Source organism: Macaca nemestrina, chromosome 12, assembly GCF_043159975.1.
Source record: "Macaca nemestrina isolate mMacNem1 chromosome 12, mMacNem.hap1, whole genome shotgun sequence".
NCBI lineage: Eukaryota > Metazoa > Chordata > Mammalia > Primates > Cercopithecidae > Macaca > Macaca nemestrina.
In genome coordinates this window covers 68,854,062-68,975,670 of record NC_092136.1, presented here as the reverse complement: position 1 = coordinate 68,975,670, position 121,609 = coordinate 68,854,062, and the positions used below count along the sequence as shown (strand labels likewise).

Sequence of the window (121,609 nt, the reverse complement as noted above, 5' to 3'; positions counted from 1 at the left end):
CTCCTTGCTAAACCTCTCTTCCCCCAAACCCACATTTAAAGTCCATGTCTCTAAGAGGTCTTTTTAGATCTATAGCCTGTTCAGATCTGCTTTTTTTTCTTTGATTATCTTTGCTGCAAGATTTTCTCTGAGTCATGAAGAAATAAAAAGACTCTTCTAAGAATTCATTACCCCGCTGTCTGTAACCACTGGCATGCAAATTGAGGTAGTCTAGAAGGTAATATTTTATATATTCTCCAGATTTTCATCAGTCTACAAAGCAACTTTGAAAACTTTTCCTCCATGGAGAAAATTCCCCCCCACCACCCTCAAAACATTTTTTCTTTGCTTTGTCCACAGGAGTGTCCATCAAAACTTCCTAAATATGACCTATCTTGGAAGGAAGGTCAAGAAGGTGGAGAGACACAAGCAATGCATAGAATATCATGAGCACACACACACACACACACAGAGTTACTCAAAGGTACCAGAAAATATACATTTTTACCCTCTTATACTTACACACCCAGGTATTTATAGGCACTATCTCACACACTCACATACACACAAACTATCAAACACTCCCTTACTCACACAAAATAGTATCATGCAACAACTTAGGAAGACTCATTTGTATTATGCAATATATTTCAAATATTCCCTTATGTTGAAGCCCTCCTGAATAAATGTTTACACACACACACACACACACACACACAGTGTCACAAATGCATCAGCATTAACAAAACCACAATAATATCTCCACCAATTATTTTCCCACATACATACATATACACTGACATACACAATACTGAAAATCCAGCTAAGATTGACAACTACATTGTTAAATGACTTCAGTTCATTTGGTTCTGTAACTTTTCTCCAGCTGTACACACAAAAGTCAGGTATCAAAAACAAAAATTCAAATTGTAGGCTTTTAAATAAGAAGTATAAAATATCCTTGAGACAAAAATGTATAAATGATGCAGCAGTGCCTTAACTCAATGACATGTGATTTGGTAGTATGGTTTTGATTTAGATGGAAACCTGGCATCAGGGGTCTGTGATCCTGGATTTTGGAAGGGGTCAGATTTGGCTCACATTTAGAAGGGGAGATATAAGGGTTAAAAGCTGCCTGGAATTTTGGCAAAAGTGTTAAAATTTAGAATAAAATCTAGATACAGAGGTCAGGTGGGCAGTGTGATGTAGGGAGCACTCACTGGATGGAAGATGCTTTCCTTGTAGCTGGATATACTATGCTGTGGGTCCAGCTAGCAATGGCATCAGCTCATTCTCCTAAGACTTATAAATTTATAAGCCCTCCAGAACCCCAAGGCTTGCTTATGTGTGGTAGGAGGAGGGACCATGGAAATAATTGGGAGGGCAGTACAGTGAAGAGTGAGTTGGGCCATAAGAAAATTGCTCCCAGGAGAATTTCTTTCTTGGCCCAATTATCCCTGATGCAATCATCCATATCTATTAGTGTGTTAATCCTTCTTTTATCAGGGAATGTAAACACACTGCATACATGTATGCACAGAAACATAAATAGCCATAGCTCTCCTAAGACCTTCACAGATACCCCCTGAGACCTATTTAACTATTTATTTACTAACATTCACATTGCCTCATTCAAATTTACACACATACAAACAGATAAACACAAATACGCTCAGGCAATTGCCCAGTGCTCTAGTCACTAACTGTCACTAATTGTATGTATTGACACATCAAATATACATTATAATCTATGTATTCTTACATTGATTATATACACCAATTTAAATTATAGACAAAACTTAGAAAAAGACTATGAAATAGAAACTTATACTTGAAGAAATGATTCAAATACATTCCGCTGCTTACATAGCTAAAAATATATATTTCAGATACATATTCACATTCCCATTAACAAATCAATAAAATATTCAACAAATTCAGATCTCCACATTTATTCAGATTCGCATGTGGAATTTAAGTGTGTTATGTATTTTTGTACAAATGCATGCTAGCATCCATATAACAAATTTCTTATGCAAGCACTCCTTTTACTCCATCACTATATGGAACCTAAAAGTTATAATCAGTTATTTCTGCCAACCAAACAGATAAAAACACATTTTTGAGCAACATTTTAGTCTAGATATTATTATCAGTATTGATGGTATACAGACCAATAAAGACATAGCACCTACCCTTGCAAAGAAAATAAATATTTAAAAACTAATCCACCTACCAGGCTAAATATATCTCCAAGCCTACCTAGAAATATGTTATAAACATATTTCAAAACAAAGCCAATGCATTTATAAAAACTTATCTAGTGTGCATGTAAGATTTGTGCAGGGTGTATTTGAAAGAAATCAAAGAACTATACAATATAATTAACTACAAATAATATTATAACTGCTGAACTATTTATGAAGAAGTGTACTGGTGTTACAACTTACTTTGAAAGGCATCCAAAAGGTGAGTTGTATTGATAAATTAGTAGAAAGATGGATACATCGGAACATAAATAAGAAATCAAGCATAACAAAATATTCATGGTAGAATTTATGTCATGAGTATACTGGTATTTACTGTGAAATTCTTTCAAGTTTTCTGTGTTTGAAATTTTTCATAATAAAATGTTGGGAAATGTTTAATGAAAAAAGGATGAAGCAAGACATAGGCTATTATGCCAAAAGTACAAACCATGTTCAAAACACCAGTGAAAACGCAAACTAATACAAGTGATCTCAATGTCCTCTAAACTAACCCTGAGCATCTTTCATATCAACTCGGTATTAAGCATGTTATGGGATAAATTTTATGTATTTGACATAATTGATATTTTCATATGACTAAAGAAAAAAATCAAATTTTTCAGTTGAAGCTATTTTGCCAAAGATTAATTACTTATGTTCAACAAATAAACATTCCCTGCCATGCCTATATCCCATTCCAGGGACATCTATTTCTTCCCCCACAGGTCTGTCTCTCCAGTGGATGCCACAGAAACATGCAGAGCCAACTATAATAGAGTGTGGTCACTGCCTTCATGGCAGAACTGAACAGCGTTATGAAGAAAAGAGGCATTGATTCTACTTCAGTGGGTAAGGTTTTAGAGATATAGGGATATAGTGTTTGATAGTGTACCTGCCAGAAGTAGTTCCCAGAGAAATCTGGTCATCTGGCTTTAAGGGAGAAGATCATTATGTACAACAGAATCTCTATTCCCTAGAACTCTAAAATGTCAATTACTTTCATCTTTCATGGACTACAATGAGTTGATGCTTTGCATGGTGCTGACCATGAAAATGAAAGCCCCTAGGAGATCATGTATCTTATAATGATAATAATACAATAAGAATGAGGCAAATAAAATGTGCTTCTGTTCTGTATTAAGGCTAAGCCCGTTTACCCTCAAGTCCACTCCTGACTCTTCTGCGACTCTTTGTATCACACCTATCCAACCATTAATTGAAGAATATGATGGATAGAGCTGGTTGGGAAGCAATGACAGATGCAAGGTATCCCTCACTCCACACCCCTGCCTCAAGCAGAGTCTCTAGTGTGAGATGCATCTCTTCTATGGTTCCAGCTTCCACTGGTTGGGCTCACTTTGGCTGTAGTTCTGGTAACCTCACCTTTGGCTTTCCAGTCTATAGGTGGTAGTAGCTTCCTGCTGTTACAGATCTCTAGACTATGTTACTGTCTGCTGGTCAGTTCCTCAGCTCTTTTGAAATCTGCCTAAATAATTTCCAGGAGTAAACGTATTCAGTTTTATTGTACTTGTTATTATGTTATCACCGCTCAGTCTCAATCCCATATCTTCTATACCATTTTTTGGAATATTGGGATTGAGCCTCTGCAAACTGCATTCCTCCTTTGCCAACCAGCTCCCAAGATCTACAAATATGGTGCATTAGGAAGCTGGAGCGGGAAGAAGGAACTTGTACCCTACTTCCTTTCTCTTGCTCTTTCCCTAGTGGCACTTCTTTACCCAAGTACTAGTGGTCAATTCCAGTGGCCTTAGTTGGTTGTATTTTGAAGCTTTCCAACACTTCTAGACCAGCCTTACAATGCCCTCTTAAAGACCTAAGAATTAGCCAGATAAGTCTCCCCTCAACCCCAATCTCAGAGGAGTAAGTCCTAGTCACAGGGAATCTCTCTTCTGAATTCTTGAGACCCCAGCATCACCTAAACAGTTACCACTCCTCAAAGTCTGAGTTTCAGCTTTGCAGCACTCCTGTTTCAAATTTGTAAGATTTAATCATGCCAAATTCCTACCTTTTTTCCTCCAGTCCTAGGCTTAGAAGCTATGTCCTGAAGTTGCTGCCTATAATGATACCTTCATATTCCCTTTTTGTCTTGTGCATTTGCCAATATTTGTTTAACAATTCATTAATTTTTCTCAATTAAAAGAGCTGGTGTGTTTCTTATATTCTGACTAGACCATAACTGAACCTTAATTTTTGTTCCTAGGTTAGATTGTGACTGACCTGTGTGAAGCCAACAGAGTCACTTAATATGATCCACACCTAGTAGATATTAATCTAAATGAATAAACTAACATTGATAAATGTACCTTTCTGCTCTGATAGCAACATTGACGGAAAGACTATTGTTGCAGTGAAGTAGGGCATTTGTTGTAAAAGCCTGATCATTTCTTGAATGGGGTACAAGTTGGAGAGAGCTGGCATGATGTTGTCTTATGTCCTATCCAAAAGACTGCAAGGTTCCACAAGAGGTTGTAGAAGGAGTTACAAGCAACCACAAAGAATATTTTAGCTTAAACCAAGTGGAGAAGAAGTGAAAAATGAGAAGCTTCTAAGAATAACCTATGAAAGTAAATATAAGAAAGAGTCAGCTTTATACATGTAAGAGACCCAGTTAACATGATAACAACTAACTGCAGCACCAATTAATTGTGAACTTTCCATTCCCCCATCTCTCTCTTTCTGGGAGGAGAAGCCAGAAATCAGAGTTAGCACATGAAGGATGAAAGAAGAAGAAAGAATACAGCTCTGAATGCTGGAAAGTTTGACTATTATTCCAGACTAAACATTCTAGTTATTCACCAGAAGGTATTTTATTATCTGAATGTGACCAGAAAATTTAAAGAACAGAGTTTTTGTACAGGAATATAAAAGGAGAACCAGCCCCACTCAATATATTTAAAGAGACAAGAAGAGAAAAACTAGTCAGTTTCTGATTGCACCTCAATTGATGGGCTTGGTCATCATATCACATAAACCTAGAATCTCTTAGGAGGTAATGAGCTCCTCTCTTATAGCGATTGCCTGTCTATCACTAGAAGATGTTTTGAGTGGGGTAGAGAATTGGTCTGACAGATTGCTAAGTTCTAGAGAATTGGTCTGACAGATTGCTAAGTTCTTTTTCAGCTAAAAGAGCACATGCTTTATTCTCAGTAGTTATTACGGACCTCAGGAGACTAAAACCTCCCTGAAGAATTTTCAGACACAAAGTCAGCATCACTCCCCTCTATCCCAGGGCCTATCATGAGACATAAAAGTGGCAGGCATGAATTCACTTCAGCAGAGAGAGGGAAGAAGTTCTGTGGGTGGCTCATCAGTCTCTCTTCTGGTGAGTTCTGAAACCCTGTAGGAATAAGCCAGCTGATTCTCCTGAAGCCTGCTCCATGAAAGCATTAGACTGGGCAAGGGGTATGGTGAGGGGAAGTGGAAGAGACTGGTGGAGGGTATCTGATAGAAGCATCTTAGTAGAATGAGCAAAGGAGCAGGAAAGATCTCTGGACTCGGGGGTTCTTGTTCTGGCACTGCCATGTACTGATTTTATAACCCCAAGCAATTCATTGTACTTCTCTAGAGTTCTTACTTGCCATAGTCAATTTCTCTGTGACTCCAAGTTTCAAAGGGCAAAGTTTCTGTGGCTCATTAACACTGCTGCAAATTCAGAGAGGGAAGCAGGCCTCAGGATACAGGAACAGTTCAGGAATCTAGAAGGGAAGTGGTCACAACCTAACCCATGACAAACAGCTGAAGCACATGTGGTTTAATTTTACTCTTCCCTTATGAATTCAGTGATAACAAAATATGTAAAAGTCTCCAGGATATTAAAAGGAGAAATCAGCTAAACTTTAGATGAACAATGAACAGCTAACAACTTTCATTCTTTATTATCCATGATATAGATTGAAAACTATGGTCTTTAGACAGCCTTTCTGTACATTCCTCTAGTATCTCTCTACCTTCTTTCTGCCCCCATAACAGCACCATAGCAAACTCTCACAGGCAGTCTTTGCTTGATTAAAAAGTAAAATAAAGTAAAAGAACATCACAGCCATAAAGGGTCTCAGAGAATGTCCTTAAAAATAAGACATACACCAGACACGGTGACTCATGCCTATAATCCCAGCACTTTTGGAAGACTGAGGTGGGCAGATCACCTGAGGTCAGTAGTTCGAGACCAGTCTGGCCAACATGGTGAAACCTTGTCTCTACTAAAAATACAAAAATTAGCCAGGCATGGTGGTAGGCGCCTGTAATCCCAGCTACTCAGGAGGCTGGGGCACGAGAATCGCCTGAACCTGGAAGGCAGAGGTTGCAGTGAGCCAAGATTGTACCACTGCACTCCACCCTGGACGATGAAGCAAGACTCAGTCTCAAGTAAATAAATAAAATAAATAAATAAATAAAATACATAGGTCTAGAAAAAGAAATGGAATTTTCTACACTCATATAGCCAGTACCTTCCAGAGCCAGGGTCAGGACTCCTGACACCCTCAGGGTCCTTTCTTCTAAACTGCCTGATTCTTATATGACTTCAGAAATGTCAAGCTTCTCGGTTCCAGGAATAGGAGAATTTGTGTTCGGCCTTGGAGACAGGTACTATAATTTTTTCCTATGTATCTGCCTTTAGCCACTCACTTTCTTTGTTTAAGGGTACCTGTGAAATTTTTGTTCAGAAATGCATTCCTCTATTTTCCTTTTAAACTTCCTCTCCAATGCCTTAATGATGCTTCAAAGACCTTGGTAAGAGAGAAGAAAGTCATTGTTCAACTCCCACTTGTGAGTGAGAGCCTGCAGTGTCTGGTTTTCTGTTCCTGTGTTAATTTGTTGAGGATGATGGCTTCCAGCCTCATCCATGTCCCTGCAAAGGACGTGACCTGCATGCTCTGCACATGTATCCCAGAAATTAAAGTGAAAAAAAAAAAAAAGAAAAGAAAGAGAGAGAGAGGAGAGTGTGAAAAGTCTTTAAATTGAGGTTTTATCACCTGATCTCCACAAACTGTGAGGAAAGTTCATCTCACTGGGTTTCAGTGTCCATATCTGTTAAGTATTAAATGAGAAAATAAATGTAAAGTTCTTTGCAGAGTACTTGGCACATCATGTGTGTTCAATAAGTATTCATTTTCTTTCTCAGTATTACTTTATTCCTATCTGTCCAGACAACCCACAAAGTTAGCAATCCCCAAGGTATGGGAATTGATGTAATTCTGGAACAGTCAGGCAGTCTTTCTTCTACAAATACTAAAACATAAGTACCCAGACCCAGAATGGCTTTGACTTTGCCCTGAACAAAATCCTGCTTTCAGCCTGTTTTCTTCTCCCTTCTCTTTCTGTTACTTTTACATTGGCTTGGTTCTCTTCTATGTATTGTGATGTCTTTCTACAAGACTTTATGTGAAGAATGAGAGTGTAGTCAAACAGGAGAAATAAGAGACAAACATCAGTCCTGGATCCCAAGGAATCAGAGTTCTTGAGGAGACACAGGCATGTGCAGACTGCGTTCTAAGACCAGAAGGGACAAACTCAGTATAAACATGGAGGGGCCGCCACTGCCTTGCTGGAAACCATAGTACCTGTGAGTTATGTATTGCTGGAGAAATTTTTAAAATGCTTCCTGGGGTGACAATGCGGCATTGCACCCCATTCCACAACCTCTGTTACTTTTAGATACCTCATGCACCCTATTAGCTTGAAAAGTCTGCTTAGTGAAAAGCCTAGCCTTCTGTATCCTCATCTGCCATGAGTGGATGTTAGGACCAGATTGTTAAATGGCTTAACATAAAATGAGAATCTTAGGAAGTCACTTCCATTTTCCCTCTGAGATTGCATGGTGAATTCTCAGTCTTCTTAAATATTATTACTATATTACTATATTATATTTAGTAAATATAAGGCCATTGGAAATACTGAAGCTTTGACACACACAAGTGTGTCAAAAACAGAATAAACAATACAATTACTGTGACAGAGAAGTGGCTGTAGGAAATAATATGTGAGTGCAAGCATAAGAAAAATGGTGAATAAATACAAGACATTAAGGGTTTAAAAAGTGCCTGTGTGGATTAGTGGATTGATATCAGTGGGCAGTCCCCAAGCATGTAGATAGAAGGATTGTGTGAGTATACAAATCTATGTGTCTATGAGTGTGTATGTATGTATAAATGCTGCATATATGTCAGTGCAGACTGAGAGTATGAGGACAAGATGTGCATGTTAAATGGTATAAAGATCAAGAGGGACTGTGTGAATATATTTGCATAACAAGAGTGACTTTATGAGATATGGAGAGAGTATGTGAATGAGCATCTTGTTAGAGTATGAATGAACTTTTTTACTAGCTGTTGTGAAGGTACATTAATGTGTCCTTGTGACTAACGGGTATTTTGAGAGTACATTTAACCATGTGAGGGCATGTAAGTTTGTATTTGGAACAATGCTCTCACACACAGAATGCTAGTGTACCTATAGAATATTTAGGGACAAATGCATAATTTTTCCAGAAACAGATACAGCCTTGTGCCTTTGCACAAATACATGTTGCTTCTGTTGTTGCTTTTTTGCAGTAACTCTGCCAATGAAAAGCTGATGCCCAGAGGCAGTCAATGACCTCCACACCCTACTGTCCTTTTCCCTCTCCATCCAAGCACATGACATGATACAAACCTGCTCTGGGAATTTCTCTCATTAATTAGGGACACATGTGAATTAAGCAACGTTTTTAAGAAAATATTTAAATATTTCCAAGTGCTATTGATAACACAAACTCGTGCTTTCTTCTCTGGTGGTGTGAATTGTAGTTAGCATATTTCTATTGAATGATGCCTCCAAAATACATGAAAGTTGTAGAAATGTAGTTTAAACATTTTCCTTTTAACTAATTTCTATTATTGAAGTATTTGTCAATGTCTCCCTTCTTCATAAAACAGAGGGAAATATTAGCTCAGCCTGCAGCCTGATCATCATAAAATATGAAGAAAAGTTTGCCTGCATCATCTCAAAAGCAGTGATTTCATGAATGCATCAGTTTCCATTTATGTCGACATCATCGCTTTGTCTCTTATTTCCTGATTTCTTATCCTCCAGCAAGTACAACTGTTAGAATTCTCCAAGTCAGAAGATCTGACCCTGAAAAGTACCCTAAGTTTGTTCTGCTATGGGGTCGTTCAATGTCACTCACCCTGCATTCTTCCTCCTGGCTGGTATCCCTGGTCTGGAAAGCTCTCACTCCTGGCTGGTGGGGCCCCTCTGTGTGATGTACGCTGTGGCCCTTGGGGGAAATACAGTGATCCTGCAGGCTGTGCGAGTGCAGCCCAGCCTCCATGAGCCCATGTAGTACTTCCTATCCATGTTGTCCTTCAGTGATGTGGCCATATCCATGGCCACACTGCCCACTGTACTCCGAACCTTCTGCCTCAATGCCCGCAACATCGCTTTTGATGCCTGTCTAATTCAGATGTTTCTTATTCACTTCTTCTCCATGATGGAATCAGGTATTCTGCTGGCCATGAGTTTTGACCACTATGTGGCCATTTGTGACCCCTTGCACTATGCCACTGTGCTCACCACTGAAGTCATTGCTGCAATGGGTTTAGGTGCAGCTGCTCGAAGCTTCATCACCCTCTTCCCTCTTCCCTTTCTTATTAAGAGGCTGCCTATCTGCAGATCCAATGTTCTTTCTCACTCCTACTGCCTGCACCCAGACGTGATGAGGCTTGCCTGTGCTGATATCACTATCAACAGCATCTATGGACTCTTTGTTCTTGTATCCACCTTTGGCATGGACCTGTTTTTTATCTTCCTCTCCTATGTGCTCATTCTGCATTCTGTCATGGCCATTGCTTCCCGTGAGGAATCTCTCAAAGCTCTCAACACATGTGTGTCACATATCCTGGCTGTACTTGCGTTTTATGTGCCAATGACTGGGGTCTCCACAGTGCACCGCTTTGGGAAGCATGTCCCACACTACATACATGTCCTCATGTCAAATGTGTACCTATTTGTGCCTCCCGTGCTCAACCCTCTCATTTATAGTGCCAAGACAAAGGAAATCCGCCAAGCCATTGTCCACATGTTTCGCCACATCAAAATATGACTTTCACACTTGGCTTTAGAATCTGTTGTTTATTTTGGCCATAGATTCTCATCAGTAGCATCATCATCATCATCATCAAAGTATAAGATAGATTATGTGCTGTGGGGAAGGTAGGCCAGGAAATGGTGATGCAAAACTTATAACACAAAACAAGGAGTTCCAAATGAATAGTACATTCACTAAATACCAACAGCATTCTTAGAAAGATAAATATTGGGGGCAATTGAGTAATTAGACAAGTTTTACAGAGGAAGATTAATTTAAGCTAGGAATTATTTTCTATAATAATGAATATTACTAATATAACAATTAATGAACTTAGTCCTAAAATGTGTCAAGTTCTATTATAATTTGTGTGTATTAATTCACTTAATATTCATACAAATCCTCTAAGACACAGATAATTAATTCTTCAGACTAACATAGATAATATGTGGTCCAGTTGACATTCAAGACTAATCTCTCTCTATTGTTAGTGCAGCACCCAACCACTACAAATATGGCCTGACAGTCAAATTGGCATCATTTAACATTACCATTGCTGCCTTTGCTTTCCCCACCACTGTCATTCTCAAACACTCACACATTGCTTTAACTTCACAAAGTGACATCAGATTAACTATTAGAACTCACCACAAAATGTATGAACAAATGTGATCCAGGTAAACTGATAGATATTGACATTTAGGAAAATCTCCAGATTTCTCTTTACTTCTTTTATCTGCCCAGCACTCAACCCTCACCAACAGAAAGTGATATTCAATATCTGAGATATCTGATTCACAGAATTTTGGGGGATAGGGCAAATTATGCTAGGGGCACAACTTCTCTTTCTCTTTCCTTCTTGAGGTTTTAACTGTCTTCCAAAAAATTACATGTTAAGAGATGTTAGAAATTAAATCCTTCTAGGATTTCCAGTTGCAAAACAAAAACAAAACAAAACAAAACAAAACAAAGCCTAGGATAGACAGACTAGAGCACTTATTATTTAGATACCAGAAAGTAATTCTTTCAGACCTTCTCATACTCTTCCCTTGATACCAGAGGTAGGATATAGTAAGAAATTCCTTGGTGCTAATTTTGGCGCTCTCATACTAAGTTTAGATTTACTTGTAGATCAAAAGAGAAAAGAGAGAGAGGGGAGAGAGAGAGGGAAAGAGGAAGAGAGAAAGAGAAAGAGAGAAAGAGAAAGAGAGAAAGAGAGAGATATAGATATAGATATAGATATAGATATAGATATAGATATAGATATAGATACTATGTAGTCTAACGTAGCTCACCAGGGAAACTCATCCAGAAACCACATGGTAGCAAAGCATATTGTTATCTAGAGTTTTTTTCTCTTTGTACAAAGCTGTATTGAGGAACTATCAAGAAGAGACAGAGTCAGAAAGAAGGAGCTATTTTAAAAAGGAGATAATGTAAGTACTCGGGATTCAGATTTTTCAAAAATGTCTACAGGTGCAATAAGAGACTAATAATGCATGTGTCCTGGTCCACTAAATAGATTGCTTTTAGAACAATGTTGGGATAGCGCAACTTAGCATGATTTCCAATGGAAAATTATTAGGATATTTAGTGGTTTAGATTAAAGCATGGTCTTCAGTCAATTTAAATGATAACTTTTCTGATTCATATAAGAAGTTCCTATTTCAATATGAAATAATAATTTTAATGTTTTGATATTTTAGTTTCAAATATATACAATGAATACATAAATATAAAGGCAAGGCTTAGGGAAGCTGCCTAATGAAAGAAAACTCTCACTGATTCCTACCTCAGAAGCAGCAAAGGATACATTCTTTTGACCACAGGCCTTACTTAGAAACCCAATGGTGTAACATAGAAAGGACAAGGAACAAGAAAATATGAGCCTCCCAAAAAGCCTGTGACTCCTTTGCACTTTATTTTCCCCTTCCTTTCTTCAGCATTAATTAAAAGAGCTACTGATTTTTGGTTCTAATGGAAAAGGCATATTTATATTTTTCCCTCCCTCACGAGGCAGGTGCCATAAGAAAAATGTAGGACCACTCCTGCAGCTCTAATCCTAAAAAGGCCTAAGCTAAGCCCTGTTTTTGTTTTTGTTTTGACTTTGGGTTAAAAACTCTTTAACTTCTTTTTATTTGACATGATCGTTTTTGAACTCAACATTTTCCCTTATTGAAACAGCAAAAATACTTGAATTTTGGCCTAAAATAAAGGTAAAAATCAAACTGTTTTTGAATTCTTTGGTTACTTTTTCTTTTCTGAACTTTTATTTTAATTTCAGGTGGTACATGTGCAGGTTTCTTACATGAGTAAATTGCTGTCACTGGGGTTTGGGGGACAAATTATTTCATCACCCCGGTAGTGAGCATATATTTCCTGCCTAAATCTCATGTTGAAATATAATCCCCATTATCGAAGGTGGAACTTGGTGGGAGGTGACTGGATCACAGGGACAGATTTCTCACGCGTAGTTTAGAACCATCCTCTTGATGCTGTTCTCATGATAATGAGTGAGTTCTCACGAAGTCTAGTTGTCTAAAAATGTATGGCACTGCCTACCTCTGTCTCTATTAGTCCTGCTCTGGACATCTGATGTGCCTTCTCCATCTTCACCTTCCACAATGATTGTAAGTTTCCTGAGGCCTTCCCAGAAGCCAATCCGATGCCAGCATCATGGTTCCTGTACAGCCTGCAGAACGATTATTTCTTTACAGCAATGTGAAAATGAATTAATACAGCATAGTAACAAATAGGTAGTTTTTTGAACCCCATACTCTTCCCACAATGCCCCTTCAAGTAGGCCTGAGTGTCTGCTGTTCCTATCTTTGTATCCATGTGTATTCAAAGTGTATCCATGTGTATTCTCCCACTTGTATGTGAGAAGAGATGGTTTTGGTTTTCTGTTCATGCATTAATTCACCTAGGATAATGACCTCAAGTCACATCCATGTAGCTGCAAAGGACATGATTTTGTTCTTTTTATGGCTACACAGCACTCCATGATATGTATGTACCACATTTTCTTTAACCAGTCCACTGTTGAAGGGCACCTTGGTTTATTTCATGTCTTTGCTATTGTAAATAGTGCTGCAATGAACATACAAGTGTATGTGTCTTTTTGGTAGAATGATTTATACTCCTTTGGGTATACAGTAATAGGATTGCTGGGTCAATGGATAGCTCTGTTTTAAGTTCTGTGAGAAATATCCAAACTTCTTTCCACAGTGGCTGCACTAATTTACATCCCCACCAACAGTGTATAAATGTTCCATTTTCTCTGCAACCTCGCCAGCATCTGTAATTTTTTGATTTTTTTAGTAATAGTCATTCTGACTGGTATGAGATGATATCTCATTGAGGTTTTGATTTGCATTTCTCTAATGATTAATAATGTTGAACATTATTCTATATGCTTGTTGGCCACGTATATGTCTTCTTTTGAGAATGATATCTTTATGTCCTTTGCCCATTTTTAATGGAGTTATGTGTTTTCCATGTTGATTTAAGCTGCTTATAGATTCTGGATATTAGACATTTGTCAGGTCCACAGTTTGGAAGTATTTGCTCCCATTCTGTATGTTATCTAGTCACTCTATTGATAGCTTCTTTTGCTGTGCTGAAGGTCTTTAGTTTAATTAGGTACTACTTGTATATTTTTGTTTTTGTTGCAATGGCTTTTGGAGATTTCATCATGAAATATTTCCCAAGGCCTATGTCCAGAATGGTATTTCCTAGGTTTTATTCTAGGATTTTTATAGTTTTAGTTATAGCATCATGTTTAAGTGTTTAATTTATTTTGAATTGATTTTTGTGTATGATGAAAGGAAGGGGTCCAGTTTCAATCTGCTGGGTATGGTTAGCCAGTTATCCCAGCATTGTGTATTGAATAAGGATTATTTTGCCCACTCCTTTTTATTTTTGACTTTGTCAAAGATCAGATGGTTGTAGGTGTGTGGCTTTGTTTCTGGTTTCTCTAACCTGTTCCATTGGTCTATTTGTACCAGTAACATGCTGCTTTGGTTACTGTAGCCTTGTAATATAGTTTGAAATCAGGTGATGTGATGCCTCTGGTTTTGTTGTTTTTGTTTAGGATTGCTTTGGCTCTTTGCATTCTATTTTGTTTGTTTTATATTAATTTTCAAATAGTTTCCCTAATTCTGAGAAGAATGATGTTGGTGGTTTGATAGGAATAATGTTGAATCTCTGAATTGCTTTGGGCAGGTCATTTTAACAAAATTGATTCTTCCTATCCATGAGCATGAAATATTTTCCCGTTTGTGTCCTCTCTGGTTTCTTTCAGCAGTGCTTTGTAATTCTCATTATAGAGATCGTTCACCTGCACAATTAACTGTAATAGTAGGTATTTTATTCTTTTTGTAACTATTGTGACTGGGAATGAGTTCTTGATGTGGCTCTCAGCTTTGATGTTATTGATATGTAGAAATGCTACTGAATTTTTTTTTTTTTTTTTTTGAGACAGAGTCTTGCTCTGTCACCCGGGCTGGGTGCAGTGGCCAGATCTCAGCTCACTGCAAGCTCCACCTCCCAGGTTTATGCCATTCTCCTGCCTCAGCCTCCCACGTAGCTGGGACTACAGGTGCCCGCCACCTCGCCCAGCTAGTTTTTTGTATTTTTTAGTAGAGACGGGGTTTCACCATGTTAGCCAGAATGGTCTCGATCTGACCTCATGATCCGCCCGTCTCGGCCTCCCAAAGTGCTGGGATTACAGGCTTGAGCCACCGTGCCCAGCCAATGCTACTGATTTTTGTACATCAATTTGTCTTAAATGTTTGCTGAAATTCCTTATCAGATCTAGGAGCCTATAGGCAAAGACTATGGGATTTTCTAGGTACAGAAACATGTCATCTGGAAACAGGGATAGTTTAACTTCCTCTCTTCCTATTTGGATGCCTTTTATTTCTTTCTCTTGCTTGACGCTCTGGCTGGGACTTCCAATACTATGCAGAATAAGCGTGGTGAAAGTGAACAGCCTTGCTTTGTTTCAGTTCTCAAAAGGAATGCTTCTAGCTTTTGTCCATTCAGTACAATGTTGGCTGTGGGTTTCTCATAGACAGCTCTTATTATTTTGAAGTATAATCCTTCAATGCCTAGTTTATTGAGTGTTTTTAACATAAAAGGATGTTGAATGATATTAAAAGGCTTTTCTGTCTCTACTGAGATGGTCACATGGTCTTTGCTTTTAGTTCTGTTTAACAGATGAATTACATTTGTTGATTTGTGTATGTTGAACCATCCTTGCATCCCAGGAACATAAAGCCAACTTGCTTATGGGGGATTAGCTCTTTGATGTACTGCTGGATTAAGTTTGCTAGTATTTTGTTGAGGATTTTTTCATCTATTTTTATCAGGAATATTGGCCTGCTAGTTTCATCAGGAATATATTGTATCTCTGCTAAGTTTTGTCATAAGGATGATGCTGGCCTCATAGAATGACTTTTGTCTGATGTATGCTTTGTAGATATTTTCTTCCATGCTAAACAAATCTACAAAAAAATGAAAAACATTAAAAGATGGGCAAAAGACAGGAACAGACCCTTCTCAAAAGAAGACATACAGGTGGCCAACAAGCATATAAAATAAAAGCTCAATATCACTGATCTTTAGGGAAATGCAAGTCAAAACCACAAGGGGATGCCATCTCCCATCCGTCTAAATGGCTATTATTAAAAAGTCAAAAAAGAACAGATGCTGGCGAGGTTGTGGAGAAAGGGGAATTCTAATGCACTGTTGGTGGGCGTGTAAATTAGTTCAACCATTGCAGAAAGCAGTGTAGTGATTCCTCAAAGGGCTAAAAACAGAAAAACCATTCAACCCATTAATCCTACTACTGGGTATATACCGAAAGGTATATACATTGTTCTACCATAAAAACACATGTGTTCACTGCAGCACTATTCACAATAACAAAGACATGGAATCAACCCAAATGCCCATCAATGGTATACTGGATAATGAAAATATCATACATATACACCATGGAATTCTACACAGCCATAAAAAGCAAGCCATCAAAAATGATATCATGAGATCATGTCCTTTGCAGAAACATGAATGGAGCTAGAGGCCATTATTCTTAGCAAACTAATGCAGAAACAGAAGACCACATGTTCTCACCTATAAGTGGGAGCTAAATGGTGAAAATACATAGACACACAGAAGGGAACAACAGATACTGGGGCCTACTAGAAGGTCAAGGATGTGAAGAGGGAGAGGATCAAAAAAATTAACTATCGGGTACTAGGCATAGTACCTTGGTGATAAAATAATCCATAAATTCCCATGACTCAAGGTTACCTATGTAACAAACCTGCACATGTACCCTTGAACCTAAATATTTTGAAAAAAGAAATTCCTCTAGTGAATTTTTTATTTCCAGAAGTTCAGTTTGGTTCGTTCTTAAAATGACTATGTCATCTTTCAACTCTTGCATCATTTTACTGCTTTCCTTGAACTGTTTCAACCTTCTTCAGTATCTCATTGAGCTTCCTTGCCATCAGATTCTGAATTCTTTATCTGTCATTTTAGCCATTTCAATCTGGTTAAGAATCATTGATGAGGAGCTGGTGCAGTCATTGGTAGGTAAGAAGACATTCTGGCCTTTAGAGTTACCAGAATTCTTTCCCTGGTTCTTTCTCTGTGTTGGCCTATGTTCCCTTAATCTTTGAAGTTGCTATCCTTTGAATAGGGCTTTTGCTTTCATATTCTTTGATGCTTTGATGATTTAAATGTGATATAAGTTTTGTTTAGTTGATTGACTTTGTTTGTAGATGCTTTCAAAGGGCCAAGGTTCAGCTCAGCACTCCTGGGCTACATGCTCAAACAGCAGGATGGCAGGGGGGCACATGAGTATGTGCTGGCTGCGGCTGGGGGGCTGTGGGTGAGAGTGCACAAGCGGCTCACCCACTGGTGGGGTGGCAAGTGAGGGCCCTGGCAAGTGCACACCAATGGGATGACTGGTGTCCCCAGTGCTCATGTGCACTGGGTGGGCGATGGTGGGTCTTCCTATTCATGTTGAGAGGCTGCAGGCCGGGGGATGCAGGCAAGTGCGTGCCATTGGGAGAGGCTGCAGGCAGGTGCACACCTGCAAGGATCTACCTGCAAAAGTGCTCGATGGCAGGGGCTGCCAGAAAAAGAGCTCTGGCAGCAGCCACTGGCAAGTATTTTGGCAGGAGAGCTGAGACTGCACTGCAAGGTGGTGAGGCCAAGTGGAGACCCTGGGAGAGGCTGGCAGACAGGGGTGCGTTCAGATCAGACTTGCCTTGTCCCGCAGGCAAGAGAGCTCTGCTCTCTCCAGGTCCCACTGCTAACTAAGGCTAAAGTCACCTAGAGGAGTGTGACAAGCTTTGGAGGAATGAGCATCCATGGCCATACTCCATTGCAGCCTTTCCCATGCCAAACCCTTGGGGCCTTGCACAGACTGGAATTCTGTCTCTGCCAACTCTCTGGGCAGTTCTCCCTGCCAACTCAAATGCCCTCAGGGATTGTGGGTTATCCTGCAGGTAGGATCCTGAAAGTCTGTGGCAAGAGTAGGTCACTACATGCCTATGTTTTTCATCCCTTCCCTACCAGCACTCAGGGCCAGAAAGGAGTCCTAGTGCTCGGCAACCCCATACAGGCTTCCAGCTTCTCCCTGTTTCAGTATTCTCCTGTGTCTACTCTGGATGCCTTCTTTCCGAAGATCCACTCAGGGTGTGTTGGTCTCTTGATGACCTGGTCTCTTCATGGGAGAAGCTCCTACTGGCTGTGGCTAGTTAACCACATGGCTCTCTCCCTAATCAAATAAAATTTGTACTTCTATTTTTTAGGCTCACTAGGCCTTCCTCTAACATAAGAAAATCAAATACTGAACATAGGTTTAAGGTGTATGGGAAAAATATCTGAGTAATAATATTTTTGTCTTGCTCTGTCATGGGTATGTTTTCATCCTCGAGGGCCAGTGCTGGGCAGGATGGTGAGAAGAGAGAGAGAAGAGAAACTCAGAAGAATTATAGTAGGATGAAATTCTTGCTCTCTGTGTTTCATGGGTAAGACCAACAGAAGGGTTAAGAAAACTAGAATCTAATGCAGAATGAAAAAAAATACAAATTCATGTTTCTTGGAGTTTTATGGAATTAATTTCTGTGTAAACTCAGGCAAGAGGGGAAAGGCAAAAGGAGAACGTGGTAGAGGAGGGTATGTCCCTAGGATGACTGACCACCAGCCTCATTTTCTGATTACCACAAAGAGGTCCTGACCTACCTCAATTAAGCTACCTTCAGACCTCATTAGCTCTACTACAGCAAGAACTTGTTTGCTCTTGCAGTTATAGTTCAGTTGGCTGAGAAGTTTTTTTCAGCCAGATAGTGTTTTAAAAAACAATAAATGGCAGCAGAGGCACAGAGTTTATCTTCTGAGTTGAGTAATGTGCAGCAAGGGCACTTCCTCATCAGGAGGATTTCCAATATTCCATTATCAACTGGACACATTTTCTACCTGGGCTCATGCACCGCTTTGGACTCAGGACCCTCTATTGTTTAATTTCATTCTCAGATAAGAAGTAATCTACTTGTTGGTGTTTGTACATTTGAACATAGGCAATCAGATGCCCTCCAGACAACTGAGGAGAGCATTTGCTTGTAAATGCTTTCAGGAGTTCTAGAAACAGCATACAGCATATAAAGTCATCAGTTACTTTGTGAATTCTCATCTTCCTAACCTCAAAAAACTAATCAAGAATCTATTCCGCGGTGGCTCAAGCCTGTAATCCCAGCACTTTGGGAGGCCGAGACGGGCGGATCACGAGGTCAGGAGATCGAGACCATCCTGGCTAACATAGTGAAACCCCGTCTCTACTAAAAAATACAAAAAAAAAAAAAACTAGCCGGGCGAGGTGGCGGGCGCCTGTAGTCCCAGCTACTCTGGAGGCTGAGGCAAGAGAATGGCTGAACCCAGGAGGCGGAGCTTGCAGTGAGCTGAGATCCGGCCACTGCACTCCAGCCTGGGCGACTGAGTGAGACTCCGTCTCAAAAAAAAAAAAAAAAAAAAAAAGAATCTATTCCAAAAAATAACCCTCTGCAGGGAACAGGAGGACTATTAAGCAAATAGTAACTTGACATGTATGTCAGAAATCAAGATTTGGTCTCATTGTTTTGTCATATTAGGGGTAGGTGGGTGTGATTTCATTCATATTTATAAAGGATTTTTACTTTGTATCCATTATGCATGGAAGACTTGTCTATCAAAAATGTGTATGAAAATAAATAAATTATCCATTGAATAGGCATTAATTAGTTCGTTTGATTTGTACATCTACAATTCAGGTGTCAGCTGACAACCCATAAATATTTGCACAAATGAATATTTGCACAAGCCTCCAGTACTTCAAATGTAAAGTATAATTGCCAGCCAAAACTTTCTATAAATTTCTGGAGGCATGTGTAACTTATCCAGAGCATTGGTGTGTGATAGGCTTTATTAAAGGTATAGATGACATACTGATCTCAACTAATAGAAATGCAAACAGCAGTGCTGGCTATGAGATCACCTGGATATATCATTTACTGCCAGCCATGTTAATCAAGATACTCTCCCTAAAGTGTTTCTCAGCCTTCATTCTTCCTAGCAGAGATATTAAGTAACGCTCTTTTACTCAATCCCAGGTTTTTTTTATTATTATTATACTTTAAGTTCTAGGGTACATGTGCACAACATGCAGGTTTGTTACATATGTATACTTGTGCCATGTTGGTGTGCTGCACCCATCAACTCATCAGCACCCATCAACTCGTCATTTACATCAGGTATAACTCCCAATGCAACCCCTCCCCCCTCCCCCTCCCCATAATAGGCCCCGGTGTGTGATATTCCCCTTCCGCAGTCCAAGTGATCTCATTGTTTAGTTCCCACCTATGAGTGAGAACAGGCGGTGTTTGGTTTTCTGTTCTTCTGATAGTTTGCTGAGAATGATGGCTTCCAGCTGCATTCATGTCCCTACAAAGGACACAAACTCATCCCTTTTTATGGCTGCATAGTATTCCATGGTGTATATGTGCCACATTTTCTTAATCCAATCTGTCACTGATGGACATTTGGGTTGATTCCAAGTCTTTGCTATTGTGATAGTGCTGAAATGAACATACGTTGTGCATGTGTATTTATAGCGGCATGATTTATAATCCTTTGGGTATATACCCAGTAATGGGATGGCTGGCTCATATGGTACTTCTAGTTCTAGATCCTTGAGGAATCGCCATACTGTTTTCCATAATGGTTGAACTAGTTTACAATCCCACCAACAGCATAAAAGTGTTCCTATTTCTCCACATCCTCTCCAGCACCTGTTGTTTCCTGACTTTTTAACGATTGCCATTATAACTGGTGTGAGATGGTATCTCATTGTGGTTTTGATTTGCATTTCTCTGATGGCAAGTGATGATGAGCATTTTTTCATGTGTCTGTTGGCTGTATGCATATCTTCTTTTGAAAAATGTCTGTTCATATTCTTTGCCCACTTTTTGATGCAGTTGTTTGGTTTTTTCTTCTTGTAAATTTGTTTGAGTTCTTTGTAGGTTCTGGATATTAGCCCTTTGTCAGATGAGTAGATTGCAAAAATTTTCTCCCATTCTGTAGGTTGCCTGTTCACTTCTGATGGTAGTTTCTTTTGCTGTGCAGAAGCTCTTTAGTTTAATGAGATCCCATTTGTGAATTTTGGCTTTTGTTGCCGTTGCTTTTGGTGTTTTAGACATGAAGTCCTTGTCCATGCCTATGTCCTGAATGGTATACCTAGGTTTTCTTCTAGGGTTTTTATGGTATTAGGTCTAACATTTAAGTCTCTAATCCATCTTGAATTAATTTTCGTATAAGGAGTAAGGAAAGGATCCAGTTTCAGCTTTCTACTTATGGCTAGCCAATTTTCCCAGCACCATTTATTAAATAGGGAATCCTTTCCCCATTTCTTGTTTCTCTCAGGTTTGTCAAAGATCAGATGGCTGTAGATGTGTGGTATTATTTCTGAGGACTCTGTTCTGTTCCATTGGTCTATATCTCTGTTTTGGTACCAGTACCATGCTGTTTTGGTTACTGTAGCCTTGTAGTATAGTTTGAAGTCAGGTAGCATGAGGCCTCCAGCTTTGTTCCTTTGGCTTAGGATTGTCTTGGCAATGCGGGCTCTTTTTTGGTTCCCTATGAACTTTAAAGCAGTTTTTTCCAATTCTGTGAAGAAATTCATTGGTAGCTTGATGGGGATGGCATTGAATCTATAAATAATCTTGGGCAGTATGACCATTTTCACGATATTGATTCTTCCTATCCATAAGCATGGAAGCCACTCCTCAGTGAAATAGAGGACTCAATCCTAGTTTTAACACAATGTGAAGATATTTTGGGGAGTGGATATAATTCTGATGGTTATGTATTTTTCCTCCCAGCTCTGTTTAGGTTTTTGTTTGTTTGCTTATAAGGAATATAACAGTTCATTCATTTATTTTTTCACAAAACAATATTTATTGAAACCTACTATGTGCCCATCCCAGTGTTACATTTGAGGACTCAGTGATTATGAGATTTAATAATTACGGTTTATGGGAGAAACCTATCTAAAGAGATATAGGAGGGATATGTCAACATATATTTGGATTTGTTTACTAACTAAATATTCCTTTTAAAATGCTTTTAAATTCCTTCTTACAAAGCCTCACCATGATTTGAATGGCTGCACTGTGACGGCAGTGTGTTACTGGTGAACATGTTAATGTTCATATGCACTGTATGAGGGCAGCACAACAGCTTAGGACCAACCACAGTGCTATGTATTTAAGGCAAATACCTCAGAACTGGAAGCTGGGGAAACTGATTTTTTACAATGAAAAACAGATAATAAGCAACCATGACTGAGAGTCAGTTTTTAATTAGTCTTAATAGCTAAACTTAATGTCTCTGACTGGGAAAAATTATTCAGTGAATTTTAAACAAAATAGAATTTAATCATTTCCCAAGTAGGTTTTTCTATATTTGAAAAAGCAAATATATATTGTGAACACAAAATGCATTGGGTGATTTTAACACAAAAATCTGAGAATTAGAGTGTTGTGAGGTAGGGGGAAGGGGGAGGGATAGAATTGGGAGATATATCTAATGTAAATGACGAGTTAATGGGTGCAGCACACCAACATGGCACACGTATATATATATATAACAAACCTGCACATTGTGCACATGTACCCTAGAACATAAAGTATAATTTAAAAAATAGAAATTTAATGAATATTGACTAAATGTTGAAGTGCAAGTAAAAGGAAAAATCTGAAACTCAAAGAAATTCCTTCAAAAAAGATAGATTCAAAACATACGTAACTGGGTTACAGGAATGGAAGTATTTTGCATATCAAGTATTCAACAAGGTACGGAGATCAATAGTTGCATTCAACAAGAAATACAATTCAACATTTAGAATTCAAATATCTAATAAGAAAATTTTTACAAATAACATAGAAATAAAAATTTAATATAAAATGGAAAAGAATTATGAGACTACTGGACAATTTGTATAAACTGGACAATTTGACCTTATTTTAAAACATATCTAGATTTTTTTCAAAATAAATTGTTAACAAACCCTCTCAGCCTTCAATTCATATAAAATATATAAACAGGTTGATAATTTATCATTTATTTAGATGATAACACACTGTAAAATATTTATATTACCAATTTGAATAAGTATATTTTATTTAACAAAGAAGAGGCTTTTTCATAAGTCTGTTAATTAGAGAATTAGGCAATATTCATTAGACAATAGTAAAACTATATCTGTATATTTACATATATGTGATGATATAAATGACAGGAATACTTTTTAGTGTTGCAGAAGGACTCACTCTTCCCATTCATATGCCTTACTGTGAGAATTCCCAAATTTTCAGTGGAAATGAAAGGATGTATTTTTTAAAAGCCTAAAAAATATTGAAGTCAGTAATGTGGTTTCTGATATTCAGATGCAGACACTGAAATGTTAGGATTAATAAAAAAGACTTGAAAAGGGGGGGGGGGGCAGAGCAAGATGGCCAAATAGGAACAGCTCCAGTCTCCAACTCCCAGCGCAAGCGACACAGAAGACCAGTGATTTCTGCATTTTCAACTGAGGTACTGGGTTCATCTCACTAGGGAGAGCCGGACAATCGGTGCCGGTCAGCTGCTGCAGCCCGACCAGCGGGAGCTGAAGCAGGGCGAGGCATCGCCTCACCTGGGAAGCGCAAGGGGAAAGGGAATCCATTTTCCTTGCCCAGGGAACTGAGACACACAACACCTGGAAAATCGGGTAACTCCCACCCCAATACTGCGCTTTAAGCAAACAGGCACACCAGGATTATATCCCACACCTGGCCAGGAGGCTCCCATTCCCATGGAGCCTCCCTCATTGCTAACACAGCAGTCTGCGATCTCCCGGCAAGGCAGCAGCGAGGCTGGGGGAGGGGCGCCCGCCATTGCTGAGGCTTAAGTAGGTAAACAAAGCCACTGGGAAGCTCGAACTGGGTGGAGCTCACAGCAGCTCAAGGAAACCTGACTGTCTCTGTAGACTCCACCTCTGGGGACAGGCACAGTAAACAACAACAAAAGCCAAAAGCAGCAGAAACCTCTGCAGATGCAAACAACTCTGTCTGACAGCTTTGAAGAGAGCAGTGGATCTCCCAACACTGAGGTTGAGATCTGAGAAGGGACAGACCGCCTGCTCAAGTGGGTCCCTGACCCATGAGTAGCCTAACTGGGAGACATCTCCCACTAGGGGCAGTCTGACACCCCACACCTCACAGGGTGGAGTACACCCCTGAGAGGAAGCTTCCAAAGCAAGAATCAGACAGGTACACTCGCTGTTCAGCAATATTCTATCTTCTGCAGCCTCTGCTGCTGACACCCAGGCAAACAGGGTCTGGAGTGGACCTCAAGCAATCTCCAACAGACCTCCAGCTGAGGGTCCTGACTGGTAGAAGGAAAACTATCAAACAGGAAGGACACCTACACCAAAACCCCATCAGTACATCACCATCATCATCAAAGACCAGAGGCAGATAAAACCACAAAGATGGGGAAAAGCAGGGCAGAAAAGCTGGAAATTCAAAAACTAAGAGCGCATCTCCCCCGGCAAAGGAGCGCAGCTCATCGCCAGCAACGGATCAAAGCTTGACGGAGAATGACTTTGACGAGATGAGAGAAGAAGTCTTCAGTCCATCAAACTTCTCAGAGCTAAAGGAGGAATTACGTACCCAGCGCAAAGAAACTAAAAATCTTGAAAAAAAAGTGGAAGAATTGATGGCTAGAGTAATTAATGCAGAGAAGGTCACAAACGAAATGAAAGAGATGAAAACCATGACACGAGAAATACGTGACAAATACACAAGCTTCAGTAACCAACTCGATCAACTGGAAGAAAGAGTATCAGCGATTGAGGATCAAATGAACAAAATGAAGCGAGAAGAGAAACCAAAAGAAAAAAGAAGAAAAATAAATGAACAAAGCCTGCAAGAAGTATGGGATTATGTAAAAAGACCAAATCTACGTCTGATTGGGGTGCCTGAAAGTGAGGGGGAAAATGGAACCAAGTTGGAAAACACTCTTCAGGATATCATCCAGGAGAACTTCCCCAACCTAGTAGGGCAGGCCAACATTCAAATCCAGGAAATACAGAGAACGCCACAAAGATACTCCTCGAGAAGAGCAACTCCAAGACACATAATTGCCAGATTCACCAAAGTTGAAATGAAGGAAAAAAATCTTAAGGGCAGCCAGAGAGAAAGGTCGGGTTACCCACAAAGGGAAGCCCATCAGACAGACAAACAGCAGATCTCTCGGCAGAAACTCTCCAAGCCAGAAGAGAGTGGGGGCCAATATTCAACATTCTTAAAGAAAAGAATTTTCAACCCAGAATTTCATATCCAGCCAAACTAAGTTTCATAAGTGAAGGAGAAATAAAATCCTTTACAGATAAGCCAATGCTTAGAGATTTTGTCACCACTAGGCCTGCCTTACAAGAGACCCTGAAGGAAGCACTCAACATGGAAAGGAACAACCGGTACCAGCCAGTGCAAAAACATGCCAAAATGTAAAGACCATCGAGGCTAGGAAGAAACTGCATCAACTAACGAGCAAAATAACCAGTTAATATCATAATGGCAGGATCAAGTTCACACATAACAATCTTAACCTTAAATGTAAATGGACTAAATGCTCCAATTAAAAGACACAGACTGGCAAACTGGATAAAGCGTCAAGACCTATCAGTCTGCTGTATTCAGGAGACCCATCTCACACGCAGAGACATACATAGGCTCAAAATAAAGGGATGGAGGAAGATTTACCAGGCAAATGGAGAACAAAAGAAAGCAGGGGTTGCAATACTACTCTCTGATAAAACAGACTTTAAACCATCAAAGATCAAAAGAGACAAAGAAGGCCATTACATAATGGTAAAAGGATCAATTCAACAGGAAGAGCTAACTATCCTAAATATATATGCACCCAATACAGGAGCACTCAGATTCATAAAGCAAGTCCTTAGAGACTTACAAAGAGACTTAGACTCCCATACAATAATAATGGGAGACTTCAACACTCCACTGTCAACATTAGACAGATCAACGAAACAGAAAGTTAACAAGGATATCCAGGAATTGAACTCAGCTCTGCAGCAAGCAGACCTAATAGACATCTATAGAACTCTCCACCCCAAATCAACAGAACATACATTCTTCTCAGCACCACATCGCACTTATTCCAAAATTGACCACATAATTGGAAGTAAAGCACTCCTCAGCAAATGTACAAGAACAGAAATTACAACAAACTGTCTCTCAGACCACAGTGCAATCAAACTAGAACTCAGGACTAAGAAACTCAATCAAAACCGCTCAACTACATGGAAACAACAACCTGCTCCTGAATGACTACTGGGTACATAACGAAATGAAGGCAAAAAAAAAGATGTTCTTTGAAACCAATGAGAACAAAGATACAACATACCAGAATCTCTGGGACACATTTAAAGCAGTGTGTAGAGGGAAATTTATAGCACTAAATGCCCACAAGAGAAAGCAGGAAAGATCTAAAATTGACACTCTAACATCACAATTAAAAGAACTAGAGAAGCAAGAGCAAACGCATTCAAAACCTATCAGAAGGCAAGAAATAACTAAGATCAGAGCAGAACTGAAGGAGATAGAAACACAAAACACCCTCCAAAAAATCAATGAATCCAGGAGTTGGTTTTTTGAGAAGATCAACAAAATTGACAGACCGCTAGCAAGACTAATAAAGAAGAAAAGAGAGAAGAATCAAATAGATGCAATAAAAAATGATAAAGGAGATATCACCACCGACCCCACAGAAATACAAACTACCATCAGAGAATACTATAAACACCTCTACGCAAATAAACTAGAAAATCTAGAAGAAATGGATAATTTCCTGGACACTTACACTCTTCCAAGACTAAACCAGGAAGAAGTTGAATCCCTGAATAGACCAATAGCAGGCTCTGAAATTGAGGCAATAATTAATAGCCTACCAACCAAAAAAAGGCCAGGACCAGATGGATTCACAGCTGAATTCTACCAGAGGTACAAGGAGGAGCTGGTACCATTCCTTCTGAAACTATTCCAATCAATAGAAAAAGAGGGAATCCTCCCTAACTCATTTTATGAGGCCAACATCATCCTGATACCAAAGCCTGGCAGAGACACAACAAAAAAAGAGAATTTTAGACCAATATCCCTGATGAACATCGATGCAAAAATCCTCAATAAAATACTGGCAAACCGGATTCAGCAGCACATCAAAAAGCTTATCCACCATGATCAAGTGGGCTTCATCCCTGGGATGCAAGGCTGGTTCAACATTCGCAAATCAATAAACATAATCCAGCATATAAACAGAACCAAAGACAAGAACCACATGATTATCTCAATAGATGCAGAAAAGGCTTTTGACAAAATTCAACAGCCCTTCATGCTAAAAACGCTCAATAAATTCGGTATTGATGGAACGTACCTCAAAATAATAAGAGCTATTTATGACAAACCCACAGCCAATATCATACTGAATGGGCAAAAACTGGAAAAATTCCCTTTGAAAACTGGCACAAGACAGGGATGCCCTCTCTCACCACTCCTATTTAACAAAGTGTTGGAAGTTCTGGCTAGGGCAATCAGGCAAGAGAAAGAAATCAAGGGTATTCAGTTAGGAAAAGAAGAAGTCAAATTGTCCCTCTTTGCAGATGACATGATTGTATATTTAGAAAACCCCATTGTCTCAGCCCAAAATCTCCTTAAGCTGATAAGCAACTTCAGCAAAGTCTCAGGATACAAAATTAATGTGCAAAAATCACAAGCATTCTTATACAGCAGTAACAGACAGAGAGTCAAATCAGGAATGAACTTCCATTCACAATTGCTTCAAAGAGAATCAAATACCTAGGAATCCAACTTACAAGGGATGTAAAGGACCTCTTCAAGGAGAACTACAAACCACTGCTCAGTGAAATAAAAGAGGACACAAACAAATGGAAGAACATACCATGCTCATGGATAGGAAGAATCAATATCGTGAAAATGGCCATACTGCCCAAGGTTATTTATAGATTCAATGCCATCCCCATCAAGCTACCAACGAGTTTCTTCACAGAATTGGAAAAAACTGCTTTGAAGTTCATATGGAACCAAAAAAGAGCCTGCATCTCCAAGACAATCCTAAGTCAAAAGAACAAAGCTGGAGGCATCACGCTACCTGACTTCAGACTATACTACAAGGCTACAGTAACCAAAACAGCATGGTACTGGTACCAAAACAGAGATATAGACCAATGGAACAGAACAGAGTCCTCAGAAATAATACCACACATCTACAGCCATCTGATCTTTGACAAACCTGAGAGAAACAAGAAATGGGGAAAGGATTCCCTATTTAATAAATGGTGCTGGGAAAATTGGCTAGCCATAAGTAGAAAGCTGAAACTGGATCCTTTCCTTACTCCTTATACGAAAATTAATTCAAGATGGATTAGAGACTTAAATGTTAGACCTAATACCATAAAAACCCTAGAGGAAAACCTAGGTAGTACCATTCAGGACATAGGCATGGGCAAAACTTCATGTCTAAAACACCAAAAGCAACGGCAACAAAAGCCAAAATTGACAAATGGGATCTCATTAAACTAAAGAGCTTCTGCACAGCAAAAGAAACTGCCATCAGAGTGAACAGGCAACCTACAGAATGGGCGAAAATTTTTGCAATCTACTCATCTGACAAAGGGCTAATATCAGAACCTACAAAGAACTCAAACAAATTTACAAGAAAAAAACAAACAACCCCATCAAAAAGTGGGCAAAGAATATGAACAGACATTTCTCAAAAGAAGACATTCATATAGCCAACAGACACATGAAAAAATGCTCATCATCACTGGCCATCAGAGAAATGCAAATCAAAACCACCATGAGATACCATCTCACACCAGTTAGAATGGCGATCATTAAAAAGTCAAGAAACAACAGGTGCTGGAGAGGATGTGGAGAAATAGGAACACTTTTACACTGTTGGTGGGATTGTAAACTAGTTCAACCATTATGGAAAACAGTATGGTGATTCCTCAAGGATCTAGAACTAGAAGTACCATATGAGCCAGCCATCCCATTACTGGGTATATACCCAAAGGATTATAAATCATGCTGCTATAAAGACACATGTACACGTATGTTTATTGCGGCACTATTCACAATAGCAAAGACTTGGAATCAACCCAAATGTCCATCAGTGACAGACTGGATTAAGAAAATGTGGCACATATACACCATGGAATACTATGCAGCCATAAAAAAGGATGAGTTTGTGTCGTTTGCAGGGACATGGATGCAGCTGGAAACCATCATTCTCAGCAAACTATCACAAGAACAGAAAACCGCATGTTCTCACCCATAGGTGGGAACTGAACAATGAGGTCACTTGGACTCGGGAAGGGGAACATCACACACCGGGGCCTATCATGGGGAGGGGGCAGTGGGGAGGGATTGCATTGGGAGTTATACCTGATGTAAATGACGAGTTGATGGGTGCTGACGAGTTGATGGGTGCAGCACAGCAACATGGCACAAGTATACATATGTAACAAACCTGCACGTTATGCACATGTACCCTAGAGCTTAAAGTATAAAAAAAAAAAAAAAAAAAAAAAAAGACTTGAAACAAAAAAGAGGGAGATTCTTATCATCAGCATGGCCCTACGTGCCATGGATTCATCTTTGTCATCAATGTCTTTATTTTTGCTCATAACTGTGTATAGAATTAGCACATATCTCTTTTTTGTCTCTCTGTATAAATAAGCATAGCTTTCTGGGATGACTTGTGGGATCCCCTGGAGGGAGAGGCAATGGCAGAATAGCTTTTATAGTTTTGCAGCTCTAGGGGTCCCTCTGTTGCTGTTCAAATGGCTCAAAGTAGCACTTTCTTTGAGGCCACTTCTGTGTGTTAGAGCAAAGTCTGGTCCTGGAGGACATTCTGCTTCCTTCTGTTCCAGCCCTAGAACTCCACAGGTTTTGAGAAGCTGTATTTAGCTGTTGCATCACTTTCTTGTGTCTGCTTTCCCTAAGTCCTTTCCTCTACCATCAGAGCCTTCTTTCTCTCTTGTGCAATTGGATCTTTATGTGTTTTAATGTGCTTTTCTTTGGGCTGAGGCTACATCCTTTTGGAAGAGCTTATTTGCTGGACATTTTGGAGATTTTCAAATGCTGAGGATCACCACAGCACTGCTTTATCCTCTTATGTTTATGAGCACTTAGAGCCTGCAAGTACTGTTCCAAGTTTCACCAATCTCAAAACCATCTGCCCAGATTTTTGCTTAGTATACCGTCCTGTCCAATTAGGGACAATACTTTTCTGTCATGTGCTTTTGCCAAAGATGTCATCTGTAAGTTTTAATTTTGTTTTGCTTTTCTCTCCTGGTTGCTTAATGAGACATTCAGAGGTTGTTTGGGAGTAATTCAAGGCTATACTGCAACTATGGTTAGTAAGTGATCATGTTATTTGATCCCTAGGGCTTTATTTTAGAAAAGTTATTCCATGATCCTATGAGGAAAAAAAAAATATTAGCTATTGCTTTTTAAAAAGCAATTTTTTTCTTACATGTCTTCATTCCCTAATCATCCATCGGAGTTGAGTTATTCCATGGCCTGTCCACTGCCTGTTTACTCTCCAGTTGAAGTCCACATATCATTCTTTCTAAATCTGCTAAGTGCGTGCCTGCCTGTGTGGTCTGGGTTGTGTTTTCTTGGCATGGTTTTTCAGAGGATTTCTTTCTTTGTGGCTTTAATTCTCTGTAAATTTGCTGACAGCTTTCAGCTATCTCTCCTCTGCTCAAGCAGGTGCTTAAGCTTGTTGTCTGGGTTGCTCACTGCAGGACACGAGCCCAGATTTCAGCCAACTATGCGACTAAGCAACCACTGCCACTGAAGCGGACTTGCCACTCCATTAATCAACAACCTCTGTTAGGCTTCGATTTGGAGTTCTCATTAGCTGCCTCTAGTCATTCAGTCCTCTCTGTAGTCGTGCCCAAAGGATGACAGCATGTGGCTTTTCCATAAAACATTTTTCTTTGTACTAAACTTCTGAATTCCATGTGTTGTATGGTTTCTATTTTTGTTCCATTTTATAGAACTCTGGAGTATTCTTATTTCAAAAGTGTAAACTTGGTCACAGCTATTATGTATTTTTTAGTTTTTGAGTTTAAAGATATTCAAAATGATTATTTATTTAAATATTCTGGGCTGATATGATCTCAGGTAACATAATCTACATTATAACATATAACTAATGTAGGCATTCGTTTTTGTCTGTTTCTGAGAATCGCTTGAAAGCATAGATGTTACTAGTACATTGGGACAAAAAGGATTCAATTCAAGACTGTCTTTCTTGTTGGGTCTGAGAGAAGTCACTTGTGGCAACCTGTGACACAGTTAATTACAACATAGGACAGCCTGATGTTTTAAGTTACGGGTTGTAGCCTGGCTAACGCATATAACTACTGGCAGGTACACAATTGTAGGTGTATGTCTGGAGGGAGATTGAAAGGCTCCAAAGGACTAACCTGGTACATGCAAACATCAGCAACAACAAAGAACCTCTAAGGCTTTCCGGGACAGTTCTCCTTGATCAGACTTATTTCCCAGTAATATCTTGTGTAGTCTCCGGCGAATCTCCTTAGTCTTGATGGAATAGATAATTGGGTTGAGCATCGGAGGTACAAAGAGATAGACCAGAGACGTGAACTTATGCACATATTCAGGAGCATGCTTCCCAAATTGATGAACCATGGACACACTAACCACAGGCATGTAGAAGATTAGCACAGCACAGACATGTGACACACATGTGTTGCGTGTCTTTAGCCTCTCATCCCTGGAGGCGATGGCCAGCACTGAATGTAGAATGAGCACATAGGAGAGAAAGATGAGCAGTGCATCTACACCAAAGGCAGATATGACAATGAACAGGCCATACATGCTGTTGATGGTAGTGTCTCACAGGGCAGGCGAATCAGGTCTACGTGCAGACAGTAGGAATGGGTCAGTACCACACTGGCCTTGCAGAAAGGCAGCCTCTTCAGGAGGAAGGGAAGTGGGAAGACCATGCAGAAGCTGCGGATGACAATGGATATGCCAATGTGGGCCACACGGGCATCAGTGAGCACTGTGGCATAGCGCAAGGGGTTACAGATGGCCACATAGTGGTCGAAGCTCATGGCCAGCAGGATGCCAGACTCTATCCAGGAGGAAAAGTGGATGAAGAACATCTGGGCCAGGCAGGCATCAAAAGTCGTCTCTGGGGCATGAAAACACACAGCAGCCAGTACAGCGGGCAATGTAGAAAGGACACACCCAGGTCATTAACAGACAAAAGAGACAGGAAGTAGTACATTAGCTGGTGCAAGCTCTGCTCTTCCTTTACGATAAAGAGGATGAGGATGTTGCCCAGGAAGGAAATAGCATAAAGCAGCAGCAGAAGGGCAGCCAGCCAGTGCTCCAGGCCCTTCATCTCTGGGAAGCCTGTTAGAGTGAAGCTGGTAGTACTTGAGATGTTAGTCCCAAAGTCCCCCATCAGGGTTTCTCAGTGACTTTTAGGGAAATCAACCTGGGTGGATTGAGGTGAGATGGTGGGAGAAGTGAAGACTAGGAGTGGCTGATATCTAAAACTAGGAGAGACAATGATGCTTAGATTCCAGTGCCAAAGATTTGGAAAGTTCAGAAAAAAGCAGGACACATTTCAGACCTTCTACAGTCTGGCAACACCCCTAGATCTGTCATGAGTTCCAGGTTTTCCCCCACAGAAATTTTTGACTAATTTTTAGATATTATCTTTTATTTTTCTTGTGTCTATATATATTTTTTACATTGGTTCAAATCTTTCTCTACTGGTAAAAAATGGGTTCCCCTTTCTCTCTACCAGGTCATAGCCATCAGTTTCTTCCATAAGTGAGGTGCACCATGTACTCCATGAAGTCTTTCCTTAATATTCCCATCCACTGATTGATTCTGTCTTGTGCAAGTGATGACATCTTTTGTGTATATTCTAAGCTGCTTCTCCTCTCTTGCCTACACTCAAGCATTATTTCAGTTCTCTGCCTTTCCTTGTGGCTGGAACCCCTCACTTATTCACCAAGGGTCCAGAATGTCACACTTCTCTACACTTTATTCTCTTGGTTTTGCCCTTCTATATTTTAACATGGATTTTTTTAAATCTCTGTTCAGACCACAGATTCTCAAATTCTGCTGTATGCTAGATTCAATTAAGAAGCATTAAAATATTGCTTTCCTCAGAAGAAACCTACCAATTAATTTTGACACTGTGCAGGTAGAACTTACAAATCAGCATGTGTTTAAACTCACAGGCAATTCCAACATGCAGCCAAGTGTGAGTATCAGGAATGTAGGTGACTCCTATCACCATTCAAATATGTCCCACCCATATTCTTCCCTGAGGATCAATTTGGGGAGTTACTATCATAGGAAACAAACAATCACAAACTTCAGCAAACCTCTTAATTGCCCCCTCATTTCTTCCTAGTAATCACCCATTTTCCACTCACTTTCACAATTAATACCTTTGAAATTATTATCTACCCAAAATGTCCTCCTTGTCTCTGCTCTGAGCCTCAATTATCCCAAATATATGTCTGCTGCCCAGGCTTCCCTTCTCAATATGTATTCATGCAGACAATTTGCAATTGGACTTCCAAATGTAAGAGTTCATTGTCATCCCAAACGTAACGTGTGCAAAATTGAACTTTATGTCAATTACTATGTTTTATCCTCTTCAAAGTTATCATCTCATCACCAGTCACCATCTATTCACATGGTCATGCCAGAAAACCCTGGCCAAGTCATTCTTGATATTTCTCACCCTCTCCTATTCACAAGTCTATTAATTCATTGTAAACCCTGGTTTCCTCTTTCCATCTCACTTCCAGCTGTCACTCATCCCTCAACATCTTCAACCAAAATGTCTGTGGAATCTTCCTGAGGATCACCCAGGTATCATATCTCTGTCTAATCCATTCTCCACAAAGCAGCCAAATTATTTGCTTTTAATATAAAGTGATGTTACTCTCCTACTAGAAACCTTTCAATGGCTTCATTTACCTTATGAAATAAGAATTTAAATAAAAATTCAAGTCCTTACCATGGCTCATAGCAGCTTTAAGACCACATAAGAACTTGCCGTCTTCCAATAATTCTAATCATTCATTTCATTTCTTCTCATAATTTTGGATGTTATACACCCTCACACATACTCTTCTTTGTGGCTTTTCTTATCACACTTTAAATTGCAGTGCATTTGTTATATATTTGTTTAGTTATTTGATTAGTATCTTTGTTCCCCCAAAAATTTATAACTCCCTATAACTGTCTGTGTTTCCTCTCATTTTATTCTCAATGTTTAGACAAGTGACTGGGCATATAGAGCCCTGGACTAGGACTCAGAGATGACCAGTTCTAGTTTTAATGGTTAGAATATTGACCAAATAGGCTGGACATGGTGGCTCACCCCTGTAATCCCAGCACTTTGAGAGGCCAGGGTGGGCAGATCACGAGGTCAGGAGTTCGAGACCAGTCTGGACAACATGGTAAAACCCCATCTCTACTAAAACTACAAAAAGTACCCGGGTGTGGTGGCACATGACTGTAATCTCAGTTACTGGGAAGTCTGAGGCAGGAGAATCGCTTGAACTCGGGAAGTGGAGGTTGCCATGAGCTGAGATCGCGCCATTGCACTCCAGCCTGGGTGACAGACCAATACTCTGTCTCGGGAAAAAAAAAAAAAATTTTTTTTGATCAAATAAATAAACTATTTTATTAACAGGAATAATGTATTAAAATAAGAGCTACATGTTTTTAGTGTAAAATTGTTTAGGTAAGTAAAAGTAGCTCCCCTGGCATCTAATAACTGAGTTATTATTTCACCTTTGCTACATACAAGCTGTGAATTTAGTTAGTTTCCTCACGTCTTATTTTCACATCCCTAGACTGGAAAGAGCAATGCAAAGTAAACACTGAATGTGCTTATTCAGATCCCTGGCACAAGATGTACTGAATACATGACAACTAGGAAAGCTGTGATAAAGAGGGACATCGAGGGGCTGAAAGTTCCTGGTCCCATCTCCAAACTGTCTTCCCACATTCAGTTTCTCAATCAAAGGTTTCTTTCTTTCTTTTGTTTCACCATTTTATCCACTGTCTATGAGAATACTGGCATGTGAGTTAACCACTCTGAGGCATTCACACCAAACAAAGGCTTCAGAAGATGCCCCTCTGAGCCAGAGCTGTGCATGCTCAGAACCACAGAGTGAAGCTCCAAGCACGAAGCCAGATGGTGGCATTTCAGGCACCAACAACTAGATGAGGATGTGCATGTGGGGAGAGAAATGGAGTGTAGGAAAATAAAAATTAACTTAAATCACAGACTGCCTCTTTCAAATCCTTGTACCCTAATCACTTAAAGATTTTGAAGCTGTGAAGGAGGTTCCTGAGGGCCTCTGTGGCGGAAGAGATGAGGTCCCCGCTTACCTCCTCAGGGTAGCTCTGGTGGGTGGGAGGAGAGAGGCTGGTGAAGAGTCCACTGAAGGGAGAAATACCAAGTACTGCACACACTGTGCACACAGCCCCACTGCCAGTCTCCACCCACTCCCTGCTCTAAGCTCTGTAAAGCTGCATCTTCAGAGTTCCCTGGGTCCAAGGGCTCCAAGAGGTAGCTGGGCAGCAGGGATTGTAGAAAATCTTGAGTGAACGACTCCTCTGTGCTCTGCCATTTCTCCCACTTAGAAATTTCCAAGACATTGAGAATGAAGACTGGCTTGTCCTGGAGTGATCAACATATTCAGCTCCTCATTTTGTAGGAAAGCTGAGGCCCAGGAAGAATCCATTCAGTAAGCCAACAACATAGCTGAACTGAATCCCAGACCACTGATTCTCAGATTAGGGTTCTTTCCAGTAAGCATACCACAACTTAAATGGACTTCAAGAAGTCAAATGGCATAACAGATAGCAGCCTAATTATTTAGAGTCATCAAATAAGGTGGCATCCTTGTTTGCCCCAAACTGTACCGGTTTTAACACTGAAAGTCCTGTATTAGGAGAAACTCCTCAGTTTTGGCAAACTGATATAACTTGCACCCTACCGCCAGACCTGGAGTCAAAACCTTGTCTAAATGAATGTCATTATGAAATCAGTTGATATGTTCATGTTTCAAATTTCTCACTTATAAAATGATAAACAAACTCCTATAGATCCAGGCATATTTGAAACAGTCACATTATAAACACTTATTAAATAAGACCTATCATAAGGATTTGCCAATTTTTCATCTGCCAGAAAAAAAAAAACTTGAATAAGGGGTGCAAATGCCCTTTGGCTTTGGGGGTCCTGAGGATTCTCGGGGAGGCTGACTTCTAACACTAATGTAAGGGTCTTAAATTTTGTAAAAAAATTGTGGGGCCATCTTGTATCACATTTAAACTTTCGTAATGAAGAAATGGAGACTTTAAGAAGTAAGTTTTGCTAATATGCACAGAGATATTATTTACAGAGTTAGAACTTATACAGAGTTCGAACAGAGTTAGATAATTATAATTATCCTGATGCAGACCCAAATTATCCCCATTTATCATGGCTGAGGAAATAAAGTGAGAGTAACTAATATTTATTTACTAAATATTTGTGATTCTGCTAGGTTTTTTGATATAGTGAGTTCATTTTGTTAATAGTTAAAACCTTATGAATACATTTTATTATACCTAAAAGCACTATGGAATTAAAGGAAAATAAAAGCATACATATTTAGAGCATCAGAAAAGAAGAGTATTCAAATTATTTATACAAATGTGCGTACGGGTATAATATTTGACATCTTAAAAAAACATAAAAGACTTTCTCATGAAAAACTAGAACTTCATTGAAAATTTTACAACTGTTTTAAATTATAGGACAAAAAATTTAATTGTTTTAAATTACAAAATGAGTGTGTGAGTGTGCCTAAATGTTTGCATGAGAATGGGGAGAAAGTGTGCATGGGAAAGTGCCTGTAGTTACTGGGAAATGGGAAAAATAAGTCTACCTTCTTAGAATTAATCAGTAATTCTGTCACAAGACATCAGAAGAGGGACATAAAACGACACCCTTACAAGAAATAATGATTTCCAAACATTGGAGATTTGACTGATTTAACCTGATTACCAGGATAAGCCATGGAAAATAATTACTATTTATTATCCACCAACAACATACCATAAGCTTACTACAATCTTCATATGTATTATTTAATATTCAAATAATCCACGAGTTAGTATTTTTATTCACCTTTTGTAGATGAAATATATGAGATTCAAAGAGATTATGCAACTTTCCATATCATAAAACTGTTGGGTGAGACAAGATTTCAGTCCAATCCAGGATCAAAGGTTGTAATTATAAATAGATGCCCTCCCCCTAACACACACACATAAAATCACCACTTGCAAGAGGAGATAAAAGTGAAGAACAAAAAGAGACTTGAAGGACAACATTAATCAAGCAGGTTTATAGAGAAGATCCAACTAGCCCACTAAGTGTCATGGATTAATAAACTAACAAATTGGCTTTTTGGAGATTGTTATCTTTCCAAATGTAAGACATGAAATTTTTGACTTTTGTAGTTAAGCATTTTGTCTCTTGTCTCTTGTTTACCCAGAAATAAAACTATGACGTGTTTTTCCCCAGATAGTTTACTATTCAAGTTGACAAGACAATTTGTGCCAATGCAATAATTCTATTTCTCATTGGAAATTAATAACATCACACATACATTTCAATGTGTTGGTTAGTGTAAACTCATCTTTGAAAGAAAAAAACACACTGAAGGAGGTGCTAAGGTATGACAGTGAACAGGATAAGCCTTTTCTCCAGTCTCACAGTGATAAGGGCAACAGGCTAAACAAATAGTTGCATGCATTAATTTGCTTTGGAGAATAAGTTTGGGGTGGTAGGAATAGGAACTACTTTTAAGGAGAAAACCTTTAAAAATGTGGATGATTAGTTTGAGACCTTAAAGGTAAATTAGAAATGGCCAGAGGAAGAGAGGAGTGAGCTCAGTAAGTAAGTGTTCGAATTATGAACGCTGCTTGTAAAAATATTATATCCTTTCGGTTCCAATTCCCTGAATATTTGTCTATTTCATTGACTTCTTACCAGACCCACTGTCATTCTCTAGATTATATATCTACATTTCAATAGCAACTTAACGGATTTCCCCACATTATTCAGCCCTCTTCTAATTCATTTTCCACATTACATCAATATTAAGTCAAATTTCATCATGCTATTTTCATGATAAAATCCATACATTCATATTGCCTGTAAAGCACTGTGGAATATGACCTTTATTTTCTTTATTGTTTTTTGAGATGGAGTCTCGCTCTGTCACCCAGGCTGGAGTGCAGTGGCAGGATCTCAGCTCACTGCAAGCTCCGCCTCCCGGGTTCACGCCATTTTCCTGCCTCAGCCTCCCGAGTAGCTGGGACTACAGGCCCCCGCCACCACACCCGGCTAATTTTTTTGTATTTTTAGTATAGACAGGGTTTCACAGTGTTAGCCAGGATGGTCTCAATCTCCTGACCTCGTGATCCACCCGCCTCGGCCTCCCAAAGTCCTGGGACTGGCCACGACCTTCATTTTCAACTTTATGTTATACTATTGTTCTCTTGTTCTTTCTGTTCCAACCAAAATGGCCTCCTTTCAGTTCCTTGAAGATGCAAGGATTACTCCAACCTCAAGACCTTAACAAATGCTGTTTCACATGTCCTGAAAGCTTTTCTCCATGCACTTCCCCTTCACAGGGCTAGTTATTTATCCTGCAACTCTTGGCTTAAATATTATTGCCTTATGGATCCCCCTAACCCCTTAGCCTGGAAGAGGATCTACTAATAGATACTTATATAGCATTCTCCAGTGATCTTTTCTAATATCTTGCAGAGTTGTGATTAAATGATCTAAGGTAAATGGAAAATTATGCACTTAATTCCTTTCTTCTATGTTATTATGTAAATTCCATGAAACATGACCATCTCCCTTATTCCTTAATATATTCAATGCACCCAGCATGATGTTTAGCAAACATTAGGCATACAACTAATATTTTTACCATAACCAACACCATCAGCATAACAGCACCAGCGATCTTTCTGTAACCTTTTGCAAAATTGGATGAATCACATGGTAAGGTACATGTGACTTGCATACACCTATTCAACCTATGTTTCTTTCTCATTGTATCTAGATTCATAGCAGTCTCACAGTACCATCTTGTAGCATGAGCCCCACTGGAGTCTTGATTCTTTTTAGATGAAACCAAATTCCAATCCAAACCTTCTCTTCATTCCTCATATAAAATCTTCATAAAGTGATTTACTCACCTTTTTACTTTCATTAATCCAAGTTCATGTGCAGTAGAGAAATCTCCAGCTCTATAGGCTGTATTAGAGAATCATTTTCTGGGATACCACAGACAGAACATGACATCTTATCTCATTGGATTATAACTATTTCCCCCCACTAATAGCATTCATGTATACTTATTGAGAACTTTATGTGTTGACTAACTCTATAAACTCATTTAAATTTTACAATTACATTATGATACAGATTCATATTTTACATATCAAAATGAAGCCACTCTGAGATAAATAACTTATCTACAGTCACAAAACACCCAACTGACAACACTAGCATTTGAACCTAAGTACTCTTAACTAATATGCTGTATGGCCACAATGGGGCATTCAGAGGGTAAGTGCCTTTGTTCCTCACGCTCCAAGGATTCTCTTAATGCTGAAGGGGTCTGACATGTTTAGGTATTCAACAAATAGTTACTGGATGAAAGAATGAGCCTCCTTTGTGATTTAGCATTTCTTGGATCTCCAGGTTAAACTAAGATCCTCAGTATTAAATGAATTTACCGTGAATAAGCCAATAAGAGGAAGGAAAAAACTGTAAGGCCTTTCACAGTGATGTCACCAACCCAAAATAATACAGTCTTGGATTTGGGAGTTAGACTATATGAGTTTTACCTCCTGTTCTTTGACTTACTAGTGGTGTTATCCTAGACAAGTTACTTAATCTGCTCTTTGCACCTCAGTGTCTTCAGCTGTAAAATAAGAATAATGTTTTACCTATATCATTGGCTTGCTGATATGCTACAAAGTTAAATAGATAAATGAGTAAAATATCCTTTAAAGTTTACTGAGCACGTTAGACACCATCAAAAAACAGCAAGGTGTTTGTCAAAGGGTACAAAGTTTCAGTTAAACAAGAAGAATAAGTCCTAAAGATCTACTGTACAAAATAGTGCCTATAAGAATTATTGAATATTTTTAAATGTGCCAAGAGAGTAGATCTTATCATAAGTGTTCTTATCACCATAAGTAAATAAATAGAGTGGGAACTTTTAGAGGTGATGCATATGTTTATGATATGGACTGTGGTGATGGTTTCATGGCTGTATACTTATCTTCAAACTCATCAACTTGTAGGCATTAAATATGCAGAATATTTTGTATATCAATTACATCTTAATAAAGTAAAAAAAAAAAGAAATGTTATTATTTGTATTAGTTAGCTGCCATTAAAATAAGCATCAGAGATTTTAAATGACAGTTCTAACTGGCCCAGATAAATGAAGAGATCAGGTGAAATTAGTAGTACTGATATCAGCCCTTATATATATAAAGTGTTCTGCTATTTTATTTCAGATTAGTTGCCTGATATTGTCCTTTGACAACAGAGAAAACATTCTGGTTAACACAGCCTTCTGGTGAAGAGGGAGCTAGGGAGTGAAACTATGATTGTTCCCACTGCATACTGAATTCCCTGAGTGCCGGGGAAGATGAGCCTCTTTGGGGCCCCATCGGTAGTGATGGTGGACACTTCGCAGCCAACAGTCACAGCTGAAGAAAATGGCTCTAACAGGAAAGAGAAACACTTATCCCTTGAGATGAGCACAAAGGTGCACTTGGAAAGCACCTCAGAGGGGAACCAGCGGGCACCAACACTCCAACTGCTCCCTTTGAGGCTCACCTCCTTGAAGCTCTCAGATAACTCTTAGTTGCTGGCATTCATCTAAAAATCTGTCCTCTTTCTGTCTCAGTTTATTACAAACCTAATTTTTTTTGTAGAAAAGTAGAAAATTCATTTTCCCAAATCTCACTAACCAGATACTAACAAAATTTGTGATAATCCTTCAAAATACTTGTTCTATACAAAAGTACAAATATTTAGCAACGACATGATATGCTAGTGTTTTATCCAAAACAAAAGTCAGCATCTATAATGCTATTTGATAATATGTACTTTATTTGAAAATATTCTTTTACATGGTTTATACAATCCTTTCAGCTATCCTGAGCTAGAAATCCATTCTGGCAGGACATGTTCTATTTTAATTAATACAGTTTGTTTTTATATTCACATTTTAACACTTGGGAGGTCTACTATATTTCTGTTCTCATTGTATGACTTTTTTAAAGCTTTTGAGGGCAGACAGTCTCATTTGTATAAGAATTTCAACTAACTTTAAAATTATTTTGTTGAGCAATGGGGAAAGGATTCCCTATTTAATAAATGGTGTTAGGAAAACCGGCTAGCCATATGCAGAAAGCTCTAATTGGATCCCTTCCTTACACCTTATACAAAAATTAACTCAAGGTGGGTTAAAAACTTTTCAGTATTTCAGAAATTAATAGTTTCATATTGTTCTATCATATTTGGCAAATTTTATCAATTTTCAGTAATATTTACATTTAAGCCTTTGTGTTTTCTTGATCCATAATATTATTTGTGAATAATGACAAAATAGTCACATTAATTTATCCATTCTATAAGTATTTATTGAAATTTAACATGTAATCTTACAATGCTAAATTCTAAAAGATAAAAATCTGGTTACTATAAAAGTTTTTTTTTTTAATTGAGTACGTATTATATGCTAACCAGTATATCAACCATCTTACATACATTATCTTGAGACTTTATAAAAACTCAACAATCTAGTCATTTTAAAAACTCAATTTTAGAAATGATTGAGTCTCAGAGATTTTGGAATTTTCCAAGGCCATGATATGCCTTTCAAAAAATTTGCACTTATTCTAATATTAACAAAATAATTCATTCTTTCAAGAAGCTTGTAATTCAAATAAACAGCTATATGCAGTAAACAGAAAAGGACAGAATGGTTTCTAAATGCTGTATTATAATTCTACACAAAAAATAAAGCATAAAAATAATAGAATATATGTTTTATCGCTTTTTGAGGGAGGAGAAGCAGGTAGATAGAGGGCTCATAGCAAATGAAGGGCTGGAAATGTTTCATAGAGTGGATAACCCAAAAGCTGAGTCAGTGCCTGACCCAGGGTATCTGTTTAATAAATATTATTTTGATGAATAAATAGACTGATGTACAGTTTTTAGGCACATGAGTGTGGAGAAGAATTTCTAAATAGAGGCTGTTAGAACAAAACTACAGAAGCATAAAGCAGCCTGTTGGTTCAGGAACCACATGTAGTTTAGTATAGCTAGAGCAAATTATTTTGGGGTGGGGAAAAATGATTAATAATAATAAGGCATAAAAGACACTTGCTGTAATGATAATATTAAGAGATGTGCTAAGGGACTTGATTTTTAGGCAATGAGAAACTAAAGAGTATGACACATTTTATAATCAGATAGACTCTTTAGAAGATCTCTATAGTTGTGGCATGGAAAAAGGAGAAAAGGGAATGGGTAAACAACGAGATCAGTTTGGAAGACAATGCCATGTGAAGTGACAGGAGATAATGAAGGCCCCAAATAAGGTAGCAACAGTGGTGATATAGACACAGAGACAGGGTAAGTCAAAGTCTAATCAGAGTTGTCAGGATTTAGTGTTCAATCACAGATAAAGGGATAAGGTAAAATAGCTCCTCCTGTCTCAAGTTTTACTACATTGGTCAAGGATTCCTACAAATAAATGATAAATAATTATAGTTTTAAAAAGTAGAGACAAATTATTTTATTTTAACCATAAAGTATATGATCTGACAAGTTAAGAAAATACACCAAAAAAATTGCTTTATTTTTACATAAAACACATTTTTGTTTCATTTCATCTTTTCTGAAGGCTATTGCCAACATAGTTTTTATTATTTCAGTCATTACTGTGATGAGTTGTATTAAAGAATTTCTTTTGGCAGGGCACAGTGGCTCACACCTGTAATCCCAGGACTTTGGGAGGCTGAGGCCGGTGGATCATGAGGTCAGGAGATCGAGACCTTCCTGGCTAACATGGTGAAACCCCATCTCTACTAAAAATACAAAAAATTAGCCGGGCATGGTGGCGGGTGCCTGTAGTCCCAGCTACTCGGGAGGCTGAGGCAGGAGAATGATGTGAACCTGGGAGGCAGAGCTTGCAGTGAGCTGAGATTGTGCCACTGCACTGCAGCCTGGGCAACAGAGCGAGACTCCATCTCAAAAAAAAGAAAAAAGAATTTCTTCTAAAAAATAGTAATTAATTTAATCCTACACATATATATATATATATATATATATGCATATACAAACATACATATATATGTAAATCTCTCTCTAAAGATATATATATGTATTTCATGTTTGACCAAATAGTCTTCCTACTTTATTATTTTCTTAATTCTGTTACTATACACACAGACATACAATATAAATTATCCTACAAACTTCACCAACTTTTAATATTACTTAATTTTAAATAATTTAATATAATTTACATGCAATTACACTTATATCATTTTTAAACACTAAGTGGATGGTGCATGTTATATGAAATAAACAGTGGCATGCATAGTTATTGGGTTGTGGGGGGTGTGTGTGTGTGATTTTAACTAATATCTCTTTGACATAATACTTGGCAAAAGAATCCTTTCCCCCATTACGACAGTGTATCCATGGTAATCAGTAATTTCCTTTCTGATGATTCACATTAAACAAAAGATAATAGCAACATATTGTGACAAGATGAAGGATTAATTATGAGAATGCATATTCTTGGATTTAAAAAGAAGGAAATTAAGCAATTACTTTTTTAAAAAAATTATAGCCCAATTTAACTTGGCAAAACCTGTTAGGTTTAGACTTAACTGTTGCCAGGATGCAACAACTGATAGCTGGAATCCTAATGGAAGGTCAGTGCCCTAAAGGATATTTAAAATGCCCTGTTGAAGCAGGTCTTGAAAACTCAAATTTGCAGAGTAAGGATAAACATCCTCTGAATCTCTTCTTTTCAACAAGTCTCCTGCTCAAATCCTGGTTGCCAGTAGTATTTTGCAAAGCCTCTGACAAATCTGTTTGGTTTTAATGGAATAGATGACAGGGTTGAACATCAGAGGCACAAAGAGATAGATAAGGGACATGAGTGTGTGTACATACCATGGGGCACGCCTCCCATACCGAGCAGCCATAGACACACACACCATGGGCACATAGAAGATGAGCGCAGCACACATGTGTGACACACAGGTGTTAAGAGTCTTTAATCGCTCCTCCCGGGAGGCTATGGCAAGTACAGAGCAGAGTATGAGCACATAGGAGAGGAGGATGAGGGCAGAATCCAGGCCAAAGGTAAAGATGATGATGAATAGACCATACATACAATTGACGGTGATGTCGCCACAGGGCTGGCAGATCAGATTTGGATGCAGGCAGTAGGCATGGGAGAGGAAATTGGCCTTGCAGAAGGGTAATCTCTTCAGAAGGAAAGGCAGTGGGAAAACCATGCAGAAACTGCGGATAATAATGGACATGCCCATATGCACCACACGAGCATCAGTGAGCACTGTGGCATAGCGCAGCGGGATACAGATGGCCACATAGCGGTCGAAGCTCATGGCCAGCAGGATGCCAGACTCCACAAAGGAAAAGAGATGGATAAAGAACATTTGGGCCAGCAAGAATAAAAGTTGATCTCCCTTAAGTGGAAGGAAAATGTGGCCAGAACCGTGGGTAGTGTGGGAAAAGACACACCTAGATCATTAACTGAGAGCAAGGATAGGAAGTAGTACATGGGCTGGTGCAAGCTCCACTCCTTCTTGATAATGAAAAGGATACGGGCATTGCCCACAATGGAGACAATGTAGAGAGCACCAAGGAGCAAAAAAGACCAGTGTTGAGAGGTCTCCAGCCCAGGGAGTCCTGTCAAGATGAAATGAGGAAACCCTGAGCTGTTGTGGGAATTACCTCTCATGCTGGAACTCCTGCTTAGATTCTAGGGCCACTATCCTGTAAAGAAGACAAATATACAGTTTTATCCATGGTTTCTGCCTAACATTTTAAGACCCCCACATACTATCAAGTCCCATAATTTATTGCATTAATACATTTAGTTCACCAGACTATTTATCCTTGCCTCTCCTACTTACCAAGATTTCATGAATGGCCTGGGTTGTCTCAGCTTATCTGGCTGGCAAGACAGGTCCATTTGCCCTCCTTTTCACCTGCCTCTATTGGGCTCTTTGTCACATTTAAAGCTTTGAACTCTTCAATTCATGGGTATCAATTTGTTCAAGACCTAAGACAAAAACTCTTCTTTCCAATTACTACTTTTTCAACAATTATGCTCTCTTCCTGAGGAAATCACTTATTCACGAACAATAATAATTTCCTCTTTGCATTCTTTCATGTTAATGAACTTCCACTACTCTCAGTTTCCCTGCTCCTATACAGTCTCTCAGTTAAATTATTTTATCCATTCATCTGGACAAAAGATAAATGGATAGGGAAATGTTCATTCGTGGAGATAATCTTCCAGACATTCATCAAGGTACATTAGACTTTTATATTACCATCCACTTTTTCATTCTTTTATCCATTTAGCTTGAGGCATCACTTTGCTCTCTGACTAATTTAATTTGATTAAAGTAAGTTTTTAATAATTTATTTTATAACCAAATCATTTCTAGCTTCTAAATGCCCTTGGGGTTAATAATCATTTCTCTACACCACAGAATTGCTTTTCATCTGTGTTCACTATCTCTTTGAACAATATCATCATTGTGCCCAAGATTGAGATTTTAAATCTAAATGTAACTTTGATTTCTTCTTTTGCTTTACCTACTACATTAAACCAAGTAAGACCTGATGAAAAGACCAAACCCCAAGTGCCTCTGTCAGCACCTTCCTCCATTTCACTCCACCTGCAGTTCCACTCTTTAGACTCAAGATATCACATGAGTATAGCATAATAAAGGCCTCCTAATAAATATCTTGCCGCTCTCTATTCATCTCTAAAGTAGAACTAATATTTTTAAACGCAAATCTGAAAATGCACTGTTCCTATCAGAATTGTTAAATGATCTCTCATTATCAAATGATAAAATCCAAACTCTGCCTAGAATTAAAAACCCTCTATAGTCAGTATTTCTCTCAATATTTTTTGCCTCAATTCTTAAAATTATCTTTCTTATACCTCAAGACACACAGATCAGTCTACTTGCTGTCATCTATGTGTGACCTGCTGCTCACCAGCTCCCAAAGGTTGCCCAGACTGTATGAATATACCCATTCAATCCATCTTCCAGGACTGAGGTCCAAGGATGCCCTCCTCCATGCATGTTTGACCACTCATTGTCAACAGAGGTACCTTCCCCATACTGCTCACAGATGTAGACTTGTATCTCCTTTGTTCCATTCTTCTGTCTACCTTACATTATAGCTTTATAAATGTTATATATTCTTCTGTCTCACCAGCTTCAAAAATTCCACTGTCACTCTTATTCAGTCCCTGCTATGCTATGGTTAGTGCTGGGCTTGTCCAGGAGAGGTATCGGTAAGTCACTTTCTGAGTTTTGGACTCTTTGCTGTAAACTGGAGATGCTAGGAAATTTACCTAACGGCAATATGAACAGCCAAAAGTAAACAGTTATAAAATCTTTCAGGACCAAAAGCTTTTGCAACTCTGAGGTCTAAAGCTTCTCTACACCCCTTCTTTTTCTGGTTGTCAATTGTATAAATGAGTAAGTATACCAATTCATAGTCTAGTTTGAGAGACTCCTAAGGAAATATAACAGTTCAATTACTCAAAAGTTAAGAAATACAGGAAAGATTTTTAGGAGAGAACAAAAGAGGGGAATTTGCAATATTCTAAGGCAACTTTCCATCTGCCTTTGCTTCTCTATCTGCACTCAGAACTCTGCTACCCTTCTTTCTCAGAATACATTTTTTTTCTTTATTCCAGATTCTTAGGATCTCTTTGTTTGGCCTACCTGCAGTCTTCCACTTTTTTTTTTTTTTTTCTTTTTTTTGGCCTCTGTATGCAATATAAGGATACCTCTGATTTGGAGTATTTGAACACTAAATAGGGTCCTGCCAAGTGCCTTCTAAAACAGAATAAGTGCATTTATATACCCCTTGATATGAGAGTTTTCTGAAAAATATATGTGGTGCTTATTCACACCAAAGCATCTACGTACAAAGTATAGCCTGACAGGGTATCTTTTCTGAAAAAGCAATGTATGAAGCAGAAAGCATGGTGGAATTTCAGAAACCAAGAGCAACAGATAGAAAGCAGAGCACTGGAATGGTAATGGAGATGAGCACATGCAGAGAACAAAGGAAGCTAACTCAGATTAGGGGCAACCTTTCTTCTGGTTGCACGAGTCATCAGAAGCACAGAACTTTCTCAGGCTGGAAACAGAAAGATGTGGCAGATAAGTCAGAAATCTAAAGCATTAGAGACCCTCAACACACGTTACTTGAAGACACCAAATAAAGCACAAGAAATAACGTGGGCAGCTGCAGTAATGTGGTTAGGAGCAAAGGCCAAATGTCATCTGATACCCATCTAGAGGATGGAAACATTATCCTACAATCAAAGAGAAACAAAATGAACTACGAACCTAAATGAGCTTCAAGCAGATTCTTCCCCAGTGCTCCCAGTAAGGAATGCAGCCCTGCCAACAGCTTGATTTCAGGCTTAAGAAACCCTCAGCATTTAGGGTTCTAGATTTCTGATTCACAGAAACTACAATATAAGAAGTTGTTTTAAGCTGACCACTGTGTAATTATTTCTTACAGCAGCAACAGGGATTAATACAGTGAGCCTTAGGCAAAAGAAACAGGACAGGCAGAGAACAAAGAATTATTCCTGACAGATAATAGCAACACAAACACAGGTATGAAGGTTTGAAAATGATATTGGAAAAGCAGAATTAGTGGCAAGACAAGGAGGATTCATAAGGCTTAAAGAGTGAGTTAGAAATTAGTGAGATATCCACCTACAAAGAATATGAAGAGTGACCGTGGCGGGGGCAAGTATAAGTGAACAGGGACTTTACCCCCATTGTTATAAGCAGAAGAAAGAAAACCCACTTGGGCTTAGTGATAGGAAATTGAGAGTTCTTGTCTAATCACATCAACATTCAGTTGAGGAAAGGAGGGGAAACAGAGTTATAGAGAAATTAAAAACATGTTATCCAATTTTAAAATAGCTTTCTAAATAAAGTATGAAGGAGGAAGACCTTTAGCAAACAAGTGATCTGGGAAACAAAATTCCAGCCCAGGAAAGCAGTTAGGCAAAGCCCTTAATGATGGCTGCGTTACCAGGCCTGTGAAGCAACTCACCAAGTCTGAAGCAAAGGAATAACTTGGTTCAACTATTGAGGTCAGGGGAAGATGACTAAGAAAATTTAAAAACTCTAATGGAAGATTCGTGTGACTAAGAATATGAACAGATTTGAGGAAATAATAAACTCAGTGGCTTCAGTAATTAACACAAATTGTAACGGACACGATGTACTGGTCATAGATGCTTCCATATTTCCCATTTTATAACTTCTTCTTTCTCACACTACACACCTCTCTTACCCTGCTCTTACCTCCAGCTTATGATCTTATCTTTTATTTCAGAAGAATGTTAATTTTAAAATTGTTCTTTCATAGTATTATAATCCATTTTAGAGTAAAATATTTTAGAATTTCATAATTCATTGAAGTATAGAGATTGCTGATATATAATTATATGCAAATATAATCATTTATTAATTTATTCCTCACTAATTTTGTGTTTGGTATATTGAAGGCCCTGTGTTAGAGGCTGAAGATTACAAAGACAATAACATATGGTATCTGCCCAGGAGTTGCTTACAATTCAGTGGAGGACACAAGGTAACCACATTAACTGACTTGATTACAATGGGATTATTCAGAGTATAGTGAGAACATAAAGCAGGTAGAAACAGTTCATTTAAGGTTCAGGAAAATCTTAGACAAAATATTCCTTTAGACTATGACTTATGCATGTAGTATTTTAAAGCTGAACAAAGAATGTTGCTTTTATCCTCATTGAATAAAAACAGTATTAGTAAATAAGCTGTACGTGTATATTACTGCACAATTTTTAGAGCAGTTTATTTTGTTTTCTCTTCAGAATGAACCTATGAGGTAGATACATCAAAGATTGGTACCACTTTTATAAGTGAAGAAATTAAGACCTAGAGAGGATTATTCCACTTATTCAGGATCTCACCTCTCTTTTTACTTCCCCTTACAGGGGAGATCATAGGGCACAGAGGAAGAGAAAACGTTTTCTGATATGAAACCCTGATTTGAGGAAAGTCATTATTAGTTCATATGTTCATTCATTTTGTTCACTCATTATTTCCTTTTCTTGTTCATTCATTATTTTTTATTCATCCATTTTTTACTTATTATTTCACTATTACTTTAGCACCATCAGCTGCTATCTAAATGGAGGGTCCATTGTGAGTCTAATGTGGATGGAAAGAGTAAAGACAAGCTTGCTGCCTTAAGGAGCTCAGATTCCTTCAGGGCAAAGCAGATAGACATAAGAGGGTCAGGGAAGGGTCACAGGAGGGAAATAAGTAAAGGCTGTTGAGTTGGTAGAGAGAAGCGCTTACGTATTTCAGAGTCTCCTATGTGGGAAAGCAAACAAAACAAAACATACCAGGAATCCTAAAATCTAATTCTGACTACTAAAGTAGCATAGCTGTCTAACTCCAAAACTATAAAACCTTTCAAACACCATGGTGACAAAGGTCCTGGCTTCTGGCAGCACCAGAAGTCAACCACTCATGTTAAACTTGCATGTTGGTAGTTGTGTATACATACTCCATAGTTACTCCTAGCCCTTCCTCTTTTTCAGAGTTGTACAGGGCCATAACCAGAAGTCTCTGCATGTCCTCCAGAGAATGATCCCACCCTGCAGTGATGGTCAACAGTCTCCTGATTATTTTTGAAGAGAGACTGGTTTTTTTTTCATTGCCTCTAGAGGATATAGACATAGTCAATTTCTGGATAGGACCCAAAAAATATCCTGACAGGTGCTAGCCCAATGTACTACATTAAATGATTGATCATTGATCCTAGAACTTTAAGTGCAGTGCTAGCATCCCCTGATTGATTCATTCCTACTCTGATGTCTGTCTAGCTATACTCCCAACACTAGATCATCTAGGGCTTCTAGATATCCCAAAGGGTCAGAACTCGACCCTGAAGAGCATCTTGAAAACCCTGCAGCATATCTCCTTTGTCTTAATGCAGTAGATGATAGGATATAGCATGGAAGGCACAAATAGGTAGAGAATAGACATGAAGATATGAGGCAGGCCAGTCGCAAAGCAATTCACAATGGACACACTAACCATGGGCACATAAAAGATGAGCACAGCTAAGATGTGGGACACACATGTGTTGAGTGTGTGGAGGAGCTCCTCCTGAGAGGCAATGGCCAGCACTGATCACATGATGAGTACATAGGAGATGAAGATCAGTATAGAGTCCAGGCCAAAGGTGAACAACACAATGGACAGTCCATAGTGCCTGTTGAGGGAGACATCAGTACATACCAATTTAATCATATCCACGTGAAGACAGTAGGCATGGGAGAGAATGTTCTGGTGGTTACAGAAAGGCCGTCTGTTCAGCAGCAGTGGGAAAACCAGGATGAGGGCAAAGCTGGAGAGGACAGTATCCAGGCCCATCACCACAATGCAGCCATTGGTGAGCACCGCAGCATAGTGCAGTGGGTTACAGATGGCTACATAGCGATCGAAGCTCATAGCCAGAAGGATGCCAGACTCTGTCCAAGAGAACAGGTGGATGAAAAACATTTGGACCAAGCAGGCGTTAAAAGCAATCACTCGGGCATGGAAGCAGAGGGCAGCCTGCACAGTTGGCAGTGTGGAAAAGGACACTCCCAAGTCATTGAGTGAGAGGAGGGATAAGAAGTAGTACATGGGTAGTGCAGGCTCTGCTCCTCCTTGGTAATAAGGAGGATAAGGGTGTTACCCACTATGGAGATGGCATAGAGTAGAAGAACAGAGAGAGATAGCCAGGGCTCTATGGCCTCCATTCCTGGGAAACCCGTCAGAATAAAGCTGGGAGCATCAGAGGCATTGATCCTGAAGTTGCCCATGAGAGGCTGGGACATTTGTCATTAGCCAGCTAGATCAACTGGAGAAATGACAACATCATGTGTCTATGATTACTACTGTTCGTAGGAAAGAAAACAAAACCCTGAGGTTTATACATAATAATTACACATAGAATTTATTGCTGAAATATACTGAGATAATTACCAGGAAGTTATAAAATGCTAGCTGTTAAAAGAGAGGCTTCTTTATCAGACCTCTTTCAAAACATGAATAAATTAGCATTCTTTTTCAAGGCAGTTGATTAGTTAATTCAGCCTCATTGGTAGCCCTCTGGATATCTCCTTTATGGTCATTATTACAGCTTTCTTTCATATATGTATGATTGCTATAGCCATGATCTTAGCTAATCCATAAGAGATGTTAACATTTACAGTCAGTCTGATAGATGAGGAAGTTACATAGCTAGAACCCAAACTTTGTAAGCCAACTTCCATCTGAAGTATTTATATGGTTCAGAATCTCACATTAAACACTGAAAGGTTCTTTCAGGAAGCCTGGAAAATCAATAGTTTGTGAAGGGTATCACAGAGCATTAGTTAAAAGTTTGAGTCCTAGTGCTGCCACTTAATAGCTATGTGACATCAGCCAAATTTTCTAAATGATCTTTTTCACTTTTAAAATAGACTCGTTCTATGGATATACACGTATGCCTATGTAAAAAGAGAAAGAATGAGAAAGACAGAGGAGAGAAAATTTAGACTTGGAACAGATCCTTACTATTAATAAGAATTATAGGTATACTACAGTTATTATTATTTGAAAGTATTTTTAGATGATAAATTGATATGACAAAAGCCTGCTAAATAATAGCATTCTCTCATTTCCATAACACGCCATGCCATTTCTTTCAAAGAAGCAGAACATCAAGCTTTCATAGGAGTAGATGAGAGATGTTGCCTTCCATCAGCACCAACAAGACTGTGAGAAGAGTTGACAAAGGAGTAACACAATGTACTTTATACTCTTCCCCTTGCTTTTTGCACTGTGGGATTTTAGAAATAACCATTCACAGAAGAAGCTGCATTTATGAATATTTCATCATATTTCTGTGACATATCCAAAAAACTCTTGCATACCCTGTAGATAAGTGACTTCATCTGCTATTTTCACAACTTGGGTGTTAAATCTCCTTCTAGCCCTCATGAATAATACCTAATGTTTTAGTATAATTACCCACCATTGAGTAATTTATTAAACCACGGTCACACTTATTATTTTATATGACCCTTGGGTGAATTATTCTCTGACATAAGTATTATATCAATGAATAATCAGATTAGACATCAGGAAGGTATTGTCTACCAGAGGGATAACAATGTGAGAAAAAGTTCTAAGGACCCATTACTGAATGATGGGTTTGCTGAATGCTCCATTGGATGTGAAGAGGTCAGGAGGATTTACCAGACAAGCCTTGGGAAACCTGTAAAGCATAATGAGCTCCCATTAGTACTACACAAAGAAATAGGCATTGTGCATTTTAGAGGAGATGGTCTCAGAAAACGATTAGATCACCCACTTCTTGAACAACCCACCCATGAGTCTTATTCCACCATGCTGTATGTTCCACTATAAGGAAGTTTAAAATTATCTTATCTAAAAACCCACTGCTGCAGAATAAACTCAGCTTTAGTACATCTTTTGTGTCCTAATTAGGGAAGATGGAGTTTCGCTGAGTAGTTTCTGTGGACGCTAGCATCATCTCTGTTCCTTAATATTGTTCTCCATGTTTATATCAAGTAAAAAGTGGAGGCAGATGTTAAAGAGAGAAGTGATAAAGATCCAGAATGAGAGAGGGTAGAAGGGCAAAAGAAAAGACAAAGAATAATAAATAAAGGAGGGAATAAAAAATATAAAGAAAATAATCTGGAGATGGGGAGGGATAGGTAAGAGAAGGGAATTGCAAAACCAGAGAGGAAATTTTAGAGATATAGAGACTGGAACATCGAATGTGGAGAGGAAGTGATAAAGATTCAAAATGAGAGAGAAGTAGAAAGACAAAAGAAAAGACAAAGAATAGTAAATAAAGAAGGGAATAAAAATATAAAGGAAATAATCTGGAGATGGTGAGGGATAGGTAAGAGAACAGAATTGCAAAACCAGAGAGGAAATTTTAGAGCTACAGTGACTAGAATATTGAACATGGAGAAAAGGGAGGAAAAGACAAGTAAGACAGAACTCCTACAGAGCAATGCCCAAGCCTACCCCAAGTACACCAGGGAAATGAGCTTTACTTTTCTCAGGCTAAATCAAGGCGGTAGAATACCCCACATTCACATCACATTTCACAGGAGCTGCCTCTCAAGCTCTGAACAGTGGAGGGACTATAGCAAGCCATAATATTCCCCAACCAAACTCTGTTGGGAATAGGCTCCACAGCAGGATCCTATTGTATGCCTCTTGACATCTATTCCCAAGGGTGGTTCAGACTGCTATGTGAAGGAAAACACCACATTCCCTTTCCTTCTGACTGGGCAGAGTTTAAGCTGCCCCCACGCCACGTCCTTCTGGCTCCTACGGTCCAGTGAAGGAAGTGACTGTCCTAAGGATACTCTGGCAAATGAGGAATTTGAGTACCCAGGAGCCTAGTGTTAGTAAATGGTAAACCAGAAATATAACATTATTTCTGACCTTCAGCTCCAGGGTTTCTTTTTTCCAAGCCAAATTCCCCATTTCAGGGCTCACTTCTCAGGGTTTCAGAAGCTAGACTGCCGAGTTAGCTAAAGCCATAGATGACAGCAATACAATAGTCATCAATGATACTCAGTGTTTTCCTTGTTCCCTAAACTCCATCAAAAACTTTAGGCTTATCTCATCCAATCTCGATGACCAAATTTAGAGAGAGGGATTCTCTTCCCATTTTACAGATGAGAAAATTTGGTGTTCAGGAAGTGAAATTAACTTCAAAATGATAATACAGCTGAGCAACAGAGCTGCATTCAGTCACAGACCACTCATGTATTCACTGAACATTTTCTGAATACATAAAGATGAAATTAATTTTAGCTTATGTTATTTTTTTTTCCTTTTCTATCAAATCTGTTTTTGAGGGAGATTGTACAGACAGAGGCAAAGGCAGAGAGATAAGCAATTAAATAGGAAAGAAAGAATGCACAAGAAAAAAGGATAAAGATGGTAATTATTAACAAATAGATGAGACCTATTCCAGGGTCTTTAATGTTGAAAAATGTTTATTATGTGCTCAGAAAATGTTGAGTGAATATCGCTGATGTTTTAAAGGTTCACTTATGTTATTGCATATATCCATACTTCATATTCTGATATAATATTCTATTGCACGAAAAAAAAAGTTTTCTTTCTCATTAATCAGTTGAAGGGCATTTGAACTGCTCTTTTGTTTTGGCTGTGATGAGTAATACCTCTTTCAATATTTGTGTAAAAACTTTGGCATAAAAACAAAGTTTTCGGCCAGACGCAGTGGCTCACGTCTGTAATCCCAGCACTTTGGGAGGCCGAGGTAGGAGGATCACCTGAGGTCAGGAGTTTGAGACCAGTTTGAGACCGACATGGTGAAACCCTGTCTCTACTAAAAATAAAAAATTAGCTGGGCATGGTGGTGGGCACCTGTAATCCCAGCTACTTGGGAGGCTGAGGCAGAAGAATTGCTTGAACCTGGGAGGCGGAGGTTACAGTGAGCCGAGATTGTGCCATTGCACTCCAACCTGGACAACAAGAGCTCACCGACAACAAGACAACTCTGTCTCAAAAAAAAAAAAAAAAAAAGTTTTAGTTTTCAGTTGTTTTGAGTATACCTAAAAGTAAAATTGCTAGATCATCTGATAATGTTGTTTAAATGTTTGAAGAAAAGCCAAACGGTTTTCCAAAGAGGCTGTAATGATTTGTATTTCACCAGTAAAAGTATGAGGATTCCAATTTCTCCACATCCTCATAAACTCTTTATATTTTTTGTGTTCTATTTTTGTTTGTTTGTTTATAGTCATCAGAATTAGTGTAGAATATTATCTCATACTGGTTGTGATGTGTATTTCCCAAATGAATAATGATGTTGCATATCTTTTTATTTGCTTATGGCTATTTCTATATCTTCTTTACAGGAATATCTATTCAAATTCTTTAGCCATCTTTAAATTGGATTATTTGTCATTTCTTTGGTTAGGTTTTAAGGTTACTTATGTATTGTGAATATGAACCACTCGTCAGATACATGATTTGCAAATATTTTCTTCTATTCTGTATGTTTTCTTTTCACCTCTTAACACTGCCTTTAGAAGCACAAAAGGTTTGTTTCTGATGAAATACAATCTATCAGATTAGTTTTAGTTTTTTGTGCTTTGGTTGTCATATCAAAAAAAAGCATTGCTTAAAATAAGAACACAAAGATTTACATCTAAGTTTTCTTTGAAAAGTATTATAGTTTTACATCTAATACGTAGATATTATATAATTTTGAATTGATTTTTCTGTATAGTTTGAGCCCAACTTCATTCTTTTGCATGTGCATATCCACTTATTCTATCAACATTTGTTGAAAAGATTATTCTTCCCACATTTAACAGTCTTGGCATCATTGTTGAACATCAATTGATCATGCATGTGTGGGTTTACTTTTAGATTCCTAATTCTATCCCATTGATCTATGTGTATTAATATATTTTGTGTCAATATCACACTGTCTTGATTAATGTAAATTTGTAATAAGTTTTGAAATATGAAACAATGAGTTTTCAAACTTAGCTCTTCTTTTTTAAGATCGTTTTGGATATTATGAGCCCTTTGAAGTTCTATAAATTTCAGGAGCAGCTTGCCAATTTAAGCAAAAAAAGTGGCTGGAATTTGATAGAAATTGCTTCTAATATGCAGAACAATATGGAGAGAAACTACCTATCAAAGATTATTAATTTTCTGAATCCAGGAACATGGCATGCCTTTCCACTTATTTTTTTTAAATTTTCTTTAAATAATATTTTATAGTTTTCAGTTTGGAAATATCACACTTGTTTATAAAATTTATTCCTTAAAATTTTGTTCTTTTTGCTATTGTAGATGAATTAACTTCATTTTGGAATTATAACTGATTTTGTGTGCTGGTTTTGCATTCTGTAATCTAGCTTAACTTGTTCATTAGTTCTAATTTTGCTTGTGTGTGTGTGTGTGTGTGTGTATGTGTGTGTGTGTGTGTGTATTCCTTAGGATTGTTCATACGCAAAGTCATGGCATCTGCAAATAGGAATAATTTACTCATTCCTTTCTGTTCTGGACTTTCTCTGCTTTCTATTCTCTTTGCTTGCTACCTAGCTAGAACTTTCAGTACAATGTTAAATAGAAGTAGCAAATGACAGCTTCCTTCTCTTGTTTCTGATCTTAGGGAGAAAACTTTTAGTGCTGAATATGAGATTACTTGTAGGTTTTTGCATTAATACCCTTTATCTAGATAGAAACTTTCCCTCTATTACTAGTTTGCTGAGAGTTTTTTTAATGCAAGTGTGTTTTGTTTTTCCAAATGCTTTTTTCTACATCTACTAATTATGTGAATCTTACCCTTTCTCCAAGGCCATTTTTACAGAAACACAAATGATATTTTTTTAATTAATATGGAATTCCCAGGTATCCCAAGTGGCCAAAATAATCCTGAGAAAAAGAAAGATAAAAATGAAGAACTCAAATTTTCCTATTCCAAAATATACCAAAGTTATAGTAATCAAAGCAGTATGGTCCTGGCATAAGCATAGACATTACATTAAAGGAATAGACTAATTGAGATCATTGTTTTCTGGGCTAGTTGTTTTTTGACTAAGGTGTCAGGACCGCTCAATAAAAAAAAATAGTCTCTTTCACAAATGGGTGCTGGGACAATTTGGTATCTATATGTAACAGAATAGAGTTAGACCCTTACCCTATATCATATAAAAAAAAAAAAAAAAAAAAAAAAAAAAAAAACTCTAAATGGATTAAAGAACTAAAAATTAGAAGAAAAACAATAAAACTCTTAGAAGAAAACATAGAGGTAAGTTTTCATGACCTTGTACTTTGCAAATAGATTATTTTATTGACATCAAACATGAACAAAAAAAGAAAGGTAAATTTGACTTATCAAAATTACATGCTTTTGTGTACCAAAGGATGCTGTCAAGAGTGTGAAAAGATAGCACATAAAAATGCTGACTCTGATCATTTTTACCAGTTTTCTAGTTGCTTTTTAGAGATACTTGCTCTACTTTTTTCCCTGTTATCACTCTATTTCTTGGTAGACATAAGAACAAAAAAAATGTATTTGTGAAAAGAAGAGAAAGAATGCTATATTTGGTTAAAAAAAAAATTGGATCAGACCCAGAAAAAATATCAAGTCAGTCATTTATCAGTGATATATTAAAGCATAAATTTAAGCCTCAGTTCTTTCATCTTCAAAGTGGAGATGATAGTATCTTACTTACTAACTGCTCTTTCAACTCTGCCAGAATCCATCCATTTCTTTCCTTAGCTGATGGAAGGATCATTCTAAATTCCAAACTTCCCTGCTTAAGTTCTTCAAAAAATACATACTATTCTTTGTTTAAAACTAAGTAATGACCCTGGCATGCACCATTTATCTTTCAGGAATTAGTCTAAACTCATCTCTCTACTTCTGTGACCCACTGACTTTGGGGCTGGAACATTTTATCCCTTCCTCCATTCCTTGAGCAATAAAAGGAGAAGTGCATTCATTACAGCTGGTGCCAGTCACTAAGCCATGAGCTACTTAAAGTCATATTCATCAGCCATCTGATTTATGTCTTCTTATTTCTCTTTCATTCCTAAATGAACTGTATTTCAGTATTACCACATCATAAAACTGTGCATCTACTGTCACCACCGAACTCAGAGATATCAATATAAATATCATTATAACTCAAGAGATTATCAATATCATTATATGCAATGGACTGTCAGTGCAGAGATTGATACAATTGAATGTTTCTTATTTATTGACTGATTTTTTCTTTCTTGAATCAGTAACATTATGCTTTTCTGGTTCTCCATCTGTGCCTTCATGTCCACATTTCTTCAGTTTTCTTTTAAAATGGCCCTCCCTACTTTGTCTCCTAATAGTAACAATCTTCACAGCTCTTTTCTAAGCCTGATTCAATGTTGACTTTACATACTCTCCCTGGGTGATCTTGGAAAATGTTCAATTTTTACTACCTCTGACACACTGATGATTCTCAAATCTATATCTTTAGTTCTAATTTTTTTTTTCAAAGAACTGTTTGTTACCTATAATTAGCTATTTCATAGAAACTTTAAAGTCAACTTGTCTTCTTTCTAGTTTCCTTTTCTCAATAAATGGCATGATTTTTATAGTCCATTAAACAAAAAAAAAAAAATTCTGGGTTTCATTCTGCATGTATTTCTCTCATTATCCCCTACATTCATTTAGGTAGTCACCAAAGTTAGCTATAACTGGAGATAGAGATTTTAAGAAGTAATTTAAGTGAAGTGAAGTCATAGGGTAGGACCTTGGCTTTGTAAGGTTAGTGTTCTTATAAGAAGAGCACCAGAGACTTCACTCCTTACATTCCACAAAGGAAAGGCTAAGAAAAAAAGTAGCCTTCTGTAAGCCAAGAAACCCTACCCTGCCAAACCTTGACTTAAGACTGCAAGTCTCCAGAATGGTAAGAAACAAATTTCTGTTGTTTAGGCTATGCCACCTGTGATATTTTGTGATGGCAGCCCTAGCCAGCTAATTTAGTATTCAATAGTACCAGTGATAAGGGATTGGTGATACTTATCCAGGTTAGAAACCAAAGCACTACTATAAAGAAAGAAGAAAGTCTAAACTGCCAGGTATACCATCTCTGGTAGAAAAAGATCAGTTTTTTATGATTCTTACTTTATTAAAGTTATAATTACAAACATAGTAGTAGAAAATCTGTGATTTAAAAAAATCAATAAACTTCATGTATCTTAATTTTCTCATCTAGTGCATTGCCCTTTCTAGTCAACAAGCAAAGAAACAATTCCAATTCCTAGAGCAAGCCTATTTAATGATTAATAAAATTACTATATACTTGCCTAGAGTTTGCTTTCCCTGTCTTTCTTATATTTATTTTAAGAACAACGTATTGTCTTAGACCAAAGTACCTTGGCAATGTTTGAATGTTCTGCACTGAAATATATTATGAAGAATAAGCCAGTGGGGATAGTTTTGCCTCTCTCAGTCTTGCCCTAAATTAAAATAAGTCAAAGTTATTAAAGAAGAATTTTATGAAAGATGAAGAAACATTCATATACTAAACACTGTTTTTAGATGTTTAACTTAAGGACATTTTTGAAGTTGTAATTTAGTATTTATCATTCGGATAGGTAGTTACTAGAAAGAAACAAACCTCTAAACAGTTGAAAGATTATATTTAGTAATTGTAAATATAGTTGAAATGTTTCAAAAGACTATCATATTTTTCAAAATTTATGAGATGGCTCTTACAAACAAAAAATTTATGTCATATGCATGTGTGTATGCTTTTTAGAGAGGATAAGCATTTAAAAAGCTATGAATTAGTCAATTAAAACTTATTTCTATCAAGTGTTTTCATAAAATATTTTCAAACTGTAGTCAATTTTGATATTTAATCTTGTAAAAATGTTTTCTATTTTCTTAGCAATATGTAATTTTCTCTTATATTAATAAAGAAAAAATTTATTGTGAGGTCTAACAAAATGAATTGGTTTCTAATTTTTATACATAATTCATATTTACTCAATCCTATAATATGATACAAGTTATAGTGCATGCTTGTATATAAATGTACCAAAGGATTACATGCTGAATTTTATGCTATTGCCTCTCTGTTCTAAAACCACATTTCTATGCACTGCTTTTATGATGCTTAGGCTGGGACTGCATTTTTTCTTTGCCAGTTGGGCTGTTGGCCTGTTGGGCTCTGCCAGCAGGAGGCAGTGAGGGAGACTGGAAAGCTGAATGAAGGATAAGAGATTTGCTTTTCCTGCTGGTTCTCCCACCACCCCTGATGTGGGTTTCAGCAGCTCGGGTGGCGGGAGGAGTGGCAGCAACCAAGCAGCCCACCTTCGTGAAGGCTCTCAGTGCACCTTGGCCACAGGTACCCAACACACCCCCTCCCAGCTGCCAGAATGCCCAAAAGGAATGTCAGCTCCACCGAAGGAAATGCCAAGGAAGAGCCCAGGAGGAGATCAGTGCGGTTGTCTGCTAAACCTGCTCCTGCAAAAGTGGAAGCAGTGGCTGGCAAGGTGGCCGAATAGGAACAGCTGCAGTCTGCAGCTACCAGTGAGATCAATGCAGAAGGCAGGTGATGTCTACATTTCCAAATGAGGTATCTGGTTCATTTCACTGGCACGGGTTAGACACTGGGTACAGTGCACAGAGGGCAAGCCAAAGCAGGGTGGGGTGTCGCCTCACCTAGGAAGCACAAGGGGTCTGGGAACTCCCTACCCCTAGCCAAGGGAAGCCATGAGGGACCATGCCCTGAAGAATGATGCACTCCAGCCCACATACTACGCTTTTCCCACAGTCTTCACAACCCACAGACCATGAGATTCCCTTGGGTGCCTAGGCCACCAGGGCCCTGGGTTTCAAGCACAAAACTCGGTGGCTGTTTGGGCAGACACTGAGCTAGCTGCAGAAGTTTTTTTTCATACCCTAGTGGCTCCTGGAATGCCAGGGAGACAGAACCATTCACTCCCCTGGACAGGGGGCTGAAGGCAGGGAGCCAAGTGGTCTAGCTCAGTGGTTCCCAGCCCCATGGACTCCAGCAAGCTAAGATCCACTGGCTTGAAATTCTTGCTGCCAGCACAGCAGTCTGAAGTTGACCTGGAATGCTCAAGCTTGGCAGGGGGAGGGGCATCCGTCATACTGAGGCTTGAGTAGGCGGTTTTGCCCTCACAGTGTAAACAAAGCTACAGGGAAGTTTGAACTGGGTGGAGCCCACTGCTCTACAGAGCTGCTGCAGCCAGACTGCCTCTCTACAGTCCTCCTCTCTGGGCAGGGCAGCAGAAAGGCAGCAGCCCCAGTCAGGGGCTTATAGATAAAACCCCCATCTCCCTGGGACAGAGCACCTGGGGGAAGGGGTGCCTGTGGGCACAGCTTTAGCAGACTTAAACGCCCCTGCCTGCTGGCTCTGAAGGGAGCAACGAATCTCCCAGCACAGCGTTCGAGCTCTGCTAAGGAACAGACTGCCTCCTCAAGTGGGTCCCTGACCCCTATGCCTCCTGACTGGGAGATACCTCCCAGCAGGGATCAACAGACACCTCATACATACAGAAGAACTCCAGCTAGCATCTGGAGGGTGCCCCTCTGGGACGAAGTTTCCAGAGGAAGGAACAGGCAGCAGTCTTTGCTGTTCTGCAGCTTCTACTGGTGATACCCAGGCAAACACGGTCTGGAGTGGACCTCCAGCAAACTCCAGCAGACCTGCAGCAGAGGGGCCAGTTAGAAGGAAAACTAACAGAAAGGAATAGCATCAACATCAACAAAAAGGACTCCATCCAGTAACCTCATTCGAAGGTCACCAACATCAAAGACCAAAGGTAGATAAATCCATGAAGATGAGGAAAAAACAGCACAAAAAGGCTTAATATTCCAAAAACCAGAATGCCTCTTCTCCTCGAAAGGATCACAACTCCTCACCAGCAAGGGAACAAAACTGGATGGAGAATGTGTTTGACAAATTGACAGAATTAGGCTTCAGAAGGTGGCTAATAACAAACTCCTCCAAGCTAAAGGAGCATGTTCTAACCCACTGTAAGGAAGCTAAGAACTTTGAAAGAAGGTTAGAGGAATTGCTAACTAGAATAACCAGTTTCGAGAAGAAAATAAATGACCTGATGGAGCTGAAAAACACAGCAAGAGAACTTTGTGAAGCATACACAAGTATCAACAGCCAAGTCAATCACGCAGAAGAAAGGATATCAGAGATTGAAGATCAACTTAATGAAATAAAGTGTGAAGACAAGATTAGAGAAAAAAGAATGAAAAGTAATAAGCAAAGACTCCAAGAAATATGGGACTATGTGAAAACACCAAACCTATGTTTGATTGGTGTACCTGAAAGTGACAGGGAGAATGGAACCAAGTTGGAAAAAACTCTTCAGGATATTCAGGGAAATGGGGAGCAAAAGGAAAAGAGGCCAAAGTGGCTAACCAAGAAACTAAAGAACATTTATCTGCAGAAAACAGAGAAGTGAAAACTAAGGAGAGTCCAACCTCTGAAGAAACAAGAGAGAAAGAAGCCAAGCCTGATTAATACCACATACCATGTCTTATCAGTGGTCCTTGCCTCTCTTTCTTGTACAATCCAGAGGAATATTTTTATCAACTATTTTGTAAATGCAAGTTTTTTAGTAGCTCTAGAAACATTTATAAGAAGGAGGGAATCCCACCTCATCCCATCTTCTAAGTGTAAATGCTTTATTTAAGAGGTGAAATCATTTGCTGGTTGTTTATTTTTTGGTACAACCAGAAAATAGTGTGGGTTATTGAATTACGGGAGGCTTTCTTTGACTGTCTTTGGTGTCATCTTAACCTTCCATAGATGGGGGGTTAGTTTTTATATCCTATAATACAATGCATATTAAATGACAATATGGAGTCAGTCCTGCATTTAATGTCTTGAACATTTTAAATTACTTCTATGTTGTTTTTTGGTAGACTTGTTTCCTAAAGAAAACCACTCCTTGATCATGGCTCTCCCTGTCAGAACTGTGTGCACTCTGTAACATCTTTGGTTGTGGTAGTCCTGTTTTCCTAATAACTTGGTTACTGTGCTGTGAAAGATTAAAAATCTGAATATGTAGTGTACATGCTATTCAGTTGTGAATTGGTGGGACGTATGTAACAGCTTATCAACATGTGAAGATGCCAGTACTCGATAGCCTCTTAAGGACAATTTGCTTCCAAATTCTAAGCTGGAAAGTCACTGGAATAACTTTAAAAAAAAGAATTACAATACATGGCTTTTTAGATTTTCAGTATGTATGTTAAGAATTGTGTACAAATTGAAATGTCTATACTGATCCTCAACCAATAAAATCTCAATTATGAAAAAAAAAAGAGATTTGCTTTTCCTGTTCACATTTTTTTTTCTGTTAGTGTCATGCAAGTACCTGTTTTGTCCTCAGCAACAGCCATTAATCTAATGGAAGCAGTTGGTTCCAGTTTACATTTTCTATTCCTCCCCTACTTTTAACCAACTTCATCATGTCCCTGACATATATCAGCACCATCTGGCTGAGACCTCGCACCAAAGGTCTGGGCCCCAGCTCTGTGAGTATCCTTCTCTGCATTTCATATGACCAGAACCTCCTTTCTTAAGACTGTTGCTGATTACAGCAGTTACTCTCAATTATGCTATAATTCCTACATTGCATAAATGAAAGTTTCCCATTCTCAACTAAGTTAGTTATGTAAATAAGTGTTCTCAGAGTTTAAATTTTTATAGGTAAAATTAAGAATGAGGATTGTAAAATCTGTCTCATTCCATCAATATTGTCTTATGGATACATTAAGTAATTTGGGAGAAAACAGAAAATTCTATCAATGTCATTAAGATATGTATTTCCAAAAACCTTAGGCCTATGTTTAATAATTTATAAAATGTAAGGATTTTTCATATGGCCCTCATTAATGAATCCTTATAATAATTTCAATAACAAAACATTTTAACATTTTGAGCCTACAGTTATAGGAAATAAAACTAATCCCAATTTTTATACATATTATTTATAAGTAAGAGAGATTGACTATAATGATATATTTAAGGAAAAAAGAAATATCTGGGGTAATGAACCAACTATGAGATAAAGCAATAATATTAAATTTCTGACAGTTAAGAAAAACTTGTTCATGTATTTTTAATGAACAATGGCAAGTTAGAAATTGCTAGAGTAGAAAGTTTTTATAGGAGACATTTAAAATATATATGTGAGTTTCATGTTAAAATGTCAATATTTACAATATACTGGAAATTACATCCTGTTCTACATTTAAACTTTTAACCATAATTTTTATATTCCAACTTAAAATTTTTAAAGCAGCATGTAGTGTTTTGAAAATTCTTTAGGGAATTTCCACATAAAAATTTTGAAGTCCACTGGTTTCAAATTAATTTGAGAAGAGAAGAGAGTACAGTACTCTTAAGTCAAGAAAGAGAAGTAATTAACCCTGAGAGGAAACTTTTCTGGATGTGACCCTTGGTGCAAGGACTTGATGACTAGGTAACGTCATAGGATATGAAGGGATCTGGCTAGAGCATTGATGTCATTTTCTAAAAGGACTGCCTTCAGTGGTACATACCAGGGCAGTTACAGTAAGCCATGCTCAGAAGGGTCCTAAGCTTTGCTTAGTACTCTGGTATCATCGTCACAAAATTCTTCTTTTTCTCTTGGAACATGAGTTTGTAAGTGAAGTGCAATGGTATAAGTGTGTATATATGTGTGCACCACCGTTATTTGCTGTACCATTCAGATAAATCTTTTCCAACATCCCATGAGCACAGAATTGTGGTGGACACACAATGACTGGAAATTTAAAGAGACTCATAGAAGTAAAAAGAAGAGAAAAAGAAGACAAGGAAAGAAGTGAAAAAGTAAGAGATCAGAATAGAGGAAAAGACAGGCTAGGTGTTTAATTTCAAATTTCCTTGAAAACTCAGAAAATTTCACTTGCTCATTTTTTTTTCTCAATTATCAACCGCTTCTTCTCTTTTCCTCAATAGATGGACCACAGATCAAATCCTTAGGGGATGCCACCTGAGTTTTCACACCTGCACATCACAGAAAGAGTCAATAAATAACCCCATTTACCAATCCCCTTGACTAAAGGAAGCAGAAATGCAGAGCTAAACGGAAGACATTTATTTAGCCCAGAAAACTGAGAAAGGACAAGACATTTCAACACGAATTACACATTCAGACCCTCCACTCTCTCATACCACACTCCCTTGAACCTGCAGAGAAGCACAGCTTTCACTTCCCTAAACAAAACTTTGCATCCAGATACACACCTCTTGCCAAAGCCACTGCACCATCACACTCTCTCCCACACAGCTTCACCCCCATACACACGCCTTTACACCGAGGTCCAACCTCTGCATGCTCCACCTGCCAACGCATGTCTCTTATGCAGGTAAGTTCTTGAAATCAGATTCCTCAACAATATGTTCAGTGAATGAACTCACAGCTAAGTTATTGGCATCTAGGTCTAAGATGGGGACCCAGACTCAGGATCCTGAAACAAGTTAGGAAGGATGCCTGTATTGTGAACCTAAATGATACTCAAGCTCAATATCCATTTCCCACTGTTTTCTAAAGGGAAACAAATGGGACCTGCTCCTGCCTCAATCTTTCTGGTCCACACATCCTTAGATAATCACAGAGTAGCAGTTATCTTACAACAGTTATTTTAAATCTTCCTTAGAGGGCAAGAATAGGCCAGAAAGAAAGGAGAAAAGAATATGGTAGTGACTCCAGCTGTCTAAACTCTATCTTCTAGGCTTCTTTCCCCTATTATCACAGGCCAGTGCCAATGCTGAGCCCAAAACCATCTAGTGTCGTCACTAAAAATATCAATGCAATGCATTATGATAATATCTAATTTTATGTACTTCACAAAGACATGTGTTTACTTGATCTTCCCAATATTTCTGTAAGAAGTAGAGGAGGACTTGTTTTCTTGGGTTTACTGGTGGGAGAGGTTAAATGACCTGCCCGAGGACACAAAGCCAGGAAGCAGCAAACCTGGGCCTTGGCCCTTGTCTTTGAACAACAAACCCGGTGGTATTACCACAGTATCATCTTGCCTCTGGCTAAATAAACATTATGTATGTATTATTTCAAAATATTATTATGGGCAATGTAAGAATAAACCTGCCTTTTAAAAAAGTTTTTCTGCTCCAATAGATGCTATACAATATCAATATTCTTCATAGCTTTATAGGTTTTGGTTGATTTTAGCATTTTCAGGTTTGACAAACTGGCACTATACAGACTGCCTACTCTTTCTCTGGCAATGAAAAGTACATCATCTACATAATCTGCAAAGAATATGGTACTCTATGATTTCAAAAAAGAAGTCAGAAGCAGATTTCTCATCATAGCCCCCCACCCTGACCAAAAGTAACAGAAGGTAGATCTCTGCTGTTCTCCCCTTCACTCTCAGTCCAGCAAAAGAAAAAGGATGAAAGAATGCGCAGAACACAAATCCTACAAAATTTTACCAAAGCACATATGACATAAAAATAACCTTCCTCTCAAATTTTTTAAGTGCATCAAAAAGAAGGTTCACAGTAATAATATCAAGAATTGAGTCAATGTTTAGAAGTTATAATAGTAAGAGCTCTAGAAATAGATGTATCTTTCCCATAAAAATGTGTTAATTATTTCTCCAGTTCTTCAGCTTTGTGTCCCTGGTGCCGTCAGCCTCAGCACCTGATGGACTCTGCTTGGGCTGAGCAATGAATTTGAGTCTGAACTTGCAGATCACCAGCAATGTGATTTCTCCCTTAAGCATCCCCCTCCAACTCAGAGTGAAAGCCAAAGTCCCTTCTGTGGCCTAAGGATCTAGACTATCTTATCATTATCTAACATATATTTTACTTGTGCATTTTGTTTGCTATTTATCTGCCTTTGCTAAAACCTAAACTCTTTCATGGCAGGGATTTTTGTCTGCTTGTTCATTGCTATTATCCCAGTTCCACACAGTGACTGGTCCATGGTATGTGCCCACTAAGTACTATTGGGTTATTGGAGACCCGAGGAGGAGGAGAGGGAAGAAATGTGGGGGCATTTGACAAGAAAATGATAGATTCTGCTTTGGGAGAGCGTCTCTGGAAACTTCTTGACTCACTTCTGAGATTAAGCAGCCACAAGCAGCTCTTTATCTTCTAATTTTGCCTAAGACATCCACACAGCCCACAATGGGCATCCCCTCCCCTGCGTTAATCATTGTTTCCCGTCTCTCTTCTGCATTTTAAACTAAAGCAGAGGGTAGGAAGGCAGATGAGCTGAGCATCTGGGCTAGATAGGAACCTATAGTACAGCCCTGCACCAGCTGATGCCAATAACTTTTTCTTTGCTCTATATCTTTTGTCTCATAACTTCCTAAACATCATCAGTCATCAGTTATCTTCGCTGCAGTAAAATATGTATGTGTTTCTTTGTATTGCAGTCCTAGGTGCTCTGTTATGGTAGGAATCAATAAGATGTCTCCTGTTCTTACCAAAAAAAAAAAAAAAAAAACCTCAATGCAAATAAAGGGGACTCCCTAATTCCACCTCTTTGGAGCTCAGATAATGAGTAAAGATACTGCAGCACTAGGAATTGATGTTAGAGAAAAATAAGATATTCACCTAATTTGAAAGAGAGAGGAATTCAAGTATTGGACATATTAAAGGACAGTAGGGCGAGGCAAAAACACCAAACTCTGAATCTGGAGACATGAGACCTAACGATAGTTCTGCAAATAAAATGCCTCACGAGCTAAATTACATCAGTTCACTTCTCTAGGCTTGGCCTTTTCATTGATTAGGGATGTGAAAGATAACTGTACTCTCTTTTATCCAGAGTATATGTTGTTACAATATAAATATCTTATTTTTTTAGAAAAAAATACAGAAATTATTCTGGGTATACAAATGTTTAATTCCATGAATAGTCATCTTTAGTCAACAACAAAATTTTGTGAAGTTAGGTCAGATAGTGTCATTCCCAATTTAAAGATAAAAACTAAGGCACAAAAAGGCTTTGGAAATTTTTTCAATGCCACATAGTAAGCAGACAGAAAATCAGAGAATGACTACATTCATTGCCCTTTCTAAATTGAGACTGCCCAGAGAAGTAAGAGATTTGTTCAAAGTCACAAACCAATAATGTTACAGAATCAGGGCTAAAATTCAGATTTCCTGGCATTTCTACTCAGAATTCTTTTAGGGATACATGCTATTGAGACAATGTGTATAATACTAGCTATCCCTCTACAGCAAGAACAGAATCCCCTTCTAGTCCCTTTATGGGTGGCAAATCCAGAATACCTAACTTTTTATATCTGCCTCTAATAGCACTTGCCATTATGATCTGACCTCCTCACATCCAGCCGTTATACTGGTGAATTGGAGGACTATACGCTGACTTTGCCATAGTTTAGTGCAGTATCCTCAACAAGCATATCTTATTTATCCCACACTTCCTTCTGGTATACCCATGTGAATGCTCAAATTGCTGTATATATTCAATCATGATATGAAAGCATATTTAGGTTGCCTAGCCTCTTCATAGGCACTTCAGATGATATATATATCATATATGTCATACATATGATATGTATGACATATATGATACATATCATATGTATCACATATATGATATATATACACACACACACAAACTAAGGCACAAAAAGGCTTTGGAGTTTTTTTCAATGCCACATAGTGAGCAGACAGAAAATCAGAGAATGACTACATTCATTGTCCTTTCTAAATTGAGAATGCCCAGAGAAGTAAGAGATTTGTTCAAAGTCACAAATCAATATATATATACACACACATATATGTATATATACACATATATACATACACATATATTATGTATATATATACACGTGTGTGTGTACGTGTGTATATATACATACACAAAAGTGATTTGGTGTATATTTGGTACATAACAGAAAAAAGTCAATACATCATTATATCATTAATTCAAAACATCAATGGCATGTTACTAAGAGTGATCAGAATTTAGTCTTTATTGAAGTTATCAAAATGTCTAGGTACAGACAGTCATGGGCAGTGTAGAGGTTATGGTTGCATAAAGACATAGTTCTAACCCAACAGAATTTTGTAAGATAGTGGAAGTAGGAAAAATACAAAATTGGAGATTGCCAAGGACCGGTTTAGAAAGGGAAGGCCTCTGAGAAACAGGGAAATTTGTATTAAAACTTAATAGAGAAGAGGAAAATAAAGGAATTACACTCCCTAGGTAGGAGAAAAGGCATGAATGAGAGGTAAGAAATATCCCATGATGTGGATGGACTAGAGATCAATAAATGATGCACAGGATGTGGAGGGAGACAAGCCTGGAAGGGTCAGTTTGAGAAGATTAATAAATACTTAGCTTGGTGCTTTGGATATGGAACTCAAAACATCATTGTACAATATAGAAGTTAGCAGAAGGTTTTAAAACGAATTATATGTGGTAGTCATTTCAGATGCTTGTACAAGTGAAAAACAAATTTTTTTCTGAGTCAAAAGAAGATTATTTCACAGAAAGATCTTTGTTTTATATAAATCAACCAAATATCTGATGTTACAGGGCAATCATAACAATACTACTCAGAAAGAGCCCTTCATTTGCCAGGAAGAATGCCAGATTCAAACCTCAGTGATAACCATCTTCCAGACACCTTCTTCTCAACAGGGATCCCAGGGCTGGAGGCTGCCCGATTCTGGATAGCCATCCCTTTCTGTGGTATGTATCTTGTAGCACTGGCTGGAAATTCTGCCCTCATCCTGGTCATTGCCTTGGAAAATGCTCTTCATGCACCTATGTACCTCTTCCTCTGCCTTCTCTCACTCACAGACCTGGCTCTCAGTTCTACCACTGTGCCCAAGATTCTGGCCATTTTGTGGCTTCATGCTGGTGAGATTTCCTTTGGTGGATGTCTGGCCCAGATGTTTTATGTTCATTCTATCTATGCTCTGGAGTCCTCGATTCTACTTGCTATGGCCTTTGATAGATATGTGGCTATCTGTAACCCATTAAGATATACAACCATTCTCAACCATGCTGTCATAGGCAGCATTGGCTTTGTTGGGAAATTCCATAGTGTGGCTATTGTTTCTCCCTTCATCTTCTTGCTGAGGCAACTCCCTTACTGTGGTCACCATGTCATGACACACACACACTGTGAGCATATATGGGCATTGCCTGACTGGCCTATGCCAACATCACCGTCAATATTGTCTATGGCTGACTGTGGCTCTGCTGGCCATGGGACTGGATTCTATCCTCATTGCCATTTCCTATGGCTTTATCCTCCATGTAGTCTTTCATCTTCCATCTCGTGATGCCCAGCACAAAGTTCTAAGTACCTGTGGCTCCCACATTGGAGTCATCCTGGTTTTCTACATCCCTGCCGCCTTCTCCTTCCTCACCCACCGCTTTGGTCACCACCAAGTCCCCAAGCATGTGCACATCTTTCTGGCTAATCTCTATGTGCTGGTGCCTCCTGTGCTCAATCCTATTATCTATGGAGCTAGAACCAAGCAGATTTGGAGCTGACTTCTAAAACTGCTTCACCTGGGGAAGACATCAATATGAATTCTGAGCAGAAGTTGGAGATTAAAAAAAAAATGTGTAGGATAGCTGTCTAGATACATTTACGTGGACAGACACTGATGATGTGAAAGGAATGGTTTGACATGGCAGGAAGCTCTGGAAGGAAGAGAAATAGTGAGATGAATCAGCGCTATCAATGATCACATTGAACATACTATTTTCCTGAGGCTCCTCAGGGAACTCTGAATACCCCAGAAAGGTAATAATATTCTCACACTTGTCTCAAAAGTGTCTATGACTTACTAAGGAGAAAGTAAATTCCTGGTCTTCAGAGGCATCTGGATTTAAGGGTAGGAATATTCTCCTGTGAGTCCAAGTGAAAAATAGGTTTGGAGTGAATTTGAGTTTGAATTCCATCACTTTGAGTATTGATGTATTTGTTTAAAGCACAAAGTATAAAGTCAGAGTGCCTGCATTTGAATCCTGACTGCTCACTTGTGACCTTGAGCATATTTGAAATGTTTCTGTGCCTCAGTTTGGCCAACTGTTAAATGGGGATAATAATAACATCTAACTTTGAATGTTGTAGTGAGAAATAAATAAGTTAGAAAACTGAAGACAGTGTAAAGCATGTAAAGCATGTAAAGCACTCATTAAATAAATATAAAATGAGAAAGTTATGTAACCTGTGTAAACATTACTAATAAAGATATTTAACCTATATAAAACTTTTTTTACATTACCTCACATCACAGGGTTATTGTGATAATTATATTAGATAACAATTCTATAATATTTTAAAAGTGCTGGAGATATGACTGGTACTTAATAAAATCGTATTTTCTTTCACTCCTCCCACACTCATCCCTTTTGAGGTCTCTTTCCTTTTAGTCATAAAGTTATCCCTTATTAAGAATTCACGGGAGCCAGCCCCAAATCTGTTGGGAGAAAAACTGGTTGTTGGAAAAGAAGCTAAAGCAGGGCTTGCATGACTGACATGTCTGACATAATGTAAAAGTCTTGGAACATGTCTGGGGTCCAGGATCTAAAACCATTTGTGGCCTTTGGAACACCAAGCTCTGTGCTAAAGGGTGGAAGGCTACCCTGATGCACCATAATCTAAGCCCAGGGCATAAAACCCCTCATGGCTTGGATAGAATCCAGGGCTCATGGCTCTGGAATGTGTCTAGACTTGCTGGCTCTGTGCTCCTTGCTCTCCCAGGATCGATTGTATCTTGAGTTAAAAGAACCTGCTCTCCGTTATCTCAAGTAGCAGAGCATATGCTAAACATTCACAACTGTAAATCATGTGCTTAATGCAATGCACCCTTTTGACCCCCTACATTCTCACCATCTGTTTCTTTGTTTGATCACCCATTAATAGTCTGGGCTTCCAGAGCTCAGGGCCTTCACTGCCTTCACAATCGCGATGGCCCCCCGGTCCTACTCTCTCTCTGAAACTGTCTTTTTCTTAATCCTTCGACTTTGCTGGACTTCATCACCCCCATGACCTGGTGTTGGGTCTGATCACCCCAACACAAATCCAAGTTCCTTTTTTAACAGTAATGCTTTAGTAATCTCAGTTCTGAAATAAGTCCACCCATCTTCTTCCAACTCTTCAGAGATGATCGTTGTTATTTGCATTATAAATTAAAAGCCTGTCATTCAGGGAGACTAATAGCCTAAGGTTATGGCATTTATTGACAATATCTCATACATTGTCCAGTATTTTATTATGCAAAGATTATGAGATCTGTGTGCAGATGACCATAGACTTATCTACTAGCTGCGTGAATTAGGGCATCCCACTTTACCGCCCTCAGCCTTCGTAAAGTGTTTATTATAATCTCAGAAACAAAGCAAATATTCAATTCCGATTGCTGGCAGTTAGTAGTATTCAGCTAATAATTCTTAAAGTCATAAAGGTATGCTAAGTTTTATTATAGCTGCCTGACTTAATCTGCAGTGTTCATTTATTTGCTTTTGAATTGATAACCATTTTAATACTTCATCAGACTAGGCATTTCATCTGTGCCTTGCACATAATTAATAAGCACTCAATAAAACATTATGGGAAAAGTGTTAGAGATTATACTAGTATGTATCATAGTCTTGGTTGATTTAATGAATAAATGATGTCTTAATTATGCTAATGTGTTGGATAATGAAAATGTATGTCTAGCACAGTGTCTGGCACACAGTAGGTATTCAGTAATTTGATTCTTGTTTATATTACACTGAGGCTGTTCAGATATAGTCACATCCACAAGAATCAGGACAAAGAGTATTTTTATCTAGAAAAGCAATTACAGGAAAAAGTTTCACAAGTTCATAGGTAAGACAAGAGGATAAGTGTCAGCTGTGACCATGGAGAGCTCCTAGTTCAGCTGTGGAGGTAAATTCATGCACAAGGAGCTGTCACAGGTCAGGGACAGTCATGTCTTGGCCCAGAGGAGCTCAGAGGAGAATGATCAGAGGTGTACAACAGATTAGAAGAGGAGGAGGTACCAGACAATGGTGCAGGAAGGAGACAGCAAAGAGGATTACTGAAAGAGCTTGAGGAAGCTGGGGGTGATTACATTTTGAGGGGTCCTCAAAATCCAGGCCCAGATGAGAAGACACAGGCAGCCCTTACAAATTTTATAAGTCAGTCTCCAGTGAAATATTGATGGATCAATCTCAATCAGTTGTTACTGAAGTTTGAAATAAAGTAATGCAAATCACTAACACAGAAAGACAGGATTTCCCAAGGTGAAATTTCACTGATTACCACATTCCAGTGTTCAGCATCATCTTTCCCTAAAAAGGCATAAAATATGGTTTTACCTATGCACTAAAAAGAAATTCAGCTTTTGAGTATAGATAGATGTCACCAACCCTAGAGCATGTGCAAATCATTTAGACTGCTGCATGAACCTGATCCTGCTAGAGCCTTAAACAGTCCTTCTCCTGGACCACTTTGAGAAATGAGTTCACAGTTTGGCACATAAATCAGTGCAATTGCCAAATTGCAAAGAAGAGTTAACAATAAGCCTAACCTCAGAATCTTGTCCTATTAGGTAAACTTGTTCCTTTATCCCCAAGTCTAGCCATTTCAATCTGTGCTGAGGAAGACTCTCTGAATTCAATTTTAAGTAATTCAGCACTGGTAAGGCCCTGAAGAACTACCCTGCCAAGTTCTCCCCAATTCCATAGCACATCTCCAGAACCAGAATGCACCTCACCCCACCAAGTCTCTCTCTCTCACAAAATAAACATAAACACACACACACACACTCACACACACAATTTTCTTGTCTATGTAGGATTCAAAAAAACAACAAATAAATTCTTCCCTCTGAGTGCTGAAGAAACTGTTTTCTCTCTTCCATCTCACTCCATGTTATTTGACTTTATTCTGATGTGCTAACAATGGTTCTCAGCAGCACAGAGACATTCAATTTGCTATTATAAATATATTAATAGATAATTTCTTCATTGTGATTTAGATTATTCTCTTAATTTTTTCTAACTGAGATTCTAAATTCCCAAAGAGTTAGAACTTAATTTGTACCTTTCTCTGTGTAAGGGCAAGATAAGACACACTTTCTATTCACTTGTTTCAAGGGAATTGATTGATTCTGACTATGGAGCAGCACAGAGCCAAGATCACAAATTCTGGAATCCAAGAGCTCTGGTCCCTACATCTTTGTTAATCAGGAGCTATGTGACCTTAGGAAAATTACAGACCTTCTCTGTGCTTGCTTATTCCTCTGTATAATGTTACATAACCTGTCTTGGTGTTTAAAAGAATCAATGTAGTTGCTATGTCAGGAGTAGAGCAAAAAAATAATGGGGAACCAGGATAGTAACAATGAATCTGCTTAGAATGCTATTGCAATGCCAGCAATTTTCACAGAGTGGTAGCAAGGAAGATGGTTACAAGGAGTCTGATTCTGGGTATATTTTGAAGGTTACACCAACAGCACTTTATAACAATTGACTTTCATCAAGAGAGAGAAGTCAAGGATGCCTGTAAGGTTTTTGGTCAGAACAACTGGAAGTGTGGATTTGCCTTTGTTTGTTTGAAGACAAGGAAGACAGGTTTGTGGAAGAAAATAATTAGTTCATTATCTCTAAGGTATACTAGAGGAAATGTCTCATAGGTTTGACTACAAAAGTCAATCATTCAGTGAGGAGTCTAGACTAGAAATATAAATTTGGAACTCATCAATATATACATGGTATTTAAAGTCAGGCAACTGGGCAAAAACACCAAGGAAATTAGATACAATAGAAAGATAAGAACTCCCAAGTGAAGAAGTCAGAGAGATAAGAAGGAATCAACAAAGGAAAGTAGGAGGGGTAAAGGTCTTTGAGGGATGGGTTCATTTGAAAGTTCGTGATGTCTAGGAATATAAGGGGAAGTGTTTCAAGAAAAAAGAGGAGGTGACCAACCGCATCAAACACAAGAATTACTCAAATATGGCTGTAAGGCACGAAGAATGACTGAAAAATGACCACAGTATCCAGCAACACAGAGATTTTTGGCTACCCTGGCAAGCATGGTTTCAAACTTTAGAGTGATATAGGTAAGGCTTAGTATAGTAGTGCTAAGGGAAAAAGAGGAAAGAAACTTGTGTCAGTGAGCATGAACAACTCTTTGAGTAGTTACTCTGGTTGTAAAGGTGATCAGAAAAATGACTTGGTAGACAGAGGAAAAAGGGGACAGAAGACATTTGTTTTTCTTGTTTTTGTTAGTGTATTCTTTTTAAAATTAGAAAATAGCAGGATATCAATTAATGGAAATGAATCACTGGAAAAAAAAGTTCGATGATACAGGAAAGAGAGGAAGACTGTTCTTGAATAGGTAAGGGTAGAAGGAATCTAGCATTTTTGTGAAATAGTTGCATTTAGTAATTCCATCTACAGCAGCAGGAGAGCAGGCAGAATATATTGCCACTTATGCACATAAGTGGGTGGATGTGGAGGTGAGAATTTGTGAGTATTCTTTCTCACTGTATCTGTTCTCTCAGTGAAATGGGAAGTAAAGTCTCCAGGCAAACATGAGAATAGAAAAAGAGGTGTTATCATCTGCATGAGCCAGGAAAAGTTGTAAAAGAATATGCGATCCCCCAAGGACAGCAGCATAGATTGAGAAGACCAATGACAAAAAAAAAAAAAAAATCACAGGCTGTGCTACTAGTGTTAAGCCTCACAAAGAACATTTTAAAAGGAGGCAGGCTAAGAAATACCCATTGGATTTGGCAATTAGGAGGCCATTGCTGATGTTAGGGAAGGTGATTTCCATGGAACAGGAGGGCAAATCCAGAAGCCAGTGGCAATAGTTAGAAAAATGAATCTGAGGAATATGAGATAGAGAGTGCAGGGAAACATTTCCAAGACTGGAATGTGCAGGAAGAAAGGATGTCCTACAGAGAAGAAAACACAGATAAGAAAAGTCTAGTTTATTTAATGGTGACAGAGGATGACAGGGACTGTACAACTCTGATCAGAATGGAGCCTACTTCATGAGCCTGTTGAGCCAAGGTCCTTACAGCCTGATGCAGAGTCTCCTGGGCTGAGTGTGGAATGGGCACATGTGAAATGATGCCTCATACTGCCCACTAGACTCTGGACCCTGCTACTCATAAGCAAGTGATGCCTTCAGTACCCAGCCTGTACAGCCTATCTTGAAGGAATTGAACAGCAAGAAAACACCCAGGGAATCACAAGAGTAGCGGCAATGACAGATGAGGCCCTTGATTTTTGTCAGGAGTGGCCCCACTTTCCTCTTCCCTTCCCATGTGGGGAGATGTTGTAAATGAAATTGGACAGGTTCTGTGAAATTTAATCATATTATTGTGGGGAGCAGGCTTTCAGATGTGTTTTGGGAAATTAAAGCATTCACTGAGCATCACAGATATCAATTACTGATATTCACCAATTAAACGTGAGGTAGGAGAGTTTTTGGAGCACAGAAACGGAGAGATAACTACTTTGATGAGTATCTATGTGGAAAGTAATGTGCTGCGTGTTAAATATAAATATGTGTAGCTTTACATAAATCTTTGCTAATACACAATAGATAGTATCAACACCAACTTACAGATGGGAAAACAGACTCAAGAGTTTCAGTGACTTTAATGACGGACACTTACTAGCCCTAGCTACATTCTAAGCAATCTCTGCTAAGATATTCACATATTTAATCCTTACAATAATTCTAAACTATAACTCTTATTTCTTTTCTCTATTAATTAGGTAAACAGGACTAAAGATGTCAAGCAATCCATAGAAGGCCATTCAAGTAACATAGATAGTGCTTCAGTTTGAAGTTAGGACATTTTTTTTTCTCCAAAGCTCATGCTCTTGAGACTGAAAAGATGGAAATAGAAGTTTCATTCAAGATTTGAATGAAGGGAACCTATGTGTGTGGCAAATTGGGAAAGGTATTTGGCTTCTCCCAGTCCTGTGTGTGTGAAGGGTGGGAGAATTTGGCATCAGACTCAAGACCAGTTCCTGAGGCAGGAGTGCTCAGTGAGTCTAGCACAGTAGTCCCCGCTTATTTGCAGTTTTGCTTTTTATGGTTTCAGTTACATGTGCTCAGCCACAATCTGAAAATAAAGCACAAAATTCCAGAAATAAATATTCACATAAATTTTATCACAGTATATTGTTATGATTATACTATTTTATGTTATTTTTAATCTTACTGGGCCTAATTTACAAATTTCAGTTTATCATAAGTTTGCATGTAGAGGAAAGAAACAGTATACATAGGGTTCAGCACTATCCACTGTTCCAGTCATCCACTGGAGGTCTCGAAATATTTACTCTGCAGATAAGAAGGGATGGCTATATTTCACAGGGATATTGTGTAAGGCACTGTGGCCCAGGCAAAGCTTAGCAGAGGCTACTGAAACTGAAAACCTGCCTAGGTGGATGTAGCTTAAATTTTCAGGTAGGGTTTCTCTTTTGTTCCACTTAGGAAGAATCTACCACCTCTCCCAAAAGATTGCAGCTACAGCCTTTCTATTTGTCTCTCTACCATTAATCTTGCTACCCTCCAATCTCATTTTTTAACTTTGATATAAAGTGTAAATTGGACTATGTCATCCCCTGCTTCAAACCTTCAAAGGCCCCCACTGCCTTCAGGGTACACTCCCAAACAAGTGAGACTGTTACGTAAAGCATAGCCGTCATCACAAAATTCTAGCCACACTGATCATACAGTTTTCCAACACACCAGACAGTTGAACCTCCATTCCTTTGTCCATGCTGTTTCCTCTACCTGGGATGCCTTTCTGGCTTGTTCACCTGGCAAATGGTTGCCTGCTACCTACCTTATAGGACATTGATTTAACATCACCTCTTCTCTGATCATTCCCTCCTTTGTAATCTTGGGACTAGGCTGGTAATACTTGGGACTAAGCCTGGAATATAACAGGTGCTAATTGTTGAATGTTAGTGAATGCAGTAAGAAAGATATGGACCCAACCTAGCTGTCCATCAGTGGATGACTGGATATAGAAAATGTGATATATATGCACAATGGAATACTATTTAGCCATCAAAAATAAAATGTCTTTTGCAGCAATATGAATGGAACTGGAGGCCCTTAAGCAACTCAGAAACAGAAAAACAAATACCATATGTTCTCACTTATAAGTAAAAGCTAAATAATGTATACACATGGACCTGGAAGAGTGGAATAATAGACATTAAAGACTCAGAAGGGTGGGAAGATACAATTGGGGTGAAGAATAAGAAGTTACTGAATGGATACAATGTATATTATTAAGGTGATGGTTACACTAAAAGCCCAGACTTCACCACTACCCCACATATCCATGTACTAATACTGCACACAAACCCCTAAAATTTACACAAATTTTTAAAGATAAATTAGTAAATGAACATTTATTTTAATAGACAAATAAATTCATGCTTCTTCTTAGGATACCGGCCTGCAACTAGCAACAAAGTTAAAACTCTTTATTTTTTGAAGGAGTAAATGCTAAAGGGACCAAATAGCATACTAACTTCGGAAAGAGAGAAAAATCATACAATGAAGCTGGAGGTAAGAGTAGGGGTTAGTGCTCAATGCCTTTGTAACATCTGTTCTGCTCCTAGATGCATCTTTGTAGGCCCCATGCCGGCTCTTCTAAGGTCCTGGCTTCATTTGACCAAAAAGTTCACCTTGCAATACAAATACTTACCAAGAATACTCATGGTGATAATCTCCTGGTATGAACCACACATTATTTCTGGAAGAAAAATGAAGTTTAGTGACCCAAGATGTTATTGTAAGAAGCAGGACCAGAACTCAGAACTCTGGACTCCCACAGCAAGATTGAAAATGGACCCATCTGGGCACTAGATTTACCAGATCATAGAGCTGTAAGACACTTGAAGTACTGATAAGGAAATCTGAGTTCATGAGTAGCAAAAGGATGTGTCCAGTACTAGAAGCCATAGAACAGGAATTAAAAGAAATCAAAGAATGTGTAAGCAGAAACTCAGTTGTGTGTAAGAAAACCCAATTCCTCCTGAGGAAGAGAAAGAGCTGGAGTCCTTTAAAAATTAACTGTCTGTTTTTCTGTGGCTAGTGAGCCTTATCTCTCCTCCTTTCCCAGGCATTGTGAAGACCCTGTTTCTGTAGCTGTGCAGCTGCAAGGTAACTAGACAGATAAACTCAAGCTATAAAACATGTTTTTCCTTGGAAAGTAATAAATGATGTAATGCACGTCTCAATTAATTGAATAACTGTCTTTGTTTCTTGCTTCTGTAATATGCTTCCCCCTGCACAGATCTCCCCCCACCCCACAAAATGCTTAAAAATCAACTCTTTGTTCAGGGCTCAGTCCTTTGGATGTTAATCCAACTGGGCCAGTGCACCTAAATAATATCCTCCTCAACCCAGCGGTCTCTCTGATTCCTTCTCAATCCCACTACAGCCAAGTCCCATAGTTTGTAACACAGTGTTTCTCTTTTCCACTTATGAATTTATCAATGATCCCTCATAGCTTTTATACTCTCCTCATCTTCTATCTCAGATTGATAGGTTAGGCCAAATCCTTTTCCAAGGGAAGAAGTCTCACAAAGAGATTTGACTCCAAATCTGTTTGGTGCTAGTCCCATAGATGACTGGGTTCAGTAAAGGAGGCTGCAGCAGACAGAGATTAACCAGAAAGACGTGCACATGCTTGGGGACCCAGTGGTGGCCAAAGCTGTGGTTGAGAAATGTGAAGGCAGGGATGTAGAAAACGAGGATGATGCCAATGTGGAAGCCACAGGTACTCAGAGCCCTGTGCTGGGCATCACAAGATGGAAGATGAAAGACAGCATGAAGGATAAGGCCATAGGAGATGCCAATGAGGATAGACTCCAGTTCCATGACCAGCAGAGCCACAGTCAGCCCACAGGACAATACTGACAGTGATGTTGGCATAGGCCAATCAGGCAATGCCCATGTGCTCACAGTAAGTGTGTGTCAAGACACAGTGACCACAGTAGGAGAATCACCTCAGCAAGAAGATAAAAGAGGAGACAATAGCCACACTACAAAATATCCCAACAAGGCAAATCCTACCTATGACAGCATGCTTGAGAGTGGTTGTATATCTTAATGGGTTACCGATAGCCACATATCGATCAATGACCATGGAAAGAAGGACTGAGGACTCCAGAGCGTAGATAGAATGGATGCAAAACATCTGGGCCAGGCATCCACTAAAGGAAATCTCACCAGCATGGAGCTACAAAATGGCCAGCATCTTGAGCACAGTGGTAGAACCGAGAGCCAGGTCAGGAACTGAGAGAAGGCAAAGGAATGGGAACATGAGTGAATGAAGGCTATTGTTCCTGGAAATGACCAGGATGAGGGCAGCATTTCCAGCCAGTCCCACCAGGCACATGGCACAAAAAAGGATTGAAATCCAGATAAAGGCAGCCTCCAGCCCTTGAATTCCCATCAAGATAAAAATTTCATGTAGGCTGCCACCACTGATATTGAAGGCTATCAGGATACCCATTTGATGTCAGCAGACACTGCAGCAACTACTGCAAGATAAAAAATAAACAGCACAGTCCATTATTGTAGCACCTGTTCTCTCTCTAAGGCAAAAGATGCTTCACAGGTGCCTCCATTCAAATACTCATTAAAGAATTATTCTGCTCCCATCACCTTGCTTTGACCATGACTGTATTTGAGAATCTAACATCTTTCCAAAACGTCTTCTAGATTTTTCTTTCCTGTTTCCCTCTCCCTCTCTAGTGTCTCAGTTAGAAAAAGTGACAGAGGCCAGTGCATAATGTCATCATCCTACAGGACCAAAATCAGCAGTCACATGGAAGGGAAACCAGATGCTTTTTCTTAAAGTGGTGGACACTGCTATTTTCGGCCAGTGAAAATTCCTGGCAGTCCTGTGGGGTCTTGATAGACACTCTGATGATGCATGATGATGGCTCTCCACAAGATATCAGCTGGCTGTCCCCTGCTTCTTCTCTAGCCCAAGGCATACTTTTCTGGGAACAGAATGCAGGGTCACCTGAGGACACTGTGGGACACAGACCTGTGGAAGCCCAGATGTGGCACTGAGCACACCTGGGTGCAGGGATCAGGAGATGTCCAGTGATGTTCTCTCATCCACATACTGTTGGTGCCCTGCAGCCACCTGGCTCCCATAGGGATGGCAGCTGTTCTTGTCCTGGGCCAGCCTTAGGGGAATAGGGGATATGATGTCAGTGATGAGGTTATAGTTGAAAAGCAGACCTGAATGGATGAAGGGAAGGGGATCCCCTGCCTGAGGTTGGATTTTTTTTTTTTTTTTTTTTTTTTTTTTTTGAGACAGAGTTTTTTGCTCTGTTGCCCAGGCTGGAGTGTAGTGGCACAATCTCGACTCACTGCACCTCTGCCTCCCAGGTTCAAGTCATTCTCCTGCCTCAGCTTCCTGAATAGCTGGGATTACAGGTGCATCCCACACAACTGGCTAATTTTTGTATTTTTAGTAGAGATGGGGTTTCACCATGTTGACCAGGCTGGTCTCAAACTCCTGACCTCAAGTGATCCACCCACCTCAGCCTTCCAAAGTGCTGAGATTACAGGCATGAGCCACCGCACCCTGCCAGACTCTGTCTGTTATTTGCTTTAAACAGCAACAGAAACAAAATAAATGTCTTTATCTGGAAACATGTTTCACATCAGCCTGTTCCACTGTTGAAAAATCCTACTATTTGAGTTTGATAAAGGAATACGGCTAAATGGAAAAGACATTAATCCTAAGAGCTAGCTTAGGAAATATTGATTTCAGTCACCTATCTTCCACTAAATTACCATACACTGGCCATGGCCCAGCCAAGGTCTCGAGTCCTTGTTCACATAGGAACAGAATGAAGATATGTATAATTGGTCTACCCCATCTCACCGGGGTCTAAAGGCAGCTTGCACTTCTGAGACCTCAAGGTTGAGAAATCGATGTACATAATTATAAAAAGACATCATCATGTCCCCCATATCAAGGTTTAGAAATCAATCTGCCTTTTTCTAAAAAGTCATCATCATGTTCCCGTCTCAAGGTTGAGAAATCTATCTATATTGTTCTAAAAAGACATCATTTTCCCCCAAGAACTTATAAAATTTCTCTCAGATAAATGAAGTATTATCTCAACTCAGAGAATCAGAGCTGAGACATGAGAAATCATAAGAAACTAACAGTTTGACTCTAGGTCTGTTAGACTTAACTATTAGATTTAAGGTATTAACATACCGGAAGAGGAAACTTGTCACTTAGGAGAAGACATATTTCAACTGTAAAAGCAGAAAACAGTAAGTCTCCAAAGAACTGTGTTGACCACTCCAGGCCAGAGGAGCCCTAGGGTAAAGTCATATCTCTGCAGCAATTATTTTTATGGTGGTGGATGCATCAAACTATCTTAGGTTTAAACCATTAACTGCTGCCATATACTTAACCTTTTTTTTCTGATTCTAGAATTTTCAATGACTAAAAACTTAGGATTTGGCTGCCTAGAATAACACCTCCAGAAGATGCTGTTAGACATAAGTGACTTGAACATTTAGATCCCTCTGCAATTACCTTGTTCATCATATATTTATATATTTTTTTAAATTGTAATTAGTTTTAACCAGTATATCTAGGGTACAACCAATATTAAGACTTGATACTTTGTAATTTCTGAGTTTGAAAGAACTTCTCAGCCAGGTGATACTTCACAGACTGAGCCTCATAACTGGCTGGCAGCCAGTCAGACTCAGCATAACTTATATCATACAAGTATTGCTAGCAAAACCAATTCCTCTGAAGATTCCCATTGGGTCATCCCTAGTGGAATCAGATATCCAAATTAAAATTTCTGCCTTTTTTTAGCAAATGTATTAATGTGTGGCAGGAAATAACATTCCAGGTAACAATTATTCAGAACCACTTTTGCATATCTCATGGTTCCAGAGATTTTTTTTCCCCACATAGACTTTGAGGTGAACCATTTCTTTGTCTCTTCCTCTGTGGATTTTGTTGTCAGTACCTGAATGTCTCCTTCCCAAGCATCACATGATGGCCTTTCCCAGTCCATTTACACACTTGTCTCTCTTAAGGCAGGAGCTCCGTCCACATTACCCACTGAGTTCTTCAGCACAAGAACCATACTTTTTCTGGAGGAGCTGACATCTTTTGAATATTTTACATTGTGTATATATTCCTTTTAGAGTTATAAAATAAAGTAACAATAATCAACTTGCCAATAAACTATTTAAGTAATACAAAAAAAGGAGTCTGGACTTTCTGGAGTGAAATAATCCTGGTTTAAATCCCACTGCCATCACTTCATAACCTTCAACAAGTCATTTTTCCTTTTTAAGACTGGGTTTCATCATGTATGAAATGATATTTTCTCAAAGATTTATTTTGAAGATTAAGGAGATTATTCCTACAAAGTACAGGTCAAGATGCTTGGCACAGAGCAGATGTCTATTAAATATTATTATTTTAATACAAAAAATCTTTGGTACATCTTGTGGTCAGGTTGGTAACTGGATTGAACAGAGAACAGATAGGTCTGTCAGGGCCGACCAAAGGTTCAGGGACATTTTTAACAGCAGATGATATGGACAACTCCAAACATACTGGTGGAGAAAGTATGGTATCCAGAAAAACCTTCTGTCAGAAGGGGCATTAGCAACATAATGAAAAAGAAGTTTGCAGCTGCTATCCCCCTAGAGAAACACCAATTTTGTCAACTACCCATAAACAAGAATACCTTTGTCAGAGCCCTGAAGTCCAGATGAGAGATTCTAGCACTCCAGTGGAACAAAAATATTCAAGAGTGGATGCACTGAAGGAGTTCATCACCACTAGACCAGCCATACAAGAAATGCTAAAAAGAGTTCTTCGATTTGAAATGGCAGGACTATAATTAGCAACATGAAAATGTATAAAAGCATATAACTCACTGGTAAAGGTAAGTATAAAGTCAACATCAGAATAATGCTGTAATGGTAGTGTGTAACTCACTTTCAATCTTAGTATAAAAGTTAAAGAAACTAATTTTTAAAATATCTATATGATAATTTGCTAATGGATACAGTGTATTATGTTATAAATTGTGACATTAGTAATACAAAATGTGTAGGTGAGGAGAAGTAAAATGTAGAGTTTTTGTATGCAGTTTAACTTAGGTTATCAGCTTAAAATAGACTGTTATAAGATGTTTTATGCAAACTTTATGGTAATTACAAACTAAAAATCTGTAGTAGATACACAAAAGACAAAAATAAAGAGATCAATGCATAGTACTACAAAAGAAATCATCAAATCAAAAAGGAAAACAAGAAGAGAGGAAGAAACAGGAACTACAATACAGTCAGAAAACAATTAACAAAATAATGATAGTAAGTCCTTGCCTATCAATAATCACTTTAAATTAAATGGATTACATTCTCCAATCAAAACATATAGAGTGACTGAATGGATAAAACAAGATCAAACTATATATTGCCTGAAAAAGACTCACTTTAGCTGTAAGGACACGCATAGGCTGAAGGTGAAGGGATAGAAAAGTTATTCTCCATAAAATTTGTAACCAAAATACAGCGTAGCAGGGTGGCATACTGTAATTTTTTTTAACTTCATATGTTCCTGATACATTAACCTCTCCATGAACAGTCTCTGAGCAATCCACCCCTCACCAAGTTACCAGGTGCACCTGTGTGATAAGGCTGGTTCCTGCCACAAGTTCCTCTTCTTGCCTTCCCTGATTGTGACCTAATGATATTCAAATGTACCAGTAAAATCCCCTCCTGCTTCTTGCTTGTGTAGTCCACATTGACTCTCAATGGAGGTACCTGCCCCATGGGTTCACATTCTCTCTTGGCTCTCCTGCTTGATGGAGCCTGCTCCCTAGGAGTTCTTCTCATAGGGCCCCTGGCATGGCATGCCTGTGGTTCCCTCTAGAAACTGTGATAATAAATTTTTATCTCATATGCATTTCTGAGTGTGATTTCCATGCCTTGTAACAATTTTTAAAGACCCCACAAAGGGACTCATTTAAAACACAATTGGCAACAAAAATGGAATCATTCTAAACTGCAGTGAAATGTCCCTCAGAGATGCCCTTTCACCTTTCATGGTTTAATTGCCTATCTAGATTGGGCTCTACTGTTTTTGAGGCCTTTCTACTCTGATGACATTCTTGTGTACTGCCTTACATGGCTTTGTATTACCTCTTCTGAATACTGCCAAGAATCCCCTTCCTAAAGAAGTGTAGCTCCTGTCCCAATCCCAATAACCCACTCCAGGATACTGCATTCCAACTTAATCCCACCAAGAGGGAAGCCTCTTTTGAATTGGCCATGTGATTTGGCTGTTCTTCAGTGCACCTTCAAGTGATTATAATTTGAATATCCCCTGACACTAGGAGTGGAGTTTCCCCCATCATAGAGTCATGGGTGTGTATATTGCTGAATGCTAGCTGGAAAGCTGAGGGAGCCAGTGGGCTGTAGTAGACTTCTAGTAAGTGATGCTGCCTGCCCTCAACAGCACTTGGGAGAAGAATATAATTCACTCTCCTGACCCCAAGAGTCAAATGGTCCTCCCCCTGAGGATAGTCCTAGACAGTACTTGATTAGACTCGATGCTGCTGGGACCAGTGGCACCTTCTCTGCTGCATCCTTGTAGCCATTGCTCATTGGTCCCCAACCCCAAGGGCTATCACAGATCCCATCCACAGAGGACGGTGAATCAATGAAAAAAAAAAAAAGAGAGAGAGGAAAGGAAAGAGAGGGGAAGGAACTCTTTGATCTTGTTTCCCCTGAGACACCTGAAGATGTTTCTCAGCTCATTGTAAATTACACTTAACCTGGTAAAAGCGTTGAGTATTATTAAATGCTGGTACATGTTGACATGTTAATAATCTCTTCCTTAAAGCCTGACCAACATGGTGAAACCCCATCTCTACTAAAAATACAAAAATTAGTGCAGGCCTGTAATCCCAGCTACTCTGGAGGCTGAGGCAGGAGAATCGCTTGAACCTGGGAGGCAGAGGTTGCAGTGAGCTGAGATCGCTCCATTGCACTCCAGCCTGGGCGACAGAGTGAGACTCTGTCTCAAAATAAATAAATGAATTGTCAAAAAAATAAATAATTTAAAAGACAAAATTGAGTCCACTATTGCTCATGCAGACCCCCAGGCTCTCTAAGGTTGATTGGGACACTCTAGAGAGGGTGTCCACCAGAACACTTGGAACTACCAGGATCTTCTCAGGTAAGCATTCAAAGAAAATAGAGATTACAAATAAAAAACAAGTTGAGGGGTAGAGGGACTGAGTATCCTGTGGTTAAGGTTGCTGCCTAGAGACTCTGGGTCTCTTCCTTTTTCTCTTATCAGTCAGAGACAGAACGTAAAGACAACTACAGGTGGCTAAACTCCTGTTTTAACAATCTCTCACCACGTTTGCCTCCACCTTCAAAAGAACTCAATACACCTTTTGCAAGCTACCCACGGAATTTCTCAGCAGCTCTGCCATCACACACAGTCTTTGCAGACAGGCTCTTAACTATACACACCTTTCTCCTGGAGCATAGGTATGACATCACATTCATAGTATCCTCTTCCAAGGAAATGCATTTGACACGTTCATTAATGGCATTAAACAACTAATGACTGACTACCTACTGGACTCTCCAGGAAATAGGGGCTCTTACAAACTCTTAGCGTGTGGTCTTCCACTCCCACCTGCCCATTATGTTTTGGGTTTTAAAAACCAACCTTCACAACATTGGCATAGCTACTGAGGCCTCCCTAAGACAGTATGGAACCAAACTTGAGCACTGTAGGATATTCCACCAGCAGAAGAGGTAGCTTCCGCTGTTCTCAGTTCCTTGCCAGATACCATGGTGCTGGAGGAGGTCACCCTTCCCTAAACCCCTTAGCTATCTTTGGTGATCCTTGGGATTAACTGAGTGAACAGCAGTGGCAGTTCCTGGACTATGCCAATGGCACTGCTAACCATGACAGTTGATAGAGCTTAGTGGAATGTTTCTGCTTTCCATCCATTAGCCAGGATGTCCCTAACAAAGGACAGGACCCAAGAAACATCACACTTAGCCAATCTTAAGGCAATCGCCTTAACACTGGATGCCCTGGCCAACAAATGGTCCCATCCTTATATGTATTATAAATTATCAGGCCATTACCTACAAATTGTCTTCTTCAAGGTAAAAAAAAATCAACATATTAGAATCTCTTGCTCACAAATATACCCAAAATGTAAGTCAAAACAGTATTAGTTTTAGTATATCTCCTCATATACCACGGTGACAATACAAGGCCTTGCCAAAACCCTCATTCCCTTCAGAGTTACAGACATTACTAACTGTAACCAAGATACACCCTTTACTTCTTAAGATACACCATGCATGCTGGGTCCTTGGGAGAGGCATTCAATAGAACTTTCATGTTCCTGACATGTCCCAGGTAACCGATTTAATAGACAGACATAATGATCTCTTGAAAAATCTCCTTTTAAAATTCCAGTCTGACTAATAAGCCTCTAAATGAGTTTCCGTTTTGCCATAGGCCTTATCCTATCTTTATAAATTTTCAATCTTGCCCCCATTCAATAAGGGCTGGAGGCCAGATGAAAGGCATGTACTCTCGTGGGATGCATTAATCATAGATTGTCCCACAGGCCAGAGAGCTATCATTCCGACATGCGACATATTTGAACATAAAACATTCCAAGAAAGTACACGGCTGCAAAGGCAGGGACTGAACTTCTAGAATGAAGTTCAAGTTGACAGGGAAATTAGGGGCTGACAGGGCACAAAGTTCAACTGCTTGACCTTCTGACCTAGGTTTTCTTAAAAGCTGTCTATGAAAAATTGGCCCCAGTGCCTCCCTATCCTGTTTTAATGTGGAGATATGACAGTACAGCCATTCAAAATAGCATTTACATTGTTAAACTCAAGCCTTTGGTTACTCTTTGACCTATTTCTGTGAATAAATCTATTTCTGTGAATTTACTTTATGAAAATAGGATTAATAAATTTGGACCAGCTCTGGGTCCCACTCTTGTTTCTGTCTGCACAGTCAACCTGGATATCATTCATGGCTTTCAGTAACACTCACACATGCTTAAGAGCAGCAAGTCTACATCTCTGGATTAGACAAATAATCCAGTATTTTTTATATTCCTCTGAATATGCCCAGAACACTTGAAGTCTAATAGGGACCTCAACTAACAGGGTCAAAACAGTATTTTTTATATTCCTCTGAAAACCCTCTTCCTCTAGTTATTCTCCTTCTTAGAGGTCACTATCCTCTTAACTGCACAAGTCAAAAGCCTACTGTCCCATGGTTAATTCCATCAGCAAGCCCTTTCTACCAAGCCTCCAAAATATGTCCTGAATCTACCACCCTATCAGTACTATTATGACACAAGTCTAAACAATCTCTTCCCTGGGCTTCTGCAGATCCCAGTACTAGCTTGTCAGCTTCCACTCTTACCCTCACCATCAACTGCCAACTTAACAGCCAAGGGAAATGAGTTCATTTCACTATCTTAATTAAATTCCCATCTGTGACTAGGACTACCATGGTCCTAATGATACAGTAATGAGAACATGGAATATGTAATCTACTCTGCAAAGAATTGCCTTTTATTTTGGCAAATAGGCTCTGGAGTGCTGATGTGATCCCTGCCTAGCCTAGTGGTATAAGAGACCGTGAGCTCACATTCTTGGCCCCTTGACCTGCTAGACCATTTTGCAAAGGACGCATTGACCAAATTATGTGCACCCTTGTGAGAATTATGGAAGTGATGAGGACCTATGTCCACCTACTCTTCTGTGTATTTAATTTCACATATCTTTTGCCCTGCTTCTTTGCTCTTGCAGTAGTAAACCCAACTGAAAGCTACTTGAGCCAGTTCTAAATCACTATGCTCACTAGTATCTATCTCAGACCATAGTGCCACATGTGTTCTGAAGTATGTAAGTAAAAGGGTTAACAAAACTCCTCTGTTGCATGAGAATCTGACTTTCAGTTAAACTACTGGCTCTGTTTCCCCGAAAACTAGACAACTGTAAAATACCAATTATATTGCTAGTGTGAAAACTGTCATTACCAAAATGGAATCATTCATGTCAAAATCAAACTAAATGGAGCCAGAAAGTCCATTTAGTTTGGGACCTTCATAAAAGGAGGATCCTTATGTATATATGCCTGATAACAAGAACTGTCACAAGGGACTCTGCCAAAACCACACCTTGGAATTAAGCCACTTCGATGAGAACATCTTTCCAGTAATAGGCAGTCCTAACTGTGGCCTTGCAAGTAGCTCTACTAAACCACAACCCTGTAGTCATGTCACTTCTATGAAGACCCACTCCTAGCTGTGGTCAGTGCACATGTTACCATCTGTGGGAAGCCCCTATGACCAATGAACTTTTGTTTCAAAACAACCTTCATATAGTTCCTTTTGCCTTTGAACGTTTTCCCTTGCCTCCACCTCCCTGAATATGCCTATGATCTGTCAGAGCATGCATATCCCAGGTTATAGTCCTATTTATTCCTGAATAAACTAATTTATTTGGCAAGCTTGTCTCTCTGCTATTATTTAGGTTGACACTAGGCAGCATTGTCTGTCATAGAAATGACCCTTGATTGGCAAACTTTTCTGAATGGGAAGAAGTTGTAATGAATCATAAATACCTGTTGGAGATTCCATGCTTTGGGCAGCCCTGAGTCTGGGGAAATTATAATAAGGCGTTTCTTGCAGAGTCTAGAACACAGGTGTATGGAAGGCTGAAAAGCATATTAGCTACTATGGGGCATGAGGGCTTAACCTGCAGCATCTCTTTGACTTGCCTGATACAGATTTTGACTGCTTACACCTGGGAGAAGATGACTTCTGGGTGGCTATACTAACCTATGCCTGGGTTACAATAAGAACTCCCACCAAATGAGGAATGCCTGATTCTGCCCTACTGGTGATTTTTGCTTTGTTTTCTGTGTGCTTTGAGTAGATTCGGGCTAAATGTGGCGTATGATAGTCTTAAAAGCTTATTTAACTATATCAAATAAAATCCTGATGGGAGTAGCAAAAGTTACCTTCTTATTATACTTAGGATAAAATCCAAATTCCTTGACTAGCTGTAAAGCCTCACATAGTTGGACTCCTGCCTGTTTCCTTGACTTCCTCTTGCTGATAATTTTCCTCTTGTCTAAGAAGCTTGACCACACTGGCTTCCCTTCTCCTTCTAGAATACACCAAGTGCCCAACTTACCCTTAAGGCTGCCACAGTAGCTGTTCCCTAAGACTTTATAACAAGATTGTCCCTTTTAGTTATTCACATCACTTTCTCACTAATTCACTATCCTATCACTATATTTTGATTATATGCATAGAATTTACCATTATATGATATTTTCTCCTTTGCTTATTAATTTCTCCCTGTTGTTTTTTATTATTATACTTTAAGTTCTACGGTACATATGCATAACATGCAAGTTTGTTACATAGGTATACATGTTCCATATTGGTTTGCTGCACCCATCAATTCATCATTTACATTAGGTATTTCTCCTACTGCTATCCCTACCCCAGACCCCCCAACCCCCGACAGGCCTGGTGTGTGACATTCTCCGCCATGTCCACGTGTTCTCATTGTTCAGTTCCCACCTATGAGTAAATTCTCCCTTTCTTTAATCTTGCACATTTAATCTCATCAGAAAGCTTTGTAAATTCTATCTCCAAAATATGTTCTCAGTTGTCCACTTCTTGTCATACACACATGTCAAGAACCCTATTCTAAGCCAATACCATCTCTCACTTGAATGACTACAGAGGTCTTCAGATTGGCTCTGCTTCTCCACTTGTCACCCTCTCATTCATTCCCTGTGCAAGATGAGAATGAATGTCTCTGCATGGGTGACAAACTTTCATGACCTTGCACTCACCTGTCTTTCCCACGTCACCTTGAAGCACTCTCCCTCTCGTTCTCTGTACTCCAGACACACTGGCCTTCTTTAATTTTTCCATGAATGTATTGAGTTCTAGTCAAAATCAGGATTCTCTTTTATCCTTTCTCCTTTGCATGAGACATTTTTCCCCTAGCTCTTTGAATGTCTAACTTCCTCTTACCCTTCAAGTCTCTGTATAAATACTTCCTCCAGAGAGATTCTGACTATCCTTCTAAAAATATATCCCTCCTCCTGCCATATACACTAGCAAAATACCTTATTTCCTGCATGAAATTTGTTATAATTATAAATCAATAATCATTTATGTAATAGAAGATGATATAGGATAAGAGTGAAGAGTGTGGTCTCTAGAAAGACTGGTTCAAATTCCAACTTCAGCTCAACCATTCACTTGCTATGTAATCTTGGACTAGACATTTTACCTTCTTATGCCTTAGTTTACTTACCTGTAAAAATAGGTTTAATTATAGAGCCTACTTTACAGGGTTTTTGTAAGAATTAAACAACTGTTTGCAAAGGCTATAGAACAGTGCCTCGTTTTCTGTAAGATCTCTGTAAGAGTTAACTGAAATCTGTCATTGCCACTATATTTTAAACTCCTTAGGGTAGGAAACATAATGTTGTTTACCATTGTATTCCTAGCACCAAACATCGTTTCTTACATGTAATGTTCAGGAAATATTTATTGAACTGTGAGTGTCAAAGGGTAATTAATAACTTGGAAAACTTGATGATATATTACCAAGTTAAAAAGGTAGGTTATGAAACTATGTACAGTACAATCATGGTTGTATTAAAATATATAAAAGGACAAACATCCTGGTATTGGTAGTGCTGTCTGGGTAGTGTTTTTTTATATTCTTATTTTACCTATCTTATGTACAACTTACATACATACAAATTATTAGAAGAGTAGAGGCTTTGCAACTATTTATCAAAGATGCATACACTTGATTGCATGAGTATCTATTAAAAAAAGATCTGGCTGGGGGCAGTGGTTCACACCTGTAATCCCAGCACTTTGGGAGGCCGAGGCGGGTGGATCACAAGGTCAGGAGATCAAGACCATCCTGGCTAACACGGTGAAACCCCGTCTCTACTAAAAACACAAAAAATTAGCTGGGCGTGGTGGTGGGCGCCTGTAGTCCCAGCTACTCGGGAGGCTGAGGCAGGAGAATGGCATGAACCTGGGAGGCAGTGAACCAAGATCGCGCCACTGCACTCCAGCCTGGGCGACAGAGCGAGACTCTGTCTCATAAAAAAAAAAAAAAAAATCTGAAGTAATAATAGCACAGTTTCATCACAGCCTAATTCACTCAGAAAATATAATGAAAAAATTGTCATTCAAAATAACAATCAGAAAATGTCACGTGTAAATAAACCCAAATGTGTAAAACTTATTTGAAGAAACTACACTTTTTCTTTTTTTACAAAGAAATAAAGTTTAAAAAACAGAAACATTTCCTATTTTAAAAGGAAAGACTGCCTATTGCAAATTTCTCAACATTGCTCCAATTTATAAGTATAATGGAAAGCCAATCAAAATCTCATTTGGCCTTTTCTGAAATTTGACATCTGCTATAAAGTGTACTTGGAAAAACAGACAAAATTAGTCAATGATATTTTGCAATGCCAGGCATTATTCTTTTTGTCATTCAATATTTCAAAGTTAAAATAATTGAGGAAGTGTAGTATTAGATGAAATAAAAAGCAAAGAAACAAATAAAAACATCTACACATATATAGGCTATGGTAATGACGACATTTCAATCTAGTGTAGACATTCACAGGACTCAGGGGGTAAAAATTTCAATATCACAAATTCTGCCCTGCTCTACTTTTTTAGGGGTAAGGATTGAAGCATAAATTAAATTAACTTGATTTATTGCAGTGATTAAGCGTATAGGCTCTGGAATTAGACTATCTAATCCTGGCTGTAATATGAAGTGCTTTATAGCTTTAAGGGATATACTTCCCCTCTTCATTTGCCTCAGCTGCCCTCATCCATAAAATAGGGATACTACTAATACCTGTGCTAAAGGACTATTCTGTGGAATCAGATGTAAAAAGCTTGGAACAGAGCCTAACATATAGTAAAGCCTCAATAAGTGTTAGCTATTAATATTAAATAAAAACAAGTAATGAAATCCTAAAACATATAGAAAAAATATGGGGATATGTTTATGATGAAGATATTAGTTCTGGTTTTTTTAAAAAAAAAAAAAAAAAAAAGGAAATAACACTGATGCTTAAAAGCACTTTTTATTGTTTGGATACCTTTCTCCTTAACTGCTGTCTACTTTCCTGGCTAATTGTTACCCAAATCAGTTCTCAGTACTGCAGACTTTACCATGGTTTGTTTTTCTGCTTTCTAGCAAATCTCTTGGTCTGAAGAAAGAGTACAATTTCTTTGGAAAGGGCCAGGCAGTAGGCCCAGCATGACCAAAACTCTATGACTATCTTCTCTTCTCCACCTGTATACCCCTTGGCCTGTCCTTCCACAACCCAGATTTGATCTTGGGCGATGGCTGATAGAGAGTAAGAATAGGGACAGCAGATGGGAAGTCCTAGGAGGCCTGCTCTTTCAGCAACATCGGCCTGCAGGGACCTCCTCCCCCTAAAATTCTCATAGCTTTTATTTTCCAAAGCACAAGCTCTGGTCCTGTGACATCTTTAATTTGATTTGTATCCACCCACTGTCCCAAATCACTTTCTCATTTGTTTGCTCACTTAGTCACTCATTGTTTAACACTCATTCAATCATTGATTGCACACTTTCCATGTACCAGGCCCTACCTTAGCTGCTAGGTAGAAGACAGCGACCCTCCCTGCCCCAGAAGCCTCCTCCTCCTGGGTTCACCACCCTGGAGCCAGGCATGAGGCTGATGAGTTTACTCTCTGATGAAGCTACAGCAAGGAGTCCAAGCACCCAGCCAATTGTGAAGGGCTCTAAGAGGTTATGGCAAGAGAATCATCCACTAAATGAACACTCTTCTCCTTAGCTAAGACTCTTAGACCCGGTTCACCTGCTGTCTTCTTTGATGAGCAGGGCTTTACTTCAAACGAGCCTCAGGCTTTCTTTACCCCAGATGGAAGGCAGATAAAAACAGTAACATCGGCTGGGCGCAGTGGCTCACGCCTGTAATCCCAGCACTTTGGGAGGCCGAAGGGGGCAGATCACGAGATCAGATCGAGACCATCCTGGCGAATATGGTGAAACGTCGTCTCTACTAAAAATACAAAAAAAATTAGCCGGGCGTGGTGGCGGGCGCCTGTAGTCCCAACTTCTAGGGAGGCTGAGGCAGGAGAATGGCGTGAACCCGGGAGGCGGCGGAGCTTGCAGGGAGCAGAGATCGCGCCACTGCGTTCCAGCCTGGGCGACAGAGCAAGACTCCTTCTCAAAAAAAAAAAAAAAACCAAGTAACATTTCTTCCCATTAGGTTGTTTGTTTTTTCCTCAGACCTACCTGGCCTTCCAACTAACAGGGCTTAACTTCATATGACCCTCAGGTTTTCTTTGGCTCAAATGGAAGTCAGATAAATGCAGCAACATTTCTATTAGGTTGTTTTTGTCCTCAGACCTACCTGGACTTCCAAGGATAGAAATTTGGGGTTCAATGTATATCTTCCCCAGTCAGAGGCAGACCCAGAGAACTCGCCTTATCAACTGAAGAAAATGGAGAGGCGAAAGTTTCCTCTTCATTTCCCCTAGCACCACCATAAACAATAGGTGTTTCTTTAATCTGGACAAAAACTATCCCCTAATGGGGAGTGCAGTGAGGGGAAACTGAAGCTGTATTAGTCTGTTTTCACGCTGCTAATAAAGACATACCCGAGACTGGGCAATTTATAAAAGAAAGAGGTTTACTGGACTTACAGTTCCACATGGCTGGGGAGGCGTGCTCACAACCACGGCCAGGAGAAGCAAGTCCCATCTTCCCGGCATAGCAGCAGGCAAAAGGAGAGCTTGTGCACAGCAACTCTGGTTTTTAAAACCGTCAGATCTCGTGAGACCCATTCACTATCACCAGAACAGCAAGGGAAAGACCCGCCCCCATGATTCAATCATCTCACACCAGGTCCCTCCCACAACATGTGGGAATTATGGGAGCTACAAGATGAGATCTGGGTGGGGATACAGAGCCAAATCATATCAAGAGCCTTGTGCTCAACCTAGACATCGAAACCTAAATCGCTAGAATAAATGTTTTCCCAAAGGCTGCTTTTATCTCCTTTAAGCCTTGCGCTAGCAGCTCTAAGTTACACAGGATGATCAAAACATCCTGGGCTCCAAGTAGAGGTTCTCTCTCTCCCAGTACTGAGTCTCTGACATCTAAACACACACCAGAGCCACTTTTAGATAGCCCCCATCAAGACCTCTTTACTTCCTTGACAGGAATATAGTGTGAATGTTTCTTATGTTTACACTTCCATTTTACGACGAAACTGATTTAACAGGCTTTTACATATGTACATAGAATGTACCCATGTGAAGATGTATTTAAGCGGATGTGCATTTGTCTACAGTGAGTTTACCTGACACATTTATGTGCATATGGATTGGAAAGCATTATTTACCGGCTTGATTTATGAACTGTAGCACTTTTACCCTAGAAGTACATGGGTAATGCAAAGCATCCTTGAATGCAAACAAGGATTTAGTCTGAGATGCCAAGGGCATCTTCCCTGTGTTATGCACCTCCTATGTCGGTGCCTTTGTACATAATAGCTCTTCTGCAGGAAAGCTCTTCCCTCCTCCTTCAGAGCTTTACCTACTTAATTCTTAACCACTTTTTGGATTCTAGTTTGCAGTACACACTCACAGAAGCCTTTCCTGTCTCTCCAGACTAGATCAAGACCCTGTTCATGCTATTTCACAGCTCCTCATCTTTTTCTTTACACCACTTATTATAGTTTGTAATTATATATAATGTGAATTGTATAGTCACAATTTGCACAATTCTTGCTATAAGATCATAAATTCATAGAGGCAGGGCAGTGAGTAAAACTCTTTTTCTCATATTGAATTCCCAATAGCTAGCAGAATGCTATACACAGAGCAGGTCTTCAATTTTGAGCTTGAAGTTGCAAAAAAATAACTCTCTGAATCTAGTTACAAGGGACTGTATAAAGTCGGTGAGATTCAGGAATCTGAGAAGTCACCCTGACTCCTTTGCTGCTCTATCTGCTCAGAGATCAGCATCAAATCCTGGAAGTGAAAGCCACTTGGGGGATAGTCTTCAGGGGAAGTTAAAGAAAGAAACTGTACCCACTTTTCAGTCAGGTTAGTGGTAGGGAGCTCGGAAAACCAGAGCACCTGGTAGCAGCTACTACAGGACACAAAATCTGAAGAACCGCTGAAAGAACACTGGGAAAGTTGCAGGCCTCAACCTTCAAAAGGTTGCAACAACATTTCCTCCTCTGTTCTTCAAACCTGTGAAGAAGATCTTCTAACTTCAGATCTTTTAGTTTCCCTCCAAGTCCTTCCATCCATGTAGAGACAGCCCTTATCACTACCTCTTCTCCCGTATCCTTCCTTTTTTCTCATAGCCCACATGAATGAGACTCAGGCAAGAGTTCACATTGGAAATTGGGTGTAATTGCATCTCAAGATAGGCATAAGCAGAGCTCAGACCGGGGCCCCCCGATGGTATAGTGGTACAAGTGGTTGACTCATACACAGTGCCTCCACTATGTTTTGGCAATTCGTCTTCCTCGTTGACTCTGGAACAACATTGCCTCCACAGTAAAGGGCATCATAGTAAATTTTGTTTATAATGCAGCTGTATTCAAAAATGGGAGAGCTAGGGAAATAGGATATGGGAAAAAGGCACAGAGGAAAACGTATGGTGTGAATGACTAAGGCTCCTATGACTGTCTCAGCTTCTCCGCAGCAGCATCCACATCGCCCCCCGTAGCAATGAGGGCCTGAAGATTGGCTTCACGATTTAGAAAGCCCATGGACCGCAGTTGCTCCAGCTGCACCTGAAAGTGAGCCTCAGGCTGCAGCTGCTGGGGATTTGTACTAACTAAATCTTGCAGCATATGGAGAAAGGGAGGGGAATGGAAGCCCAGCTCTGCAGAGTCCAGTGCTGGGAACACCTCAGGAGGTGGATTTGGGAGAGGATCCTCAGACATAAGGGGATCTTCTCTAGACTGTATACCTCCCGCCACACTACCCATCCCTGCTAGGCAAGGCATGAACCAGAGTAGGAGGCGAGGTGCTTCAGTAGCTAGGACCTGCAGACCCTGCTCAATCTGCCGCAGGGCTTGCATGGCACGGGGGTTTGCCATGGCTGCCTGAAGGTGCATCAGCAGTGGCAGCTGTGGTTGTATCTCATCCTGTAACTGTGGAGCCGGATTCATGCCATCTGGCCTCAGAGATCTTGGATAAGGTGGGGATGGCAGCCAGGGAGGCTCAGGGATTCCAGGAATGGCTGCCGTGGGGGAAGAGGTTAAGGGAACAAATGGAACCCTGTTGGCAGAATCTCCCAGCCCCGAGACAAGATCAGGCAAGTTTGTGCTATGTCCAGTAGGGCTTTTCCCTGCACCATCTTGGTCTCCACCTTTTCCAGTACCATTCTCTGTGGGGTATCTCAGGAAAGCTGGGCAGGAGGACCTTCCCTTGATTGCTACTGACTCCTTGGGGAGAGGCTGGCCTGACCTAGGCTCCTGAGATGAGGGTGACAATGGGGGAACTCTGTTTACTGGTGGTGGTCGTTCCTGGCTTTGGCTGAGGGCAGATGCTGTCCCCTGTAGATAAGTTCCTAGGGACTGGGGGTTCTCGTGTAATTGCTGGAGATAGTCATAGAGTCCTATAATACCCAGAAAGTTTGGAAACCTATTTCTGATGTCAGCTGCATCCTGATCCCCATCCTGCCTTTGTTGCCTGCTACCTGAGCCTCCATGTGTAGAAGTCCAGGGGTTGGGGAGAGGGTCACAATTCTCCATCCTTGAAGGTTGGCTTGTGGTGGTGGTGGCATTATCGGTAGTGGCAGTGGCAAAGGGATTGCCACCAAACTGCTCCTGGACTGCATTAAGCATCGGGTCCATAATATCTGTGTACATAGTGCGAAGCACATTGTAGCCACCGGGAATGCTCTCCAAGTTACTGAGCACCCGGTCCTGGCTACGTATCATCTCCTGCATCATGGCAGGGTTACGTAAAAACTCCAGTGTCTGCCGCATAATTTCAGGGTTGTTGAGAATATGCCCAATCTCAGGGTTGTGCTGGATTAGCTGCTGCATATGGGGGTTGTCAAGAACCAGCTGGCGTACCAGGCCTGTGTTGGACAGCAGACCCTGGATGAAGGGGTCATCAATGAGCTGAGCCACAAACTCAGGCACAGACACATGCTGCCGCATTAGTGAGCTTGGCTGGTCAGGGAAGCCACGATAGGTCAAGCCCAGCCCATTGAGGCCTGTGAGGAGACCTAAGCTGAAGGCAGGGGGCCCATCTGCTGGGTAAATGGAGCTTGGCTGAGGGAGTGATCCAGGACTTGGGCCCTGGGTAGGGACAGAGGCAGCTGGGCACTCACTGCCCATGGCACGGCGCTGCATCTTGATGACCAGGTGGACAGTGAGGCCGTCTCGCACTCCACACTGTGCCAGTGAGTCAGGATCCTTGAGGATTTTGCCAGCAAAGATTAGAACAAGCTGATCAGGGTGGGCCTTAAAGCGCTGAGATATCTCTTCCTTCAGCTGCTGGATGGTGCATGAGTCTGTAACTGAGAAATCCTCCTTGTCTTTGGGCGTCTTCACTGTCACCTTGATGAGGTGGGGATCCTGGACTGGTGCTGGGCTGCCCTGTGGCAGGGCTTCTCCACCTTTGGCCATGGTGGCAGCAGGAGGCCCAGGTCTGTGGGGACACAGCTAGGGGCATGGGGATGGGAGACAAAGATCATCCTTTCAGGCAATGGCAAAAATAGGAAAGGTGAGCATGAAAAGGGGCTTGAATATCAGGATAGGGAAAGCTGCAGGGTCTACATGAAAGGGGCCATGAGGTTTCTGGGGCAGGATGCTTTAGGAGGATTGCAGGATTGAGACATGTTGGAATCAGGGGAGGGAAATACAGGGCCCTAGGAAAGAGGTCTGTAGTTGATGAATACAGGGACAAAGGTAGGAGGAAGGGCCCAGGCTGGGGTGTACATACCAGTCAGCTGTGGTCCCGTCCTTCTCTTTATGCAAGGCTCCAAACCTCCCTCATCTTGCTACACAGCCACCCCTGTGGCCTTCTGGGTCAGAACCCGCACTATCAGGTCCCTTCTGTGACCTCAGTGCTGACGTCACAGCCTCAATCAGAAGGTTCTTGAGACTTCTCTAACGAGCTCTGGATCCCTGGGAACTCTTGCTGTCCCATCTTTTACCACTTCTACCTTCTTCCACCTCAAGTGCCTTCCTGTGGAGACTTCTGTGGAGGCTCAGACTGGGATTGGAACATTATAAAACATCTCTCAGTCCTCTCTGTCTCCATTCAGACCCTCATTCAGCTACTTCCTGGTCCAGGGGCTTCTTCCTAGTATCCTATGTCCCAGTTTTCTGTCTTATTCAACATTAACCATGAATTCTTTACGTATTTTCAAAGTATTGATTTGCTGATGGATGGGATTTGGGGTATAAGGGAGGAGTCAAGCATGACATAATTTTTTTTTTTTTTTTTTTTTTTTTTTTTTTTTTTTACTTTAAAAGAAATCGTTATCCTCCAAAGGAACTCAAAGGACTGAATATTTACTAAGATAAAGATTGGGAATAAGCACTTTCTCTAAATCAGCAGGTTGTTAAACAGTTTTACATACATTTGAGATGTCTATTTTACATACAAATGGAGATGTACAATGGTAGTTGAATATTATAAGTCCAGAGTTTATTAGCATTCAAAGGATGCTTAACATCATGGACTGGTTTAGATTAGCTAGTTAGTGCATACAGGCAAAATGATAGAGATTTTAAAATCTGAGTTTTGTGGCTCTATAACATTTAGAAATCTGGAAGATCAGAAGAATTTGGCAAAGGAAACTGAGAAAAAATAAAACAATAAGGTAGAAAAAAAGAGAAAAGAGAAAGGCCAAAGGAAGAAGAGTTTCAAAAAGGAGAGAGTGACCAGCCATGTCAAATGATGCTGCTAGGTCAGGAGAATGAGGATTGAGAATTGGCCACTGGATTTGAAAAAATAAAGAATGGGAGACCATGATGAGACAAACTTTGGAAGGATAATAGAGGAAGGAAGCCTGATTAGAGTGTGTTTAAAAGCAAATTGTTTGGGAAAAAGTAGATCTAGTAAGGGTATTATAAATGCAAGAAAGGGGATGACAGCTATGTGGGAATGTGGGGTTAAAGGCTTTTTAGATTTTTTGTCTTAAGAATAGTGTGTGATGTTTATATTCTGATGGAAGCAATCCAATGAGTAGAAAAAATTGATGCATGAGAAAGGGAAAACTATTAAGTTATTGAATAGATAAGTTAGAGAGATTGGGAGCAAGTGCCCATGTGGAGAGCTTGATTTAGGGATATGAACAGTTTATTCATGACAGCAGAATGCATGGGAGGCAGAGTGTATTGGGACAGATGTAAGCTAGTTGATTGATTTCATGGTAGACACAGGTAGAAGTCCCTTCTGATTATTATTGTCTTTCTTGTTGAAATAAACACAACTTTTAAGATTTAGAGAAGAGAAAACAAGATATGAATTGATCATCTGAAAGAATAAGTGTTAGGTTTCGAAGAGAAGGCAAGGGTTAAAGAAAGACACACAAACACAGCAAATGCAGGCTTTATATCTAGCATAAAACCTAGAGAAGTGTGGGACCAGCCTAATGCCAGAGCCCACCGCTTCTTACAGGCTGGGATAGTTTATAGGTATGGGAGTGAGTGGTCTGAGCAGTATGGCTTGCTGCCTGGCAGGATATTGATAAGGTGTTCTCAGGATGAGGCGGTTTGGTCCTTGTTTCTGTAGGATATCATCGTGGTGTTCAATGGACCTTTGCCTAGCAAGATATGATAGGGATGTTACTTTAGTTGGGCCTTTGTCCTCCTTGTGGTCAGGTGGTTAGGCAGGATGTTTCTCATAGCCTGAACCGCTGTGAAATGTTTCAGTTTGACCAAGGTCTGCAAAACAGTGGGAAGTTTACAAAATGATGCAGTTTGGACTAACAATAATTTAGTGAGTTAACTAGGATAGTAGATTTCCAGGTATGATCTCCAAACTGACAGCATTAGCACCACCTGGAAACTTATTAGAAATGAGAGATTTCAATGCTACTGTAGACCTACTGAATCAGACACCCTTGGAATGTCACGCAGAAATCTGTATTTTAACACACCCTCTGGGTGATCCTGGTGCAGATTCTGGTGAGAATTACTGGACTGGGAAAATGCAGTTAGGATTGCTAAGACAATAATTAAATCTTTTCATAATAAGTTTAAATGAAACTAGTCAGCACAGTTGTATGCTTTTCTTTGCCTAAACAGAGACTAGGTGAAGAGTTCAGTATCACCATAATGAGTTAACTAGGCAAGTATTATGCTACAATTATTATATTCATAGGTCATGAAATAATCTTGGAGCCAGAAAACTAGGGCTGAGAAGCAGCAAGGTGGTGCAAGAATGACATCTATCCACTTCCAAGTTCAAGGGGAACAAAGATGTAGCCACTGCTGGAGAAGCAGTGTCTTCAGTGAACATCCAGATCTCCATGATAGCAAAAAGGTATAGTCATCTTTAGAAAGAAGGTTGTAGATATGTGGGTTTTTCTATTGCTGAGTTATGACTTCTAAATGGTAGGATGAAAAGACTTGGAAAATTGGTAATGAGTAGAAAAATGAGTCAAGTAAGGAATTTTCAGAGCATATTGTGATGAAAATAAAAAAGATGACCTGGATAGCTTGAGCTTTTTATGCAAGCTGTAGCAGAGAGGGTATGAAGCTTAATCATATTAAATGGGGAGGCAAAAAATCCATTTTCACTGTAATTTATTTCTTGAGACTTCTTTTTGGTAGGTGTGGACATGAAGCAGGGGTCTTTGGCAGTGAGCTTTCTAGAAACACTTGAAAGTTTGTAAGCCTGTTCTTCACTCTTACTGATGGCCATGGTGGGGCTCAGAAGGGGTTTGTTGAGCACACAAATCTCTGTGGATGGGTCCACAGAGATTCTTTAGAGTCCAGAATCTACTTCTCAACACCTCCCCTGCTCCCACCCCAGTGCAAGAAACCACTGTTTCTCAACTTCTCTATTATAAAAGCCTCCTAACTGGTTTCTCTGCTTCCCTGGTTTTTCTCTCCCACAGTGCATTCTCCATTGTGAAGTCAGACTGATAAATCGAATGATTTGATTTATTTGCTCAAAACTCACCAGTGACTATTACATTCACAGTAAAATCCAAAGTTTTCACTAGACCTATAAAACTTTTCACAATCTCTCTGACTTCCTTCCCATTCCCCACTCCTTTTTATCCATTTCAGCTGTATCACCTTCTTGTTACTCTTAAAACACAGCAGGAATACTGCTATCTTGGGGCTTTTACTTTCAGACAGCTCGTGGATCATCCTTCTCCCTGTGAATTGCATGTTCAGTTCTCCTAGTTACATCTGATTTCTGCTCAAATGTCACCTTTTCAGAGAGGCCTTCTCTGATCACCCTAGGTGGAATATCTTGTTCTGATTCATTTTTCTTCATAGCACTTACCACCTAACATAACTTGTATCTCCACAAAAGACAGTAAAGTCAATAAATAAAGGATCTTTAATTTTTTTCACTGCTATTTTTTCAATGCCTAAAACAACACTGAATTATTCTGGTAAGAGTGTATTAAATTATTTAATCATGGAATAATTAAAACACAAGTAATTGCATATCCTGCCATGCTGGGATACTCTAGGTGAGGCAGAAAGAGAAAAAAGTGGGGCAACGACGGAAAATGTAAACTACAAACATAAGATATACCAAAGGAGATGATATTCTTGGAAGGTGCTGTGCCCCATGGCGGGCTGGATTTGTGGTGACTGAGATATACAGTGAAGATGGCAGCAGCTGCATCTCTGTGTGCTAACGAGAAAGTAGTGATAACCCATCACCGTCTTATAATGGTGGTAATGTCAATGAGTAAGAGGCTCCAATGACGATAACTATTCATCCGGACTTGGTCGATATGTGAATTCACCCTATTCTGGCCCACATATTATTTCTGTTCCACTTTCAGACTTGAACAATTTGGGTTTGAGAAATTCAGATAGTCTTTATGACTAAATATCTAGGCCTATCTATGTAAAATGTTTCCCTTTCTGTCTGAGCATGTTATGATTGTTTTCCCTACATATGGGTCTGTTTATGTGTCTCTAGGTATTTGCATCCATGTTTGCACCTGGCTGTGTGTACTTGTATGTGGACTCTATACACCTCTATATGTGAATTTTTTACTACGTGAGCTTGTGTACATACACACACCTGTCTGAGGTGACATGCTCAAAATAATCAGTTTCATATACTGTGCTCAAGTTTCATATACCACACTCAAAATGCTCATGTTTTAGAGATAAAAACATTATTGTCACCTCTATATTAATACATGCATGTGGTTTATGTGTTAATGTATGTATAGTAGGTGAGACAAAAATATCACACAGTTATTTTTTTCTTTCTTTCTTTCTTTTTTTTTTTTTTTTTTTTTTGCAAAAGAAGTAAAGCCAAACCTCAGATCAGGGCAAGTAGAAAATTTTGTTGACAGATGTTCCAGCCATGGCCAGTGATCTATTATTCAGTACAAGACACACTGGTTGATAACTCTTATTCCAGGACTTCTCTTGGCTGGAAGCATTAGGATAGGTGGAAAAGGCATATGAGATGGTCAGGTGGGTCAACAGGCAGGTGGCAAGCAAAGAAGTAGGCATGGTGGTGGTTAGAATCTCTGGGATCCCTTGAGCTTGTGGGTAGCAGCATTGGCGTCCCCTTCAGTAGCCATGAGTGCCTGTAGATTGGCATGGTGGTTCCCAGCTTCCAGGGCCTGGAGAGATTCCATCTGTTTGCTAAAACGAATCTCATGAGCTTGCAGAGGGTGGGAAGGGTCCCCATCTGGGGATTGTAGCCTCTACAGGACTGTTCCAGGTTTGTGGCAGCACTCAGGTCCCTTAGGCTCGGGTATATCCGAAACATTCCAGGAACAGAGCACTGTGTCAGGATAGCTGCAGCTGGGGGCAGAAAGCCAACCCAAGCCCCATAGGTAAGGTGCAACCCAAGGCAGAAGAACTGGAGCCGCTGTGGCCAGCAGCCGGAGGCCCTGCTCAATCTGCAATATTGCTAGGAATGCTTTAGGGTTGGCTAAAGCAATAAGCAGATCAGAAATCTGTGTCTGCTGCAGGAATGTGGGCAGCTGCTGCCTCCACTGTTCACTCAGCTGAGGCATACTCATGAACAACATAATCTGAGCTGCCAGGTAGGGGGTGTTCATAAGCGACTGCATCATGCCTCCTGTGATCTGGGAGCTGGTCTATTCATCTGACAGCTGGAGATCACCCTCTAATATCTGTCTGGAGCTACTTAGAGAAACAGTGGCATCCTTGTATTCTTCTTGAAGCTGCTGGGTAAGCTCTATGCTAGGTAAGGCTGGTATCCCAGCTGGCTGGCCGAGTGGCACAGACATGGCTCTGGCCCTTGGTGGAGATCATAGCAGTGTTGGCCTTGGAAGTGTGGTTGACCTTGTTAGGGGTGTCACTGGCTGAGGTGTTTGAAGATAAACCACCAGAGCTATTATAGATGACTCAGGTTGCAGGATGCTGTGGAGCTGGTCTTGTCGTTCCTGGGATGGTGGTGAAGGTGGAGGTGAAGACTGGACTTGTTCCAGCACTTGTCCTGCCAGGAGAGCTGTGAAAGGGTTTCCTCCAAAAGGATCTTGCATACTGTTCAGCATTTGATCATTAATGTCAGCACAGTTCTGACCCAGGGCATTGTTCCCACCTGGCATTGTCTCTAAGTCCAGATACAGCTGTGGGTTCAGTGGATACTCAAGGTTTTGTGAAGGTTGCTGGATCTGCATTATCTCTTGGATCATAGCAAGGTTCCTGGCCAGCTCCAGAGTCTGCCATAGGATCTCAGAATTGTCAAGAAGATGGGAAACTTCTGGGTTCTGCTGCATCAATTGTTGAGTGTCTAAATGTTCTGAGATGAACTGCCGCATGAACTCCATGTTGGACAGAAGCCGCTGGATGCTAGGATTCTCCAGCATCTGTGCTTTGTGCTCTGGATGGCTCACTTCCAAGTTCTGGGTATGCACTTTGGGTGCATCAGGCCCCACAAAGTGGGCCAATTCTACTGGAGCTTGATTCACACCAGTTGGTTGGTGCACCCCGCTGCTGTTTCCTTTGGTGTTTCTGTCCCAGTGGCAGGGATCATTCGTTGGCAGATCCTGGAAGGAATGGGCTAGAGATCTGGAGCCATGCTTGGACATGATGACCAGGTAGATGGTGTGGCCATCCATGATGCCCCTCTGGCTCAGTGTGTCATGGTCTTTGAGAAGGCGGCCCATGAAGACCAGCACTAGTTGGTCCATTTGGCATTGGAAGTGAGCCAATAGCATCTCCTTGAACTGCCTCACCGAGATGTCATCAGCTACCATAAAGTCTTTCTGGTTGCCTGCAGTCTTCACTATCACTTGAGTGGCACTTGAAGAGATATTTTTATCTGCCGAAAGACCTGAAGGACATCCACTCTGGGACATCCTGGATGTTCGAGAGATGGCATGCGACATGCGCTTCAGTGGGCGGGCAGATGGGGTGCAGGTGGAAGCTGGGGCAGAAAGGGTAGGGGCAGGCAAATGTTTCTGCTGGCCTTTGTCTCAGGTATTGTGTTCTCATGCCACAGGATAGTTTCCTTGTTGCCCAAAAAGGGATGAGTGACCAGGCTAGGGCCAGGTATTTTGCGACGTTGTGCCCTCACCCCAGTTCTCCAGATGTGGCCCAGCTGAGGCCTGGCATGGCTACTGATTCATACTTCACCCATGGTGGACAAAGTGGTGATGACTTCTCCTAGGGTTACCCCTCCTCCTACCCCACCCTCCAAGGGCATGAATCCTCAGAAAAGGGATATTGTGATGTCAAGTCTATCCTCACAGTCACCCTGGGCCAGCTGGGGAACGAGGACATATTTCGGGGTCCAGGTCTTTACAATAAAATAAAACAATTTTCCAGAAAACAGGGACAAAGTTCTCTGGATGGAACTAGCAAGAAAACAAAAAAGTAAATAAAAACCATATTTTTAAATGTGGGACGTGTGTTTCTGTGTGATATTGTGTGTATGTATACATGCAGTATATACCTTTATATATATACATACATATATACCTTTATATATATGTGTATATATACATATATATATATTTGTGTATATATACACACATATATATTTTCTCCCCAGGGACCTCACAGGAAGGTAGAGATAAGAAAGGGAACTTTCATATCCTACTCTAATGACCAGCTGCCCTACAGCTTCTGCACTGGAATCAGATGTTCCCAACCTGAAACCGACAATTCTAGATCACAGAACTCTTGAGTTCCAGAAGCTGGATTTATGATTCTCCAAAAGGAATATGAGATGCCAAAGCATCAGAAAGAGAGGGTACCATTTTCTTAGCTAATATTTTACTTTTTCCCTATCAAATCCACCTAGACCATTATTAAAGGGAACCTTAATATGCTGATTGAGATATTAATTACATAAAGGACTCACTAGATATAATCAATGTCTTCCAATCATTAGGACCAATGACCACTTTGGGATGTAGTCCTCCTGGAGGTAAGGAAGAGGGCACACTTCTACTAATGCTCTGCCCAGCCCTGGGGTCTCAGGGTCTGGAAGCCTTGTTAGGTTTGACGGGTTTTGGTGGAGCATGAACCCCAGAGGGCCTCTTGGTGGGTGGTCTTGGTAGCCTTCTCTTCAGGAAGGTGAAGTCATAATTTATCAGGTAACCATCATTGAAGACATAGAGCTTGTGGTCTGAGGGGCAGTAGTTGATGCCCTGCAGCTTTTCCAGCATCTTGTCCAACAGGATGCTGAGGCGACGCTCCTGCCCGGTGGTGGTGTCAAAAGCATAGAAGATCTCCTTTTTGTGGGTGCTCAGTGAGCGTAAGGCATAGAGCACCCCACAGACCATGAAGGCCCCTGACAGGGCTGGCTTGTACTGGCTAGTGCACCAGGTTTCCTCCACTTCTAGGGTGCTAGTGTTGAGACGACTCACAACCAGGTTGCCCTTGCTCTCCTCAGTGGCATAAAGAACCCACAGCCCCTTCTTATCACCAACAAAATCTAAGTCCTTCCAGGGCACACCAGCACAGGAAAAGTGATTGTTATAGGTGGCACCAGGCAGCGGATGCCGCAGCACCAGGATGTTGGAGGAAAGGTCCATCTTGGTCATGTTGCTTGTGCCATAGTAGTTAAAGTACATAAAGTTCTTATACACAACGTTTCCACTGCCATCACCATAGCCCATCTTCCTCTCTCCATAGTTTTTCAGCAGCACAAGGTCATTATAGGATTTGTACAGCCAATAGTAGTCAAAGTACCTAGGCCAAGCCCTGCATTTGGAATTATTGGGTGACCACAATAACTAAGGTAACAAAGGGCTATAAAAATGGGCAGATCGGTTTGCTAATCAAGAGCAGGGGCTTTGCTATCAAACAATTGACTTTAGTTCATCTTTTACTTACTCAACCATGACAAACTAAACAATTGTTTTTAAAAGTAACAGTAATAATAAAACACCAATAGCTACAGTGCCTATTAGACGCTATATTTGCATAATCTTATTTAATTATAATAACAGCACTGTACAGTAGGTTTTATCCTTACAGATGAAGAGACTAGGTCTTAGAAATGTTGAGTCATTTGCTCAAGGTCACACAGCTTATAAGTAAAAACTGTAAACAAAAATAACAGGCTACTTTATTGACTGTTAGTACTGTCCAAAATAAAGCAAAGAAAACAATTAGTAGAGCATTTGTTCCAATGAGCAATCAAAAAATGGTAGCTATTATTTTTTCTTCCTTATGGAGATTCTTCTGTATCTACACTCTACCGCCTTCCACCTGTCCTCGAGATGCAAGGGTCCTGTAACAGGACATATTTCTGGAGCTGGATTCAGGGAGATTTGTTCTCATGAGGTCACATTGGAAAGTTCCTTAAATTATCTCTGAGTTATGAGTAATCTTATCTCTTAAAATTGTTCTGTAAGTCCTGATTACCCATAGATTTTGAGAGGGTTCCAAGGCATGTAAACATATTTTATATGCTGCAAAGTGTAGCATATTTGAGTTATATGCTACAAAGTATAGCCTATACATTTTATATAAGCATAGAAATTGGGGAACATTATTTTCAGTAACACTAATTTTCAGTAACATTAATCTTTTTGAGTTGAGCTTCAACTGGGGCTCTTCAATGACTGGTTTAACCTATATTCATGTCTCTTTCTCACAACAGGTCTATATTACATTTTCACACACACTGACTTTTAACATTCTGTGTGTTGGGCCTACCTCCCTAGCAAGGCTGACAATGTATTGAGGGTCTTACTCATCTATTTATTGACTCTTTTAGCCATTCTTTCATCTAATAAATACATATCAGCACCTATGTTTTACATACTTTTCTATGTAATCTCATGTGATCTTCTCATATATGTATAATTATCCCAATTTTACATATGGCTAAGAAGGGCTCTGAGATGTTAACTCATTTTCCCAAGGTCACTTAGCTTAAATGGCAGTATTGAGTCTCAAATACAGATTGGCCTAATTCCAAGTCTCAAGCTTGGCCAGAGACATGCTCTGAACTTCTAAGCAGGAAGTTAGAATTTTGAGGCCCAGGTATAGAAGAGTTTGTCCTTTACATAGAATCAGAGTAGAAGTAGAACCATCTTTGAGTTACGATGGGATTAAAATTTTTAGACAGTGGATTTGTGAAGGAAGCTCAGGGCAGCCTGGGTCATGCTTGTCTCATGAGAAAAGCACTAAGAGGTGACCTGTTAGGCCTAGGCCAGGTTTGCTTTGGGGCATACTTAAAATAGAGAGAAGAAGCTGGCTTGGGGCTATAAAGAAACCTGTTTGGGTACAGGTAGGGGACATTTGGAAGTAATCTGATTGCAGAACAGAAGTCACTCACTCAGGGCTCACCTGCCATTTGTGCGTAGAGGAGCCACCCAGTAAAGGGAAGAGGCTGGATTGGGTACTGAGTCTCAGCCCTAGGCACCTGCCTTGTATGAGAAGCCTCTCCAATTGAGCTGAACCACAAAGGGTTTGCTAACTTCCTGGAGGCCTCCATGGGTACAAGAAGCTAGGGGATAAAGCAGGCAATATATGAGCGAAGTCTAAAGCACACAACCCACAGGTAGCTGAGTGTGAAAGTATAATAACCATGTGTGGATTTGAGTGTGTATCCATGCACCTGAGTGCATATACAAGCATATCAGCAGGTTGATTTTGCATAAACATAGGTGGTTATGTATATCTGATTATGGGGTGTTCATATGTCTGTGTATATGTATGCCGATGTATGAGAATATATCAGTCTTGGTCTGCATTTTTCAGTGACACACAAAACAAGGAAATGAAAGATTTATTCTCTATCAAGATTTGTACTTTGACTGGGTGCAGTGGCTCACACCTGTAATCCCAGCACCTTGGGAGGCCAAGGCAGGCGGATCACCTGAGGTCAGGAGTTCAAGACCAGCCTGGCCAACATGGCAATACCCTGTCTCTACTAAAAATTTAAAAATTAGCCGAGCTTGGTGGTGAGCACTTGTAATCCCAGCTACTCGGGAGCCTGAGGTGGGAGAATCGCTTGAACCCAGGAGGTGGAGGTTGCAGTGAGCTGAGATTATGCCACTGCATTCCAGCCTGGGCAACAGAGCAAGATTCCGTCTCAAACAACAACAACAAAAAAATTGTTCTTCCCTCCCCTCAGTTTACCATAGCCAACATGCACTCCCAACCTCGTCTCTGAAGAGATAAGACCTTGAGAAATTCAGTCTGTTCACTCACCCGGGGGGAGGGGTGGTCCAGGTGTCTAGAGGCCTGTTCTTTCTCCTTTTGTCTCTCACATTCACTTAGTTGACTCTCAAGGACATCCACCTCCTGCTGGAGAGCACCAAAGCTGCTCTGGTCAGAGTCAGCCAAAAGCTTGAGTGTGAGACTGGTGTTAGTCACCTATGGAAATGAGATGCCCGAGAAGTGGGTTGCAGAGTGTTCTTAAAAACTGAACTCTGGCTGTCATATTCCTCAGCTCAAAGTCTTCTTCCTCAGAAAGAAGTAATATCAGAATTTGTCCAATATGTGAGGTTAGAGAAGACAGGAGTCTGTGACAGGGAGGGATTTTTTCTTTCTTTCTTTTTTTTTTTTTTTTTTTTTTTTTTGACACAGAGTCTTGCTCTGTCACCCAGGCTGCAGTGCAGTGGTGCAATCTCAGCTCACTGCAACCTCCATCTCCTGGGTTCAAGCTATTCTCTTGCCTCAACCTCCCAAGTAGCTGGGATTACAGGTGCCCACCACCACAACTGGCTAATTTTTGTATTTTTAGTACAGATGGGATTTCACCATGTTGGCCAGGCTGGTCTCGAACTCCTGACCTCAGGTGATCTGCCCACATCAGCCTCCCAAAGTGCTGGAATTACAGGCGTGAGCCACCGCACCCGGCCTAGGGAGGGGTATTCTTTAATCTATCCGTATACCTGGCTCTGGAGTCAGTGGAGAAGGTCCGCTGCCACAATAATGCCTCCAATGGCTGTAAGTTGAGTCACCAACTTCTGTGCTCCCTCCAGTTCCAGGCGCAGCAGGTTGAAGGCTGGATTCTTATAGGGAGAAGCAAGGGCACTGGGATTCCAGGACTCCGGCATGTGACTCATTTCCAGAACCTCATTGTCTTTATCTTCAATGGTGTGTGCATACTCACTGACCTAGGCATGCAGGGGATGAACAGGAAGTTGCCCCAAATGTCAAGACCTGTGGCTCCTCCCATTCAGCTGCATCCTCCCAGACCAAAATTGCCCTAGTTTCATCTTCCAGTGGGTCCATACCCATTAATTCATCCATTACTATGGGAGGCACCCCCTACACAAGCCTCTCTATAGTCTGTTACTATCACTGGAGATCCCAAGGATAGTACAGAATTTCCCCTTCATTCTAAAGATTCATCTCAAAGATGAGGGCTGTGCCACTTCCTTCAAACATTTTCTACTTCCAGGACTCATCTCAATGCTGTGTCTATTGGAGACTATGCTTGGATAACTCCCAGCCCCAGCCCCAGCCCAGCGATCAAGTGCTCTCTCTAGACAGCTTCTGCTCATACTTGCAAATGAGCTCCTGAACTCTACTTTGTAGCTATTCCAGCTGCTCCAGGGGGATGGGGTTGTTGGGTAGGTGAACCACACAATGGCATGTGTCTCCTTCATCCACAGAGCTTGACACACTTCTCACCAGCTGCAAAGCATGGCCATAGGCACAGTAAACATAATGAAGCATGTTGGGTCAACCTGGGCTGTTTGCAAACATGAAGCAGGAGAAGAGGCTGAGCCTACTTTGGAATGCCAGAGAAGCATTACCTCTGCACAGGGGTTTCTTCTTGACTGTCTGTTAGTGCATTCCTCTGTTAGGGGATTGAGTTATGCTTCCCTTGATTTCCCAGAATTGAAGCTGCAGGTCCCTTCCAGAACCTGTTGGTGGGGCCTACCTCACCCTACCTCATGCACTGGCTGGATCTGGCTGCAGTTCACATTGCCAGAAGCTGATTTTTCTTCAAAGCCCTGTGGGAGAGAGCAAAGCTGGTCTGCAGAGATGTGTTAGGGGATAGGCTTAGGAAGCCTCAGTTGTCTACAGAATCCCCATTCTAGAGATCTGACAGATTCCTACAACTTTACCTTGTATTGAAGACAGCAGGGACAGACTTGCAAATCATCAAAGGAACAGTAACAATACCATAATGCATCATTCTGAAGGGATGTTTAGCATTCACAAGACATAACAGAGGGTGAATTGTAATCCACATTTTATAGTTGAAAACCATGAGGTTCTGAGAGTCTGAATATCTTGCTAAGTTACATGACTAATAAGTGACAATGCTTCAAGTTGCCCCCAGGTCCCATCTATGTTTTAGATCCTATGCTCTGACACCTAAGGAAGTGGCAGAGATCCAAGTTATGTTGGGGTGGGTATGCAGCACAGGACAAAAGGGTAAGGCTGGGAGGCAGCTCCCTTGCCTCAGCTAGATAGAGAGAGAGGGAAAGTTTCTAGAGAGATGCATAATTTGGTCTCTTCTCCTCCGGCATATGCCTATCATATCACTTCCATACTCAGAACCCAAACCCACTGATCCCATAGCCATATTTCCTGAGTTCTAATCCTGACTCTGGGACACTGGGCAAATTATTTAATTTCTCTGTGCCCCCATTGTCTTAATATGTATAATGGGGCAAAGTGTGGAATTTATTTTATTGTTTTAAGAATTATAGATAGAGCTAAAGAGATGATAGATAGATAGATAGATAGATAGATAGATAGATAGATAGATAGATAGATAGGTGATAGAATATTTGTAAAGTACTTAGAACAGTGCCTGGCCTGCCTCTAGTAAGAGTCTTTATATTAGTTGTATTTCTCTAAATCCATCCCTTAGTCCCATTTTGGAGCTGGATAAACCAGCACTAGATTCAACCAAGACTCCTTCCCAATTTTTTTTAATGTGCATGCAACACCCACTGAGGTTTCCTAACAAAATCTTTTTGAATTAAAATGTCTGTGGCCCCTGTCCTTCTCTGAGATGTCTCACTCATAGTTTTTATGGCTTTGGCACTATAGCTTAATATGGTTATGACTTCAGCCTGCAGCTCCAGCCCAATAGTTTAGCTTTTGAAGGATAATAAAATAAAGATTGCATAGCCTTTTATAGCCACCCTGAGTTCCTGCATGCTGAGCACAGGAAGAAGGTGGCAGATTTTTGCAGAAAACAGGGCCTCATAACTGAGCAGGGCATACAGCCGAGAGTTCCTTCCTCTATTGCTTTCACCTTTATCTTTCCTCACTCTCCTTATGCCCATACATACAAGCAAATGGAAAATCAGAACATGCAGGGTGTCCCATCTTTCTTTTCTTCCTCCCTATTTCTGTCTACCCTCACTTTCTCCCAGAACCTGGAGGTTCTTGAACAGAATCAGAGTGGTGAAGGAAGCCAGCCCAAAGCACAAAACAATCTCCACCTACTGCTGTGATCCCTCCACCCTCTGCCTGTACCTGAGACTCTCCTGGGAGCACCAGGGGCAGCAGCTGTGGAGTGGTCAGAAGAGCTATAACAAGCTGCATCTTGCATCAACTACAGGAGTGCATTAAGTACTCGGGGCTCCCCTAGGCTTTTATTTCTAGTCTAAGTAAATAGTTTCAGTAGGAGGGGGTATATATTTTGACATTTGAAAGGGCCGAGAAGATGAAGGAGGTGTGAAGAGGGTATGGAAAGGTGAAGAAGAAGGTTGAGACAGACTGGTGCCTCTAAACATGGTGGTAGTGAGTTTATTATGACAAACAGCATCTTCCGCATCCATCCCTAGGCTTAGATCTTCCTTCACCCTGCTGGGCCCTCTTGTCTAAACAGATTAAGGCAAACCTGAGACATCCTGCGGGGGCCTTGGGATGGTCCCTTTGCAGGAAGGATTATGATGTTTCCCTCAACTTTGAGAAAGGGAAGACTCAAGAAGGAAATGCAATCCTACCTGTTCAATCTCAAGAACAGAAGCATTTTTAACTGGGTACACTTAGATGAGGGCCAAAGTGTATATCTGGGGAGATCGCTTCAGCAATACTGTACTGAACTGCTCTGTTATACATCTTCCTTCACCCCTACGAGTTTGCCTTCTGCACTATGCCAGGTACTGTAAACTTTTACATCCATTCCACTATTCAAATGCTTCCCCCAGTTCCTCTGGTCTTAATGCCAGCTGTCTCTACTGTCTGTCCCTCAAGAAAGCTCCCTCCCAATATTTCCTAACCTGCCACAGGATGCTGTGGAGCCTCAAGTCTTCTGGCCTCTGAACTGCCGTTATCCCTATAGAGAAGGAAGAGCATAGTTGCTGAGGCCTGGACAAGGAGTCACAAAACTCAGTGCTCTTAGTGCCAGCCAACCAAAATTATTCTCTTTTCTTCTGCTATCTCTCTTGAGTATTTCTCAGACAGTGGGGACTCTCACATTCACCCAAGTGCCTAGGAAACTGTCAGATTTCTTATGAAGGGTGTGTTGCCCCATTTTTCCATTGAGGAATTTTGACTCTGTAGCTCTACTACCTCTATCCTTTATTGTTTCTTTACTTTTCACAGACCCTTAACTTTAGATTATATGGCTGCTTAGTATAAAGTTCCTCTGCTTACTCATCTCATCCTTTGGAATCCTTGCCCTGGTATATACCTAGTAGAGAAAAGTATATGAAACTGCGACTTCCCTTCTGGGAAAAGATTTGAGAAGCTGTGTGGATGTATGACTCCATGAAGACATGCCCAGAGCTTTGTTGGACAATCCTTGCTGAGAGGTCATATCCTTATCTTGCTTTACAGATTCTCACCCTCTCACTCCATGCTCAAGGCCAGAGATCCATTCTTCGTTAGCTTCTCTAGCCTGGCCTTGCTGTAGCCATAGGATCCAGAGGAGCACAGAGGTAAGGAAGATAAGAGAGGAATAGGTTGGGAAACCTAAGCTGCATGAAGCAGGAAACCTGTCTGGGATTAATATCCAGATGAGTGACAGTAGAACTAAGGCATCTTATGGAAGAGGGAATGTAGGAAAGGAAAAATGAAAGAGCATGAAGATAGAGCATGAAGCATGACAGCTGCTGCTGGAGTTGTCCCCATATTTTGCCATCTGCAAACAGCCATTAGCACAAGTTGAAAACACAAGAGTAGCCTTAGTATCTGAGTAAGGTAGGGAAAGAGCTTAGTGAGGAAGCTACAGTATTGTGCATGCTCTTCCCATCCAAAGCAACAAGTCTTCTAAGCTCTAGTTATTAATCACCCAGGTCAGAAACCATGTCCATTTCCAGAGCTGTGTTCTCTTTTATTCACATAATGCCATTTCCCCAGATCCTCCTGTCTTCATCCCCTTAGCAAACAGAGTTCCTGCTTAGTGTCAGACATTGTACAAGGGGCCCAACTCAGAGACATGTTTCATTAATCTGGTTTTGGCTGGATAAACTGATGGAGAAAAGATAAGATCCTAGTCCACAGGATGTGTCCTAGACCACCTAGTCTGTCACAGTCTGGGACCAACTATTTCTATATGTGTGTAATCCCTCTATGGAGATCAATACAGACTTAGAAATACCAGGAATAGACTGGGTACTGTAGAGCTGGACAGAAACAGGTCAGTTCAGTGTATTTCGCCTACATAATGGGTGATAAAATAGGACTGGAGTGAGCATAGGGCCACCTGACAACAGACAATGGAGACATTTTAGTCAGAGCTCTACCCGGATGGGTCCTGTAGCATCACTTGGTCATCTGGGTATGCACGCTGAAGAAAATAGGGATCACATTTATTCCTGTAGGGAGGCCCTCTCAGGGCCAACCTTCTTCACTGCTCCTGCCCAGAAAAGTTGAAGCAAGTGCCTGAGCCTCTGAGCGATCTGCTGAGTCTGCACTCCATAGACCTCAGGATTGAGAGCCCGGGACACCATTGCGTAGAGGTTAGCCGTTGGATGTGAATATGGCTGGGCACTGTGTGAGACCCAAAACAGTGAGCAAGGAAAGAGAAGAGGGCAGATGTGTAGAAGAGACCAATGACACTAGCATGGGCCCCGCGGTTACTCAGAGCCTTGTGGCAGGCACCGTGGGATGGCAGATGGCAGACAGCAGACCGCATGGAGAATGAGGGCATAGGAAGCACCTATGAGCCCTATGACCAGGGCTGGGGAGAGCAGTGTGGTGACCAGTCCATACCAGATGATGGGGCACATATCTCCACATGCCAGGCGAGACACACCCATGTGTTCACAGTAGGTGTGGGGCAGGGCCCACTGCCCACAGTAAGGCAGTTTCTCTAGCAGGATCACAGGGTGTACCATGACACAGACATCATGGGTCATGGTAGCCAGAGCTACTAGACCTACCACATGCTGGGCCAGCAACGCCCCATAGAGCAAAGGCTGGCAGTCTACGGTCACGGCCAGCAGCACTGAGGACTCAGCAATGTGGCAATGATTGCCACATGGGCAACAAAGAGTTGAGCCAAACAAGCTCCAGATGAGATCTCACTGGACAAGCCCCAAAGTACCGTCAGAGCTTTGGGCACTGTGGATGTGGCCAGAACCAAATCATCAGCTGCCAGAAGCCACAGCAGCTGGTACATGGGTGCCCAGAGTGCCTTGTCAGCAACCACCAGCCCCAGTAGAAGCCCCATTCCCTAGCAAAGCTGCCATGTAGAGCAGGCACACAGGCACAGAGCCAGGCATGCAGAGCCTCCAGTCCTGGCATCCCCAGCAGGACAAAGGACCCAGACCCAGAGATCAGCAAGTTCTGATTGAAAGCCAGCAGTGCAGGATCCAGTCCCATCTCCTACTTCCGTCTGGCTATGTCCCTGCAGGATATAAATGGGGCCTGTGAGAGGCAACCAGCAATTGTACAGAGATTTTAGATGAGTAGGGGTGAGGCTAGGGCTTAGGATGCTAAAGCATTTGCTGAACGCCCCCTTTGTGTGAGGCACTTTTCTGAGGATTCAGCATATAGTGAACTATGAATTCTCTAACAGTCTATTGTGTTTGGTTACATTCCCATACAACAGATCAAAGAATTTTGTTCCTGAGAGGTTAATAAACTTACTCCGGGTCACACAACTGGTGAACAGAAGAGCTAGGATTTGAATCTAAATTCATCTGACCAAAGGCCATATTCTTCTAGCAGCCCTCTCCTCTGGATATAATGTCCCCTCATCAGCCCAGGCAGAAGCAGACATTGGGGTATGTTTTTACTAATCACTTGTGCCAGAGGAAGGAATTCATGTTCTCTACACCGAATCTTTCCAACTACAGTGCAGTCTCTGTGTTTCCTCCACCCTAGGAAATATGTAAGCCAGAAAGAAGGAAACGTATTAATAGAATGGCTATTTTCTTTTTTTTGTTTTGTTTTGTTTTGTTTTGTTTTTTTAATGCATTTGTCCTTTTTTTAATTTTTTTTATTTTATTTTGTTTTATTTTTTTTTAATTTATTTATTATTATTATACTTTAAGTTGTAGGGTACATGTGCATAACGTGCAGGTTTGTTACATATGTATACTTGTGCCATGTTGGTGTGCTGCACCCATCAACTCGTCATTTACATCAGGTATAACTCCCAATGCAATCCCTCCCCCCTCCCCCCTCCCCATGATAGGCCCCTGTGTGTGATGTTCCCCTTCCTGAGTCCAAGTGATCTCATTGTTCAGTTCCCACCTATGAGTGAGAACATGTGGTGTTTGGTTTTCTGTTCTTGTGATAGTTTGCTAAGAATGATGGTTTCCAGCTGCATCCATGTCCCTACAAAGGACACAAACTCATCCTTTTTGATGGCTGCATAGTATTCCATGGTGTATATGTGCCACATTTTCTTAATCCAATCTGTCACTGATGGACATTTGGGTTGAATGGCTATTTTCTACTCCATTCACTGACAGATGCTCAACGTTCCTGTTTCATGATCCATTTCCAGAAGCCACTTTTTAAGCTCAGACCCCAAACTTTCCAAAACATTTCATTCCTCCCAGTCTGTCTAGTACATTTTTCCATCTGCTCATGGCTTCTGACACCTCTTTCTCCAACTCTGGTCCACAAGAGCTCTAGGCATCTGGTTGACGAAACTTAATTTGTTCTATAACCAGTATGATTATCCCTTGACTCAACTTTGTGGTTCTTCTTTCCTCTATCCTTTTTCCATGAGAAGCTATGCTGGGTTCCCCACACTGGGGCCTTTTAGAGGGTAGAGGGTGGGAGGAGGGAGGGATCAGGAAAAATAACTAATGGATACTAGGCTTAATACCTGGGTGATGAAATAATCTGTAAAACAAAAGCCTATGACACAAGTTTACCTATGTAACAAACTTACACTTGCACCCCTGAATTTTAAAAGTTAAAAAAGAAAAGAAAAAAATATATTGGGTTCTATGGAACTCAGTCTGAGAAAATCTGAGGTCCACTAAGGACATAGAAGAGAATCAGGGCTGGGCTGCAGTGGAAGGGACTGGGATTAGATACCACAGTGACAGTGCAACTGACGGTCCAGTGAAAGTGGTAACAGGGGGAGGCAAGGAAACACTTTGTTTACCTGGATTTCAGTGGATAAATAGCCTGAAAGAAAGCTCTAAGGTAGGGTGGGCTTTCCATGCTCCACTTGAGGACCAGAGTTGTCTCCTGGAACTTCGTGAGAGATAGAATCTGATATTCTAACCTGTCCTGGAGACTGAGGAACCTGGGGCAGGTGAGTAGAGACATTTAGTCTCTACTAAAATGTCTGGTCCTGTGTGAGATCTCAAGCTTCCCATGCAGCCCCCTTGGCAGCAATGCCTCCTGGAGCTTCTCTCACATCCCCACACCCTGTCTCCTGCAGAGTAGAGACAGGCAATAAAGCAGACCAGGCCAGGTGCAGCAGCTCACGCCTGTAATCCCAGCACTTTGGGAGGCCAAGGCAGGCGGATCATGAGGCCGGGAGTTCGAGACCAGTCTGACCAACGTGGTGAAACCCTTCTCTACTAAAAATACACACACAAGAAATTAGTCGGGTGGGGTGGCATGCACCTGTAATCCCAGCAACTCAGGAGGCTGAGGCAGGAGAATCGCTTGAACCTAGGAGACGATGGTTGCAGTGAGCCAAGATCGCACCACTGCACCCCAGCCTGGGTGACAGAGCAAGACTCCATCTTGAAAAAAAAAAAAAAAAAGCACACCACACTTTCTCACATGGGAGTCATATTGGCTTAGGAGCCAGAACTTCCTTCTGAAGAATGAGGCTTTGTCAAGTTGCAGAGCTTGACCCTGCCCCCCTCACAGTGGGGCCCTAACAGCTTCTCTGGACTCTGGGAACACCCTGCCAGGGCCCAACTTACCACAAGGCAGGCCCAGTCTTTACAATGCAAGAAGGGTGTCAACTCTCTCAGGATCTAGGAACGTCTCTCCCAAAACCACAGGGCACACACAACACGTATCTTAAGAAGACACTTAAGAAACACAAGAAATTCTTGTACTCAAGTTATGGGCTTTTACTAGGACACTTCCCCTTGGACAAGTTTCAAAGACATCTCCCCCAGATCATCCATGTCCACAACAAACATTTCTCTTTCCATTTCCTCCCATAAGCTACATAAAGGGTAGGAAGAGGAAGTTGAGGACCCCTTTGCACCCCTACCCCCCCACCTCAGCCTCTGCCCTGTATCTTGTTCTTGGAGGGAATAGCCACACCCTTCTCATCTGCCACCTGCATGTTCTGCTCTCTCGTATTCCCAGCCCCTAGCCTCATATCCTGGCCACACCAGCTCAGCTTCTTCTGCAAGTAGAGAGTTTAGCAAAGGACATGCAGAGGGAGAAGTAAAGTGGCATCTCTATTCCTCCTGAGTTTCCATGCACTGGCCTGGCTCTGAGCTGGGTGTGGCTAAGAGTTCTGGAGCATCTTTTTGGGGGTGATGCTCCCAGAGATGTTATACTACCTTGTGCTTCTTTCTAGGATCAGGAAACCCATGTGTAAACAGGAAAAGTTTACATAGATCTGGGGCTAGGAACCAGATTTTCTGAATGCTAGTCTGAGATTGTTTCTTCTCCCAGATTCTTAGCCTTGTTCCTCTCTTGATGCAGCTGGATAATTTAGGAATCAGAGAAACCAAGGGGTTGAGGAGGATACTTTTTATTATTTAGGTGCACCGGCCCAGTCAGATCAACATCCAAAAAGACGGAGTCCCGAACAAAGAGTCCAGTTACCTTTTAAGCATTTTGTGGGGCAGGGGGAGATCTGGGCAGGGGGAAGCATATTACGGAGGCAAAAAACAAAAACAGTTATTCACTCGAGACATGCATTACATCATTTCTTACTTTTCAAGAAAAACCATGTTTTACGACTTGAATTTATTTGCCTAGTGTCCTTGCAGCTGCACAGCTAGAGAAACAGTGTCTTGGAAGTTCTGGCTAGGGCAATCAGGCAAGAGAAAGAAATCAAGGGTATTCAGTTAGGAAAAGAAGAAGTCAAATTGTCCCTCTTTGCAGATGACATGATTATATATTTAGAAAACCCCATTGTCTCAGCCCAAAATCTCCTTAAGCTGATAAGCAACTTCAGCAAAGTCTCAGGATACAAAATCAATGTGCAAAAATCACAAGCATTCTTATACACCAGTAACAGACAAACAGAGAGCCAAACCATGAATGAACTCCCATTCACAGTAGCTTCAAAGAGAATAAAATACCTAGGAATCCAACTTACAAGGGATGTAAAGGACCTCTTCAAGGAGAACTACAAACCACTGCTCAGTGAAATAAAAGAGGACACAAACAAATGGAAGAACATACCATGCTCATGGATAGGAAGAATCAATATTGTGAAAATGGCCAGACTGCCCAAGGTTATTTATAGATTCAATGCCATCCCCATTAAGCTACCAATGAGTTTCTTCACAGAATTGGAAAAAACTGCTTTAAAGTCCATATGGAACCAAAAAAGAGCCCGCATTGCCAAGACAATCCTAAGTCAAAAGAACAAAGCTGGAGGCATCATGCTACCTGACTTCAAACTATACTACAAGGCTACAGTAACCAAAACAGCATGGTACTGGTACCAAAACAGAGATCTAGACCAATGGAACAGAACAGAGCCCTCAGAAATAATACCACACATCTACAGCCATCTGATCTTTGACAAACCTGACAAAAACAAGAAATGGGGAAAGGATTCCCTATTTAATAAATGGTGCTGGGAAAATTGGCTAGCCATAAGTAGAAAGCTGAAACTGGATCCTTTCCTTACTCCTTATACAAAAATTAATTCAAGATGGATTAGAAACTTAAATGTTAGACCTAATACCATGAAAACCCTAGAAGAAAACCTAGGCAATACCATTCAGGACATAGGCATGGGCAAGGACTTCATGTCTAAAACACCAAAAGCAATGGCAACAAAAGCCAAAATTCACAAATGAGAACTAATTAAACTAAAGAGCTTCTGCACAGCAAAAGAAACTACCATCAGAGTGAACAGGCAACCTAGAGAATGGGAGAAAATTTTTGCAATCTACTCATCTGACAAAGGGCTAATATCCAGAACCTACAAAGAACTCAAACAAATTTACGAGAAAAAATCAAACAACCACATCAAAAAGTGGGCAAAGGATATGAACAGACATTTCTCAAAAGAAGACATTCATACAGCCAACAGACACATTAAAAAATGCTCATCATCACTTGCCATCAGAGAAATGCAAATCAAAACCACCATGAGATACCATCTCATACCAGTTAGAATGGCAATCATTAAAAAATCAGGAAGCAACAGGTGCTGGAGAGGATATGGAGAAATAGGAAC

At 40.1% G+C, this 121,609-nt stretch overlaps 4 protein-coding genes and 3 pseudogenes across 4 annotated transcripts; 2 read left to right on the top strand and 5 right to left on the bottom strand.

Annotated features, from left to right (window-relative positions):
* The first annotated feature begins 9,390 nt into the window (after positions 1–9,390).
* Positions 9,391–10,329, top strand: LOC105468613 (olfactory receptor 51I2-like). Its single transcript, XM_071073950.1, is given in 1 exon segment — positions 9,391–10,329. A coding segment is annotated over 1 exon segment (939 nt).
* Positions 10,330–29,641: 19,312 nt separating this feature from the next.
* On the bottom strand, positions 29,642–34,622 carry LOC112424451 (olfactory receptor 51I2-like; annotated as a pseudogene).
* Positions 34,623–43,758: 9,136 nt separating this feature from the next.
* On the bottom strand, positions 43,759–47,146 carry LOC112424453 (olfactory receptor 51I1-like; annotated as a pseudogene).
* Positions 47,147–52,123: 4,977 nt separating this feature from the next.
* Positions 52,124–81,410, bottom strand: LOC112424454 (olfactory receptor 52D1-like; annotated as a pseudogene).
* On the top strand, positions 69,677–70,634 carry LOC112424452 (olfactory receptor family 52 subfamily D member 1). The gene is given in 3 exon segments (XM_071073949.1): positions 69,677–70,228; positions 70,231–70,282; positions 70,285–70,634. Coding segments are annotated over 3 exon segments (954 nt in total).
* Positions 81,411–96,648: 15,238 nt separating the features above from the next.
* LOC105468610 (ubiquilin 3) lies at positions 96,649–99,345 on the bottom strand. The gene is made up of 2 exons (XM_011718809.3): positions 99,224–99,345; positions 96,649–98,943 (listed from the first exon to the last, which is right to left on the bottom strand). Exon 2 carries the CDS (start codon positions 98,905–98,907, stop codon positions 96,940–96,942), a length of 1,968 nt encoding a protein of 655 aa, XP_011717111.1. The 5' UTR covers positions 98,908–98,943; positions 99,224–99,345; the 3' UTR covers positions 96,649–96,939.
* A 462-nt stretch (positions 99,346–99,807) lies between these two features.
* On the bottom strand, positions 99,808–105,885 carry LOC105468611 (ubiquilin like). The gene is given in 3 exon segments (XM_011718810.3): positions 99,808–104,684; positions 104,686–104,840; positions 104,843–105,885. Coding segments are annotated over 3 exon segments (1,653 nt in total). The 5' UTR covers positions 105,807–105,885; the 3' UTR covers positions 99,808–104,150.
* Between the last annotated feature and the right edge of the window lie 15,724 nt (positions 105,886–121,609).

Excerpts from the sequence above, each read along its gene's own strand:
- LOC105468610 (XM_011718809.3), bottom strand. The coding sequence starts at position 98,907 with ATGGCCAAAGGTGGAGAAGCCCTGCCACAGGGCAGCCCAGCACCAGTC.